This window comes from Lampetra planeri, chromosome 5 (assembly GCF_965212315.1).
Source record: "Lampetra planeri chromosome 5, kcLamPlan1.2.h2, whole genome shotgun sequence".
Taxonomy (NCBI): Eukaryota; Metazoa; Chordata; class Hyperoartia; order Petromyzontiformes; family Petromyzontidae; genus Lampetra; species Lampetra planeri.
In genome coordinates, this window is record NC_136111.1 from 21,925,106 (window position 1) to 22,033,349 (window position 108,244).

Below are 108,244 nucleotides of genomic sequence, written 5' to 3' on the forward strand. Positions count from 1 at the left end.
CACGACTATCGTTACGCATTTCGTTGCAAAGTGGACTGCAACAAGATGAAACACCTCGTTTCTAGAGTCCTATATGATGGTGCCTGTGTAGTAAGTATCAGGAGGCTTGACGACAGGGTCGGAGGCACACTTATTTATTGACACCAACTTGTGCACAGTAATGGGTACACACAATACTTAAGGGGGTATCGTCCCCTTCACTCGGCTACAGGGATACACAACTTCTAACCCCGCTAACCTATGCCCAAGTCCTCCACTACGGAGCTAGGGGAGGCTACCTATCCCAGCCCTGGTCAAGCTGGGATCCCGGCACCCTGAGTCTCCAGACCGGCTCGTCAGTCTGGGCTCTCGGGGCCACGCCACCGGCTTGCCCTGGTCGGCCCTGATAAGGACAGCGAGCCAGGGGAGCTCCGGGGCCTATGCTAGCTGGTCTTCCGTCTTCGCTGATTAAAGCTGATACCCCCGACCTCGAGCCCTCCGGCTCACCACCTTTTATAGTACTCGGCCCCCGGGAGGGGCCCGTGGGGGATGCAGGTGCGGACGTCGGTGTGAGCACCTCCTATGTGTACGGCCCTAACCACGCCCCTTGTGTTTGTTGGCCATCCGCTCCCATACACAATTACACCTCTACATCACCCCCCCCTGTACAGCTCGCAGCCGTCCCCGGCTGCAACAAAATCAGAATAAAGGTGCATCCCTCCTCAAACCCGTGTGTGCCTCGCGTAATTTTAACAAGAACAATGACAACCATAACAACAACAACAGGAAACAGAAGAAGAAAGAGAAAAAAAAATAACCCGGCGCACCCTCCCGAATAAATACCACATTCCGTAAAACCACCATATATATACACGCGCCCCAGGCGCTTTCCCCCCCTCGTCCGCAAAGGCCCCCCAACGGCCGACCTCACAATAGTCTGCGCGTTTTGGCGCGCGTTCTCGCGGCGGGCCCGTCACAAGGGCCCGTCCCGGCCTGCTCAGTGGCGGTTGTTGACGGCCCGGGTGCGAGAGAGTCTGGTGCCGCTGCCGAGCGACCCCCGACCCCCCCGGGGGGGGTTAGCGGTCGCGGAGCCGTCACTCCAGTTGCACCTGGAGATGGCACAGTTGATGTCAGGTTAGGCGAGAGCAGCGACGTCGGGGAGTCGGCGGACCCCTCACACGTTTGGCCATGCGTGCGTGTGTGCGAACCATGGGGCGGCGCAATGAACGGTTTCAACCTTGAGGGGTGCACGTACCACCGACGCCTCCCCCATTTGACGCGTACACATTGCGGCCGCAAGACCTGTACGACCTCCACGGGCCCCCGCCACGGCCGTACCGACTTTGACGAGGTCGCCAGCGGCACCTGGGGACAGTGCAACCATGCCCTGTCCTCTGGTTTCCATTTGAACACATGTACCCGCCCCAGCCGAAGCCTCTCGTTCGCCTGCTGGCGGAGTTCAGAATTTTGCACGGCCGCTTCCCGCGCCTCAGATAATTTGCCGATATTAAATTTAACGTGTTCGGACAATGTAGACTTCGCCTGAGGCGCCGAGAGCTTCAGCTGGGTCGTCACGGGGGTTAGCCTCGCGGCCATACATTAAAAAGAAAGGGGAAAATCCGGTGGCCGCATGGGGAGCCATCCTGTAGGCTTGCAACACACTGGCAATGCGAAGGTCCCAATCTGTCTGGGATTCCGATACCTGCTGGGACAGCATAGACGTGATGGTCCGATGCAGCCGTTCCACCATCCCGTCAGTTTGTGGGTGATACGGGGAGGTCCGAATTTTCTCCATACCCAAGAGGTCGCACACCTCGCGGAGGAGTTTCCCCGAAAAATTCTTACCCTGGTCAGTAAGCAGCCGTTCCGGAGCACCCTTGTCGAGGACATAGCCCTGGACAAAGGCCTCCGCGATGGCTGCCGCCGACTGGTTGGCCAGGGGCCAGGCCATAGGCCATCTCGTGAAGTATTCGACCCCTGTCAATAAATACCTATTCCCCCTGGGTGTAGCGGGAAATGGCCCGAGAATGTCTAGAGCAACGAGCTCGTTAACCCGGGAAACCTTTATGGACTGCAGCGGAGGGTTGGACCCCCTTGCAGGTGGCTTCCGCTGCGCGCATTGCGTGCACGACCCCAGGAGATCCCCCACGTCCTTTGCTATGCCCGGCCAGAAGAAATCGAGCTGGAGCGTGGCAAAGGTCTTGTGAACCCCCAAGTGCAGAAGCCGCTCATGAACAGCCCATACCACCTTACCCCTTAATGCTGCAGGCACCACGAGCCGTTGGCGGCGGGATTTTCCGTCCCAGTGCATTAAAAGACCCTGGAACAACCCCCACGAGTCAACGTTCGCCACCCCCTGACCAACCCCCCCGGTGCGACGGCGCAGAGCGAGGAGGGAGGTGTCCTCCATTTGGAGGCGTCCCCATTCCGCGACCGACAACCCCAGCAACGAATCCCTCCCTTCTTGCTCGATAGGACCCGAAGCCGAAGGCGCATCGGCGGCGGCCACGAGGACCGAATCGGTGGAGACGTTCGGGGGCCTACAACGCCCCGAACCCAAGAGGCAAGCGCACTCCGAAGTGGGTGGCAACCGCGACAGGGCGTCAGCGTTCGTGTGGCGGACGCCCTTACGATATGTGGTGACAAAGTCGTAGTCTTGGAGAATCTCCAACCATCGAGACAACTGGCCCGATGGTTGTTGAACCCGCAGAGCATACTGTAGAGCTGCATGATCTGTACGGACGGTGAAACGCCGACCGTACAGATACGGGCGGTACTGCTGAATGAAATAAACAATTGCCAATAATTCCCAACGGGTAACGCAGTACCGTTGTTCCGCTGGAGACAGTACCCGACTACCGTAAGCCACCACATGCTCTACGCCCCCAACGAGCTGGGACAGCACGCCCCCAATGCCCGTGTTACTTGCGTCTGTATCGAGCAAGAAGGGTTGTGAGAAATCGGGGTAATTCAACGGCGGAGCCCCCACCAGGGCATTCCGGAGGGCGCGAAAAGCAGCCTCCTCCTCCGGCCCCCAATGAAACCTGACTCCCTTGGACGTCAAGGCATGCAATGGTTTCGCGATCGTAGCGAAGTCAGCCACAAACCGCCGATAGTACGACGCGAACCCAATGAAACTCCTGACCTCTCCTGTTGTATATGTCGGGTTATGAAATTTTGATGAAAATAATAAAAATTAATAATTTTACGAAAAATGCGCAAATCGCATTAATTATGTTAATGTGTGTATTAATATGCATAAATTATGATGGTGTGAGTAATGGTATGCATAAATTATGATAATCGCTGAGATAATCGTAGTAATTTATGCGGATGCTTGCGATTATGTTAATGTGTGAAGTTATGATAATTAGGCTCAGCTTCGTTTATCCATTGTTATATCAATCAGGATAACACGATTATCATCGATTAAACGTTTACCGATTATCTTAGTGTGTGTTATGATATTTAAGTCACCAGTTCAGATCTCATCACAGGATACAGCTCTTATGAATAAGATAGTTTTGCATGGACTTGGAAAGAAGCACTCGAACAGTTGGTGTTAAGCAATTTTATTCTAACAAGCATGTGACATTCTATCATGCAGGTCGAACATGCGTCAATAATTCATGAATAACCAAACTCTTATGCATTTGCGATATTATGCATTCGATTAATATGAATAACTAAAATTCTTATGCAATTACGAGACTATGCATTTGACTAAAATGAATGAATAAACACTTATGCATTTGCGAGAACAACTCAAAACTCTTATGCATTTAACGAACTGAATGACTAAAAACCCTCCTAACAACCAGGCATCTCATTAGTTCGTTTTTGTATCGATCACAATCGGCGACTGGCCGAGTTTGAAAACAAGCATGACACACTTCATTTTGCGGTAAAAAAAAACGTATTGTATCCCAGAGGCGAAAGTATATGTCAATAGATTCGTCAGCAAGTATAAATCCTTTAAAACGGAATGTTTGATATAGTGGTGGGTGAGGGCGTGTTCGTGTGGGAGAGCGAATCTGGCTCTGTTTTAATTAATTCTTCGGCGAGACTCTATGACAAAGGGAACTGGTTTGACAAGATTTCCTCTGTGTTTCCTTGAGTCTGTATGTGGGGAGCGATACGACCTCTCTTTCTCCATGGCGGGATGACGAGTCGGTTTTGGGTTGATGCTGGTCGATCTGGGCGTCGCTCGGTGTCGCTCGTTGTCGCTCGTTGTCGGAATTGTGGCGCACGGTGGCGCACGGTGGCGCACAGTGGCGCACGGTGGCGCACGGTGGCGCACGGTGGCGCACGGTGGCGCACGGTGGCGCACGGTGGCGCTCGGTGGCGCTCGCTTGGCGATCTCCGCCTTTCCTGCGGGTTGTTCGCTGGTCGTCACTCTGACGAGGAGCGATGCTTCGTTCGTGGCAGGGTGGACGTTGGCGTCTTTGTTGGCTTCACTCGCAGCTCGGCGACTCAGGGTAGCGATTCTTCTCAGGTGGTGCAGACCTCGGCTTGTAGCGCGGCACGTCGCTACCCCGCGAACCTCGTCATTCTGGATGACGAAAACTTCTTGACGATCTGTGGTGGAGTCGAAGCCCTGGCGACGAGATGGGGCTCAGAGCCCTGGCGATCTGTGGTGGGGCCCGTGGCCCGGATGATCTGCTGGGGCCCGTGGCCCGGACGATGTGGGCTCAGCGCCCCTGGCGATATACTTTGGATGGATTTTCCTTCGGTTTATATTGAGAAAATCCACTCCGTTTCCCGAGTTGTTCAAAGTCTGTCATAAAACCTTCCTGTGGGTGGGACCATCTGCATCCGTGTGTGTGTGTGTCGTGTGCGTGTCCGTCCGTGTGTTTCGCGTGCGTGTTTGTCCGTGTGTTTATTAGCTTTGAAGACACAGCTGTGTGTCGTTCTGGAAGGGGGGGGGGGGTGGGGGCCTCGTGACGGCGCCACCGGAGTTATCCATTAGCCAGACCGATGATTCGCGTCGAGTTATATATATATAAGAAATATTTGAATCCATGTTTTTGTTACTGAATAATATTTGTCGCGAAAACCTACGCGTTAAGCGAGCTTAATTATTCCCTCCCTTGCTCGGGATCATATCTTTTGTCTCACACAGCTTAAGTTGTTTTGGTTTGGAAGTTGAAATGCGACTTATTTCCATTATGCCCCAGTTATGCCGAAACCGTGTTCCCGATGTTTCATCGTGACCCGATCTCTCATGGAAATGTTATTTCCTTGCGTGTGCAATTTTTGCTGTCCGTGTTGTGGGAAGACAAAGACGGTTGTTTCCACGGTGGAAGCACCCGGCGCATGCGCTTATTTATTTATTTCCGAGAGCGTGTTAATTTCCTTTGAGCCATTGCCCCCTTTATGGGTGTCATTTCCTCGCTTTTGTGCCTGCGTGTGGAGATCCTCTCGGAAAGACAAAGACGGTCGTGTTGCTCGCTTCCCATGGGTGTTGTGTTTGGTTAATTTTGAGAGCCTTATCCGCCGTTAGCTCCTCTAGGATATTCACTTTAATTCCGTACTTATTATTTGACTTCTTGTGATTATTTAATCTGCTATCCCGGCTAGGAATTTTGTTTTGGACCCCCAAGTCATAATTATTCTTTGATGCTTCGGCCCGGCCGCGTAGGAATTATTTAAGGTAAATAATGTCCGTATTTAATTAACAATTGATGAATCGCGACTCTGGTTTTCAATTGGAGTGAGGATGGATACTGTTTGCTTAATATTCATGGCTAAGTTGGTACTTGTGCATCTAACATGGTTCAAAGACCCGTATGTGCTTTTTGTCGTCAATGCTGTTTCTTTGTTAAGAACATAACCATCTCTTCCTCCGTGGTGCCCGGCCCTGCAAGGTTTTTTTTCGAGAGGGTGTCATTCCAACCCCCCGCCTGCCATTCCCCCCTCCCTTGTTCCTCCTGTGTGAAATTCGGGGAGTTTTTATGATCTTGATTACCCTTCTTTCATGCCCTCTTTCCTTTGAAATGAGGTGTGCGCACATCTGTGGGAGTGTGGGGGCGTGTCCGTTCTCACGTTGCCCCGTGTCTATTAAAAAAACGATATTTTATATGTTGTCAGAATAATTAAAAAAAAAATATTAACAAAAATTTAAAAGGGGGTATATACCCAACACTCCCACCGAGGTGGGAGTCGGCCAGGAGCTGACGCATTCCGTTTTGGCGGGATCAGTGGATATCCCCGAGCGCCCAACAATGTGACCCAAATACCGCACCGATTCGCGGAGCAAATGGCACTTCTGCGGTTTAAATTTCAAATTGGCAGCCCGCATTTTGAGAAAAACAGCACGCAACCTCTGGAGGTGTTCCTCGAAGGATTTGCTAAAGACGATGACATCGTCCCAGTAAATTAAACACGAATCCCATTGCAAGCCTGCCAAGACCAGTTCCATTAACCGCTGAAAAGTTGCCGGCGCAGAATGTAAGCCCATCGGCAAGCGGTTAAATTGGAAGAGACCTTGCGGTGTACGAAAAGCAGTCTTAGGTTTTGATTCGTCATCCAGAGGAAGCTGCCAGAATCCAGATAGTAAATCGAGGGTGGAAAAGAATTGCGCCCCCGCCAAGGCATCGAGCGACTCATCCATTCGAGGAAGCGGGTACGCATCTGCCACAGAAATTTTGTTCAATCGCCGAAAGTCGACACAAAACCGCAGTGAGCCATCGTGTTTTTTCACCAAAACGATCGGCGCGCCCCACGGGCTGTTGGAAGGGGAAATGATATCGGCGGCTAGCATGTCATCAACAGCCGATTTGACATGATCCTTTTCGGCGGGACTCAACCGAAAGGGATTTTGGCGGATTGGCGCGCTGTCACCCGTGTCAATATGGTGTCGCAGCAATTTAGTACAACCAATATCAAATTTGTGTTGACTAAAAACGTCGGCAAATTCGTTCAGGAGAACTCGCAGCTGCGCACGCTGCGAGTCGGACAGGTCCACTGATCCCGCGCAAAGCGCATCCAGCCATCCGTCATCACAGTCCGAATGCGGTCGCGACGGAGGATCGGTGCTTACCTGACCCACGAGTGGTTCCTCATAGGGTACCGGCGTTGCGTGTGCAAGCACGGTCCCTTGAGGAACCACGGCCGTTCGCGATCCTACATTAAGGACTGCAATGAAGGGGTCCCCATCCCCTTTCACCATGGTCTGAGCCGCTAGCAAATCGGGTCCATTGACCCCGGCCCGAGATGGTCCCAACAAGACCCCCCGATCCGCAACCCCTTCAGCAAACGGCCGACGCAACCTAAGAGGGACGAGCATCTACGCCCCCGGGGGTACGCGCACAGTTTTTGTCACGAGCGCCTGCACGGTGGCAAACGCCCGACGCTCCGTGGTGGGGGAAGACAAAAATGTAACACGTCGGCCCGACGGGAGCTCGATGCACCCCTGGTCAATCAAGATACGAATGGGCATTTTGGCCAAGAAATCCGTCCCCAACAGGCACGGAACCGCGAGTGAGGAGGAAACCAAAACAGGCCCGGATAATTTAATGTCTCCAATGCAAATTTTGGCGCGGATTTGCCCAATAATGCCCAGCGAGCCCCCGTTAGCAGCATAGCATGGCATGTCAACGGGGAGCAAGGGACGACTTTGAACGGGAAGGATGTTATAAATCAAATCAGATATAATGGTCGCCGATGCCCCTGTGTCAATTAAAATCCGCACCTCTACCCCATCAATATGACCGACCACAACCGACGATCCCGCCGACGCTGCAACGACACGATGGGCGAGCTCCGACCACTGACCCGGTTGGAGCGCTCGCCGCATTTCAGAACAAACGGGCGCAACGGCCGGCGATTTTCGAGCCCTGTTCAGTTGAGCGCGTGAGTGTGTGTCGGATGTGTGCATGGGCCAAACGTGAGGTGCCACGACTCGCCGTATTTCTCTGCTGGAGCTTGGGTGGAGACAGCGCGGCGTCCTGACGAGGTGTCGCCCCGCGCTGACGGGGAGCCCGGCATCCTGAAGCAACGTGGCCTTGCAGGCCACAGTTGTAGCAGCGTGTGAGCGCCCCAGATGGCCTGGGCTGCTCCTGGCGGCTTGGTCCATTCCGAGCCTGTGGTGCCGCCGATCTCCATTCCCCCCGCCGCTCCACCCCGCAGACCTCCTCCGATGGGAGGGTGGTGGCCGCCATGGCATGGCCGGCCACCCCCTTGGCGGCCTTGCGACGCAGGGACCGCAAGCCCCCGTGGATGTGGCGCGCGACCAGCAGGGACGACATCTCTGCGTCGTCTTGAGCCAAGACGGCGACGTCCAGCTCATCAGCGAGTAGCAGCAGCTTTTCAGCCACCATGGCGTCCACTCCCTCCTCGTCCATCCGCGGAAAAGCTGCCTTTGCCAGGGCCAGGAGAGCCGTCCGGAAGGCCAGGGGCGATTCGTTGGCGCCCCGATGCCGATCGTGGAACAGCTGCCTGCAGTCCGAAGGCGGCCCATAGACGGCTGACAGCAGCTGCAGCGCCAAGTGCAGCGTGGCGCGCTTTTCCATAGGCGCCGAGGTGAGGGTAGCCAGGGCGTCGTTGTCCAGCATCGCCGGCAGCGCGCGTAGTGCCTCGTCGTCCGTCCAGTTCGCCATCTCTTGATGAGCGATGAACCGCCTTTTGAAGCCGCCCCAGTCTCCGTCCGCGCCCACGAATTCTTTGAGAGGCGGCAGTCGCTGCTGTAACGCGACGTCCGTGGCTGCGGATCGCGCTCCGTCGCTCCCAGCAGATGTTACAGTGTGGGCGGGCTGCGAGCATGGCATCGCCGGTCGCTCTGATGTTGACGCGCTGGCCGGTGCTGATGATGTCACGGCTTGTGCTTGGCCCTCAGCAGTCACCTGACGCGGGCCGGCCCCGCCCTCTGCCCGCACTGTAGTGATGGCGGGAAATTTAACCGCGAGCCGCGTCGGGGTGGCGGGAAATGTCGCTGCGCGTCGGCTGCTGTCGTCGTCCCGCGCAGCCCCTCCAGCCCCCAGCCGCGTGATCTCTTCCAACGCGGCGGCCGCAGCGTAGAGCAGCTCCGCCAGGCGGGAGTGAGCCAGCCGAAGTCTCTCGGCCGACGCATCCCCCCCTTCCTGTCGTAGCAGCGCGGGTGTACTCGGCCCCGGCTGCTCCGATCCGACCTCGGCCATCTCTGGTGGAGATTCGGCCGCGGTGTCCTCCATCTCCGACTCCCTGGTACGTGTCGTCCCTCGTGTGTCCATCGTTGAACGTTTTACTTCTGACCCCAGATGTAGTAAGTATCAGGAGGCTTGACGACAGGGTCGGAGGCACACTTATTTATTGACACCAACTTGTGCACAGTAATGGGTACACACAATACTTAAGGGGGTATCGTCCCCTTCACTTGGCTACAGGGATACACAACTTCTAACCCCGCTAACCTACGCCCAAGTCCTCCACTATGGAGCTAGGGGAGGCTACCTATCCCAGCCCTGGTCAAGCTGGGATCCCGGCACCCTGAGTCTCCAGACCGGCTCGTCAGTCTGGGCTCTCGGGGCCACGCCACCGGCTTGCCCTGGTCGGCCCTGATAAGGACAGCGAGCCAGGGGAGCTCCGGGGCCTATGCTAGCTGGTCTTCCGTCTTCGCTGGTTAAAGCTGATACCCCCGACCTCGAGCCCTCCGGCTCACCACCTTTTATAGTACTCGGCCCCCGGGAGGGGCCCGTGGGGGATGCAGGTGCGGACGTCGGTGTGAGCACCTCCTATGTGTACGGCCCTAACCACGCCCATTGTGTTTGTTGGCCATCCGCTCCCATACACAATTACACCTCTACACCTGTACACCGAATGAACTTAACCCCCAGCTGAGATGACCGCCCACTTAACACACTGCGAGGAGTTGACACATAGCGTGGCTTTGCCGGTGTTATATCTGCAGGCAACTTGCAGTCACGTCATGCAGTTTACCCGTGTTACTGGCCACGTGTAATAAATGTTTATAAGAGACGGACGGCGTTAATTAAGGTGACCTCGATATCAATGTGCATTATAAGATCATATTTCCCCGTAGGACAATTTTCGCGTTTTTAGTTTTCTTTTACAAATGTATAATGAGCCCATCATTTGTATTCCTGAAGACTATCTTACTCAATAGCTACGAATAGGTAGCTTCATATGCCAATTCAAACATTTAATCAGAAACGATTAAAATGTAATTCTTATGAGGCCACAGTCTCCAGCTCATCATCCAAGCTGTCTCCCGGACCTCTCGTGTAACTGGGAAGGGCCATTGCCCGAAACGTCGCCTGTTATACAGTTATTTTTTTTTTATAAAACTGTTATTGACAAATGGGATTGATTCAATGGAAAAGAAAAAAAAAATCGCCTTTGGCCAATAGGCTCCCCCCAACCCCCTCCCTCCCCTCTCTCCCATCTCCCCCCTCCATCTCCCCCAAACCTCCTTTCTCCCCTCCATCTCCACTCTCCCATCTTTCCACCCCCATCTCCCCTCTACCCCCCCAACCCCCATCTCCCTCCAGCTCCCCCCTCCAACCCCAGCTCCCCCCCCCCACTTCACACCTCCCCTCATCTCCCCTCCGAACCTCCCCCCAACCTCCCCTCTCTCCCATCTCCCTACATCTTCCACACCCCCCAACCCCCATCTCCCTCCAGCTCCCCCTCTACCCCCATCTCCCTCCACCCCCCACCTCCCCTCTTCCCCCTCTCCCTCTCCCCCAGTGTGGTCATTACCGGTGGGTGGGGGTGAGAATGCGGCTCTACATTTCCCAACGCGGATAGGCTTCCCCTCGCGCTCGCGATTGGCCCGCGCCGCATATATGCGACCGCGCGATTGGTTCGCCGGAGAGGGGCGGCCGTGTCCGCGCTGGGAAATGTAAACGGGTTTCCCCCCCCCCCTCGCCTTGCCGATGCTGCTCGCGTCCGCAGTCCGACGAGGAGGAGGAGTGGGTCGCTCGGCCTAGCGCGGCTCCGTCGGCGCTTTCGTAACTTCTTCTCGTCGTGGCTTAACTACTGCCGCTGCTGCTCGTCACATCGTCGTCGGCGATACCGAAACAACCCCTCCCTCTACCCTCATCCCAGGTCGTCGTTCTGTGCACAGCGAGGAGGGATTTTTCCACGGTGAGAGAGATGGCTTTGGTTGAGTAAATGAATGGTGGTTGGGATTTGGTGACACGGCGCCGCAAGATGGCTCGAGGCGGGCGACTTCTTCCCTTTATGGGGTTTGTGTGGGGGTGGGTTTTTCTTTTTAAGGGTGAACATTTAAAATGGGATTTTTTTTTTGTAAACGAACCACCGGCCATTGTTACGCATTGTTGTGTTAGTGTTGTTGTTTTTGCGTGCGAGTGGCAATAACGCGCGAGGCGTGAGGGTATTGCCGTGGTGAGGGGAGTGACCGAGGGGTGGGTGCGGTGGTGGTGGTGGCGATGATGTTCCGGGTTGCCGCCCTTCACACACGCACATGAAGTCGTTATGTGACGGCTACGTTGACAAAAAACGACTCTAATTAAGTTGCCATCATCACGTTGTTGCGTACATTTAGTACTGTGGACGTCACCGGGGGGTATGTGCTGTGGCTATCCGTGACACTCGCTTCAAACACGCCTGAGGTGGTGTGCAAGGTAAGGTTTGCGATTGAGTTAAGCCACGGATAGAAACACAGTTACTTAATAATAACAGTAGGTGGCAAAAACGCACTGCGCTACACGTACCGAGGCACAAACACCCCCACTAAGTTGGATTCCCGGTCACGGCTAACGTCAGTGACGAGTGATGTGTGAACGTGCCACTTCACCAGCCCGCACTCTCTAACCCATGGTGGTGAAGTATGGTAAAACAAACAACACCCCCCCACCCCCTGTGACTTACAACTGCGTAGAGAAAGAAGTTTTCATCCAGCAGTGGATCGACAGGATCTGGAAGTGAAGTCCGCAGTGAGCAGTCCACGTGTAACGAGCGTGGCAGCGGCCCGAAACAAGATGATGTTTATATTTTTGGTTCTTTCGGTAACGTCAGGTGATGATGATTGCTTGTGTTGCAATCGAAACGTCGTGAGAATGTTATTGTTTTATTTTTATGATTTTATAATTTCCCTTCTACGTGACTTTACCGAAAGAACCATGAATATGAATCCCTGCAGTCAGGAAAGCTTTAAATAGAAAGATGTTTGCCCTGTGTTAATGCCACCCGTCGGATCTAATTGGACTGTCCATAAGGCGATTAGTGGGGTTTAATGGCATTGTTTAAGCAAAGGATTTCTTCACTGCTGATCAGTCGGCCCACTTCGAGGTTTCTCTCATTTTGCCATGGTAATTTGTTTTACTTTGAATTCACTGTAATTCAATTGCATTACTGTACAAGTTGATTCACTGCAGAGTGCTGCAAATTATTCATTCGTATTTGGTCCCATGTGTTAAAAATAATAAAGACTGCTTTGGCAGTAATCATCAAACTCAAATACAAATAACTTTTTCCGTTCTTCAATTCCTTCATCGTTGGCCCATCCCAGTAACTGTATGTATGATTTTATTTCTATTACATGCGAATGACAATTATGCAGATGAGTTTTTAATGCATTATTTATAACAGTATGCAAGCATCAATCCGATGCATTGCGGTAAAAATGACGCGTGTGACGGCATAAAAAACTCGAATATCCCCCCCACACTAATTGAAACCAAGTGGAAAAGTACACTTTAGTGTTCTATGGGCTTTCAGTATAAAAATTGAGAGATTTCAATACCGCATTTCCAATGCATTGTAATGCATCGCTGACTGTAACAGCATGAATTATTCAGCCACCATTAATTTTCATGAAAGATTGCTGCTTTTTGACGGAGCAGCATTAATCGCTGGACGTTTTGTCATGCCCTCGTTACGTTCGAGGCTTAATTGAGGTTCGTTTTGCTCCCTCCCCCCCCTTTCAGAGGCGGCACTGAGAACACACCAGGCACCACGAGACATGGAGCAGTGCACGGGGGCAAAGGCGACTGATCCCCAGCCGATCACCGACACACAAGGCGACCGTCGCTGGATGTCCATTGTAAAAGCGGGTGGTGGTCGCATCCGCCTCTCTGTCCCGAATACAAATCACCAGTCGAGGGCACTCCACCACAAAGCACGGCTCCAGTGGGGCTCTTGATTCATTGCGACAGTTTAAAAAAAATTGGCCAAACCCAAAAGCAGAGCTGACGAATATGGTTCTTCAATCAGATTGCAGTGGTTATATCATCAAAGCTTTTAATTGCTATTTTCGATTATTATTTTGAAGTAAAAGCAGTTGTGGTACATTTTGGATTCCTGTAGAGTTTTAAGTGATACAAAGACGAGACGTATGTTTTGCTTACATCACCTCTGGTTAGTGCTGGTTGAAAGTGGAGAGAAAACCTTGATGCTGGAGCATAGAAGTTCAGTGCAACAATGGCTTCAGCTGGACTGCCCTCGACTGCCCACCACCTAAACCACACAGCGATATGACAACCTGTGTTATGCATGGTGGTCACCCTTCCAAAGTTTCCAGGCTAAGGCTTCTTCAGCTTCCAAGATCTGATGAGATTGAGAGCATTTCTGGTGATTTGATCAGAGGCTTTATTAACATGAGAAACCAATGGAATGCCAATGGTTCGTGACTCATAAAAATCTAAATGAGAGGTGTTGATGTTTAAAACGATTATGGGCTATTAAATGCAATGTATAATGTATGTTTGTGAAATGTTCAATGAAATATTGTACAGTAAATGACTTGTCAATCATTTTAAATTGTTGAAGTATATACAGTAAGTGTGATTCTGTTGTGACCAGGTCATCTTTAAATTCACTCTTGTAATCAGTCTTCTTTTCAAGCAGGAGCATGAATAATGCAATTTAATACGAATCGCAATTTCAAAGGTCCCACTGTAAGAGTTGGCCCAACTCCAATTGACTTGCAGCCAACTAAAGTTTTATAATGAGCCAAGTTGTTTAGGGCCGTGTAAAACATTCAGTGATGCGTGCAAGTTTGAATATAATTTGCGGTTAATACTTAGATTGGCTAAAATTGTGCTGTCCACATCATTGTGAACTAAATAAATCAAATTTTCAAGCTCTGCAGCTAGCAGTGTATATCACTACGTGTCAGAGAGAAGCCCCGGAAGATGACAATCAGATAACTCATTCTGAAGTAACTGTAGTACCTATCTATCGACACTAGATGCCATACCTTTTAATGCCCCACAAATATTGTTCATTGTATGTCAGAAACATTTGCATGTTTCAACCTCAGAGCTGCAATGAAATGGCTTTTTTACATCACAGTTTTGCGTGCAGTCATTGTTACTGTGCCGAGACCATAAATGCACTACTTTTAAGAACCCCCAGTTTAACTACAGATGTCTCCCTAATTTTCAACCAAGGATCTTTAAGGTGCTGTCACATTGTTCCGACCCCTGAGTCACCCGGCCACCCCCATGAATTATCTCTAAGTGAGCAACTACATCAGGGGCGGTTTCTTCATTAGGGCGATTGGGCGACTCACCACCAATGTCATTCAACCACAGAGTCACGCTAGCCGTCACTGTGCCTCTGGATATAGTCCAATCAGCGTCATGCTACGTTCTGTGGAGTACCGCCTCTTTTTGGGCGATTTCCCTCCAGCTGAGAATCGCCCCGAGTGGTCCCATAGACTTACATTCAAAGATTTTTTTTTTCGAACGGGGGCGCTGCAATGCATTCTCTATGGCTTCCGGGAGGGCTCGCCCTAACGTGCTTACGTCATCATACGTGCTTACGTCATCATACGTAAGCACGTTTCATCCAACAATATAATTTGTCGCCACCTAGTGGAATCTTTAATAAAAGAAACTTGAGTGGTTTGTTTTAATAGTGAGTATAGAAACAAACAAGATGTATTGTAAGAGTCACTTTATTTTTCATTAATATTAAAGAAGTGAAGTTGCCTTTACATGCTTAAGCTGTTAATTTATCCATTGCATGGGTGGACCTTATCCTTATCAATCATCCAGACATTTGCCCCCCCTGAGAGATTTTGCAGGAGCTGCCACTGAACAACATGACACCTCCTGTTCATGGCTCATAGGCAAGGCTGTTAACTAATGTTTTTCGTTTCAGCACGAGTCCTACGTGATCGAGTGCAAGAGCAAGGAGCCCGAAATCCTCTTTGTGGGTGACTCCATGGTTCAGCTTCTTGGACAATATGAGGTTACCATCCGAATACATCTGATTTTAATTTGAATGGTTGTGAATATATATGTGAACACGATTGTAACATTAAACATGCTCACTAACCTTTTGACACTTGTATTGTTATTCCATTTTTAAATAATATTACTGTTTCTTGCAATGCCATGTTTCCCAGATCTGGAAGAGGCTGTTTTCCCCCCTGCATGCACTAAATTTTGGAATAGGTGGGGATGAGACCCAGCATGTGCTATGGAGGCTCCAGAATGGAGAGCTAGAAAACATCGACCCCAAGGTACCGTTGTCTCAGAAAAATGCAACGATATTATTTTTAAAAAAATTTAAAGTCATGCAAGGCCCTGATTGATTATAATCTGTTAACCGCTGTGGATTAAATGTGCTCATTACACCCCCCATTCAAATATTTAAAATATAACTGGCAATCGAATGTTTTATAGATTAGCTTTTAATTGCATGTTATTGTCTGATGTATTAAATATGAGAATTGACATTTACACGTTTGATTTTATAAACTTTTGTGTTTGTGTCTGCAATGTTGGTGTCTGATTCGTTTTCAACTTGACTTTTTGTTCACACACACGCAGGTTATTGTGGTTTGGGTTGGCACCAACAACCACAAGCATACACCGGAAGAGATTTCTGAAGGGATTTTAGCGATCGTGACATACATAAATGAAAAACACCCCCAGGCTGCTGTTGTAGTTTTGGTAAGAGACGCATCTTGTTATGGTGACATAGCTTTAATACTCAAAACTACATTTGGCCATATTTCACTTCTAGTAGTATGAATGCATTCTGTAAAAAAGAAAACATGCTAATTACTCTGTTTACAGGGATTTTCAGCTAGATTTTCTGACTGGCCACTTGTTAAAAATTGCGTGCTGAGGACCAACAGGATTGAGGACACTTTGCATACATGACGTCATAGCATCTCTACATGTGACCACTGATTTGTACCTCATATCTTCGGGTTTCTTATCTGGTTTTTATCTCACATTTGTCTCTCATCTCTGTCTCTCGTTTGTCTTTTTTTCATCATTCTAATATCTCGGTGAGCCATATCTCTCGGCGAGTCATAGCTCAGCAGGCCACTCCAAGGGCCTTCACGTGCCCGATGAGGCCCTTGGTCTGTCAGTTAAAAAAACCCTGCTGCTATCTATCGTTTGATGAGGCTGCTGAATTTGAAAGAAAAAAAACCTCACTGCATTAGTAGTAGTACACAAGCAACTATAACAAAAATATACAACACATTGTCAGTAATACTGGTTTTAAAAATATAGAATTGGTGACGTTCCGGGGAAATGACCCTTCGTAGCACAGTCATTGTATGATCGTCAATGCCACTAATTGATTGGGTATATTGGTCACACTTGTGTTCCACAATTTGACAGGGCTTGCTACCTCGTGGGCGGGATCCAAACCCACTTCGAGAAAAAAACCTGCGCGTCAACGAGCTCGTGGCAAAAGCACTCGTGCCCGCCAACGACGTGAAGCCGCCCCGGGCCCACTTCCTCGACGACAACTATGGCTTCGTTCACTCGGATGGCACCATTGGGCGCAGCGACATGTACGACTTTTTGCATCTGACGACGGGCGGCTATGAGAATCTCTGCGGCCGTTTGCACGAGCTTATCCTGAATCTTCTGGGCGAGACGAACGGCGCAGCGAAGACGCAGGGGGAACCATCCGCCTAATCACCTGAATGCTCCCTTACCCCACGGACGGGCTCGTTAGTTTTAGCCGACGTATTCATATGTGCAGAGGTTTTGTTCGGTCAAGCTTTTTTTATTTACTTATACAATTTCGGGTGATAAAAACATTGGTCTTTTTTTAGATGACAGTTTTTGCTTTAGTAATCAATTAACCTTTAGACTGCAATCAATACAACAGTTTTGGGGATGGTAATGTAAATAATTGCATAATGAAAACCTGTTTAGTTTACTTTGGTGTATACTTGCATGTGTCAATTGACTCTTTTTAGTCTTTTGCTTAACAGCTCTAATGTTGCTAAAGAGCACTTCAGGTTGTATGGGAGGACCTTAAAATATTTGCAGTCCAAAGGTTAAGTGTCACTTCAAAGGATTATCAGAATGTCATGAACGTCTTAACATCATAATGCACACTGTAATCTGCCTATACGTTTTATGTGCCTGGATTAGAATAAGTAAGGCAATAATGCAATTAGTGGATTTTGTTTTATGAACAAAATTGCTGGAACCAAAAGCCTTATTTAATTTTCCTAATTTAAGTACAAATCTCACATTTTCTCCTATCAAGTTAACGATCAATGTGAAGAGACAATGTGCACGCTCATTTGATGAGATGGTGGCAGAACAATGGGTTTTTTTTGCTTGCTGTGGAAAGCTTTTTTTGTTTGTAGCATTTCGAACTTGTGTAACATTTAATTAAGAAGGAATATGTGACAGGTTTACTAGATAATTCCAAGAAAAATTGGTTCAGCAAATGTTAAATTTGTCAAACTAGTATCAAATGTGTTCAAACCAACGGTTCTAAATTCACACAAACGCTCTCAATTTCTATATGTTCGAATCAAAATGTAACATGTTAAATTTACATTCGAATATATGTTTTTTTAATTTACAAATAATTAGGAATAATGATTACGCAAACTTATGAGAGTTAAACAAATGGTTTTAACCTAAAAACAACTTGTATTTTTGATTTGTATAACTTGCTGAACCCCAATCTTTCTGGGATGTCAGAACAAAGAAAGTGCATAAGTACTGCCAGTGAAAGTCGTCTGATGTATGTTTTGTGTTTTAATAATGGCACAGGATGAATACTAATTTACAGTAACCGTCATTGCTTCACAAATATCACTGAAATAAAATGTAATCTCACATCAGTGTTTGTTTTATATACTTTTTGCTTGTTGCTGAACTTGCCACTGGCAATGTTATACGAACACCAAACTCTTGACTCTCTTAAGCGAATAACTCGTACTTTCACACTGACCTTGTTACCTAATTAGCTATTCGTTCTCAAAGCATTATAGATGCTGAGTGTCGGCTGGTCTCCTTTTAATAATGTACCTATTTATATTGATGCACTTGCATAGTTTCTGTTTACTATTCATGTGTTTGACATTTCTCTTCGAAGCTTATCACGATTATTGAAATGAGCATGACTGATTCTGTTCATGTTTACTGTTATGCCACGTGGGGCAAAATATTTTTTTTAAAATTAGCAATTATGAATTTGCAATAATAATGAATCATTAACACTTAAAGCTGCATTGGAAATATAGTCCCCCATATCCTACAGTGATCTGGCCATGTGACATCTAATATATTGTAGTTTATTTGAGAAAAAACTATTTTTGTCATTTTAGTCTGGCACAAGAGTTGGCCATAACTGAGCTGGGGGTTCTGCCAGTGCATCACGTTTAGAGCTGACAGATAACATTGGCACTAAATGTGTTATTACAGAAGGATACTGCATCTAAGCTGGACCAAAAAAGTGACCAACGTATAAGTAAGAAAAATGTTGCACATTAAAGAACATCTGATGCAGACAATTATAAGGAAACTGGCACAATTTGGACATCTGTAGGACGGATAACAGGAACATTTAAAATGTGTGGAAAAAATGAAACCGGATTGATGCCAGAACGATCTGCAATGAACAATGAAACGGTTCTAAACATCTTCGCCCAGTGATTCTCAACCTTTCTGGACCCACGTGCAAATGGCAACGCAACACATTTTTGCAAACCACCATGCAGTAAAAATGTGGTTAGTGACTACGGACCACTTTACATGAACTGGCAGACCATTACTTTTGACTAAAGGTGCAAAAACAAATAGTGGAAAGTTGGCGCAGTGATAAACTATATGAATGAGCAGTTTCTATGTTCTCCCGCTGTTCTGTATGGTATTGGCCAAACATTCCAATACTTCAAATGTCTGCAAATTACTTGATTAAGATTACACAACTCCTTGGCAGAACCTCTTGAAAAAGAGCCTTGAGGTTTCTTGAGGCTCTTCTGGATAAACAGGCTGAATTTTTTTTTTAAACCTTCACAATAATATGTGAGGATGGTATAAAACGTTATAAACCCTATAAACAAGAAAATACTAGAGACCATTGATGTTGCAGACACTTTGCCTTTCGTCCATGTTGTGTACACTTAAACAGCCAGAATCAGAGGTCGCAAACGGGTTTTGATTCCTTACCCGTACCCGGCCGCACCAGGGTCGCAAACGGGTACCCGTACCCTACCCGATACCCGGCTACCCGTACCCGGCCGGGTATCGGGTAGGGTACGGGTACCCGATTGCGACCTCTCGGATGAAGCCATGTTGCAGGTGCGGGTGGGTTGATTCTAGGAACTTGAATTGTGAGAAGAGACAAGACGTTAGGAAATGAGTGACAAACAGTTACTCACTAGTGACTCACGGCCTACCCGTACCCGGCCGCACCAGGGTCGCAAACGGGTACCCGTACCCGGCCGGGTATGGGTAGCCGGGTATCGGGTAGGGTACGGGTATTGGGTACCCGGTTGCGACCTCTGGCCAGAATACAACATTATTGTATTGCTCATTAATGCTTCCTCTTGCAGGTAGACACCGTGATGGATTCTGAAAATTGATTTTCGCAATAAAATTTTAATTTGAGAGAATTTTTTAATTAAAGGAACTTAACTGACACATTTAAAGTGCATGGCGACAACGCACCATCATATAATTTCAAATGTGGGCTGCAAAATTATGTATTTTAACAGACTTAGGACCCCAGGTGATTGTTGCTTGCAATACTGTCCAAGGCATGTGTTTTTTACACAGTCGTGGAACTGCTGTACAAATTAGCTGCCACCCTGGGCATTGGTGTGGAATCGTTGGAAACAACCTTGAGTGATCATTTGGGAATGAACAAGGTGTGTGCACATTGAGTCCCCAGAATCTTGATAGGCAACATCGAGGGAGTGTGAACATATTTCATTGCAATCTTGACTTGTTGGAAGGCAGGCTGGGACAGGTTGAAGATGTGATGTATTACTGGTGAGGGACCTGGATTTCCCATTGAGACCCCCAACCCCGAATCCAAGCAGCTGTTCATGCAGTGGAAATATTCTCTCAAATATGATGGTCAATGCTGAGAATATGCTGCTTAACATTCTGTTAAAATAGAGTAATGTTTAGTCCTGGTCAATCAACGGCTGGATGATGGCCTCCCATGCCATATTAGTCATGGGGACTGTTTGACCATACTCCAACATGCTGATTGGTGACGTTGGCAACCCAGCGTCTTTATTTTTCAAGCTCAGATATCACTCGCCACTTAGCGGTGGATGGGACATTATTTCAGGTCGCTGGGTTCATGGTGCATTGCGCTAACCACGGCACCACAGCGCCATCCATTAAGAAAATGGTTTACATATTCACGGTACTGTATACACAGTCGTAAAGAATGTGCTCTGTAGCCGACGTACCATTTCTCATAATGCTGGGTCATAGAGATGAGAGCAGTACACGTATAATTGTTTACCCAAAATATTTTTCACAGGGGCTCTATAGAGCCCCCTCGAGTGGAAGCCATTGCACCGGCAGTGGTGCGAGCAAGCAACTGCAGGGCTGCACCTTTACCTTTCTGGAGTCTATAAATAGTTTACATTTATAGAGTCAATGCAGTCGCAATTGGGATTGGAAGACCCCTTGTCTCAGCAAATTTGTTGAAGCTATCCTCTGACATTCCATTCACCTATGTATTTACGATTAAATCAGTGTCCACATGTCCTCGAGGCCTTGATCCATATTCTCTGACGTCATCTTGTATTTCCAACTGCTTCAGAAACATTGCTCTCTATCAAATCTCCGACCAATCTTAACATAATGCAGGAGTCATTCGCTCTTGCCTTACTGTGTCATGACCTTCCCCTCGCTGTATATTTATGTATTTTGCTGTTTAACACTGAAACCCCATCTCCTACCCCCAGTGACATAATATGTATTCTGATCACAGGGTTTTCTCCTTTTTTCTGGCAACAAAACAGGTGTGTTAAGATGTTAAAACACCAAATTGAAACCGTTTACAAGGAATCATGTCTGCATTAACGAGAATGCTTGCGGTCAGAATGCAAACAAAAAACATACTCTGATAATATATGCATTGTCCTTTAAATATGTATTCTGTTTGAACTGCTCCTACTCGCACGTATTTTTGTGTGTGTACTGTCTTGTCCATATTTGCATTATATTCTGAGACCTTCCCACTTAAATATCCAATACTGTTACTTGGTTATCACATTTCTTTGTGGTTAAATGTTACGTAAAACTAAGCTATTATAAATTAGTGCAAATCGAGTCATGGAGTGGACGCCACACTTGCCACCACATTCACAACACCAGTTTCGTTTGGGGTCCTGCTCAAAGGTTTTTCTCGCGCCGCAAACCAGAAATACCAGTTAAACCAGAAGTTCGCAATTTTGCTCCACCCCTTACGCCACCACATTCTGGTACACGTGTGCGTATGTTTCAATTGGCGTCGGCTGGGCGCACGGTTTCGTGTAACGCTGTGCCATTAGATGCTTTAACTCTAAGGTGAACATTTCTGACGAATACCAACATAAATCCCTGCCCCCAAAACTTCAACTGCCAAGCTGCAATTTTCGAGGGGTGTGTGTGTGGTTTTTTTACGGAAAGCAAGGACTTAAATAGCAGATCGCATCATGATCTCGTGCAGTACAAGCAGACAATGCCTGGCACAAATGCAACAAAACAGGAACCCCCCCACCACCAGGGGTTAGACAGGTAATAATCGCTTGTGTCTGTGTACAGGAATGGCAGGCTAAAGCTGCACGCATGCAGACGTCAGCCAGCACCTGCCTACATAACCCTTTGACGGATTTTCCACCTCAGTTGTGATTGCCAAGTGATGTTTTCACGCGAGCACAGTCTTTCAGGCGCGGACACAACACATTTTCACACATTTCTATTCCCCTCTATATTTCACCAGAGGTGTATGAAATATTTACTTAAAAGAGTACACGAGTTATCTATCGTCCTCTAGCATGTGTGTATGTAATCGTGCAAGAGGCTACAAGTCCTGACCGATGTATTGAACTATCTCTCTCACACACACACACGCCTGCCACTATTTTCACAATGTAAATTACGAATTTTCTTGAGGATATCAAAGTAAACACAACATTGAGGCTTTATTATTGCCAGCCTAAAGCTCCAATTAAGGTGAAAGCTATAGTCCTTCCAGACCAATGTTTTACAGCAGTATTCGATTGAACAGGAAAGCTGTGGGTTGGTGCAGAGAAGGCATGATTGAGACGCAGTGCCTCAGTGTGACACCAATGTCATAAAACATATCACGTTAAACATAATAAGAGATGAGAAAATTCTAACTGACAGGGCACACATATGTAAATCACGTTGAGTTTTATCGTGGCATATTTTGGGGTCGTAATTTAAATGTAGTAATGCCAATCCAAATGAAAATTGACAGGAAAAATTACATTGCCACCACACAAACGCTGGCTAAATGCTTGCGATCAGTATTAGTGTGGCATTTTGTTTAAAAAAATGCATCCGCAGATATTTTTGTACGAGAAAAAATTATTGGAACGTAGAAAGGCACTTGGGTTTTTGTGCTCATCACAAACCTGAAGGCGGTGAGGATTTACTCACACTATACCGTGCTTCCAATGCTGTAAACCCCCATAAACCCGTTGACACATTCCCTTGATGGACAGACACTTACACGTTCTCAGATTCCAAAACACGTAACAACACGTTAAAGACTCAGGGGCATGGCTCTGGACAAACATAGTAAATGAATGCGAGTTTACTCTAAAAAAAACTGTAGACCTTCCAGAGAAATGTTTTCCTGCACAAATGAAAAGGAAAACTACGGATGGCTTCAATGTCTCATCAACAGTGTGCACTGTTGCACGAATATCATTGGGTTGTCGGGGTTTTTTTTAGACAGGACCTAAACACTGATGGAAAAACAAACAACACTGATGGGAAAAACAAAAGTGTCCGTGTATATTTATCACGCCTCATGTCCATAAATGCAACGTTTAAAATAAATTATTTCAAAGTTATGAGAAGCAGCGATGAAATCAGCTCGCGTGCTGCTACCAGGTAAGGACTGTTACATCGCAGGAATATTTGAATTTTCGTGTGGATTTTCCTCCGTTTTTCCCCCCTCCCTCCATATTCAGAAACATGCGTTCAGAGCATTTGTCTACCGCTATAAATGCCCACACGATAAGCCACTTTCGTTGAGATTCTATCACTTGTGACCCCGGTCACTTGTGGAACGAAAAAGAAACAGAGGGCTCTACAGCTCAGTGGTGGCACCAAGGGTGGCACAGTCGGGTTTTTTACAATCGGGTTTAATTGTCTTTTTATATTAAACCCGATCATCTGAGATTTGGAGAAATCCGGTTTAATTGGTTCTAATTGCAAAACCGCACTTCGCCAACTTCTCAACGATGAGCTTCATCCATTCCAAGCTAAGGAACTCACTGGCGCCCACGATTGTGGAGAAGTTCGTGTTCATCAAGACCAACCTGCCCGCCGCATTCTACGACTACCCCGTGCCCGACGGCCCCCCGAGTAGGATAGCAGCACCGACGAGGAAGCAGCCTAAGCCTGTCAGAGTTTCGTATTCATTAAACCAGGTTTTAATTCCCCGAATTCGGGTTTAATTGTATTAAAGAAAACACCCGATGCCTGCCGCTGGAAAAATCGTTTTTTTTCCACCCATGGGTGGCACCGACATCTCCAACATTGACCCCCACGCCCCCCCACGAGACTGACCCCCCTCCCTCCACGCCACCCTCCCACGCCTGGCGCCCTCTCGTGGCCGCAGCTGCGCTCCGCTTCCCCATCGAGCCGAGCTCTCATTCCTCCGCCGACAGAGACGCGGCGGGCCAGACGGCAAGGCGGGTAGACATCTTCCTCATCATCATCATCCTCTTCCTCGTTGTTGGTCGACCGGGCGAACACCCCGAACCAGCCGGGACACGACTGAGCTTCACAGACCGACCGAGCGACGGACTTGGACAAGACACGATTCAGTGATCGGGTTGAATCGCCGAGTCGACGGGTTAGTTAGCGATGTGATGCAGGTCACAGCCACAGCTACTTAGACCGCCGCCGTCAACATCAGCTACAGAAGGCGTCCTCTTGAGCCACGACAGCCCAGCGATCACCTCTGCGGGCAGCTGAGTCGGAGGTGCGGCCAGTCGGACCCACACAGTCAGACGTGGCCACATGGACAGCCACAGCCGGGTCCCCGTGCCACCTAAGACAGGCAGACGGGGAGACAGCGCTTTAGCCATCTGATTAAGCCAGATAGGTGAGGCAGATAGGTAGATGTACGAGATAGCGAACTAGCCAGAGAGTTAGACAGACGGCCAGGTAGTAACTCAGTCGTCAGGTTAGCCACGGGGTCGCCTTCAAGCCAGACAGTCAGTCACTCAGTAATCACCTTTAACACGAATTCACATGGGCAGCTAGCGACTCAGCCACCGCGTTAGCCACGAAGTCAGCTCGCTGTGTAGTAATCTAGCCATCAACTCAGCCAGCCAGGCAGGCAGGTGACTGTGTCAAGCCCCCTCTGAACGACAGCTGCCTTGCCTGTCAAGGCATCTACGCGCCTGGAACTGCCTGAAGACATCAGTGGCAATGGCGAAGAGACCTCCGTGTTTTTAATTACGATGTGGACGGTGTGTGGCGAGTGCGTGTAAGAATAGTGAGTGAGTGAGTGGGTGAGTGGGTGGGTGAGTGAGTGATTGGTGAGTGAGTGGTGAGTGAGTGAATGGTTGAGTGTGTCGCCGGGTCATGCTGCGCGGAGCTGGCGGTGACTGGAGCAACGTTGACATCTCCACACGCAGCGGTGAGTGAGGGCACACAGGCATCATGCAGCCAACCTCCTCCAAGGCTGATGACAGAGACCTTGGGAGACACACACGCACAGACACGCAGAGAGACAGGCACAGACAACTACACACAGACGTCGCAGTAGAGGACGAGAGATGTGGCCGGGTGACATGGAAGTGTTGTGACATGTTAAGGTGGTTAAGGACGGTGACTATGGAGGGTGGATAACATGGTTGGGGGTCACAGGTCAGGGTGGGTGCTGATGAAGGGTGGTATGACTGGGTGAACGACGATTGCAGGGTTTTCTTGTCATTAACACGGCATTGTGAACGACATGAATGGGTGACAAGCAGGGGTTGGTAACGAGAGGATGACAATAATGGGTAAATAACTCGATAGGGTGACCAAGCAGGTCAATAAGGCGTGGTGATGAGGGCGGGTGACAATGTAAGGTGATTTGGGCTGGGTGTCAAGGATGAGAAGAAGCAAGATAAAATGGTGACAAGCCATGGTGACAAAGATTGGTAATGAGGGTGGGTGATAAGCCAAGGTTGAGTGACAAGGTAGGGTAACAAGGCAGGCTGGCGACATAGGTGTGGGTGACACTGGGTGATGAGGGTTCGTGGGTGACAAGGCAGTCAGGCTGACAAGTCGGCGGGGGTGAATTACAAGGTACGGTGACTTGGCAGCTTGACATGTTAGGGTAACTGACAATGATGGATAAAAAAAAGATGGGGTGATATGGGTTATCGACAAGACAATGTGACATGGCTGAGTGACGAACAGGGTGAGATTGGCAAAGCAGATACGCACCAGGGGACTGTTCTAAAGCACATAATCGCGGCCTCTGTGGGGTGTGTATGTAGAATGGAATGTGCATTATACATTTGAATGATTATTATTATTTTATGTGTTTTGGCCACGTTTATGATTTCGTTTCATCACCAGTGAAAATTGATACTATTTGACCCTGAGCTTGTCCTTCCCCGAGGTCCATTCCGCGTTACACGAGTGCCATGTGTGTGTGTGCTCGAACCAGAGTTGGATTTCTTGCGACAATCATCATCGTCGTCGTCATCATCATCCTCCTGGTTGCTCTGCCTTCACGGCAGCTCCTTGGCTGCCATCTTCTCCATCCTTCTCGCTTTTTCTGCCATGTTATTCGCCACCAAAAACGACACTTCTTCCTTCAACTCTTCCAACATCCCAATCCTTGGTCTTCCTCTCGTTCTCTTGCCTTCCTTGCGTAATATCCTTCTTCAAAACCATCCACAGTGTCCAGTCCAGTTCGTCCCATGACTTTTATAACCATTGTTTTTATGATGCCATGGAAACTTCTTCAATGATCTTCCCTGACCAGCGAGATAACTTTCTGCGCCACACTCATCGCCAAGTGGAAATTGGAATCTGAACTTTGCCTCATCCTCCCTTAGGTTGACTCAGCCTAAAGTGGGAGCACCTGATGTGACGTGATGTGACTACTTTGGCTGTATTCGTGGTCACAATAACCAATGGAAATTGGTTTCTAAACCATCAGATGTGGCTGCTCTGGTTGAATTCCTGGCCAAAGTCACTACTATTGTAAATTGCTGTCGCATGCTGATCCGAACCAGCCCTTGGTTGACTTAAACAAAAAAAACTCAACAGATTAGTCAATAACATTGTGGTCTTAAAAAGCTAAAGTATTTAAAAGGCCGACGTTTTGAGCAATGGCCCCTGACAGCACATAGGCCAGACAGAGTGGTTGGCTGAAACTAAATTAAGTACTACGAGGTGTGAAGACTTGGGTTCTATTTCTCGCTATGATGCAGAATAACAGTTGTAATAACTGAGCTTGTTCTGGACCTCAACTAGGTTGCCCCAGCCAAAAATAAGCACATTACTGCATCGGGTGCAGTGTGGTCACGAACATCAGCACAGGGGAGAGACAAAGGCAGTTGGGCATGCTCACTAAGCGTGTTATGTATACGTACATATGTTGAATTTCTTTCGCACCGTACGTAACCAACCGTGCTAATCAGAGGTGCGGTAATGTATACTCTCCACCATCTGTATTAGTGTGTACACTGTGTTGACATTTGTTCTGTAAATGTACAGGACACTATATTGTATGTGTACGCAATGTACATTGTGAGCAGGGTTTTAGCCCAATGGATACTACGCGTGAATAAGCAGGCCAAGTGCTGTGTACTGTGCAAGAGTGCACCCGGGATCTCGGGTCGTGTTACTCCAGGCCCACATTTTCGAGGCAGGTCTTCGCTCGTCTCTCTCTCTCTTCTCCTACAGGGCTGGTGGTGCTCCAGAGGCTTTGCTGCTCCCCATCACGTGGCCAGACCATTGCAATTTCCTCTTGACGGACGGTGTTAAAGAGAGGGCGGCTCCTGTATTCCACCTATAGAGTGTTAATAATCGTCTGCTACACCCGTTCATTTGATTTCTGTTTCGGATAAGAAATCCGCAGGATCTTACAGTAACATTTAATTGCAAATGCTTGCGGACGTTTCTCCGTCACGGCTCTTAAGAGTTCACGTTTCACAGCCGTGCATGACAATGGGAAACAGCTGAAGCGATGGAATTGCGTAAAAATGAATGTGTCCAGATACGCCGCTTATCACACTGATTTGGAACTAAGCCTGATGATGATGGTGGTTGTAATCACCGGCGAAATGTCCTACTTGAAATTGTTAATGTCTTGGGTTTACTCTCCAACACACCGGTGTGCTGAACGAGTAACGAATTGTCATGTTTTGTTTCCGTGACTAACCTCACTAATTGGCTGTGTTGGTTGGTGGCGGGTATAACGACACATGTATATTTACGATCTAACCCAAAAACCTCGAATGGATAATATTGGTCGCAACAGCCGACGTGTTAAACTAAGCCGACTTGTATTTCGAAAACACGTCGCCCTCACTTCTCAAACCAACTATTACTCTGTGAAGCTCACCAACAGTTGAAGTGAGGTTTGTTGCAGGAATTCACAAAGAATCGGAGCTTCTTCGCAGATCGGTTGGTTTGGGACGTGCAAGTGATGTGGTTGTGAATATCAAACGAATCTCGGAAGTTCCTAACCAAATTCCCCAACGTTTTTCTTTCGGTATTTAGTGGTTTGTATTGTTTTTGGGTTGTTTTCGGTTTTTAGTGGGTTTTTTTTTGTGTATTTTGGATGTTTTGTGGTTTTTGGGTTTCTTTAAACGGTTTTTGGGGATTTTAGTTTTTTTGGGTTTGTTTCTCCGTTTTTTGGGATAGTAGTAGGTACTTAATGTCAACAGTCGTATGTTTGTACGACGTACACATTGCATTATTTGCACGCACATGGGGTTACATGCCATGTGTATACGCGGTGTGCATTCACGTCACAAGAGAGTGCACGTGGACCATCACACGCTCCCTCCCGTTGTTTATTTAATTGGCATATATTTCACTGTGACTATCTGCAGGGGAGGCCGAAGGTGTTTTGGGATTTAAAGATCTTGTTTGAGCACAGTGTGCTGTCCAGTGTGCTAATGAGCGAGAGTGTTTCTGTAGGTGCTGGAGAGTGGAGTGCGTGTGTGCGTGCGTGCGTTTGTTTGAGGCCCATGATTTATAACTGTGGGAGAGTGTGTCTAAGTGTGTGCTTATGGTACATTAGCAGAATAGTATGTCTGAGTGTGGTCTGCGTGAGGAGTGGTAGTGTAGCGGTTAGTGCGCACTGCGTTACGAACCCGGTAACCCGAGTTCGATTCCCGCTCACGGCCAACACCAGTGACAATTATCTGAGCGAGTCCTGGGCCTCGCTGAGGTCGTCTCTGCCTCAATGAGTACCCGATGCGATGTGTAAACATCGCCACTTTGGAGACAAAGACGGTCCGGCGTGGTTCTTGCCATCTACCCCCTCGTTTGCAGTGCCGGCCTTCATAGGTGCTCACTAACAGCACTTGCCCCAACAGTCTGTTAAGGCTATAGGGGGGATTTTTTGTCATTGTGTGTTTGAGTATGCCAGGCATGCTTTTGTGATTGAGTCATTGCACGTGTATTCGGGGAGTGTTCCCATATTTTTATTTCATTCAAATTATCATAAAATCGGGCCTAGATGTGAAATTTCGGATGATCTATTTTTTTATGATTTAAATTGATAAAAAACGTGACATCGCTTAACATGATGTCACTTCCGTGCTTTTCCTGCTAATAGTGCAGTCATATGACGTAGTTTTTACATAGTGATAACTTTTTATTTAATTATTAAAACGTTAAATTATATACAGTACATGAATATTACAATTTTCCTGATGGAACTTTCTATTCAAAATTTAAATCAATTATACATTTCAATTAATTATTAAAGTGATTACATTTAGTGTATTAACAATAAGAGTTCTTAAAATTTAAATTAAACCCAAATTTGGGCCTGAAAACCAAAGATCTGAAATAAAAAGAATGTCATTAAAAACTCATCCCTCGTGTGTATATGTGGGGACAGTGGTGCAGCAACATTAGTTTGATTCCCACCATAAGATCAGTGGCGAGTGATATCCTAATTGGTTCTGGGCCATCCTGTAGGTCAACTCAGCTTTGAACACAAGGAGTTGGTGCAGTATGTAAGTAACATGAGCAGTGGGGAGACATCACTTCCGAGTTTACCGTGCTGGCCTTAATAGGCCCTCACTAACAGCACTTATCGCAACGGTCTATGTAGGCCATCCAGAGGAGTGTATATCTATGGCATTGTGTGTGTCAGGTTGTTGTGTATATGTTTGGTAAACTCTGCCTTGTGTATGTATGGTTTACGTCTAGGGAGAGTGGGTGAACATTTGAGAGAGTTTGTCTCGTGTATATGAGTCCGATTTGCCAGTATAGCATGGTGACTGAGCATGCATACATGCATAAGAAAGTGCGAAAATACGTGTGAGATTTCATATACATATAGTATTTGCCATGAAGCTGCATCTCAGCTCAATTATTCATGGTAGAGTTTTGGTGGTTTCATCAAGTAAAAGCCAGGTTCGTACCTCAAACCCAGACCTTTGTTTTTGTCCTTTGCCAGTCCCCCTTTCCAAATTTCCCCATCTCATACCACATTCGATTTCTTTCATATTACTCTTCCTCCTCCTCTCCAAAAGCCTGCTTTCCATTGTTAACTTTTCCCATCTGTTCCCCAATATCCTACCTAGCTCCATTTCAGTTTTCTTTTTCACTTTGTAAATTTACATCCGTTATCTCCATTTGAGACTTTTCTTTCATGGGTCCAACCCACAGCTCTCGTGACGTTTTGCTTTGCACACACCAAATACTGCGGTGGCATTTCGTGTACCCCATAAAGTACAACCATGCACAAGTTATGCTTTTTGTAAGCCAGCGTTTGGAAGCCAGTGTGCGCACTTCCAATGTGTCCCCATTGATGTTGTTGCCATTTTGTTCGGAACACTTCTTCTGTCAATTTGATTAACGGCTTTAATAGGAATGAGGAAGGATTAGCCTTTTGGTTCCCATGGCTTGCTGGCTGGTCCACATGGTAACACCGGTAACATTAGTAATTGCACCAGGCCCTGCATGATTGCTTTTTCCATCCTGCTGTTATTTGGGGCCGGGGCTGTGTCCACAAGACAAAATTGTACATAAAGTTTAACTTTGATACCACTTAAGTTAACAATGTATTTGGTTACACTGGCAGGAGCACAATTAACAACAAAACTTTACACGTTTGTAAATAACACCACGGTGGCCTTAAAAGTAAAACAAAATCTAATTACGTGACATTTGTGGTATTGGCCTTTCTTCATAGCACGTAAAATATTTTAATTATATTTATGCCATTCAAAACATTTTTATTGACGAATTTGTTGAGTTTTTTTTACCTAAATAAAACGCAATTTTATTGTCGCCAATACGGTACATCCAAGCTGGTGTTTATACAACATCTCTGGAATGGACTTATATTATTCCGTAACACTGTAGCATGTATTGATGCATTGGTGGATTTTTAAAAATATATAACCACATCATGTTTTGTGACACTCTATACTGCCCTACTATGCTATTATAAAGCAACTTAATGTGTCTTTTAATGGTCATGAGTGATAATTAAAATTAGTATAATCATTTGTATTTGTTGACAAGGGTCAGTGCTGGAAAATCCACATTCCTATGACTGAAAAGAGTATGTTTGGTTGTCACTGTTGACTTCCCAGACGGTTGACAGTATCAGGACACACCACACACACACACGCTATTCATGTGTACACAGCAAATAGGTCCCCATTGTGTGTGGTTTAATTTGTTAGGAACCTGAGATCGGGGGTCCCTTTTTGAAGCACTTCAAACACCTTATTTGCTTTACGTTTCATAATCGCCAACGCGGCAATTTCACTTGCTTTCGTTTATTTAAAGCGCTGAGTAAATGCAGTATTGGCAAACGTGTAAATATTACCCTTTTTCAAAGTACAGATGGGGGTAATGTTTTTTTGTTGTTTCAGAATCAGCCACAGCATTCGTATCTCGATAAAGCGGTTTCATGGGCTGGCTGCGTTTTAGCGCCCACATTTCACTCCACCCCACCCTAACCACCTCTGCTGTGGAAGACCGTAGTGCCACGTGCTGAAGAGAGGACTTTATGTGCCGTACTCTCATCCGGCTGATACAAGGCTCCTGAGAAAAGTAACAATCGCGAATAAATGACGTTGATACGTTTGTCATTTGCCCAGCTCAGGCCTAATCAAGAACGTGGTCATTTGTTTAGCAAATTAGGCACACAAAGACTTTGTCTTTACTTCATAACAATTAGTATAATTTACAATTCTTCGTCAAACCAACATCTGGACGAAGATCTCCCCGCGCCAAGTCAGTCACGAGGGTTGTCTGCGCTTTTACCACGCTGGTCGGTGCGGCCTGGTGAAGTGGGGGACCCAGGACTAGTTCCGATATCACTCACAGTGACATCGCTCACTGTGACACCCCTTACTGTAACAACACATTCCTCCTGCGGAGGGAGCTGGTAGGAACGGTCGGTTGCTCGGTCAATGGCCAGGGTCAACGGCGGCGTGGTGTATTCCGCAAATATGCCCAACTGTGAGGGCGGGCACAAGCCGGCGTGAGTAGGTTAAACGTTGAGTTTTATAAAGGCACCACGGGGTGACTAGTCCCTCCCCACCCAGCCCCACCCCTCCCACCCCCCACCCAGCCCCTCCCCACCCTCCCCTCCCCACCCTCCCCACCCAGCTCCTCCCCACCCTCCCCTCTCCACCCAGCCCCACCCTTCCCAAATTTTTGATGCAGGACGGACGGACAGAATAATCCCCTGTGGGCTGGTGGAACCCGATGGTTCCTACCAGTATCACTGTGACACTGCTCACAGTGATATCACAGTGATATCACAGTGACACTGCTCACTGTGACACAGCTGACAGTGACATCACAGTGACGTCGCTCACAATGACGCCGCTCACTCTGACATCGGTACTGCTTTGATATCGATTCGGATATCACGCACGACTGATGTTAGCTGCGGATGGGAATCAAACTCGTGTGGCCATGTTCATAGTGTTGTATGCAAACCACTGCCTTGTTTGGGATTATTTTAAGCTTGTTTACATGAATGTAATATAGCATATTTAGAGATGCAGTGGGAATATAAAAAAAAACTATAGTAATCACATGAATCTATTTTTGTTGGTCAAATTAGTGTGTAGAACACGCTCCCTTTAAATAGAGGTTTTTAAGCATTCATGCATTGTATATTTTGGCATTGATTTGATAACACGTGGTGTAAATTGTGTTCTGGAGATTAAGCTCATAAAGCCGAATACAGATTTCCTCGAATTAATTTAAAATGCCTGAGATTTACATTTCAAACCGAGTAATGCGGACATCACGGAATAATACGCCTGTGTTAAACGGAACTCTGTGGAGTTGTGATTAATTTGATGTTTGCTGATACTGGCAGATCTGCACGGGCTAAATGTAAAAAAATAAGTGCGTTTTTTTTACATATTACTACGTTGGCAGTGATGCACAAGTGCAAAAAAAATACAAAATACTCAACACATACGTCAAAAACCACTGCCCTAAAAGTGAAAAAGTACACATAATAGGCGACATTTTGGAAAATGGTACTTCTTTTAGCAAAGTGAAATTAAGATATTTTGTAAACATAGCAGAATGAATAAGAAAGTACACAATGTACACATTCAGAAACAATATATTGCATCAGATGATTGAGACAACTTAGGTAAACACTTTAGGATATTCAAATGACCATTTTCCAGCAATCGGCCTTCTTTTAGCCTCGGACCGTTACCTGAAACGTCGCGTATTACAAAAAAAAAAATCCCCATTTATTCACGAATGTGTTGAGTTTTTTTGTTGCTGTACAGGCGAGAGCATTTTTTTTTGGATGAAGGTATTGAAACTCTTTCAAAAGTGTGGCTTTTTCCATTGCATATGGTTCAACCATTTGCCCGTTCACCACAGCCAGCATTGATTTAACCTTTAAGAAACACAGCGGAATGAATAAGACCCCACGTTTTACAAATACGTCGTTGTAATTGAGTCGTGCATCTGATCGTAAGGCTAAGTTTTTGCATGCAGTACTGTAATTATGCTCTGCACTATTTATAAAGCTCATATTTTGCTGAATTTAATGAGGTACAACTTGAATCGCATTGTATTTCAGACACAAACGTTCGTCCACGTTCTATAATGTATTTCATATTTAACAACCAGCAACATTTTCAGCGTGTTTTGATATTGCTGGTAACTTGTTCAAATTTAGCAGACTACACGGGACCAAATGACGCTACCTCACAGTGTCACTGCCAATCATGCCACGGTGTAATTCCTACAAGTTATAAAGTACCATTCTTCTATCCTCATTGGGATATTTACTACACAGCACCTCCTGAATTCACCATTGTAAATGTGTATACCGCAGAATCATCTCCTGGTAAATCCCTGTTCACTACTATCTTCGATACCCTTGTAACGATGCATGTAATCGCCCGTAAGCACTCATCCTATATTCACGATCAATCAAGCCCCTCCATTTGTAACTAGGTCAGAGTTCCATTATTCTTTTTTGGTATGGCCGATGTAGATGCAGAGCAACGACTACAATTTCACATTCAGGTGGTCGGGCCAGACAACCGCATCAGGAGCAGCGGAGTGTATCGCTGTGATGTCTCCTTCGTATTTGTGGATCGGGAATTGCGTTGTTCTATGTTGTACAGTCTATTCTGGACGACCACAGTCGCATACTGGAAAGTTTTCCATTTTCCATGTGTGTGTCATGTATCCGCATCTTGCCATGGTTTGTGCAGCGGATGCGGTTTAGGGAGGGCCATGAGCTCTGTAGAAGATCAAACCCAGGGATATCGTTCCATTGAGAGAGACAGTGTAGGCAAGGGTCGACTATTAATAAATCGTCATCTTCGGTCGTAATCCATCCACTGCTGGATGAAGGCGTCAACATCCCTTACAGCCCTGTGATGCAACAATATACCTCCTGCCTGCACACAGGCAGATTTCGTCATTCCATCACCACGTTTGACGACCTGTCGGCAGAGGTGTGGACTCGAGTCATGTGACTTGGACTCGAGTCAGACTCGAGTCATGAATTTGATGACTTGCGACTCGACTTGGACTTGCATAACAATGACTTTGTCCCACCTATGAGATGTGGACTCGAGTCATGTGACTTGGACTCGAGTCAGACTCGAGTCATGAATTTGATGACTTGCGACTCGACTTGGACTTGCATAACAATGACTTTGTCCCACCTCTGCCTGTCGGACACATTCCAGGAGAAATATCCAAAAAGTATATGAGTTGTCACCATAGCGCACGTTAAAAATCAACAAGGCGATGAAGGTTAACTTATTGTCCATCTGGGCAGAGCAGTGGTGCAATGGTAAGCGCACAGTGCTATGAACCTGGCTGACTTTAATTCGATTCTTGGCCATGGCTAACAGCAGTGCTAAGGGATAATCTGAAGTGGCCCTGGGCTTTCCTTCTGACTTCACCAGCCCAAATTGACCGGCAGGGTGACATGATATTTTATAATCTACTCTCTGACAACTGTCACAATCGTTTTGGAGCCTACACAGACTCCTCTGCTATATATACTGCGCCATGGATAAAAAAAATACTATATTTCGCAGCGGTGAGCGCACGAACCCGGCAACCCGAGTTCGATTCCTAGCCATGACTGGCGTTGGTGGGGAGTGATATCTGAACCGGTCCTGGGGCCCCTTCCACACCAACTTCACCGACCCACATTAACCAGTTTGGTGAAGTATGGTCAATAAACCTCGATGGGCCGACATTACATGAGGATTAAAGCCTTCATCCGGCAGTGGATTGACAAATGACTCGGTATTATTCATCTCAATTGAATAATCACATTAACCGTGTCAAGCTTTTACATGTGTGAACTTTCACGTGGTAATACACAAGAGTTGGTCATTCTTCCCAGCACCCTCCGCGCGTCACTGTGTTCCCCATAACAACCCTCCCCCTGTGTGTGTGCGTTCGCCCAAATCGCCTGGTGTCGTGTAAAGAGCCTGGAGGTACGGCTGTATTTAGAATACGCCTGCAGTGTTTTTTCCCCTCTAAATCCAGATTCCTCCGCCAATCTGCTTAATTAAACGTGCAAACGTTCGACCAACATTGACCGATGTTGGCCCAACGAGAGGCCAACGTTGGCCCAACATTGGTTGACTGTTGTCCCAATGTTGACCCAACGTCGCATGTTTATTGGGATGTGTGCTTAATGCAATGGCAGTAAAACAACGCTTATCCACGTGGGGATTTGACCATTCTTTATTACACGGGAGCATGTAAGTGCAGTACAACCATTGCTTTTGCTACACTGTCCCGTCACATGGAATTCTTGAGTTAAACCACTTCATTTGAGACCTTAAAATGTATTTAATGAACACAGTGTGACCAGAGATCGATGTGCTTAAAGACACTATTATGATTTTGCGTTTCTTACAACCATTGCTTTTGCTACCGTGCCCTTTACTGCCCACCATTTTGCCCGCTAATAAGCCCATTTAAAACCTGCGTCTGTGTGTGGTGGTCAACCGGGGAGCGGTAGTGTAGCGGTTAGCGTGCTGCTCTACGAACCCGGCAACCTGAGTTCGATTCCTGCTCATGGCCAACACCAGTGACAGTTATCTGAATCTCTCTGGGCCTCCCCTAGGTCGACTCTGCTTCAAATGAGTACCTAATGTAGTGTGTAAACATCGCTACCAGGGAGACAAAGGAAGTCAGGCGTAGTGCTGGCCCCCCACCCCCTCGTTTGCCATTCTGGCCGTCATAGGTGCTTGCTAACAGCACTTGGCCCAACAGTATGTTCAGGTTATACAGGGGATCTTTGTATTTGACGGTCACCCGACCGAGTGCAATCCAGGTTTGACTCAGCTTCGCTTCTTCTTGTTGTTTTTCAGCGTGGGCTGCCGGTCTGGCCAAGCGTTTGGGATGGGGTTTGGGCTGCTGCTGCTGCAGGGCTCAGGGCTGCGCAGGACCCTCCGGGGCTGCCTCTGCTGCTGCTGGCTTCTGCTGGCGTTGCTGGTGCCGTGCGCGAGCGGGGGTGACTGCCGGGGGAAGAGACTCGTTCTTAACGGCACTCACGGGGAGGTCACGGACGGACCGGGCAACTACTCTGCCAACGGCAACTGCGAGTGGCTCATCACAGGTGAAAGGGATAAATAATTCACACACCTTCGCATTGTTCCACCGCAGTGTGCCGAAGTCCGACACAAGACTAATGTACATATGCAGCCCATTAGCCAATCCACTGCTGGATGGCTGGCCTCACTACCTCATGCAGGTCGTGGGGGCGAGTGAGTGATGGTGAATGCGGGGAGCATAGACGTTGGAGTTTAGCGAGGACAGCACAATAATGGACGACCTGCAACAGGCCTGAGGAAGCCTTCATCCACCAGTGGATTGACAAAAGGCAGCGATGATTATATTCTTGCACATTTTTTGTGACATCCCCACATCAAGCAGGTGTAAATTATTGTTATTTTGACAGGGACAATGTTGGATTACATTTTTAAAATCAAATTGTTCGACTGCATCAACTGGCAATGCAATCACGTGCCTGTAAATCATACTTTGACTCACGAGCATCTCCACATTGCCAATGATAACAGCAGCAAGAGCTGTTGTAGCAGGAGCCACGTTGCTAGCACTGCACTACAGCGTGCACTACAGCCGTTACTGCAGTGAGTCTGTAGGTTAGGTTGTGCAAGCCCAAACGCATTGCCGTGCCCCGCGGGACAGCTGCTGTAAGTGTTTTCTGGCGTTGAAACGTGCCAAAGATTCTCATACACGGGGGGGGGGGTGTTATCGTGGTGAAAACCTACGCTTGGAAGTGTGATCTTCTCCAAGGAAACCCCGGGTCGAATTGTAACAACGTGTTTTCAATGTACGCACACTAAATTGGTCAGATTCTCATCACTTTAAGGTACCAACCAGTCCACGCGGGGAATTACGGGGAGCTTTTGCAATAAATGTAAGTGATTTTACAGCAATATCAAGTGAGATGTACCTTAGAGATGCTGCATAAATGGCATTGGCCAGCTGCCATGAACGTACATGTGCTGCATATTTAACATTGAGGTTCAAAACCTCGATGCATTCATTAGCGTTGCCCGTCTGTCCGTAACGGGGGTGGGCGGGGGGGCGGAGAGGTGGGGCGGGGGTAGTGGGGGGTGGGGGTTGGCGGAGGGGGCACTGTAACTCTCATGAAGATGTTTCAGGGTGAACCGGCCTATGGTATTCAGTTATGTTGCTGTCAGGAACTTAACCAATTGAAAACCAGACAAATTGATCAAAGGGTTTTCCAGAAATTGGAAACCCAGTCCATGCTGCTAATCAAATTATTCCCGAAGACGGGACGCTTGTTCGAAGGCATTAGTTCGGTTAAAATAACGCCCGCGTCTTTTCTTTGTGCGACAAGGCATATTTACTTGTTTAACTGAGTGTTCAATCGCTTCACGTTGAATGTCGCTTCCTAGCTCCGAGCCAAGGTGATCACATTGTCCTCAAGCTGAGGGCGATCGAGACGGAGTGCTCCTATGACTTCCTCTTTATCTACGACGGCGACTCGTACAGCAGCCCTCTCATCGCGAGTCTGAGCGGAAACACTCTCCCAGACGTGATCGTGGCTCAATCGGGAAAGGTGAGCTTCCACACACACATCAGTACAAATGTCGGTGTCGTTGACATACAGTCCATTCTGCTAGAATGCATAGTATTCATCACGCAAATTGGATATAACGCTATGAATGTATTAGGGAACACATTTTTTATAATGCGAATTGGATAGAACGCCATCGAGTGAATGGAACTATGTCGCGCGAGTAGGAATAAGCGGTCGTACAGCCGGCTCGGCGTAGCATCACGCAAGGCTTTGGGATGCTGCAGGATGCTTCTAGAAGTTACCCACTTGCCTTAGTCTTTATTCAGCCTGTGTACGCACCTCACGTTTTATCGTGGACTCTGCTTTACCATATATTATACATTATTTATTATAACGTGATGTTTCCATAACGCGGTGTTCTAAAGGGCCGCAAGTCCCGCATTTGAGGAGAACAGACTGCATTGGATGACTAGAGCATGTAAAAGTATTCCCCAAAGAGGCCACATGAACAAACCAAATTTGTCTCTCTGACAGTCGATTTTGTTAGGCTTCCAGCGTATTGACTTAATTAACTGCTTAATTGAAAGGCAGTGAAATCTCACCGCTTTTACTCTCATTTGAACGGATCAGGTTTTTCAGGATAAATTCACGCTTCGCTAATTACCGCATCCCAAACGGCAGCTCGTCGTTTGTCACATTCCCTCTAAGCTTGCATTTTAGCACACGCTTTATCATTAGAACACGCTGTAATATTCTTACCGTGGCCGTAAAACACTGGCAGCTGCAATAAAAGTCTGTTCAATTATTAATCCGCCGCAAACTGCGCCCGTGCCATGGCGGGCGGGCGGTCTGTAGATGCTGATCCACCTCTTCAGCGATACGAATTACAACCTGGAGGGATTCCTGGGCACGTACTCCATCTCACGGTGCCCGGCCAATTGCTCCGGGCACGGCGACTGCACGGGCAGCGGCAGCTGTGCCTGCTCGCCAGAGTGGGTCGGCGAGTCCTGCCAAAGCCTGCGCTGCGACGTTGCCACGTCCGGCAGTGGCACGTGCTCTGGCCAGGGGACCTGCTTGTCGGTACGGGCGACCGCTTCTCTGTTTTTCGCGCTGTCGCCTCCAGCGCTCAGACGAACCCGAATGTGTCGTTCTCTTATGTCCTCTTATTGCGCCTGCTGCCTTTGCTCGCCACTCGAAGAGTCGTAAATGTTTTTTTTTACTGCCGTGAAGCACTTCAGTTGCCGACTGGTGATTTAATGGCATAATGAGCAAATGTTTATTCATGCTGTTCGGGTGGTGGGGGGGAAGAGTGTGCTCAAAGGGAAAGTCAAGCTCAGGATAAAAAAAAACCCATTGCAAAGGCACATTGTCAGCAACAGAAGCTGACTGCTACACAAGGAGCCCTCAATCGAGCATTAGTCAGCCGATTGCCATTCATTTTAACTTTAATGGTCTTTTGGGCACCTGCTTTATTGTGGCATTAAAGTTGCAGTCTGCAATTCGTAATTACCAATCGCATGTTACAATCATTTTCTTATCGTTCCCCCTGGGGCTGATTGTTTTTATATATTTTTTTTTATTTCCCCCTGGAAGAACGGACAATGTCAGTGCTCCTCCAGCCTGCACGTTGGCGTGAACTGCAGCCTGGCTCTACGCAACAACTCGGACGGGAACAAGTGGCACCTCATCGCGCACACGCAGGCAGCGTTCACGCCGCGCTTGGGAGCTGCGGGGGTTTTCATCCACTCCACCGGCTGCCTCTACGTGTTTGGAGGCAAGTCGCGGGTCTCCGCCCTCCCCGGTGTCAAGATGCTGCGGTCGGCTCTCCCGATTGCGTTTGTTAGGTGTCGCGATGCGTTGTTCGGCTTTGGTGTCCCGACGGTTTGATCCACGTGCTGGAAATTTCTTCTGTTCCTGAAGTTCCCAGGAGGTTGGGCGAAACGTCGCACGTCATGCCGGGTAGAGTGCGGGCCCAACCCGAGAAATACGTGGGAGAGAGCCACTCACTCAGCGCAACCGCGAACGCCTACACCGCACGCACTGCACTGTGATTGGTTCAAGGCCGGTTTGACTTCGTGACACATACATAGGCCCAGTGTAATTGTATATATGTATTTTGTGAATCTGTTTAGACACCACATTTGTAATGCATATGTACTTGATGTATAATATGTAAGGAAGGCTGCCCACGCTTTTCACCTGTGCATGCTTGACCCACTCTTCCCCACTCCTTTGTACATTAACTGGAAAGCCTGAATTATAATAGTAATAAAAATACAATAAATTATAATGTGTGCACAGGGCCACCTTGTAAATAAGAGGGCTTTTCTTTCTCTTTCTCACCCCTGTTGCCCTGACAGGTTTCACACTCAGCACGGTGCTTAATGATCTCGTGAAATATAACATCACCAGCAGCAAGTGGGAAAATGCCACACCCCCTGTTTCACCGGTAAGCACTAACAATTCTCGCTCTTTGTGTCATTGGTCACCTTTACGTCACGTCCAAAGAAGCATGGAGGGAGAGGCACGTGCCTAGAATCACACAGACAGAGGACCAACACATGAGAACATACGCAAGTTTGAGACATCGTTCGGCAGGATGCGTCGCTAGAAAGGATTATGGCGATTGGTCAAGACTAGCGACGGGTTGGCATCCAAAGGAGAGAATGCGCTCGAAAGGAAATCCACCGTGGAGATGGAACAATAATCTCCGCTCATGTGTAAGAACTAGATGGATTGATTTATCTCAAGACCGTGAGAGATGTCGATGGCTTGGAAGGCCTTCATCCACCAGTGTATTGATCATGGGGACTGTTGTCATGAGTCCCAGACCATGCAACGTATCGCATCCACCTTCCCACTAAGATCTGTTGCGGGAGGCACTTAATTTCTCCACTTAGCATCTCAGGAAGCCATTGAGTGGATCACCAAACTAGATGTCCAATGGTAAGCTTTTCCCATCGTACGAAAGAAGAAGATGATGATTTTTGTCCAAGCGCAAACATTTTCACTCATTACTTTTCCCTACGATCGATATATAACCTTAGCAGTGCTGAGCGTCCCCCCCCCAAACCCCCTAGGCGTCGTGGTTTTTTGACGGAACGCAAATGACGGCTGGCACGCGCGTGTCGCCCCCGCCATAGGAGGGGAGATACCTGCACACGGCGGTGGAGTGGCAGGGCGGCATGCTCGTGTTTGGAGGGGAGCTCGCCCGAGGCCGTCTGGCGAATAGCCTGTGGTTTTACAGCCCCGGCGCGGCGAACTGGACACGGCTCTCGGACGAGGCGGCGCCCCCACCGCCGCCGGGCCTCGCAGGGCACGCGGCCGCCTTGGTTGATGACACATTGTACATTTTTGGAGGTTGGTGAGACCCCATTGGCAGTCCATTACTTTTATTATTCTTATCACTTTTATAACGCACGTCTTGCTGAGTCAGGTGATGGCCCTGCGTGTCTGTGTACTTTGTATTCGTTTATTTGTTTATTTGTTTTGTTGTTTCACGGTTGATGAGCACAAGGCCCGAAGGCCCAAAATATCAAGCGGCCAACAACAAATCTGCACCATTGAAGTTGTAATAGATACGAGTTCATACGCTTCTTGAATTGAGCAAGGTTATTGTCAAGAGCTGAGGAAACGAGACGATGGAAGAAGGGAATTCCAGAACCGAACAGTGTGAGGGAAAAAAGCAGAAATAGAAGTCTTTTAACATGCAAGTGTGGTGGTTGTACGAGTTAGTTCGTGAATGTCATGGTGTGAGTGAGTGTGTTGTTGTGGTGAGCGGTAGTGGAGCGGTAGTGTAGCGATAGTGTAACGAACCTGGCTATGACCCGAGTTCGATTCCTATTCACGGCCAACACCTGTGATGATTATTTGAACGAGTCTTGGGCCTCCCTTTGGTTGACTCGGCCTCACATGAGTACCTGGTGCAATGTGTAAACATCGCCACTTTGGAGACAAAGGCAGCCCGGTGTAGTTCGGGCCACCCACCCCCTCATGTGCCGTGCCAGCCTTCATAGGTGCTCGCTTCCAGCACTTGCCCCAACAGTCTGTTAAGACTATAAGGGGGTTCTTTGTCTTTCTTGTTGTGACCTGACATGCAACGGTGTCTGGTAGACCGAGTTTGTGTGAAGTCTTGACATGTGCTTATTCACTGTATATATTTGTAATGACAATGCATCACCTTCCAATATAGTGATTAGCTTTCTTTACCAAGGCGCGAGGGCAGATTGAGATAATGTGCATATTTTGTAATGGAGACCCGTAGAAAAGAATCGGGAAATTACCGGTGCTAGAGTATAGCGAGCGAAATTCGGCTGTAAGTGATTACAAGTGAATATAGTAAATCATAGTGCGTTGCCAATTTAATTTGAAACAATGCTTTATATGTATGCGATATGCTTTGTAGACTAGTTGGATGTAACATTTTTTTTATCTTGCCCTTTTCTCTGAAATAATTTTAAGGGGTATTTATTGTGGAATTAGAGAACTTTGACAAAATGCAGGGATTGTGACTAAAACCCTACACCATGTCATTACCCTAACTGAGAATATTCTAATTTGGACACCGCAGGCTTTACATAATTCCGGGCCTGCATATTTTGAAAAAATCTCAATGGTTTGAGGGAGTGGTGGTACTCTGGTGAGCACATTGAGCTATGAACCCAGAAACATATAAATTCCCGGCCATGGCTAACACCAGTGATGGGTGATGTAATGTATCAACTATTTCCCCCCAGCCCCCCATCATCCTGCTCTGACCAATGTGATTAGTTATGGCCAAACCACCCCACACCTCCCTTCCCCCGCTGCTCCACCAATGAACGACAGGCTGTGAGGAGGCCTTCATCCAGCAGTGGACTGACAAGATCAAAGTGATTGTCCTGCTCAAATGAGCACTGAGGCGGTGCTCGTTTACCGTTTTACAGCACCAGAGCCAGTTGTGTAAATTCCACGTTCCTGTGGTGGGGGCAAGTCTGTCCATGACACAACCACTGTTGGTGACTTGCCCACAAAGAGATATTCATGCCATGAACCCCGGGAGCGATGATTTTCTGAGCCAACCTCCAACCAAGATTTGAACTCTGAAACCTTCCAACTAAGGGTAGCGAGATGTTATCTGCCTCGCCTGATATGCAGGAGGTCGTGGATTCGATTCCGACCCTTGACGCCTGCTGTATATTTGGAGTTTGCAAGTTCACCCCGTCGTCGCATGGATTTTTCTCCGAGTCCTCCGGTTTTTCCCCCCCACATTTAGAATCAACATTCGTTTAGAGTGTTCGGCAGCTATAAATTTCCACACGATAAGCCACTTGGTTGAGCTATCATTCATGGCCAGGGTCACTTCTATAAAAGAGCTACATAGCTCAGTGGGCCTTACCTAGTGATTAAAACAAAAACCGCGAGCCTCTTACACTACCGCCGTGTCACTCGGCCGGCTGACAAGGAGCCATTTGTGTCCATCGATTTGCAGGGAGGACCGAGCAGGAGGAATTCTCCTCGGCCATTTATGCATTTAACTTGACGAGCAAGGCGTGGAGGAAGGAGGTCCCGCTGGCGGGGCAGGCCCCGGCGGCGCTGGGCCACTCCATGGTGTTCTACCCCGAGGGCCGGATGCTGCTCGTGTTTGGAGGCCACCAGCCGTCCAGCACCAGGCCCGTCGCGTGACCACCATTGCGTTTCCCCCTTCTCGCAAATAATTCACAGCCGGGCTTTTCTCGTGGGGTTGTAACCTTAGTGTGTGATCATTAACTGCCCCCTAGTTTAGTTAGTTTTTTTTATTTTATCTTTACATTGTTTGTTCGAAATGTAATTAAGTTCATGAAAGTGTGAGATATGGAATATCTTTGCTGAGAGAATCTCATTAACATTGTAAGCTGCAGAAGTGTCTTGGCTTTTTATTTGGCTTATTAAAATTGATGAAATTGCTTCGTGTACTTTGCAAATATACTGCACAATTTATCCTGCTTATTTATTTGATAGAAATGTTGTTATGAAACATGGCACGTAACGTCTAACTGAATGTAATTCTTCAATAACAAATGGAGTGCCTTATTTTGAGATTGTCATTTTTACCTCAGCAATGATCCAGAGTTTGCATAAACTACAGTGATAGTACAGCTCTTACGGCTCATTATATAAAGATCTGTATGAATAAAAAAGCGCTATTTTATATATATATATAAATCAAGTACATTTTACCCTTTAATCAATGTTTTCCCAATGCCTGGCATCGCCCGCTAACGCGACAGGTTTAGCAATCGCGTGAACTCGGTCCACGCTTACCATGTGGACCGGCGGTACTGGGCTCACCTGGGCCGTGACGAGAGCCCAAGCGTGCCAATCGAGCGCGCCTTCCATAGCGCCGTCATCATGGGCACCTACATGGTTGTCTACGGTGAGCCCCTCCTTCTCTCTCTACCGTGGCTGAGTGGCTGCTGTTGTGAGAAGGTTCTGCCTCAATCGTAAAACCACGCAAGAGCTCAGTGAGGCTCGCAGGTTGGCTACGTACGGTGTGAAAGAAGTTCAACATACGTTTTCATGTTGGCTACGTATGGTTCGAAGAAGCTCAACATACATGCATGTTAGCTACGTACAGTGCGAAAGAAGTTTAACATACACATACCTCCAATTAGCACGGTTGGCTACATATGGTGTGAAAGAAGTTCAAAATACATGTTGGCTACGTATGGTACGAAAGAAGTTAAAAATACATATGTTGGCTATGTACGGTGCGAAAGAAGTTCAACATCCACACATACAGGGTCATGTTTGAAGTGGAGTCAGGAATCAAACACAGAAACAAACAAACAAACAACCAATAAATAAACCGCTCAGAATCAAAAAGACCAAAAAGTCTGGATCGACCCAAAAATTGGCACGAGTAACAACGCAATGAGATAACTAATCTAAAGTAATGTTACGTGCTCCTGTAGCAATACATAAACATCATAAATATACGAAGAGAAAACAAAGAACAATGGGAAGCAATGATGTACTTATTGGCCAAGGGGCGAGTCTGTGTTCGTTCGAGTCTGTGCTCGTTAGACCCAGTGGCTCGGGTGCTCTGCCAATCGACTCGTTTGAGTGCAGAGACGTTGCAGTTGTATAGTGGACTTTGTCCAATTACAATGGAGGTGTAATTTTGCAGGATTATTCCACACGTAGAGTTAAACTTGATGAGTATAAAGTATATTTGGCAGCTGTATTAGTTAATTACCCAACAAATGTCCCCGCATTGTGTTTTTTAACCGAGTTATTGTCCACATAATTCAAACGATGTCTCATTGTGTGCAGTTACATTTTTGAATGATTCTTTGGTCATTGAAAGTGACTCAAACACAGACAACTTGAATTAGCCCACGGCATCTGGGATGACCCTGAAATGCTTCCAATTGTGTTGAGACCTTGCAAGCTAAGTAAGGACTGAGCTCATTTAGCGCTTGGACGAGAGATGGCCTGGAAATACCTGGTGTTGATGACTAGTGCTGTGAGGTGGCCAAGATATGGCATTAGAGCATAGGATATTTGAATCCAGCTGTTTGGAAATTTGAGTGTTAACCCCTCCGGCCTCTTGCGTGCATGGGTTCCCTGGCGTGCTCCCACACGAAGCCAAATCCTCGAGCAAGGCTGAGATGTTAACTACCTTACTTGGTATACAGGAGGTCGTGAGTTTGATCCCGACCCGGACGCCTATTGTATATTTGGAGTTTTCATGTCTCTCTCATCCCGTGATCGCGTGGATTTTTTCTCTGGGTCCTCCGGTTTTTCCCTCCAAATTTAGAATCAACATCATGCATTTAGGGTATTCTGCTGCTGTATATTTCCACATGTTAAGCCACTTCGTTGAGCTATCATTTGTGATAGCCAGGTCGCTTCTGAAAAGAGCTATATAGCTCAGTTAGTCTTACCTGATAAAATAAAAAATCGTGTAGTAGTTTTATAGTTTAGAGGTGCTTGACAATCTGTGAGGCTTTCCTGTGTAAATGGATGGAAGGGCATTATTCGGTAAAGTCACGTAGGTAGAATAAAATAATAATAGATCCACGTTTCAATTGCAACACAAGCGACTGTCATCAGGTGAGACAATCACAGCAGGGAAACTGCTGAGGCAGTTGCGATCGAAATGTCGTGATCTATTTTTTTTCTACCTACGTGACTTTACCGAAAGAACCAAAGAGTATGGATTCCTGCAGTTACGAAAGCTTCAAATTTAGATGGAAGGGCATTATTGTCACAGTAGCACATAACAGAATAGCACACGGAGTAAAAACAAAACAATCCATACATATGAAGCATATCCTTTACCGCCTGGCTGTCGATTTTTAATAAGTGTAGAATATTAACAAAAATTTCTTTACTTTATATATTAATGTTATATCTTGATGCTGCCGCAGGTGGAAATGTTCACATTCACAATGGAGAAGAAAAATGCTTTGCCAACGATGTCTATTTTTACCACCTGGGCTGCCATCAATGGGTGAACAAAGATGACCTCATTCAGAGCATCCCTGGTAAGTTCTGATGTTTTCCGTTTGATCACTGGCACAGGTTCCATTGACTGAGATGAGAGCTTTCTTTTTGTGTGCCATGGTATCGAGTGAGATGATTGAACACCGTACTGTTGATGGAATATCCAGAAGTTCCTGAAATTGGTGTTTAGAATCATTGGCTCTAAGGCACCCGGTTTAGCTTCAAAGTGTGATAGGGTTTTGGGCGGCATTAGTGAAGGTGAGAATAATACCATTTTGTTTGAGCGAAACTGATTTTACAAACGTCGCGTTTAAAGGCTCTGTTGTTTCCTGCCTCGGGGCCTTGCACTCAAATCGAAACTATACCCAAGACAAAACAAACACACCACGTGGGCAGCCAGTGTAACGCTGCTACGCCGGTTTAATTGCAACGAAGAGGGTTGCCCACATTACATTTTAACTTGAGACGCGTGCGGTTATGCATGAGCTGAACGGGGTGGCGATTGTGCTGATCGCGGTTTCGTCCCCATTCCCCACCCCCTTGCCCCCTCCTCGATGCGAAACCTCCTGCACCGTCGTCAACGCCACCGGCACCGCCTCCGCACGCAGTTGCCGCCGATGACCACGTACCGCTGCAGGGCCGCTTCTCGCACGTGGCGGCCGTGATGAACGGGAACGTGCTGCTGGTGGCGGGCGGCTACAGCGGCGTGCCGCGCGGTGACCTCATTGCGTACAAAGTGCCCATGGCTGTCGCGCAGAACACCTTCGCCTCCAAAACGGTGCGGCGGTGGTGCGGTGGTGCGGCGCTGCGGTGGTGCCATGGGGTGACAGTGCAACTGTTTGTGTGTGCGGCGAGGCAGTGTCGCAGTGGTTTATTTTCATGTTTTGTGTGTGCGGGGAGGCGGTGTCGCAGTGGTTTAGTCACGCACTGCACACTGAGTTAAGTCTCTCAGCTATGGCTAAAATCAGCGGTGGGTGCATTTTGACCCTAAAAGACCTTTGGTTGACCTTTGGTAAGACAGCGACAGACGTGCAATTCCATACAAAAGTGATGTGGTGGAGCAGTCACGTTGTGGTTAGCGCACTGCGTGCCGGACCTGAGATTGATTCCCGGCCGTAGCTAAGATAAAGCAGCGAGTCATATCGGAACCGGTCTTGGGCTCCCCCACTTTTAACCAGTTTGTACTGACCAGCATGCTGAAACACAAACAACTCTTGTGACCGACTTGGCGTTGAGAGGGCCATCATCCAGCAGTGGATAGGCCAGGGGCTTTGCATTGTTTTATCTATCATGTGCCTGGTTGCCATGATTATGAATGGGAGGTGGACGAGTCCACAGCAATCACTCGCCCCTGCTTTTGTTTTCTCTCTATCTAAGAAGTCCATGCTTGCTTTATTTCGGTCCTATGGCGGAACGCTTCTCAAATTCCAATTTTCATACCTCTCTTCACGGTTTAGCTTTCTGTATAATTTTTTAGACCCAATTTTCATGTAAATTCTGTTTTCATTTTATGCATGTATAATTTTTTGGAGAGAGAAAAATGGAAATGATGTGCAAATACTACACTCCGCTGATTTTGGTCTTTGCCTCCAAAGGTTTATTTGGAATTGATTAACGTTTAACAAAGTGATGCCACGCACAATTAGCACGTTTGGCTACATACAGTGCAAAATAAGTTTCACATACATACACAATAAAGAATAAACGTGGTAGACATAGTAAAGTAAAGTCAGCAGAGCGAGGCATCCATTTGTATTTAACATTTTCATCGTTACCATTATCATTTCCCTCAGCATACACACTGCTTGTGCTGCCACTGCTTGCATTATTATTAACATCACCATCGTCAGCATCTTCATCATCAGCATCATGCATACATTATCAACGTACATTTGTTGCCATGTTCTACCACATGCGTGAGTGGTTAATGTAGTCTCAATGCCTTGTAATAGCTGTCTAGTTGTTGTTGGAACACCTGAACACGTCTAATTGACAGAAAGGATAAAATCTTTGCTTTCTTTATCATCTTGCGACCGGCAAAATGGGCCCCGCAGATATCATCATCATCTTCTTCTTCGCTGAGGTGAATTTTAACGTGAACTCCGTGAACGGCATCCTTTACCCATCTTCTTCCCCACGCAGCTGCTGTCCCCGTGCTCGTTGAACACCGCGCTGGAACCATGCACCAAGGACCCCGAGTGCGCCTGGTGCTCCACCAAGAGCAGCAACCAGGCCTGCATGTCCCACCAAGAAGCCCTCCTGGTGAGAAGAAGTCACAGGTCACGTTGACCTTCCGCCCAAACGGAGCGCTCCTCTCACTCACGAGCCGGCAGGAGAGTGCGAATTAACGAGTTTTGGCGATTAGTTGGCGTGTTAACCACCGGGCCCTCCAACACCCCCCCTCCCCCTTTTTTGCTGCGAAATTCCTCGTCTCCCGTCGCAGCTATGCAGGGAGGAGAGCACGGTGTCGCTCTGCCTCGGCATCCACCGCTGGCTCAGGGGCTGCCAGGCCTGCCTTGCGTTCGCCGCGGGCGGGAAGCGTCTGCCTGGCAGCGTCCCCCTGGCCCGGCTCGCGGAGCCCCTGGGTTGGTGCGTGCAGCGCCCCGCGTGCCTGCGCCGCCAAGGTGCGTGTCATGTGATCCCCAAATCGCCTCTCCTGGTTCTTTTAAAGTTTTTTTTTCACATAAATCCGGATTCCCGCCGCCTGCAAATCAACCGGGGTTCTCTAGTGCAGTGAGTTAATGGGGTCAGCCTGGTGACCAACGAGCGACATAGAGAACCATAGACTCACTTAGAAACCCATAGACTGTCATAGACACCCGTCGATTTACATAGACCCATTTACTACATAGACCGAGTTGTGATGAAACATTGTTTAATTGTTTGTGAACTTGGCTTATCTTATATGCAAAACATTGCTTTGAATTTCTAACATAATTCCCGATTGATATTCAAACACTGTTAGCCTTTTGCTCGGACTGTTTGAATCACATTAAAAGGACCAAAGGCTTAGCTTGCTAACACATGTTAGACTTCGAGTAATGTATTTGTGTGGAAGAATTAAAGCAGCTTTCCTGAAAATAGGCAATAATTCCACGGCGATTACTTTGGCAGCTTGAGCAGGGATGAAATCTTCCGTCACACGCTGTAACTCCTCGCTTTTATAACACCTGTAGCACTCCAATTTGCATCGTCGCGGAATTCATTCAAATACCGCGACATGTAAAGCTGTGCCCGCTGCCACCTGTAGATAACGGCAGCTGCAGCAGCGGCGGCGTCTCCGGCTGGTGGGGCACCAACCCCTCGTTTCTCACCGCCTTCGAGGATTGCCGCTCGCGCGACTTCCCGCCCGGCGTTCACTGGATTAAGCATTTCCAGCCGCAGAACGACAAATATCCCGACGAGGTACCCCCCCCCCCCATTCCCCCCTTCCTCGCCCACCACCCCTCCTTTTGGGGGCGTCTCGCTGTGGCGTGCGGTGCAGGCCGGCACGTTGGGCGACGACGCCTCGCTAACGCTCGCCTCGCTGACACTCACGTTCACCTTCACTCTCGCACTTGAGGCGTGAGAGTGGCCCAAGTTTAAGGCTTCTCTATATGAAGTTTGATGTTATAACCGCGGCGGTTGTTTATTTGTTTGCGACGTGCGGAGCCCCGGCACGTGGATTCACGGTTATGGTGAGGGCGTTCAGAGTTATCGCTGCAGTCCCAGTGTTTACAGTTATGGCTAAGGCTCCATTATTCTAGTTATGCCTGTGGTACCTTTGCGCTTCGAGTTACGGTTACAGGTCCGCTCTGGAGAGGTATGGTTAAGGCGCCATTGTTTATAGTTGTGGTTGAGGCGCCAGTGTGTGAGAGTTGTTGTTCAAGCTGTAAGTGTGTGGAGTTTTATGTGTTGAGGCCTCGGCATAAATTGTTACGGTTCAAGCTTCCCATGTTTGCAGTTATAGGTTTAAAAAAAAAAATCAGCGTTTGCAACTCGGCGGTGATGTATTTCTGCGTACACCGTGCTGTGCTACATGGTTCATAAGAAAAACAATTATATCAACCGACTTTGGATTCTCGACATGCCCCTTGATTACCGATTTTTTGCAGTGCACCCATTTAAATGCATCAGCGCCAGCTTTGCACATGCCCACGCACGCGTTCACATCGCCACTTTTAATCTCCCGGGGACATGTGCTGGAACACTGGACGTTTATCTCTGCTCATCCGCATGTTCCCAGCATCTCTGCATTTTTAATTTTAAATCATGGTTATTGAGCTCAGACCCAGAGCCGGAATATGCCACGTGGCCAGCTACAAGGGATGATCGAGTTTTAGGGTTATTTTTATAATTGAGCAAGGATGTACGAACTTGGGAAAAGAGAATTCCAAAATGGAGATGCAAAAATAGAAGTATTTAGTCCTGCAGTGTGATGGTTGGGACGCAGTGTGAATAAGATGAAACAATCAGCCTGGTAGCGCAAGTCCTCAACATGGCTGGAGGAATGAAGTTTACGTGAACAGTAACTAGTTTTATGTGTTGAGGCTATAGAATAGTGATATGGAGGCGACGACCGCCGGCGAGCGAGTGACTGGAGTGCATACGGGAGCAACTGGGAGTGAACGAGCGAGCGACCGGTGGTAAATGAGCGAGCGGTCGGTAGTGAATGAGCGAGCAAACGGTAGTGAGCGAGCGACCGGTAGTGAACGAGCGAGCGACATCTGCCGACTTTCCGCAGGTGTATGTGATCCAGAACGTGAGCACGGTGCTGCCAGCGCTGCTGCTGGTGCGTGGCCGGGACGGCCGAGAGAACGCCAACGTCACGGCCATCTACCGTGGCTTCTTCCACACTCTCGGATTCTTGCTCCAGCTCTCCGTGGAGGTGATGAACATCAACGCCCGGTTCCTGCTGGGCTCCACTACAAACTCCAGTTCCCTCGCCAACCTGGTCAGTATCCTCAAGCTCGGTTACTCGACTCTATTTTCTGGCGGGCCGCATTGTAAAGATGAACATGCGATGGCGTGCCACGTGACGTCACGTGTCTCTCGTTGCAGAGGTTGCAGCGTCATATGGAGTCATGGTGTCTTTGAATCGTCACCTCTCATCTGAAACGTGTTGTCTGCAGATCTCTCAGTTATCTCGATGTCACCTGTCTCCACGTCTTCATCTCGGCAATCAATATCTCACTCTGGGGACCACTCCGAGAGCCCCTTGTAGGCCATGTCTGACCACCCCCTCCGAGCTGTCGGTTAGCAAACTCTAATTTAGACAATCGCGTTCCTGCCGTCTCACTGAGCTCGTCAACATGTTCCCTCGGCCTAGACGTTGGAGGCGAAAATATCGCTGTCGCCCAACCTGGAGAAGGACGACATAACGCTGCCAAACTCCGCCCAGAGCAGCCGATACCTGTTCGTGATGGAAGGCCAACAGGACAGCTCCTCCAACCTGGAGAGCAGAATGGCGCTCACGTGGAACACGGACAACATCGACAGTCGGGTGCGTGAGCGCGCGTCTTGTTGACCTGCCCGCTGTCACGACCTATAAAACGGGCAGGGGCCATCTCCCTGCTCAAATGAGCTTCGAGGCATCGGTGCTCATCACCCGGTTCGCAGCTCTGAGCCAGTGGCTGGAATTCCGCATCCCTATGGCAGGGGTGAGTCTCCCCATAGGACAACCACTGTTGACATCCCCACAAAGTGTTACAAACTGTATAGACCCCGCAGGTATGATCGTCTGAGTTAACCCCCTCCACCCACCCAGAATTTGAACTCGCACTCTTCCACTTGTGAGGCACTCGCCCGATCAGATGTTTCCCTAAACCAATGTGTGATGTTAACGCTCCCCTGTGAACAGCAGCAGCAGCTCGCAATGTGAATATGAACGTGCCTCTCCCTCGTCGGTCTCCCCGCAGCCAATCAAGAGTCTGCACTTGGAACCGTACAAATCGGGCGACTGCGACCAGCACTCAAACTGCCCGGCGTGCCTCTCCGATCAGCTGTGCGGCTGGTGCCCCGTTAAGGCGTCCTGTCAGCACCGGCTGGCACCGGCGGGAGCCGCGTGCGCTGCCGAGGGCGGCATGGAGGTGGCTCCGACGCTCATGCCCGAGGAATGCTCGCTGTGCTATGTCCGCACGGACTGTCGCTCCTGCACACAGGTGCGTCTGCACATGCACGTGTCACCGTGTGTGTCTCCGTGTGTATCCGTGTGTGTGGGGAGCGGGAGTGTAGCGGTTAGCGCGCTGTGCTACGAAACCGTCGACCGGAGTTCGATTTCCACTCACAGTGACCAACGCTAGTGATGATTATCTGAACCGGTCGACTCGGCCTCAAATGAGTACCTGTGCAATGTGTAAACATCGCCACTGGAGAGACCAAGGCAGCCGGGCGTAGTGTTTGCCACCTGATCCCTCATGCGCCGAGCTGGCCTTCATAGGTGCCCGCTAACAGCACTTGCCCCAACAGCCTGTTAAGGCTATAGGGGCACCTTTGTCTTTGTCAGAGCCATGGTGGTGCAACGGTTAGCACACTGTGTTATGAACCTGGTGACTAAAAAATTATTTTAAATTGTTAATGTCTTTACAGAAATAACTCTAAATTCAAGGGAAAGAAAAAGTTATTTAATGAGAATGTACTTTCTCTGCCCAGGATGGCCTTTGTGAGTGGCTGAGCAAGGACCTGGTGTGCATACGGAGGGGGAGGATTCAAGGTGCAATACAAGACCCCAAGAGCTGCCTCAAACCCTGCTATGAGTAAGTCTTTGAAAACAGAACAAGCACACGTACACATAAGTTGTACACTCAAGAGCGCAGTTCAATGAACACAAGTCCAGGAATGCTCATGAGAACACATCAACAACAACAGCCGCCATTCACCACTAAATGTCGGTGACATGACCACGGCGCTTGTGCTGGGCTACGTGCACTTTGAGGCCACTTGAAATGTCGAAGGCTCGCTGGCAGGAAGTCATGGGACAGACGCGGGTGCCATGGGTTCACTGACTTGCTTCCAAGGCAGCCTATGTTATCCACCACACAAGGAAGGATTGGGCAGAATGGGAATACGTTGGTGTCAGGGCAGGATATTACAGGAGGGAGGTGAGAAAGCAAGACTCAGCACAGCCTAGGACGGGCCCAGGACAAACAACAACGACTTACAACAACAAGCCTCAGGGGCAGCCAGGGCAGAACCACCGATTCCTCACGCACCGCTATACAAGTGTCCCGAGCATATTCTTCATCTCATGTACACTGACTGAACAATTTTTATAAAAATGGCAGAAAAACAATAAAATAACCATGTGGCTCAAGCACACTGTGGTTCCTGAGCGCGCGTGAACGGCACGTTGTGATGCGGCGTCTCTGTCTCGTGCCTTGCAGAATGCGCTCGTGCTCGGAGTGCCTCTCCGAATACAGCGAGTGCGCCTGGTGCGCCTCCACCTCCGAATGCTTCCCCTTTTCCATCTACCTCGCCAAGTACCCCAACGGGCAGTGCCGCAACTGGCTGGACAGGTGGGGGCACCGCTGTGGCTACCTCTCAAGTGCAACCGGGTTCAACCCCGGCCCCAGCTCTCAGCGTCACCCAAGCGCACATTCGTTCGATTTGAATCGATTGAAAGAGATGTTTACGATCATGATATAAATGCACGTGGAATTCCGTGTGTCCATAATGCACTGTTCTACGTCTATGCAAGTTGCTCACGAATGGTCTGCAAAACTGAATGTGCCACGTAATCGGGCAGATAACATTGACAGGAAAGTGAGAAAAAATGCAAACGAGAGGGGATAGACGAGACGCATTAAACCACCATTACCATGAATCGTAACTAATAACAATCGAATCCTCACCACGAACCCTCGCCTGAACGCTGAACGTGTCGTGGTCACACCAACAGTTGAACTTTTAATTCAAATCTTAGAAGGTCAATTTGTAGCGTTGTACAAATCAATTTCGCTGTATGAGTGCAACCAGATATTTTTTGTACACTTTACAGATTTAATGTAAACCCACCACACCGAGCACTCATTTTAGTTCCAGTTAGTTAAGGTTCGAGACCACGAGAAGTAAAGCCGTGCCCTCCCAGTGGCTCAGTGGCATTTTTACACGGTAAACGCTTTTCGTGTTGTCCCCCTATTTGCATTCCTATTGTGTTTTTGTATTATTTGTTTTAACGTTTCTGATCTGTCCCTACTTGACGTCTGTGAAAAAAGAGCTTCATAGCTCATCGGATCCCTCCAGTATAAATCGGCCTGATTTTCATTCTTTGCAGTGTCACGTCATTACGCCTGTGCCCCAACTGCTCGAGCTTCGACAAGTGCAGCGACTGCCTGCAGAGCTTCCAGTGCGGCTGGTGCTGGAGCGTGGCCAACCCCACCAAGGGCCGGTAAGCGCCGCCTCGGTGACGCGGTCCCGTCTGCTGGAAGGCGCCGCGAACGAACGGCGCGATGGCAAGCGCTCGGTAATCTCCACAGGGCGACGAGTTGCACTCGGAGATGTAAAGAGGAACACGCGGATCGGAGAGCGTTACGGAGGTTAGGAACGTTTAGTTTCACGAGTAGGATTTTACGATCAATATTGTAATTCATAATTAGATTCGTTTGCAAGTAGGGGTGATAGGAGTGGTCAAGACTAACGTCGGAATGGCATCCAGGGCAGAGAATTCACGCGAGAGGAAGTCCACCAAGGATAAGGAGCGACAAAATCAGGCTGTGCGTAGAGCCACCGTTGGGGGGAATGCCACATCGCAGAAGAGCTGGCACGACGGCTTGGAGAGGCCTTAATCCACAGCAAAGGATCAATCATGGCCGGTGGCGGCAATGATGATGAAGACAACTGGAACCTTTTGTCAAAATATTAATTCCAACAACGGCTGCAGCTGCTGCGAAAGCGTTCCGAAGCAGGTCAGTCGTGAGAACAATGCGTGGGGGCTGTGCCCGCAGGTGCCTCCTGGGAGACTTCGAGGGCCCGTCCTTCGGAGGTAACTGCTCGTTGGAGGTGCGAGCGGCGCACGCGGACGTTGGCACGGACCAAGAGGTGGCCTGGTCTTACGGCGCCTGCCCCGATGTGGAGGAGTGTGCCCTGCGCCTGGACAACTGCCACGCCAATGCCTCGTGCGTCAACACCCCCGACTCATTCACCTGCCAGTGCCAGCGCGGCTTCCAGGGCGACGGCGTCGTGCACTGCAACAAGACGTACGTACGCGCTGCGAACCCGGCGACCCGACTCCCACTCACGGCCACCACCAGTGACAATTATTTGAACTGGTCCTGTGCTTCCCCTGGTCGACTCACTCTCAAATTAGCACCTGATGCAGTGTGTAAACATGTCCACTACGGAGAAAAAGGTGGCCGGGCGTGGTACTGTCCACCTACCCCCTTGTGTATGGTGCCGGCCTTTAGAGGTGCTCGCTATCAGCGCTTTCCCCAACAGTCTGTTAAGGCTATATGGGGGATCTTTGTTGTTTGTGCTTGTGCACCACTGCCAATGCAGCAACATCGCCAAATAAGCTATTGTTTAATAACCTAGGGACCTTGCTTGATTATAATTTGCATCGACTGAGCTTAAATTGTCTGTGATGTAGCGCAGAGTGTGAGCGTTTTCAAGTTATAACCTCCCATGGGTGATGGAACGAACCGCTTGTGCAGGGAAGAATAATGTCTCATCGCTATTCGTAGCTAAAGCTGCTCTTGTTATTTTAAGGGTGTTATTAGCACCCATGTTAAAATAGCATAAAATAGCAGAGCTGTCTCATTCATGGACAGGGGGTGGGAACGTGTCAGAGAGAGGATAGGAGGCATAGCATGGATTATTTGAGAGGAGGGGCGATGGAAGGTTGGAGGTGGAAGCAGGATAAGATGGCGGCCGAGACTGGAAGCTGGACGTGTCAATAAAGAAGAGCCCTTCCCTGTGTGCTGAGCCTCTGTGTTCCTTCGTCATACATTCTTATTATGATCGTCATTGTTATTTGTAGGTGCTACAACCACTGCCAGCACGGGAAGTGCAGCGGGCCCCCAGACTTCGTGTGCCAGTGCGACCTGGGCTGGACGTCCACGTCCCTGCAGACCAACGCGTCCGGCGAGGAGTGCGACGTCAACTGCGGCTGCAACCTCCACAGCGCCTGCTCCGCGGGCGTCGGCCGCTGCGACGAGTGCCAGGGTAGGCGCCGTGACAATTCGTCCCGAGCCGATATTCGTTGCAGCAGAACGGCCCTTCTCTCACGCCGATATTCCATTAGTGGCATACCGTGGGTTGTTTTTGCTCCGATTTCTCTTCGCTCCGTTGCTGTACTTAAATTTTTTTGCTCGCGCGGTCACTTTAACCGAAAGCGCGCGACCACGGCGTGCGACGCATGCAGAGTGGACGACGGGCGACCGCTGCCAACTGTGCCGCACGGGCAGCTATGGGAGCGCCGTGCAGAGGGCGACGGGGTGCCACCCATGCCAATGCAATGGGCACGGGGACTCCGCGCGCGGCGAATGCGACGTGACCTCGGGCGCCTGCTACTGCGCGGGCGACACAGAGGGGGAGCACTGCGACCGGTGCCGCCCGGGCTTCTACGGCGATCCGAGGTCAGCGCCGCGGGGCTGTGTGCCGCCTTTTGCTAGAACTTGGTGTGGGGGTGGGTCGGGGGGAGGGGGATGGCCCTGCAATTGGGTGAGACTGGCAATGGGATCACGCCCAAGAGGATGACCTCGCTTGGAAAAGGGAGGAAATGAGATGAGCTCGCACTGTCACGGGGTGGTGTGTACTGTGCGACCACTTGGGAAAGGCCTTCATGCAGCAGTGGATAGAACATGGCAAACGATGGGTGAAATTTGACCAAGGTGGCGTTGCATTATACCGATAAGGGGTATAGCACCACAGCACTCTCTTGTGGCCACACGCATTCTAAATCCATGCATTGTGCATGTGTTTTTTGCGTCTTGTACCGCTCTACAATCCTGTCAATCTGGGTTACATTCTCGGCCACACGCATCAATTTCAGCTGGTGTCTGTGCCTGGCTGTGGTTTGCTTAGCCTAAAGTAATTTCTTGGAGTGCTGCTGCGTTGACTTCGATCCTGCACTGGGCCTAATCGGTTCTTGCTAATAGCACGTGCTCTAGCAGTCGAATGTATGTATGTTGAGCTTCTTTCACATCATACATAACCAACCGTGCTAATCAGAGGTACAGAGATACCAGGGGCGTATTTGTAATTATCTTGGTGGATCCAATTTGTCCCACACGTCAGTACCACAAGTGTCATTTGGCGCCCTTGGTAGATGTGAAGCTCACACCAAACAAAGAATGTGATTGGAGAATTTATTGTTGGCCATGAGTAGCAACCAGGTTTGCGATGATTGATTGCTCAATATCGATTCTTACTCTCATAGTCTATGAGAGCAAATATCTACCAATTTACTATGGATGTAGATTATATGCAAATCATATGTTTGCGTTACATATATTCTTTTTTACTAACCGGTGGCAAAGCCACGTTGCGTGAAATTCCCAGCATAAAAATACATGGCATGTTGGTTTTTCGCAACGGCTTGCAAAATCCAATCGTGGTATTCCTGGTTGTAGTTGACTCAACTCCTGAAATTGGCCGCGGTAGCGCGTGGCCTAAGCCCGAGAATAAATTCTCAACACGCAGCCCAACCAAAATAAAACCACGCTTGGGACAAAGATATTTTTTCGATTGCTCTGCAACCAACGCGCCACCGTCATGCGCGCCGTGCCGCCCTGCCGCCGCGCAGGGCCAGTGGGAGGTGCTACCTGGTGTGCGACGGTCGCTCCTTCCTCTATAATGTGGGCGGCTCGTCGGCACTGGGCTCCGCGTGGGGCGCCGGTGTGGCGCCCGGCGGCCGCGTCTACTGCGTGTGGGTACTGCACGCAGCGTCGACAGCGGCGGTGAGCTCGCCCTCGCTGCACCCCGCCAGTCGCTCCATCCAGCCCCGACTGCCGCCGCCCATCGTCTTCCGCCCGGAGCCCAACATGAGCCTGCAGTGTGGGGTGAGGTGACCCATGGCAACTCCAGTCCTCGCGGCCCTCCGCACCACCCGCCCAGTCCCCCCCACCCAGCTCCTTTCTGCCTCCCCCCACCCCATCGCGTCCTACCTGCGTCCTCTTCAAGGAGTCCCGTGTTACAGCCCCACCCAGAACGCTAACGCAATGTCCGAGCGCTGTAGGCAGTAGGTTAACCGTTTCACGTGTGATTAGTGCAGGGGTTGGCAACCTCCGGCTCTGGAGTCGTGTGCCACTCTTTAAGGACTGCTCCGTGACGTTATGTATTATTATTTAGTAAGTTTTTTTTTACCGAATTCGAAATAAATGGCTCTTATTTTGTTTGCTGACCGCTGGATGAGTGTTCTGCAAACCCCTCTCATGACCAAGAGCAGTGGAAAATATTTCAACCGATCCTGGGCCTCCCCTAGGTCACCTCAGCCTTAAACGAGTACCCAGTACACTATGTAAAACATCGCCACTCGGGAAGACAGACGGCCCAATGTGGTGCTGGCCTCCCACCCCCTCGTGTGCCTGCCAAGCCTTCAAAGGTGCTCATCGTTAACAACCCTCACAGTCTGTTAAAGGCTACAAGTGGGATATTTGTATAATGATTCACCTCGCTTATGAATTGTCACGATTCTATTACTTGATTATTTAGCTGCCTCTAGTGGCTGCAGGGATCACAGGACCCCCATGGCACACGTGATTTGATGTGCGTACTGTGAGCTTAGAACAATAGTTATACTGGTAGGAACGAAGTGGACCAGCCTACAATAGATTATATCGTCCGTCCGTTTGTCCGTTTGTCCGTCCGTCCGTCCATCCGTGTAGCAACATCGCCCCCTACTGCAAACACTTGGCATGACCCTACAAAAACCTTTAGACTCTGTGAGGCTTTCCTGGCTAAACAAGTGTAACATTCCCTTATAATTCCCTCAGATAGCTTTTAATTAAAACATTTAAATTAATGAGGCTTTCCTGGCTAAACACGTGTAACATTCCCTTATAATTCCCTGAGATAGCTTTTAATTAAAACTTTGAAATTAAATAAAAAAACTCATAGCGCCCGAAAGCCTACAGCTAGGCCTAAAGCCTAGAACTAGGCCTCAAAGTCTCCCTTCGTATCGTACCCCCGCGTGTGTGCAAGGGAGTTAATGTTTAACGATGTTACATTCCTTGATGCTTTTAAATAGAAACATTTAAATTTAAAGCTTTTACATAAATAATAAAAACATTTAAATTAAAAATTATCTCACGGCGGCCTAAAGCCTACAGCTAGGCCTCAAGCCTCGAACAACGCCTCAAACTCTCCCTTCGTATCGTTCCCCCGCGTGTGTGCAAGGGAGTTAATGTTTAACAATGTTACATTCCCTGATGCTTTTAAATAGAAACATTTACATTTAAAGCTTTTACATTAAAAACAACTCCCTACCCCCTCCTCGTCGGCGGCTTTCCAGCCTAGAGCCAGGCCTGGGGTGTATTGGGCGGGGCTACAGCGGCAGGGGGCGGGGCTGGGCGGGGCAACGGCGGCAGGGGGCGTGGGCACGAGGTGGAGGGCGGGGCTACGCGCGGTTGGGGCGGGGTTACGGCGGTAAGGGGTGGGGCAACGAGCTGGGACCGGGCACACCGAGATGGGGCGGGGCCACGGGTGGCCGGGGCGGGGTTACGCTGGTGGAGGGCGGGGCCACGGGGCATCCACTTATTGGCGGCCATTTTTTGCCATTTCATTTTATTATAGCCATTCAATTGTTCGTTCCTACCAGCCCACCCCGCAGGGTCCTGTTTGGTCGATGAATCGATGCATTGTTACAGCCCTGGTGATCAGTAAATGGGGTGGGTCTGGATTTACTGAAGCAATCAATCAATCCAACTTTATTTCTTCAAATATGCCTTTTCTTAAACAATGGTTCCTGTACATAAATTATAAATAGACCATGCAATAAAAAATATAATTAAGTTAATCTAAAACCATACATTTCGTGACATTACTTTAGTTTCGCATTTAAATGCCATGCTGAACTGGTAACATTTCAAGTACATTTTGTTTGTTACTTTGGACGGTCAGCTGAAGACGGTGCCGTGAGAGAACCATCTGTGAGAAGGAAAGCACTGATTTAAAAACGGGGCAGACAGAGCTCGCAAAGCATTTTCAGGCTCATTAATTTCAGAGGATTACGCGATTATATAATTAATTATCGGAGTGATAGACTTGACCGTTTCTCTGCATAAACAAATGAAATGTTTTGTATTCAATCAGCTGCTTAGATGTCCAGGCCAACGTAATGCAGGAGCATTCGTTTAAGGAAACAAATTCTCAAATTTATTTCGACTTTATAATTCTCATTGGAAGTCAGGCTTGTTAAACAAATACTTCTTGGTTGCAAGATGTCATCGGCAAAGACTCTCCCTTGAAACAATGGGGCCCTCAAGCGTAAAAAACCTCTTTTAAAACGTATGTATTATCATTGAGGATCATGGGTACATAAATAAAATAAAATGTTCACTTCAGTGTGTCCTCACAACAACAACAACAATCCATCAGCCTCTTGGGCAATGTTTAATGTTTGTTGGATTTTGTTACCAGGGCTTAATTTCAGCCGGGAATGTATGGGTCAGTGACCCTGAAAACGTCCTCGGCCAGAACATCACATCCATTGTGGCTAATAGCCACGTGTCAACTCCAGTCTATCAGCGACCTCGAAAATATTCGTTGAGAAATTAACCCCTGGCTGTTCGTGGCTTTGTGGATTTTCACCGGTTCCGACTGTAACATTTGTCAACATTTGTCATTGCCCTGGCCCCCCTCCGCCCTGCCATTCCCCCTCCCGCCTTGTCTCTGCAGAGGGACTATGTCTACGTTTATGACGGCGTCCCCAATTTCCTGAGCAGTGGCGCGACGCAGCAGGCCGTGTGGGCCGACCCCAGCCTGATCGCCGCCTTCTGTGGAGGGGGAAGTGGGCAGGCGCTCTCCGTGGAGGCGCTTTCAGGTTGGATGGCGCGACAGATGCACGGGGGCTCACAATTAAACACCTGACCCCCCAGACAATTCTCACAATGGAAGTTTTATCTTTAAGTGAATTCATCATTGTCGTGTTTCTCGTTTGGTGTACGACTGCGAGCGGTTTATGGATTTTCAAATTTATACGTTGACATTCCCTGGTGGTGTCAAATGCGATGATTGAGAAAACATGCGTAGTGTGTATTGGTCAGTATTGTCTATTCACAGTGACTTAGTGACTTGATGTAAGAAGTAAAATAAGAAACAAAAATACACCTGCGAGGCACGTTATTGGCCCTCCTCTTCATGATTAAATTTATTCCCACATTCGTATGGATTCATCTAATCCAGAAGACCCATAGACTCAGAATGAGACCTACGATTGACTACCTCTCCATATAAAATTAAACACGCCCGCTCTTTCTGCACGGCTTACAGCATCGTGTTTAGACATCACCGATATGAATCCACAATCGCTCGCCGCATCGTTAACGTGTCCCTTCGTGGGAGCAGGCATCCTGACGGTGTACGTGCAGGGAAACTTCTCGGGCCCATCCGGCGGCACGATGGGCTTCAACGCCACGTTCACCGTGGCTGCGTGCGACGGCGAGGGGGGCGGCCAGTGTGCGGCAGGGAGGGTGTGCCAGGAGGGACGCTGCGTGTGCCCGGCCGGGTACGAGGGCCCCGACTGCAGCGCCCAGAGCTGCCCCGGCTCGTGCGGCCAGGAGCTCGGCCACGGCTGGTGCAACCCGGTAAGGCGTGCGGGCGAGCTATTTTTCGCGCGAGTGGGCGAGCTATTTTTTGCGCGAGTGGGCGAGCAGCACGATTGGCTCATCACGTGAGACGGGAGCGGAGCGCCAGGTGGAGAGACCCCCCCCCACATGCTTTTCCCGTGTACGCAGGGAACACATTTGGGGATCTCTCCACCCAGAGCATCACGTGAAGGAGCGTTGAGCCATTGTGAGCAAAGCGCGGGGGCGGACTATTTTCGTCATCTTAGGACTTTCAGTGTCAACAATAGCGACGCGTATATAGGCATACCAAAGGCGTTTCTATTCGCGCCTACGAACGTTCGATTTCAAACAGTAATTTCCGTATTCTGTTACTTGCGTGTGATTTTCAAGGCTGGGTGACTGAAGCTTGGTGCAGCTGGTTTAGCAGGGGGACCGCCGTTACATTTGTTACAAAGCTAACAATGTTTTTTTATCTGCACGTCCTATTTTACAATAGCTACGTTCTCCCTTAATGAGTTCTCACATTCTTATTAAAATGTTAATTTGTATGCAGAATTGACTTTGCTATAAATTTTATGATTACTACTATGACAATGATGATGATAATGCTGTAGCTGAAGAGGCTCTCTTCACGCACTGTGAAGCAGGCGATTAATTATTGAGAGGCACTCCTGTTCCATTAACCCATGCCTCTGTGTCCACTGCCATCTTGCAGGTCAGCAGGACATGTGTTTGCAGCGCCACCTATTCTGGACCAGACTGCAACTCTACCAAGGACCCCGACTGGGGACTGTGGGAGCTACTCATGGACTCGTTCATTGAAGGGGTCAGACAGGGTTCAAACTACTTTAGCGTGCACAGTTCCTTGCCCCCGGGAGGTTTAAACTTCATAAATTGTACACGCAGACCTTACCGCTCATTGCACATGGATGTATCAAGACACAGGAAGCGCCTATGTAGGCACGCAAATATATCCTGGCCAGCTTTGCTTTTCTTATTAAAGAAATTACAAAACATACCAAAAGACTCTTTTAATGAATTCACATTTCAACTGAGTAGTCCGTATTTATGCGCTGGGTGACATAGATTAGCGAACTGACATGGAATTACGACGTAGGCCTGACATTAATTTGTGACACATTTGATTCTTAAAGTATGTATATATATAATCCTTCTGGTGTCTGCTGCTTTGGAAATGAGAGCGCAGTAGCGTATTAACGGCTAGCGATAACATTTTTAATTAAATAAAAAATATGCTCTTTTTAAATGAACGTGGCCTGTCTCCTGACCGCTTTTACCTCTGGTTGCCATCGCAGATAAACGGACACGTGGTTAAACGCTTTGGCCACTCGCTCGTGGCCGGGCCCAGCGAGACGTTGTGGCTGTTTGGAGGCTACTCCCCGTCGCTCGGGATAATCGGAGACCTGTACAGGTGAGACGGTTCAAACCGTTGTCATATTTTACCTTTCACTTCACGTTCATTTTTCGTCGGCTTTACATGAGTACGTAGGCTGCTTGTCCCTCGCTTTAGTTGTGCGATCGATGCCTTGAGATGCATTCACTGTGGATTCAAAGTTAGGGTCAAGGTGTCTCGCCGTGGCCCCGGTTGTTGATGCCACCACTCCCCGCCAGCGCTTTGCACCCCCTGCCAAATCCCACAGCTGCTGCACGGTAGACACGTGACCTCTAAGACGTGCCGTGACAGTCTCCCAACATATTGCTCTTTCGTTTTGTCGAAAGTCACACTAGAAAAAGAGATCGGTGATTAACACGATGCTGATTTTTCCTGCGGACATCTGTGATGGGACATGTCATTTGCTTTAATGTGAAATGTGTATTCCCTTTTGCTTCACTTACCGTACATTGCCAGCATAGTAAGCTGTGATCTACCAGGTGAAGGCCTTCCCAAGCCGTCGCCATCTCTCTCTATTTCGCGATCTAACAATCCATCTCACTCCTGCACAACAGCTGATTTAATCTCTCCTAAGCTCTGAGGTGCATGCCCTCTGGTGTGTGTTTCCTCCGGACAGTTAGAAGGGAAAAATATCCTTCCTAAGAAACTTTCAGGGCGATTGTTTGCAAATAAGTGGCCAGCCGTGTTGAAAAACGCCTGAGAGAGAATTCGTATTCAACGGTGTCCGACGATGGTTGACAAATCGACACGGTTACACTTTATGTGCTACATTTGCCGTGGTACGCGCGATCAGGTACAACGCTTCGGAGCTCGCGGCTGGATCGTGGAAGGAAGTGCAGCCATCGTTGACGGTGGCACCGGCCGGCGGCAGCGCCGCCTCGAGTCCCAGCGGCCGGTACTTCCACGCGGCCGCTTGGTTTGGCGCCAGAGGCCTCATGATCGTGGTCGGTGGGATCACTTCAGCTGGCGTCGCCAACGATACCTGGGCATTCAACGCGTCCGCTCTCACCTGGCAAAGAATTGAGGTGGAGGACAGTCTTTGTTTTTGATTTTTTTATCATCATCTTTCGACGGTTTCATACCGAGTGTACTGCCAGCGAAGTATCCATTTGGATATCTCCAAGAGCCAGCGCGACCCTTTCGTGTTGAGAAAACAGCCCACGGAAGTGGATATCGCAGTATTAATTTGGCTGGTCGAGCTGCAACGTTCAGCAATTCTCTGGCCAGAGAGAATGATAGGAATGTTGTGGTGTCCGTAGGAGAAGTAAAAGATGTTATCTTAAAAACAAAGCTGCCTCGGCTGCACTCGCAGTTTATTTCAAACCGGTTTTCATGCTCAACGCGTAATAAATAGGACCAGACCGAAATTTAAATCCTTCGGTGGCCTTTCCAGTGATTGGCATAGATGCCCTCAGCAAACAATTCTTTTTCATGATTATTGTATTCCAAACCCCACGTTTTAATATACCCCTGCTGCAGTGGTTCTGTAAAGGATCGATCGCAGCGAGCGTGGAAGTGCAAGGTGGCTCCTGGGCTCCAGCCGCCGTCATTGGCAACGGTGTTGCAATGGCTCATTTAAATTACCCACGGCGGCCACGAAATAACCATTGATAAGCGTCATAGAAATGACACAAACGAAATTGGATATTTAACGCGGTGATTGAGAGAGAGAAAGAGAGTGCGTTTCTTCGGCGGAACAGTAACTGAAGCACCTTTGCCCATGTTCCGGAGGAAATCACTGCTTGAGGTATCTGTCTCTCTCAGGGGGGGGGAGGCCGGGGGAGCGGCTGTAGGCACAGCCGCTGCGTCTCCAGCCGAGGGACTCTCCCGCTCACTCGCGAGCGACAGTGTTCAAAGGCTCCGTCTCACCGAGCGCACATGGCGCACTCCCCCGCCGCCGCTAGCCATCGTTGCGTTTGTAGTGACTCATGCACACGGCTTGCTTTTTTTTTAAGCAAAACTAACAAAAAAAATTCCTTCTCACACGCGTAAATAAATAAATCTTCCGAGTTTGTGTTCCCTCAGGGATTAAAACGTTTTTTTAACGAAGTCTAAAATTTGAGGAATAAAAAAAAGCTTCAAAGCCATGTAATGGGAGCGAGGAGATTGTACCCCCACAGCTAAGCACTGTATTTTATTGGCAAGCGTTGACAACTCCGAGCCCTTACCTCACTTACGGTGGTGCACTGTCAGCCCAGCTAAACCCTCCTTGCGCTAAGAGGTAACACAATGAATTAGTTAGACCTCTACTCAGGGCAGCTCCCAATGAGATCTCTGCAGCTCAATGTTGCGCCGTCGTTAATGGCGGTTATTGAGTTTTGTGCTTCATAATGCTGTGCATTGCGTGCGTGTGTCCATGCATCCATGCCCTTGTGCTTGTGTCCGTGTATGGATGCGTGTATCTGCGTGTGTGTGTCTGCGCGTGCATGTCCCTGTGCTTGTGTCTGTGCATGCGTGCATCTATTTGTGTGTGTGTCCATGCGTGGCGTGTCCTTGTGCATGCGTGCGCGTGCGTTCCTGTGTGTGTGACACGTGTGCACCACCAGTCGGGGACGCTGCCCCCGGTGGCTGGCCACACGCTGTCGGAACGAGAGGGCGACTCTCTGCTGCTGGTCGGGGGATACTCGCAGGAGAACGGCTTCAACAGCCGCGTGTACGAGTACAGCGCGGCACGGGCGGCGTGGCTGCCCCTCGCCACGGGGGGCTCCCCCCCAACCGGTATTTTCCAAACAAGCTCACGCAGCGACTGCGAGCGGCCTTGTGCCCCAGGCGCGACATAAATCCACGCCTTGGGCCGCAGCCAACCCTGCCCTTATGCTCATTCGTGATAATAGTGCGGTGTTAAGGTTTACCCACTTCACAGCAAATGTATATTATCGGTGTAGCTCATTTACATTGCTGGTCTTTGAGCCGCTGTTGGACATTCCACGTTGAGCCCAAGAGCTCAGTGTTGCGGCCTCTGACCCTTGAGCCACCCAGGCACCTCCTGGCAGGCAGGCGCCGTTTGGTTTTGCGTCGCGATTCAGCCCAAGGTGTTCTCTCTGTGGCCGGCCCTGACTGTGGGCCTCACATAGTGCTGGTGACAGCATCGCCCCTTGCATTCTCGTAATGACATTCCATGTTGTTATAGCTCGACCAGTAGTAATCCAGTGGAATAGTGAGTGTAATTCTAGATTTGAAGCTTTCGTGACTGCAAGGATTCATATTCTTAGGTTTTTTCGGTAAAGTCACGTAGGTAAAAAATTAAAATTAATAAAAAAGGCTCAGTCTTTTGTTATGCAGTCTATTCTTAGTCTTAAGCCTCACCTTACCATATTAATAAAAAGTGTGCCGTACTTGGCCCTTCCCCTCTTCAACCATTATATATACGGAGTGGTAGCTCTTGTAATCTCTCATTTACTTGATACAGCTGTCGTGGCTGTGACGGTTCCACCTGAAGACGGAAGCTTGTGTTGCCTCCGAAACGTCGTGATTTTTATTTTATTTTACTTTTATTAATTTAATTTTTTACCTACGTGACTTTACCGAAAAAACCAAAGTGAGTGTAATCATTGGTAATAGTAGTAGTAGTCATTTTCTTTATTAAGTCATTTGCATTCTCAATTGCCCAATAAGTACTTGAATGACACGTGCAAATACTAGTGAACGAAATGCCAAATCAAGCAACGCATTTGCGTAGCGTCACCACTGAATCGTTGCCGCCCCCCCCCCTTTCCTGCCGCCAGGACTATATGGGCACACCAGCGTGTACCACAACGCCACCCAGGCCCTGTTTGTGTTCGGCGGTTACCGCTACGCCCTCAACTCCGTGGGCGTCTCCGACGAGCTGCACGCCTTCCACTACCCCTCCTCCAACTGGAGCCTCGTCAGCCCAGCGAGGAACGCCAAGGTGGGGGCCCGCCGCCACCTCGACACCAAACAGCTGTCCCCGCGGTCGCACACGCGGCGACGTCTTTACCTTTCTTACAATTTTTACACCAGATGCGCTCTCGGCTTTGCGCCACGAGGCGAGGCAAACGTCGATTCCGAAAGCTCACAGAGAGGTGCAACCGCGTTGTATTTAGAAAAACGGTCGGCGGAAAGCGAAATTTGCCTCACTACTTTAGGAGATCCCTTTTCAAGTGATCCCCGGTACGCACAGAGTGGCGCTCTGCCCGGTGTTGGAGATTGGCCTCCGGGAAAGCCAGACGACCTCTGACAACTGTGATCCACTCAAGGGGGCCGCTGCACTTTCTCACGCATTGCCCAACTACATAGCGCACGGCATTCAAACTGAAACTTGATATTAGTAATGTTTTCATGAGAGCTGCAATTTTGGCCAAATAAAGTGAAAAATCTCATTTGTAATACGAACTCCACTTTAATGCAGGAAATGTATGGCTGGACAGAGGCCGTCGGCTAACGGCGCTTAATGCCATTGTGGTCGACTGCCCATTTTGAGCCCAGAATCTCAGTGTTGCCAGCTCGGTCGCTCCGACCCGGGAAGCCATGCGGGCACCCCCCCCGGCAGGTGCCAATTTATTTTGCCGTTGTGATTCGAGCCGCGACTGTGCCGAGTTGCGCTCCGTTCGCTCATCCCGATGGCGTTTTTCGAAAGCGGCGATCATCTCTGTGTCCTCCGCAGCCTGCTCCGCGGTATTTCCACGCTGCCGCCCTCCTGGGTGATGCCATGGTGGTGTTGGGGGGACGCACTGATGCCCAGAACTTCTCTCGCGCCCTGCTTCTCTATCGCATCGACTGCAATACGTGGATCAACGCAGAGGACATCGGTGATGACACGCACAGCCAGAGCGGCCCCTGAGTTTGTCCGCTGTAGACGGTGTGGTCGTCAAAGCTGCTCATGTCACTGGGCCATTTATTAGTGTAGACATCGCTGTTGATTCATGAACTTCTTTCACACCGTACGTAGCAATCCTCCCTAATTGGAGGTGCGGTATTAGAATTGCACTCTGATTATATTATAATCGCACTGCTCATTAGAACCGCTCTGTGCTCGTATTAGAATCGCTCTGTGCTCGTATTAGAATCGCACACAGATGTGTAGTGCGCTGCAGATTATGATAGGCCTGGATTAAGACGTGTCATGTGTTTTATTTAATATCAGTGGTTGTTTTAATCTTAGTTAAACGTCTAAGTGATGATGGAATGAATATCAAAAGAAATGGTGTTAGCTGGAATGAAATGCACATATCTGTTTGAAGTGAATTCCCATATGCATCCTTTGCTATCAATAAAATATGATGGCTTTTTATCTTTGATGCAGGTTACTCCCAGTTGAAATCCAGTAGGCATCATCAATTTTTATGCGTTGCTTTTTCCTTGGTTGAAAATAGAGAATTGTAAATAAACTGAAGATGGTGAAAAATAATTACATTTCAAATTATATTTTTTTATACAATTTCTTTTTTCACATTGATCTCTGAGAAAAGTAGAAATTGTAGAGATGTGTGCCTAATTCTTTACTCGCCAGGCAAGTTAAATGTATTTTTTTTCCATATTCTTACGTAAAGATGGGAGGATGGCAGGTGAGCCGATGGAGAGGATGACAGCCTCGGCGGCCGTGGAGGTCGGGGGTCGCGTGCTCGTGGTCGGGGGCGTGGACGGCGTGGCCCGGGGTCAGATGGGAGCCCTCTCTCTACCGCGCGACCCCTGCGTGCTGCTCGCCGCCCCGGGCGCCTGCGGCGCGGCCGGCTGTGCGTGGTGCCTCGACGGGCGCAACGCCTCCTGCCGCTCACGAGAGGAAGCCGAGAGGTGACCGCGGGGTGTGACGAGCGATGTCGGAACCAGTCCTGCCCCCCCCCATGCCCCCCCCCGCCCACCCCCAGCCACCCACAGCCTCAGTAGTGCTTGGACGGGTGACCACCACGCGTGAAGTAGGTGTTATAGGCTGCTACGGGGCGAAGTTGTGGACAGCAGAGGGCAGTTAAGCAACGTCCACTGCACCTTTATGATCCCACATCTACGCTTCTCACCTTCACTAACCCACACTGGCTGGCGTGGTGAAGTATGCCCTAACAACCCTCACAGCTGGCACGGAGTGGGGAGGTCTTCAGCAATGGTTTGACAAACGCCCGTGAATCATTATTATTTTTAACGATCACGGGAAGTCGTAAACGCAGGCCGCTGGAAGAAAATCTGCCGGCAGTCTCCAATCCGTTGCCTCTGTCTAGCGGTTCATGAATGCGCGCCCGCTGAACGCTAACGAGCGTGCATGCATCCTCCCCCCCTCCCCCCCCCGCAGGCGCGGCTGCGCTACGGCGAACGTGACGTGTCACGTGGCAGCAGCGTCCGACTCGGAGTGCCGCCTGCGGACGTCGTGCCCCGAGTGCCAGTCGCGCCACCCGGCCGAGCTAGGCCTCCAACCTGTGAGCCAACGAGCAACCACCCCCCCCCCCCCCCACAAACACGGCGGGGACACGCCGTGCTCGTTCCCATTTGCGAGGGTCCCATCTCGTTAGTGCTTTCCAGCTGAGGTCGTGAGCGTTCGCGCGTCAGTCACTGTGGGGGGGGACTATTACGAGAGTAAACGTGATCCAATGTGAGGGTAAACTTGTGTCGCTAATCGCCACTTGTCTATTTGAAAGTTGGGTCAAATTGATCAAGGGGTCGCCCAAAGCTTGGGAGACACAAAGCAAGAGCAAAACACACAATTATCCGTTTTTAGCCGAAGAAAAAGAACTGACATGAGGGTAGGGGGCAGCAGGCGTTGGGGGGTGCCGGGTCAAGAGACACATGAGAGAGAGAGAGCATTACGATCAACACCGCGACACAGCTCGGGACCAAGCAATTGGGGTCCAGCACCAACAACAACAACGATGGCAACAAGGCCCTGGGGAAAGCCAAGGCAGCCAGGGCAGTAACAACGAATCCCAAGGCGTACAGCATACTGTAGTGGGATAAAATAAATGTGGCTTTGATGACGACCATCGTAACTGGGAGGCCATTCATTGCCACTTGAGAGCATTGCCATCATCACGGCAAACTTCCTGTGGGTAAGACGTTCCCACGAGCTGCGGCCTTCCCTTGCAGGGTGCACACGGCAAGTGCCCAGCGAGAATCTCTCGCGCAATTCTCCCGGCAATCGCTGCGGAGGAGCAGTGCACCATCTGTTGTTGTTCAGGGAGGCCGATGTGGGTATTTGTTTAATGCTCCGTTTAATGTCCTGTCAGTTGGGAAAGACAGGCACCACCATGACTCCTCGATAAGCAAATGCGCCGCGCAAGTGTTTCTCATTATGGCAAGCAATGTTTACTCTTTGAGTTTAACATTCAGTTACTCGTTTTTTTTCTATACGTTTTAACAGGCATATTATTTTATAGATTAACAACTCCTGAGGCAATCCGATCTTTGAGGAGCCATGATCCGAAATGGATTAAACAATGCACTGCATAAATTACCTACCTTTACGTGTATATACGCACCGACATGTGTATACAGTATTGCAATACTCTTTGGTTCTTTCGGTAAAGTCACGTAGTTAGAAATAAAATAAAATAAAACAAATGTGACTTTACTGAAAGATCCAAAGAATATGGATTTGGATTCCTGCAGTCACGAAAGCTTCAAATCAAGTATTGCAATACACCTCTGATTCGCACGGAATGCACATCCGATTAGCACGGTTGGCTACGTACGGCGTAAAAAAGTTCAACGTACATACGGCAATACAACACGTGTCTCATGGCTACCAGATCTCAACAGTGCCTCAGCCCATCACCCTACCGTGGTCGATAAAATGAATACCTCTTTGCATGGCGAATTCAAGAGTGTGATTGCACTGTGGAGGCAATAGGAATGCAGATTTCCCATCTTTTGGCTCAAGAGCTCTGCAAACAGGAAATGAGCACCGCCCTCAATGCTTGCCGGTTTGAGCAGAAAATCACTTTCGAAGAGCTACGGTCCAAGCCCCCCGTGCGAGTGCGTGCGAGCGTGCGTGCGAGCGAGCGAGTAAGTGCGTTTTGCCTCGCGAACACGCAGGTGTGCAAGTGGTGTGCGGCGTGCCCAGCGACCGCGGCGTGCGTGTGGCACGAGAGCGACTGCGCCGACGCCACCGCCTGCAGCGAGAGGCAGCAGCGGGGCGACTCGATCCAGGCGGGCGCGTGCCCCGAGGCCACGTGCGAGGCCTCCGACTGCGCCAAGTGCCTGGCCGCCGGCAGCTGCATGTGGTCGCGGCACTTCCAGAGGACGGGTAAGAGAGGCTCGGGTAAGCTAGGCCTGGGCCAGCACCCCTCTGTGGTTGCTGGGAAGGGCTGTGAGGATTGGCGGGCTGCGTCGTTGTGGCCGGTATTTTGGGTCTTTATTGGCGCAGGACCACCACAGAGAGCCCCCCCCCCCCGCCTGGTCTAAGTGCAATACCAAACGGTGCCACGAGGGGTCCCCGGGCAGCTCCCGGGGGGTCACCGCACTCGGACAACACCGCTAAGGTTCTGCGTCCGAATTCGAGCAGTCGCCCCAACCCCTCCCTGTTAAACCGGGTAAAAAAAATGTGGCGAGTTTATAGTTATATTTCTGTAACCACTGGCTGCGCAAAATATAATTTTGTTGGAACTTTTAATTCGGCATGCTTCCTGCCCTGGGAATTACCAACATTTTACTTTGCTAGGCGAGCGACGAACGTCTTTATAGCAGGGCGTGTGAGGAGACGGAGTGATCTTAGTGGATAAAATGAAATTCAAAGCATCTCGAAGGTAGTTCTACAATACTACCATCTAGAGGATGTTCCCTTCACACGGGGTGGCGCTCCACATGCCGGCAAGACTTCCGGAATGAACGATTTCCACCCCCCCACTCCTGCCCCCTCCCCCCTTCCCACGACTTGTCTCTTGTAGCAGGGGAATCGTGGCGCATTAACGTGCAGCCGGCATACAACTGGCGGTGCCTGAGCGAGTCGCTGCGCAGCGCGTCGCCCCTGCGCGTCGAGTCCTCCCCGCCGCTCGCCTGCCCCGTGCCGTGCCACAGCCTGACCACGTGCGAGGACTGCGCGAAGGCCAAGGGCGCCGGTGGCGGGTGGCAGGAGTGTGTGTGGAGCGGGGCCCTGCGGCAGGTACAGTGGGTGTGGACTAGCGGCGTGGGAGGACAGGGTGGGGCACGGTGGTAGCAATCCTGCCTCACGGCAAATGGTTCCCGGGTTCGATTCTCGACTGGGGGCGCCTTTCTTTCCGTGTGGAATTTGTACGTCGTCTCTCTCTCTCACCCTGTTCTGCGTGGGGTTTCCCTGTGGGTTTTCCGGTTTCCTCTCACGGCCAACAAGAAAATAACAATGTGCATTGTGACTGGCAATGGGCAAAATATCCCAATGCTGAAACATTACCTGCAAATCACTTCCACGACGGTTGAGTGGCGCATAGCGAGATAGGCGGCTCGGACAGACATCCAACGCGGACGTGTAGGACCGTAGAAATCACTGCAATTACACGCGGCATTGCCCCCCCCCCACCCCCCGGCTGCAAACAATTGACAGGATACTCCTGAAAAAAGTTCCTTGAGACTCGGTGCAGCTTTCCTGGGTTAACGAGCTCAGCATCCGACAAGAGCGCGTATACCCATAGGTCGTTGGTGTGTGCTCTATCGCCTATTCTAATAACCCAGTTCACCGTTACCCCACCTACTATCTCATCGGAGCACCGAAAGCCAAGCAGGCTTGAGCCTGGATAATGCTTGGGCCAGTGACCACTATCATGAGCTATCACGTGATTACCTTCGTCGTGATGGACAGCAGAGGGCAGTTCATAAAAATATTTTTGTTGTGATGTACTTCTATGCCCCCTACACCTGTTGTCCTTGCCTTCACCTATTCACACTGACCAGTGTGGTGAAGTATGGTAAAATAGCCCGTATGACCCTCACAGCATAGGTAAAGCCATCATCCAGCAGTGGATTGACAATGACATCAGCGCCGTACCCACTCACATGTCTTGTTTACAATGTGATGGCTCAGAAATCATAATTTGTATTATAGGTCACTGGGGGGGATTATACGATTATTTAATTTCAACAATTGGGAATTGGGCCTGCTCTTCATTAGCTCTGGGGGGAAAAAAATACATTCTTAATTCAGTTGGTGGGGCGTGGTGGAGCAGTGGCGAGCAATATCTGAACCATCCCTGGGGGCTCTCACCTCTTCACTGTCCCTCACAGACCGGCATGGTCAAGTATGGTCAAACAACCCCCAGTGACTGACACAGCATTGTAAATGTTGTGGATTAGCTCTCCAACACACCGGCGTGCTTTTCTAGTAACGATTTGGCACATTCTGTTTACGTGACAAACCTTACTAATTGGCTGTGTCGGGTGGTGGGGGGTTTAACGACACATTTATATTTATGCGATCTAACCCAAAAAAACCTATATGATGGATGATATTGGTCGTGAAAGCCTACGTATTAAACTGACAGCATGGGGAGTCCTGCACCCAGCATTCTATTGGCAAAGGGGGTTGTGAAATTCAGTCTCTTACGACATTGGTATGCAATTGTAAGCACACAAGAGACGTCAGTTGCAGTGATTGGCTGGCACTGGAGGGTAATAAGTTTGTGTAAAAAATGTTGGAACTCTCCTGGATACTGAACTTTTTCCAAGACTTAGAAGGCAACATAAAAATGAATTTTTAAGTGGCATATTTGAAAATAAGTTTCCGGTTCTTTGGCCATATACGACACGCCACCTTCTGCCAGTGTTTACCCAAAGCAATTCATTTTAGCTCTGGAAAAGTGCATGTGGCTCTCGCAGTCATTCAGAAATGTAGTCTTGTGAATTATCAATTGTGGGAAATTATTAAAATGTTTGTGGTTGATGCTGTTAAGCAATGGGTTAAATGTTCACTGACACCATATGATGTTCTGGTGACTTCCTGACACCCAGTATGTGCACATAAAAAGTGTGTGCTCATCAACTACGTATCCTGTCACTACTTCAGTTGTCGTACATTAACTTAAAAACAATAATAATCACAATAATATTTCACGTATTATACAATTACACATTTTGAACCGCCGCTCATTTGACTTATATGTGTGTCCCGGTGGCAGGAGGCCGATTTCCTTCGGTGAATGTTTGTGCAGGCGTTTTCATTCGTTGTCTTGTGCGGTACATTAATAAGTCTCGCGTTCGACCCGACATTCAGGCGGCGACGGCAGTAAATGGTGACCTTGTTGGGGGCTGATGCTGCAAGTTAGCGGTCGGGCCACCTCACGTGAAACATAAGCCCGACTGGTGGCTCGTTTTCTCAGACGTTGGCGATTTTTAATTTGCAGTCCTCCCTGTCGTTCGGTTGAGCGAAGCACAAATTCTCACTTTAAAATGAAACTCTCCCCGTGGGAGGCGGCCGGCTGGCTCGGAGAGGTTGGAGCGCTGAGCCGGCGACGCCAAGAACCTGAGTTAAAATCCAGGCAATCGGTCCGTTAATTTAGCTGGGGTTCTCAAGTAGGGCGAGTTAATCGTCTGAGGCCATTTAGAATACACGCGAAATAAATAAAAAAATTGGCGTTTTACTTAATTTGTATAACTGCCAACAGGTCTGGGAATTAAAAATAAAATGTGGGTCTGTCACGTGACGAAGCGATGCTGTCATTGCAGAGCAGCTCTTGTTGTGTATGGATCTAAATTGTCAAAGGATGTGAGGAAGAATGCCTGCACCTCTGCACATGCTGTCGTCTGCACTGCTTTGCAAGATTTCCAAATGGATGAATCGCTTCTTAACGCAACCGACAACCACAATTGGAATACCACTGGGGGGAGGGAAATGTCCATATTAAAACATATATTTATTGGCGATGCTGCTGGTGCTGTGTTGGCAGTAATTGACAAGCACAGCTAACAATAAAACCCGACACTTTCATCGGTAACACTGCCCTAAAAGGAAAAAAACACAATGTGACTTTTCAAGCGGTGGCCTTTCTTCATAACTTTTCTGTGCTGTGAAGAAGGACCCCATTGCCTGTAACGTCACCTCTTGTGTGTTTACTTTCGGGGGGGCAGTGTTATGGACGAACGTGAGTGTTTTTTTTATACATGGTGTGTCTTTTAAAAGTGGGTATCCTGTTTTTTTATTGTTTTTATTACCATTCAACGCGAGCCCTATTACAAAGCGCCGATCACAGAACGGAGGGGAAAAAACATTCCGCAAACAACAGGTCTTGGGTATACCTACAAAAGAGACGCCCTTTTATAACTGAATGGTGGCGTGCATTGCGCAACCATTTTGTATCACGGTGATGCACCAGCGGCCAGCATGATTGTCACTCACGAACGTGCCGACTTTCGTCAATTTTGCTCGTGGCACCGCTGCCAACGCAGCGGCATCGCCAAGTAAATTAGTCTCGTCTCCCGTTAAAGGCGGCGCGCCGAACTCGCGCATCTCGGCCAACTTGGCGCTTCGGCGTGCGTTGCTCTGCCGTCGCTCGTTCGCGATCTGCGCGATCTTCGCCCGAGAGCCATTTATTTTTGCCCTTAAATCTTGCCGCTCCCACCCCTTTGCCCCCTTCCCGCACCATATCTGGCAGTGCGTGAGCCCGAGCTTCCTGCCGATGCGCTGCGCGGGCGGTGCCTGCGGCCAGCTGGTGTCGGGCTCCGCCGACGGCTGCCCCGCGCCGTGTCTGGCGGAGCGGCAGTGCTCATCGTGCCTGCGCCAGCTGGCGTGCGGTTGGTGCGCCGTCAATGGCCTCAATGGCCTGGGCGGCTGCATGCCGGGCAGCCTGGTGGGGCCCAGCCCTGGGCGCTGCTCCGTTGAGTTCATCCCGCTCTACGTGCTCGCCCAGATCCCCGGTGAGAGGCACCGTGTTTGTGTCCAGCAGACGTGGGTGCGTAAGCATTGATACCCTATCAACGACGTCCAGGTGCGCTTCCATGGCCGTCTGGAACTCTCTTACGATATTAGGAAGTCACTGGAGCTGTGCATTTTAAATCGAGATTAATAACCCTATTTCTTTAGAATTGCTTTTTGTGGTTAGCGTGTTGTCCTTTCCCCGCACCTCCAATTAGCACGGTTGGCTACTTACGGTGTAAAGGAGTTCAACATACATACATCTCGATCAGTCGTCGTACCCTACAAATGGCTTGGTGCGTCCAGTGCAGCAAGCGCTGTCCCTCCAGGTTTGGTCTGTGGAGAGCCGCAATGAAGGAAGACCCAGCAGAATAGTCGATGATTGTCAACCCAAGGGAGAGAAGAGACAGAGATTCGTACCGTGATGAACACACCGTGTTTTACGATAGGGCAAATCCACCGTTAAGTCGGTTATTGATTACAAACAATTAGTATACGTCATTGCATTGTGAAATATAAAATAACAAACGTGTAGATATAGTAACGGGAAACATTAAAACCATTAATGCTTTGTCGAGATTGCATTCTTTTACTTGGTCTACTGTAACTTACGTGACAGGTTGAGGAATTACTTGAAACTGAATATGGCTTGAGCAGGGAGACCTCTTCGCGTTTGCAATGTTACATTTTACAAACGCCCTGCTGCACATATTACAACGAATCATACATTACAAGCTGGCACCCGCATGAATTATCCATAATGTTATGACCAGATAATGTATTAACAGCATTAGCTGTGGGTTGCACTAGCACAAATAAATAAAACCTCACCTTGTTTGTCTTTAGCACCAACTTATAACGTCAAGAATATATTAAAATTAAATAGAGCAGACAGTACACCTCTAAATCGAACCGATGCATTTTGTAAATGCCAAACATAACGGATTATAGAGAACCAGTGATTTTTATTGGTTCCCATATGTTGTGTGTGCAATTGAAAATCAAATATCAAAAAATATACATATAAAATAACATAAGCCAATATTTCAGGCAATAGCTCTGAAAAAGGGCAGTGACTTTACCGAAAGAACCAAAGAGTAATTCCTGCATTCACGAAAGCTCCAAATTAAGTTTTAGGGCAGTGAAGAATGGATCTAAATGCCAACACATTATTACCGGTAATTTAATTCCACGCTCTAAGGCTGTGCTAAATGGCAAATTTTGCCCATCACTTAAGCAGCTCACAACAGACATTGTCGTTCGGTCATTTGGTGGCTTTTATACGCTGGACGTCACGAGATCGCTTTTTAAATCCTTTATATTAAGTTCGCTTGCTTGCTTGCTTGCGTGCTTGCTTGCTTGCTTACGACCGTGCAAATCTTTCGGTCGTTTTTTAACCCACTTCCCGTGATCCAATCGAGCTGACATTTTCCACACAGACTCGTTGTGCGAGACAATTAATGTTCGTGAAAAAAAATTCCCAAAATTTTACACTTTTTAGGCAATTTTTATTTTATTTTACATATATTCAAATAGAACTCATTCATGGCTTTGGCTGAACGTCACAGTGTAAGAGCCCAGAGCGTAACCCCTCCACAGGCCGTGGCGGAGTAGCGCAGTTGGTAGCGCCCTCGCTTCCCATGCCAAAGGTCGCGGGATCGATCCCCGCGTCCTCCACAGGCGAATATATTTTTAAATCCTTTATATTAAGTTCGCTTGCTTGCTTTGGACCGTGCAAATCTTTCGCTCGTTTTTTAACCCACTTCCCGTGATCCAATCGAGCTGACATTTTCCAGACAGACTCGTTGTGTGTGACAATTAATTTTCGTGAAAAAAAAATTCCTAAATTTTACACTGTTTAGGGAAAACAAATTAAATATTTAATTACCAATTGCTTAATGGTGGCAGACAATCATCTGACCCATAGGTGGCAGCCATCTCAAGCCAGAGGACGAGAGGACTCTAGCCGCCACGCATATAAAGGATTTATAGTGAAAAACTTTGTTTTTACGGGTTTACTTGTTATCCATTTTTTTCTTACAACCCTGGAAAACAGCTACATGGGCCTTGAGCGCCCTCACCCCCCCTAACTTTGCGCTCGTTCCTTCTCTTTCTCTCGGCTTGACTTGGCGGGAAGTGAGCAACTCCACAAGCACGCAGCCCTTTGGGAGCTGGGCCTACGAGGCGTGCCCCGCTGAGAACGAGTGCCTCAACGGCCACAACAGCTGCAACGCGAGCGAGGATTGCGTCGACCTGCCGCATGGATTCGAGTGCAATTGCAAGCAGGGCTACGTGCGCGATAGGTGCCCGCCGCGTCCTCACTGCACGCACGAGCACGCACGAGCACGCCCACCACACGCGTTCGCACCCTCGGCTGTGGTCAAACAGACCGGCTGGGCTCCGGTGTCCCCTAACCCTGTTCAAACAGGGACGGAAACGCTAACTCGGCCACGTGCGGGAAGGATCCCCCCAAACCCCGCCACGTTCGGTGTTGGTTCGGTGGGTGGGTGAGTGGGTGGGTGCATGTTGGGGCGAGTTGAAGTAGGTGGGGAGGTGCTTGTTGAGGCGAGCTGAAGTGGATACGTTTTTTGTTCGTGCGTAAACACAAACAAAGACACACCGGGACTTCCCCCGCTTCGCCCCTTAACGGAACGGTAGCGGGAAAACTGCGTTCAGCGAGCAACGGTTTCTGCCAGCGGGGTGCACGAGGGGGTGATGTCGGCAGCGCCACGCCCGGCCACTATCGTCTCCCCACTGCTCGTGAACAGGTGCACATGTGCCAATTCGGAATTAACCATAACTAAAATATGACACCGAATGAAAAACATTTTTTTGGTTCAGCAAAATGGTTGCCTAAAAAAACCTTTACGCACCGTGTCTGAAGATTTTCTTCAGGTCATTATTTTTGTTTATACGCTTTGTTAAATCAAACATTGTTATATCATTGCTATTTATTAACCACGAGTCATTACGTACACTGTTACCTTCTTAAAAAAAAATTACCCTTTATCTTCACAAAATATCAACATCTTTCATCCGTGCACTCACTCGTTGAACATTAACCATTTTTTTTTATTGACTTCGATACATAACGACACGGTAATGCGCAAAAAACACTCCTTTTACTTTAATTCTAGAATTGAAGCTTTCGTGACTGCAAGGATTCATATTCTTAGGTTTTTTTGGTAAAGTCACGTAGGTAAAACATTAAAATTAATAAAAGTAAAATAAAATAAAAATCACGACGTTTCGGAGGCAACACAAGCCTCTGTCTTTAGGTGGAACCGTCACAGCCACGACAGCTGTATCAAGTAAATGAGAGATTGCAGGAGCTACCACTCCGTTTATATAATGGTTGGAGAGGGGGGAAGAGCCAAGTACAGCACTCTTTTTATTCATATGGTAAGGTGAGGCTTAAGAGGGTGAGCCTTTGTTATGGAGAGGTACGGTTTGTGACTCAACCTGTGACAAGGAGAAAACAACTGAACATGGTAAACCTGTAATAGTTGTCTGTCAAATAAGATTGGCCAAATAAGTGTAGTTAAATCTTTTTTGCATGGTTGATCACATCTTTCCAATGATTACTCAGTTTGTAACCATCATCACGGTTGAAATTATGTCTGTGTTTGTATATTTGTATGGCTTCGTGTACAAACCTTTGATGGTAGCCAGGAGGTTTGCAGAGAACCTTGGTCTCGGAAAAGACAATTTCATGAGAGCCCACCGAGTTGTAGCAATGATCGGCAACGGCCGAAGAATCAGTTCTGCCGTGTTTCAGATCTAACTTGTGCTCGCGGACACGATCAGAAACATGACGTTTCGTTTCTCCAATGTAGCAATCACCACAAATGCAACTCAATTTGTAGACTCCAGGATACTGTAAGTCAGGAACGACATCCTTCACAGATGGAATCAGATCACGGATTTTATGCACTGTACTGAATCGGACTTGGATCTTATGTTTGTTTAGAATTTTTGGAGATCTTTTTGGTCACGCCTGCTATGTATGGTAACGTGATAGTTTTGGTCGGAGTTTCATGTGGCTGTTTCTGTGTGGTGGGAGAAAGAGCTTGGCGGATAGTGCGGTCAGAGTATCCGTTCATCCTGAGGGCCCGATGTACATGTCTTAATTCACCGGCCAGGTGGTGTTGGTCAGAAATGCCATGGGCTCTGTGGTATAGCGTTTTTATGAGAGAATTCTTTTGGGATGGGTGGTGGTGAGAATCCGGTTTCAAGTAGGAATCTGTGTGGGTGGCTTTCCTGTAGACAGAATGTCCCAAGGATCCGTCAGGCCTCCTCTCAAACAGAATATCCAAGAATGGTAGTTTACCGTCTTTCTCCACTTCCATGGTGAATCTGATGGATGGGTGTCTAGAATTGATGTGGTCCAAGAAGTGGTTCAATGCTGGGAGGCCATGTGGCCAGATGACGAAAGTGTCATCCACATACCTCTTCCACAGGGAAGGGGTGCCTTCTTTATGGATTTTGGGAAGAAGGCACCCCGCTACGACCCATCGTGTCGACGATAAACTCTCCTACGTACAAACTAGCTCGTTTTCTATCAGATACTCTGCTCCCCTTCACAGGCAAGACCTCTTCGGCAGTACTCAACCCAATTAGTCTCTGGTTAAGGACATGGTACTATCTCCTGATGACATCCTCGTCAGCTTTGATGTAGTATCTTTGTTTACCAAAGTCCCAGTACCGGACACCCTAACAATAATTGAGGACTTAGTCCAACATGGATTGAATTCTGATGTACCTGCGCTGGTTAGGCATTGCCTCACCAACACCTACTTTACCTGGAATGGCACCTTCTACAAACAGAATGAGGGTACCCCTATGGGCTCCCCCTTGTCACCAGTTATAGCCAACATGTTCATGGAAAAGTTTGAATCGGACGCCATCCAGACATCCACCCTGCATCCTTCCCTGTGGAAGAGGTATGTGGATGACACTTTCGTCATCTGGCCACATGGCCTCCCAGCATTGAACCACTTCTTGGACCACATCAATTCTAGACACCCATCCATCAGATTCACCATGGAAGTGGAGAAAGACGGTAAACTACCATTCTTGGATATTCTGTTTGAGAGGAGGCCTGACGGATCCTTGGGACATTCTGTCTACAGGAAAGCCACCCACACAGATTCCTACTTGAAACCGGATTCCCACCACCACCCATCCCAAAAGAATTCTCTCATAAAAACGCTATACCACAGAGCCCATGGCATTTCTGACCAACACCACCTGGCCGGTGAATTAAGACATGTACATCGGGCCCTCAGGATGAACGGATACTCTGACCGCACTATCCGCCAAGCTGTTTCTCCCACCACACAGAAACAGCCACATGAAACTCCGACCAAAACTATCACGTTACCATACATAGCAGGCGTGACCAAAAAGATCTCCAAAATTCTAAACAAACATAAGATCCAAGTCCGATTCAGTACAGTGCATAAAATCCGTGATCTGATTCCATCTGTGAAGGATGTCGTTCCTGACTTACAGTATCCTGGAGTCTACAAATTGAGTTGCATTTGTGGTGATTGCTACATTGGAGAAACGAAACGTCATGTTTCTGATCGTGTCCGCGAGCACAAGTTAGATCTGAAACACGGCAGAACTAATTCTTCGGCCGTTGCCGATCATTGCTACAACTCGGTGGGCTCTCATGAAATTGTCTTTTCCGAGACCAAGGTTCTCTGCAAACCTCCTGGCTACCATCAAAGGTTTGTACACGAAACCATACAAATATACAAACACAGACATAATTTCAACCCTGATGATGGTTACAAACTGAGTAATCATTGGAAAGATGTGATAAACCATGCAAAAAAGATTTAACTACACTTATTTGGCCAATCTTATTTGACAGACAACTATTACAGATTTACCATGTTCAGTTGTTTTCTCCTTGTCACAGGTTGAGTCACAAACCGTACCTCTCCATAACAAAGGCTCACCCTCTTAAGCCTCACCTTACCATATGAATAAAAAGTGTGCTGTACTTGGCCCTTCCCCCCTCTCCAACCATTATATAAACGGAGTGGTAGCTCCTGCAATCTCTCATTTACTTGATACAGCTGTCGTGGCTGTGACGGTTCCACCTGAAGACGGAGGCTTGTGTTGCCTCCGAAACGTCGTGATTTTTATTTTATTTTACTTTTATTAATTTTAATGTTTTACCTACGTGACTTTACCGAAAAAACCTAAGAATATGACTCCTTTTACTGTTACGGACCAACCTTCCGTGACGGCCAACAACGTCCCGAGCGGCCGTTGCTGATGTTTTTGTTTGTTTCGCTCTGCGCGTTGCGCGGGCGCCACGCCGGCAGCACGAGCGGGCCATGCAGGCCCGAATGCACGCAGGGCTGCGTCAACGGCGCTTGCACGGAGCCCAACAGCTGCCGCTGCCTCTTTGGCTTCGTGGGGGAGAACTGCTCCCTCCCGTGCCCGTGCAACGGCCACAGCGACTGCCAGCGAGTGGGAGCTCGCACCGCCTGCACCCAGTGCCTCAACAACACCGCGGTGAGGAGCCGGCGCGGAACCGCATGCTCTGCATCTCCTCCGTCGGATATTTCAATTCTGGTAGATTTACCCGTGCTCGTTTAATTAACGAGCGAACGATCGTTGGATTTTATTTTGTTTAGGTTTTTTTCCCCGGTTAGGCAATGGGTGTGTTTTTTCTTCATCGTTTTTTTTTTTCTTCACGTGTCGTGATTTGTATCGGTGACGCGACACCGTGGTGGGTCCCGCGTCACAGTTTCTGTTTACGAAGCGCTTCTCATGCCACCCTCACACAGAACCTCCGGAGCGCTCGTCAGTTGAATTCAAAACCATTGCATATTTTCTTTTGGTCATCTGTGAGTCAGACTCTGTAAAGGAACGGTAATTTTCAAATAAGGGTTTCTTAGAAATTCAAGGAACAAGGGACCTATGATATTGACGATGCAATATGTACAACTTTTGACCCATGTAAATTACGTGACTGTCTCCGCCTGACGGGAAACAGGGCGACACCTGCAACAAGTGCCAGCCACTGCACGTGGGCTCGGCGCTGGGCGGCGGCCGGTGCGAGCCATGTGCCTCCTTCTGCAACCAGAACTCAGACGTGTGCATGAGCCACGAGGACCTGGAGCGCGCGCGGCGTGACCCGCAGAGCTACCCGCTCGCCCCCGACAAGGTACGGGCGCTAACACGTGTGCACCGTGAGCTCAAGCGAATCGATAATTATTGGTTGACGAATCAGCGCGTGCGAGTAGACTGCCGCGTGATCCTCACGAGTGTGCCCGCTTCACCTCGTGTCGTGGCTTGGGACCTCAGGTCATCCAGTGGATCCAACAGGGGGCGACCAAGGACAACCTTGTGTGCGTGAACTGCAAAAACAACGCCTATGGCACCTTCTGCGAGAGCTGCGTCAAAGGGTACTTCCTCCTCAACAAAACGTGCACCAAGTGAGTGTCGTCACGGCATCATCGTCATCATCGCGTCATCGTCGTCATTATTATCGTCATTATCGTCGCCATCATTATCGTCATTATCGTTGTCGTCACTGAGCTGTGTACATCTGCATCAATCTCGCCACGCGAATGTCAGTCGTCGCAGCTATTCTCATGAAAAAAAGTAATCCGATCGGCGACGTAAACCTCTTACCATCATCGTCTAATCCTTCACACTTCCATCGTGATCGTAATATGAGCTGCGACTAAAGGATGTCCATTTAACGATACATTACAAATGTATACGTTCATATGATTATATGGGTATGTGTTACGGCTTATTTAAAAGTGCAAAACTTGCGGTGATGACTTAGTTTCCACAACAGGTGCCGATTTAAACCCCAGACTTCAGCAGCATTATTTGTATTTTTAGATTTGTTCTTTTCCGACCAGCAATCTTGCTCGAATTTTTTTTGTGTTCTGGTACACTGTCGGTCGTCAAGGCCACCCTTCAACGGTGTAAAAATGTCCAGACATTATTTCTCTTTTGTCCCCTGTTATTGCGCAAAACCACTTAAGTTTGTCCCGGTTTGTGCTGAACCGCGCGCGCTCGCGAAGGTGCCAGTGCAACGGCCACTGGGATTCGTGCAACACGGCCGACGGCACGGAGTGTGTCTGCAACAACAACACGGAAACGAAATGCCCCAGCACCCAAGCCGATCGCAAGGACTGCTGGAAATTCCAGGTTTGGTGCTAATCCTGCACGGTTGCCCATGTCGCTGTCAATATAAGAATAACAGTAATTATAAGAATAATAGTAATCTCGAATAACAGTAATTGTTCACTTGTAACGCTGCACCGCCGCACTGCATCGGCCAAATTTTCTCCCCCCCCACCCTCCCAAACCACCAAGCTCTGCGGTCCTCTGTGTATTAAGCTGTGATCAGTGTTTACATTTCCAAAGCATCCCTGCATCAGCGCCAATTACAGGGGAGAAAGACGCCAATTTAAATGTTAGGCCACGTAAAATGCTGTGTTCCTATTGTTTCTGGATAGCCTCTCCACTGGTGTAACATATGGGATTAACCCATGATGTTTAACCAAGGCCTCATTAATCACAGCAACATATAAGTAACAACACATTCCTTTTCGAAATCCTAAGCTGAACCTGTGTGCGAGACACTGACATGAATCATTTCTACTCGAGCTTTGCTCGAGTAGAAATGGTTTACACCTAGATCCCTTGAATCCTGCTTAAAATAATAAAATGTTGTTAGCCTAATAGCCGCCGGGCTATGTTTAGTCTTTGATCGATCGATCGATTTTATTTGTTGACACGGGTAAAAAAACATTCAGCCTTAAACTGTTGTAAAAGAATGACCCGCAGGCAGCACAGAAATATAGCGCCAACCCACGCGGGAATCGCTAACCACACGTGTAAGAAAAGGGAAATCTTATATTAAGGAGCAGTGTTGTGTCACGGGTACAAGCTAACGACCGCAGCTCAGAACCGACGTGCGGTAACAGAGCGACTCGTGTTCTTGCGGGGACGCGGCGACCACCAGGGCAGTATTTTACATGCTCGAGCCGGCAACCGTAAAAGTAGTAAAAAAAAACAATTGTTCCGATCACCGGCTCCGCGGCACGTGTTGCGTGCGTGCGTGCGTGCAGTGCGCCGGGTGCAAGGAGATGTTCCTGGGGAACGCCACGGATGGGCGGCAGTGCTACCGCAAGGTGACGGTGGAGCAGGACCAGTGCTTCGACCCGAGCTCGCAGAGCAACTGCTACAACGACCAGGTGCAAAACCTGCCGGCTGGACGCACCGTCTTCTTCGCCGTCCAGCCAAAGTTCACCAACGTGGACATCCGCCTCACGGTGGACGTCACGTTCGGAGCCGTAGACATCTACGTCTCCAACTCCTTCTCCACCTTCTCGGTGGAGGTGAACAGCACGACCGGGCGGCACGTCGTGACCGTGCGCGACCCGCAGGTGATCGCGGTCGTCAGCAGCAGGGCGGATCACGACACGGTGAGGAGGAGGAGGGACGCCGGGAGCAGCAACTCGAGCGACAGCTCAGGGAACGCGAGTGCCGGCACCACCGGCGCGATGACAACGCAGCAGCAGCCGTCGTCGCTCACCGACATGGGGCCCGTGAAGAGGCTGCAGCGTGAGACGGCGCAGGGGCTCATCACCTTCATCACGGTGAAGCATCCGGACCCGATCCTGCTGGTGCAGGGCGTCCGCGACCGCCTCGTCATCACGTTCCCCTACACGGTGCACGCGCTGCGCACCAACGGCTTCTTCGTGGTGGTGCTGGGCGTGGCGGCGGGCGGAGGGGACGGCGATGTCAACAACGGCGAGTCGCAGGGCGTTCTGTTTTTCCGGCAGGACCAGGCGCACATCGACCTATTCGTGTTCTTCAGCGTCTTCTTCTCGTGCTTCTTCCTCTTCCTCTCTGTCTGCGTGCTGCTCTGGAAGACGAAGCAGTACCGCGACCTGCGCCACGAGCGGCGCCGTCAGATCCTCGAGATGAACAAGATGGCGAGCCGGCCCTTTGCCCGCGTCACGGTGCACCTGCTTCTCCAGCACGCCGGGAGCCGTCGCGCCACCTCTACTAACGGCGCCGCCGCCGCGCCGGCCGCCGCGGCCGCCGCGGCGACGCTGGATCCGTCGCTGCTCGGGCGGTCGAGGCCACACGGGCGCCTGGCGCGGTTCTACGCCCGTGCACAGCATTCGGACTCGAAGAGGGGCACGGCCATCGGATCGTCCGCCGCCAAGGGGGCGATGCTTCCGCCGTTCGACGGCAGCAACGGCAACGTCGGCAGGCCGCCGCACCACACGACGAACTTCGGCGGCGATTTCGGAGGCTCGCGCCGGGGCGACGCGACCCTGCTGCTGCTGCGGCCCGGTCCCGTGTCGCTGGAGCCGACGGACGACGGCATGGCGGCCGTGGCCACAGTAATGCTCCAGCTGCCGGGCGGCTCGCAGGCCCCGAACAGGGCCTGCCTGGGTTCGGCGCTCGTGGCGCTGCGCTACAACCTGCAGGACTACTGCGGCGGCGCCAGCGGCACGGCAAACTCGCGCAAGGGAGGCGGAGCCCATCATTCGGAAAACACCCCCAACGTAACCCTGCAGTGAGCGAACGAGGGAGGGGGCTGGGAGAACCCCCCCCTCACCCCCGTTGTAAATACCTTCACGGCTTCTACCGCTTATCGTGTCGAAACTTTTTGGTTTGTTTTCTCCCTGGAATATACATAAAAGCAAAAGCAGAGCGAACAATGAGCCCCGTTGCCAAAGCGAGCCGGTTGGCTGGGCCGCTCGGCGTGCGCGTACCAGAAGCGATCGCGACCACATGCACGGCACGGTCCGCGCGGCAACAATCGCCAGCGTCTGCCTCAAGAGACGCTGCTACTCTCCGGCCCCTCGTACAAAGAGGCATTGCGGCCCAACTCCATGGCATCTGCTATTAAGCACAACCTGTGCAAATCGCTGAAGTATATTTCTTGAGTATATGCACATTATTACAGCAAAGCTTGGTTATGTATCTCTGCAACAAGTTTATATTAGTTGGGCCCATCAGGCGTTCTCTTTATTTTGTCACACAGCAACATATTACGTTTCTCAGTTGCACATTTTTTGTAAAAATTTCCTCCGTTTTTTTTTTGTTACTGCGTGCGTGCGTGCATCTGTGTGTGCCGCCGGCCCATCAATATTTGGAAATTGACACCGTGCTGAATTTTTGAATGTGATGAAGTCTCCTAAAATATGTAAAGTGTGTGCTCATCTACTGGAAAAAATATAAAACTTGTGGATGTTATTTTTTCTTTAAATACTCTGGGTAACCACTGCTGACATGAGCACTTTATTTAACAATAACTGTGCACTGCTGTGCATTTAACGTTTAAGTTAAAGAGTTTGAACACTGTACAAAACATACAGGATTGTGGGATGTACATTGTACTTGCACTTTATATATATATACCTGAATGTTACGTTTGATTTCGATCAAAGTATTCGTATTCCTTTTTGCGTTTGGATTTAACTGATTGTATATTCAGGACAAGCGAACATTGGATAATGAACATTTATCCTTTTTTTGTACATTGTTGTCATTCAGTGCCACCCGTTAACTTGTCAAAGATTTCCCACAAAGTGTTTATTTCGATGCTCCCGTTGGAGTTGACGTTCAATAAAGAGCTTCCAACGCTGCTATGTCAGTGTCTTGACGCGCTCCCTTCCTTTCGAAGTGGTGGAAACCGCGAATGCCTCCCTCTGGGCCAGTTCTCAACCTGCTGCATGTAATTGTGTTTGCCAATTAGCGGACATTTGTAAAGTTGTAATTGTCCGGTAGCCGAGGCATAATTTACATGTAAATGGAGACAGGTGGTTTAGTCATGGCAAGAGACTCGAGGGATCTGAAGGCAGGAGTTGAGAACCATTGTTTTTTAGACCGGCTGTTGACGATTCTACTCTGTAGGTTTCTCCAGCCACATAAACCTTTCTTCATCACTTGCAGAGACACACGGCACTTGACATACGAACCGGTAGTCAACACGTCTTCTCCCTCTTGCTCAATTGAGCGTTGGGTGGTGTTCCACCTACCTTTCCTTTTCTGTGCCATTCATAGCAGTTCCACGTTCGAAGTGGCAGGGACCCAGTTTATCTTCGTGACAATCTCTGGTGGCGTTGATGATGACGACGACGACGACGATGGTTGAAGATCTGCCGCCCCATCTGGCGAGCTTCATCGCAGAGCGGTTCCCCCCCGCGAGCGTAACATCCGCCGCCTCCGCACGCCCCGCTATCCAGCCGAGCTTGGAGACAGCGATTAGTGACATGGGAGAACGACAGCTGCTGGATGTCCCGCGTAGTCGCGGAATGCGCTCGCTTGCGCGCCGAGTGCTCACGCTACCACGGCGCCTCTGTCTCCGCAAGCCTTGTTGTTGGCTGCTTTAACACCGACTGCTAGGATTCCACCTTCTGAACGAGCCAATTTTTTTTATTCGCCGAGGAATGAACGGGGACCTGCTGTGCGTGCCCTGAATTCGCGCACGTGGCTTTCCGGGTGAAGTCCCGCACGTTGATCCGGATGCATCAACAGCAGCAATCGCTGAAAGAATTAGTAAGTACATCTTAATTGAGCGAGCTGCTTTAACCATCGGAAGAAAATCAATTGGTGCAACATCACGTTAGAAATCGTATCCGTGCGTTGATATTTGTTCGCTGGAGTCTAAACGCCTGGGTTCGAGTTGACCAGAAATCTCAGCTGCTTGCACAACCAAAAACTCAAAAGAGTGAAGCACCTCGCACGTACGTAGAGTGGCACTTCTCGTCGCAGTAGCACGGGGCAAAAAAATGTTTCGAAGGAAATTTCACTCGGTTTGTAGTGGGTGCATTTCAAGATGCAATCAATCCCTTTATGCAGAATCATGTACTGGTCTGTTGGGATTACGAGATGCATGTTGAAAAGTGAGAACGAGTGATTGTACAACAAAGGACATTTTTAATATATATAATTACGTCTTGAGTAATTTGACTATTTCAATTCAAGATGATCGTTTTCAAAGAAACACAACGTTAAAATAGAGCGTGCGCCGTGGTTACGTGTGTTGGGGAGGGGGCAGTAGGTTGTGGCCTATTTTCGGTGTTGTCTTGGTTCCTGCTGCGATGCCAAATAAAAAAAATGATGAGGGCAGTGTAATATGTCAGTGAAGTCACCTCTTAGCATCGTGTATCAAGACCCTCTTTTTTTTACCCAAGGGACTCCAGCCTGGATTTATGGTGGCTTCTTAGACACTCCAAAGCCAGTGCTGGGAATTCATGTGTTTGCTTATAATAGGAAAGATATTGGTTTGAACCCAAGTCGAGTTAAAAAAGAAAGGTGAATATATTAGGCGCCTAACAATGACACGTCCTTTTATTAAAACCGTTTTTTATGCAAATCATAAACCCATAACAATCATGCGCGTAAGAATTGGCTATTTATGATGTATACAGTACTTACGATTTATGCAAATGATATGCTAATGTTACATTCGCGTTAATGGATTGGACAAAAACTGCATAAACGTGAGATTACAAATGACGGTAAAAAAAACAGTCACAGTTTTTGCGGAAAAAGAATTTAAGTGCAGGGAAGGCTGAATCATTACATGCTTTATTTTTTATTTATCATTTTGGATAATAGCTAAAAGGGAAAAAGCCCAAGAGGATGTAAACCAAAGATGGAGCGATTACATCGGCTCGCGTGCTGGAGCTAAGAGGGATTGTGTCATGTGACCGGACACATTTATTTAACACCACCAGGCTAACTACACTAATTATAACGTAACTAGCTACAATGGACCGGACCACAGCTCGGGTCCAGGTCCACGTGTTGGAGACTCGGTAGAGCGTAGAAGAAGGTTTCTTCAGGATGAACAACAACGCCGGCCCCTCTGGGGGACCTGGCTTCTATTCTCTGCAGCGTGGCTGGCTCCACCCTTGGCCACGACCACCTTCCAGAACCCTCTAGCAGGATCTGGACCCGGACCACGTGACCACCCCTAGCCCCCACTTGGGGCTCCCGTGTAGACTTAACCGGTCACGTGTCCTCTCGGGTCAACCAAAGTGCATGGCCTTGAATAACCCCGGCACACCCACACCCTATCCTGTAGGGCTGGCACTGCACGCCGAGCGTGATGCCACCCAGCGCAAGCAACCAGCGCTCACCGAGCCCCTCTAGGGCCAGCACTACACCCACACCATCGTGGTGTCCGCGATGTCGTTACATCGCACGCCGTGCCTCTCTAGGGCTGGCACAGCACAGTGACATCCCGCGATGCCACTACATATGTATAACACGTAGACTTTCGCGACCAATATCCATAATACAGGTTTTTTTGGGGGTTAGATCGTGTTTATATAATACAAATACAGGAGGATTTTTTCACAAATCTGGCTGTCCGCCTGATGATGCTTGTAATTACTGGCGAAACGTCGTACTCAGATTGTAAATGTTGTGGATTTGCTCTCCAACACTGGCGTGTTGTACTCGTAACGAATTGTCTACGTGACAAACTTTACGAATTGCCTGTCGGGTGGTGGCGAGTTTAACGACGCATGCATATTTACGCGATCTAACCCAAAACAACTTGTCTTTTTATACATATGTATGCATGCCGAACTTCTTTCGCACCGTACGTAGCCAACCGTGCTAATCGTAGGTGCGGGGGATAGGACTGGCCGGGGAGTGTGCCTTCATCCAGCAGTGAGCAGACCATGGCTGAAGATGTGGATGACGACGATGACGACAATGAAAACCGTCATTGTTTTAATCAATCTTGACTGATGGATGCCTGCAGGCACAAAGAACACCTCAAGCTACTGAACGAGAATGAGGAGCACGATAATTTGTGGCGCTTTCACAAAGCCCAAAGACATCCGGCATAGGCGCACTTAGTTTGGAGCCACTGTCACGCACACAGGAATAAACAAATTAGCAGATTGTTGATAACTCGAGCATCTCTGAGGCCGCGTTGTGACCCCCCACAACTGGGGCTCCCGTATTATAATCGGCGAATATTGGGCTTTTCGAAATGCCGGCAACTGATCGTATCTGTGTGTGCGGTGCACATCACCGGGCTGTCGACGAGCAGGTTGAATTAATTCGGCGATGGTCATTTCAGTTTTATCAACAACTAGCGGTAAGTACCCGGCGTTGCTCAGGCGAAAAAGGCAGACACACACATGGACTTATACACAGACATTGACCCACACACATAGAAACACATCGACTTTCACACATATATGGTTAAACCCAGGATGGATCGTTAGCAGGCCAGCCTAAATGTTTCTAACCGGCGAAGATGTTCCATTAGGGGGATGCACGTTTTGCAAGCATATAGAAGGGAAGGAATTACCGTGGCCGAGAAGACCTGGAGCTTCATGCGGAGCGAGAGACCAGGTAACTTCCACACAGCGTAACGCAGCCGATGAAAAGATAATGGCGCTCGACAGATTTGAAGTGAGACCTCTGCTGTTAAACCGGAGCCGGTCATGAGCACACTGGCCAGGTATGGGAATCTCGGCAATCTCTCCACAACTGCCGCATCCCGAATTGTAAGCTGTGGGGGTGGATTGTTCGATGGTACAAAATACCCAGGCAGGTGCTTAGTTTTGGTGGGGCTGATGGTAAGGCCCCACCTCTTATTGGCAAGCTCCAGGTTCAGCAGCAGTGAGCAGCAATCACCAGAGCATCGGTTGAGCAATAGGGAGGCATCCGTTAACCGCACCCGGGCATCGATCAGCCTCCCATTGTATCTGCACCATATGGTAATTAATCGGGTACAGCCATTGAAGGCTTCACGAACTACGTGGTCAAAATATATGTTAAATAATGTGGAGCCAGAGGACATCCTTGTCACACCCCAAGGTGTACAGGGAATGGCTCTGACTGACGGCCACGTAGTTTGACGTGGGGCCGCTCACCATCATGAAGGTCCTTAAGGATCGTGAGCAAAGTTTGAGGGACTCCGAAAGCATGAAGAACAACCCAGAGGCCAGGCCTACTGATGGTATCATAGGCCTTGAGCAGGTCAATAAAGCACATACATTCACTCACACGCACACATGGACCTCCAGACACGCAAAGAAATGGACTTACACTGACTGACATGGAGCCATGCACACAAAGCGACTAACACAGACGCCCATGGACTGACACACACAGACATATCGACTGACACACACAAACCCATGAACTTACACACACATATGGACTGACACACGCATAGACATGTACTTTAGATACACATGGAGTTACACACACATACATAGACTGACACACATACAACGACTCACACACATACATCGACTCACACACAGACATACGTGGACTCACACACACATTGACGTAAACACACATGTACTTACGCACACATATCGACTAAGACACACACACATGGACTTACACACACATACATAGACTGACACACACATTGGCGTACACACACATAGACATATCTACTGTGACACACAGACATCTACTTTAGATACACACATGGATTAACACACACACATCGACTGACACACATAGACACACAAACGCACATTGACTTACACACTCAGATGTAACCACACACACACATCGACTCACACACACATGGAGTGAAACACACGTATGGACTAACACACACGCATGTGGACTAACACACACACAGCGACTGATACGCACACAAATGGACTGACACACACACTTGTACGTACACACACACACACGGGGCGTTGTTTGTTTGAAAAAGACAGACACACACATGGACTTACACACAGACATGGACCCACACACATAGAAACCCATCGACTTACACGCACACAAACACATATGGACTCACACACACAGACATCGACTTTAGGGACACAGATGTAGTTTCTGCACAGGAACATTATAATTGTAATATTAGGCAACTTATTAGTTTAATAAGAGTAAACAATGAAGCAGAGTTGTTATGTGCACAGAAACATTATCATTGTAATATGTGTAAACGTATTTGTTTAATAATAGTAAACAATAAAGGTCAGTTCTTAGCGAAAGATGCAATAAAATTGTACTTTACATTGGCGTGGTGACGCCTCGTCCCGTGCAGAGCCCGCGGCCTCGCCTAGATTGGAAAGCCGGAGGAGGTGAGACATTGCCAGGCTGCAGGCTGGGCCGCTACCCCCCCCCCACCATCCCCCCGCCCAAGGCAGAATAATGCTATGTAAGCGCTGTAATAATATTAAATTAATATCTAAGGACTTTATAGCAGTAACTGCACGCATTGGGGTGGGGGGGGGGAGAGGACATCACACTGTGAAGAAATATCCGCAGCGTGATGTATGTGTTGGCTATAAAACGCGTAAAATAAAATGTCCCCCGTGAGCTCGAGCGAACGCGCATCAGTTGGTGGGGTCCCCCCCCCCACGCAATTGGCGTCACTTGGTACGGTCGATGTCGTGCAATAAGTGAATAATGAATAATAGAAACTGCACAAATGTGTTAATTAAACTACTTTAAAGTTTACGGATGGGAAAACGGAAGAGCCTCTTCCCACCACGGGGCTTAGGGCATGCCGCCTGGCAAATTATTTCGGTCTTAAACCCCACCGTCCGAGAGCCAAATCCCCCGCAAGCGCAAGCGCAAGGAGACTTTTATATATAAGAAGACAACAAAAAACCCCGACCCTTCCGTTGACAGCGCACGCACACTCGCATAGGTCTCGGGAGAGAGTCGCGTGCACGTTGTTCCCAGACTCGGAAGAGCTTGGGAAAGGAAGGAGGAGGAGGAGCAGGAGGGTGACTTCGTGGAAGAGGGAGCAAGCCTCGTGTGTGCGTGTGCTCGCAATACCTCTGCAGCAGCGCGCAGCAGTTGTCTGCGCGAGATGGCTCGGTGGGATATGACTCACGAAAGCGCCCCCGATAAACCTCCTGCCCCCCACTCCCCGCGTTCCTGGGGAGTGTTTTGTTGTTGGTCAATGTAAGGACTCCCCTATTCCTTGCATTTTGCAGAGCAGTGTATGCAGCCGTGCAATGCATTGTGTGGGACAATCAAGGCAGACGATTTTGCTGGCGATTGTCAAAATATACCCTGCAACGGTTTCCTCTGTGAAGAGCACGATTGCACAAATTTGGATACATCTGATCGCTGCTCCCTCCACCCCCACCCCCGAGTGAGTGCCTGGGATGGCAGCTCCCAGTCCGATCAAAGAGGGGGTCACATGACTACCCGAGGTTGTGTGCTCTGTAGACCAATGAGTGTTCATGGAACACACGTTTTTAACTGTTATCACTGGCCAGACAGAACTCTGTTACTCTATGCCATTGCCGTACTAAGCTGATATCCACAGTCGCACACGGTAAATGTGTCAAAAGCACACAGCCTTTGTGCATCGTGCAAAGCCCATCAGCATTTCCCGAGGTAGTGCATTGTGGTTCTCTTATCTAAGGTCACCATTGAAATACATTTGAGCAAATGTGACCGATTGACAGCAGCAGAAGAGATGTCGTGATAGACGACGTTTGGACCCACCGGTTCCATCCTCTACACCACTGCTGCTGCGAGTCTGTCACATTTGTGCAACTTCTTATTTGATGGTACCCTCCGCCAAGAGGCCCATCATTCACTTTTTTAGGAAATTATATTTGTTTTAGCACGATGCACAGAAGCTTTGTGCGTTTTACAAATTTCTTGAGTGTTCTTTAAAACACGTTGTTTTCCAAGCCCCTGCGATTGTTTTGTTTATGCTGGGTTTTTTTTTATTCAAGACTGAGAATAAGTTATCCCTTTTTTTCTGGCAACAGAACAGGTGTTAAGATGTTAAAACACCAAACTGAAACCTTTTACAAGGAATCATGCCTGCATTAACCACAATACTTGTGGTCAGAATGCAAACAAAAAACATATTCTGATAATATATGCATTGTCTTTGATCTTGATTGGTCCACACCAGAGACAGCTTTCTTTGGAGCCTAGTCTATAAACGGTGTTAGACCAGAGCACGCCAAAGGGCGTCCTCTGGTATGTTTTTTGTTTGCATTCTGACCACAAGTATTGTGGTTAATGTAGACATGATTCCTTGTAAAAGATTTCAGTTTGGTGTTTTAACATCTTAACACCTGTTTTGTTGCCAGAAAAAAGGGGAAAACCTATTCTCATATTTTGGTACTGGCAAAGGGGGTCCGATTATTTATTCAAGTACTTTGCTCAACCAGCGACGTAAGATGTTCAATGACTGCTGTTTTTGTCTTTTATATATTTGCAGGATTCAGTTCAGTCACGTGGTCTTTTATTGTCGATAGAATATTTGAGTGAGTAGGTGACATCTCGAGCTCATTTGAGAGGTGCATGCTGGGATTAATTATCATGACCAAATAATAACTTCATATTCATTCCCTCTAAAATCTAAAAAAAATTGTACACAGTTTGTTTCATTTAAAATAAAAATATGTGTAAAAATATTCCACGTTTTAAAAGGTTTAGGAGCTCTGTACCTGTTTTGTAAATAAACTATTTACCAAACATTTGCTGACATTTCATACTAGTGAGGTTCGCGTGGTCTCATTACAAAAACACTGCACTGTGCTTTTGTAGCGTTTTTGACAGGCATTGTGTATAGCGTCTTGTTATGTATACTTACCTGTAGTAGCAGACATGTGTCCATAGGGGGTGGTAACCCGGGATGGGTAGGGTCAGCCGGGCCGTTGGGACACTAGGTTCTCCCAGCCCCAAGAGAAGGGTTGGGGGGGTTATTCCAGAGCCCCCTAGAGAGTTCCAGGAGGGCGTGGCCATTGGCGGAGAGACCCTGGCACGAGTATAAAAGCCGGACTAGGACCCTGGGAACCCCCAGACCCGCCGTCCTTCTAAGGGCCGGGGCTGTAGTGGGCCAGTGGTCAGAACCTGGGAACCCCCGGGACCCGACGTCCTTCTAAGGGCCGGGACCGAGTGGGCCAGTGGTCGGGACCCAAGGACCTTGGCTGGGTCGGGTCAGATAGCCTCCCCCTAGGTCCCCTTAGCCGGAGGAACGTGAGTATAGTCCCAGTGATTAGGACACGCTAGCCCGGAGGCTATACCTCTCTAGGTATCGGGTAGAGGGGCCGCTACCCCTCTGTGATAAGGACCCGTGTATCCCGCAGTTATATTGAATAAATGTGTTGCCTCAAGCGCTCCGTCTCCGGTCTCCTTGGACCCACTACATTTGGTGTCGGAAGTGGCGATGGAGACACGGGGGAGAATTCGCACCAGGGGCCCGGACGGGGACAAAGATGACCAGGCAGCCACGGGATCGGCAACCCTGGCTGAGGAGGGAGAGATGCTGCCGGCCGGGCAGCTGGCTGCCCCGCCACCCGCCGTCTCACCGCCACCACGCAGCTCACTGCGGTAGGCGCATTGCCGCCTCGCGGAGCTGCTCCATGCCGCTGCCTCCATCCTCGGTGACATCCACCGCGAGGAGGCAGCAGCGGGGGTGGAGGATGCGGCGCAGCGAGCAATGGACTCCGCCGCCGTTGCGCCTACGACTCCTGCCAAGATTTTTTTTATTTCCCGCCACGACAGGGGGAGCTTTAGCAGGACACGCAGTGCATCCTAGGGCACACGTCACGTTCGGTCCCGGCGGGAGCCAATCAGACGGCGCTACGCCGCCAGTGACGCCGTTCCAAACAAGAGCGAAGCTACGAGGCTGCCCGGGGGACGCTCGTCGCCCGTCCACCAGCGACTGCCGGCACTAAAAGGATTTTCGACTGCGGGTGGCGACTGGGCGGCTTTCCAGCACCGTTTCATGTCCCACCGGGAGATGGTCGGCTGGTTGGAGGCAGAGGCACTCCGAGCTCTCCCGGCCGCACTAGATGACAACGCCCTCGCCGCCCTCATCACAATTCCACAAGCAGACCGGTCCACGCTGCAACAAGCTCTTGGGCAGATGCAGGTGATTTATGGACCGCAGTCGGACTCCCGCCATCGCTTCAATAACCGGAGGAAGGGTGAGTCGGAGACTCTGTTAGCTTTCCGTAGCACGCTGCTGGCCCTGGCCAGGGCCACTTTCCCGCGTATGGATCACGAGGCCATAGACGCGATGGTGTTGGAGAAGCTGCTGAGTTTGGTATGGGAGCTGCTCATTGACATGCCTGCAGTAGACGATGACGAATTCTGCTCCCTGCGCACCGCAAGGTGCATCCAGGAGCACCTCCTGCTCCAGCGGGACACCAGCCTCGCCGCCTGCACCACTCCAGCCGACACCAGCAGCTCCGAGGAGGAGCCGACGCATGACCAGGCCTTCGCGGCAACCCAGGTGAGGAGCTGGAGGTCCGACGACTGCCGGCCTCGGTGGGACTCCCACCAGCAGGGACAGACAACTCCGCGGCCGGACGTGTCGTCTATCACCTGCTACAATTGCGGTCTACGGGGACACATGTTGTCCGGCTGCCGGGCCCCGTGTTGCCACATCCCTGGACCACGATCCTTGGCACCGCACTCACCTTTGGCTCCAAGACGGACTCAGGCAAGTCCCAGCACCTCACACTCTCGGCCCGCACTTGCCACCCGCACACACCATCACAATTCGCGTGATAATCATGTGTAGGTCGGATGTGGAGTCGAGTAACTGTAACATCGATTGGGCGCTCAGACCGGGTCAATGGTCTGAGTTGGCCCACAGAGTTGTTGCCGCAGCTGCAGGTTCCTCCGCCGTTGTGGGTTTCATAGAAGGGGTCGAGGTCCGGATGTTGGTCGACACAGGCGCATCAGTGACCATCATCTTGGACCTCATTTTTAACATACAACCTGGTAATTGTCATTTCTTGCGGCCCGTTGATGTACCGCTAATGGGGGTTCGTTGGGCACAATTGGCCGAATCGACGCCCAGATCCGTATTGGCAATGTCTAATTGAATGGTCCTATTTTGGTTTCTTCAACCCTTGCCGTTCCATGTTTGCTAGGGACAGATTTTTTGGGCAAGATGCCATTAAAATGCATCGAACTCCCATCTGGCTGACGCATGTCCTTCTTGCCCTCACCCTCTCGGTTGCGTATAGCTTGCGCTATCGTCCAGGCGTTATGCACTGTACGTATTCCGCCCAGGTCTCAAATGTTGGTTCCCCTTCGTCTTCGGAAACCCCTTGACTCGGACGCGATAGCAGCAGGGGTTTTGTTGGGGCCTTCGAACACGGCGGTACGCGGTTTGAACTTAGTCAGTGCACAGACGCTCGTTTCGGGTGACAGAGAACCCTTCATCCAGGTCCTGAATGCGGGGTTACATGCTACCGTCAACCCTCAGGGTACTGTGCTCGCTCATGTGGCACCAGCACTCCTGGGGAACTCGGTGGTGAGCCACGTGGGGGATGTTCCTACATCCAAACTGCGTTCAGACCTCGATGAACGGTGGATCGACTCCCTTTGCTCAGCTAGTGCTAACCTGACGGACTCCCAGCAGGGTAAACTGCATGCGTTGTTGCGCAATTTTTCGGACGTCTTCAGTAAAGGTAAATTTGACATCGGGTGTATCGATTTACTTAGCCACCACATGGATACAGGAGACGCCGCCCCAATCCGGCAAAATCCATTCCACCTCAGTCCGGTGGAAAAAGGTGTCCAACGCGCCCGTTACGCAAGATGCGCTGTTAGGCCTGAGTTCGGACGATTGGGGACATCTCCATGTGGAAGACGCTTCCCTCCTTAAATTGCGCCATCGCGCCAGTGAGCCACACGAAGGTAGAGGTCACGAGGGCCGGTTTCATTTACCATTCGGGACGGCCTCTTCATGAGATGGGACGGCTGCGCACAGAAGTACAAATTGGTGGTACCCACTTCCCTACGGGGGAAGGCTGTGTGGGCTGCTCATGAGCGCCTCCTGCATTTGGGGATACACAAGACCCTGGCCATGCTCCAGCTGGACTTTTTCTGGCCGGGCATGGCAAGGGATGTAGCCGACTTGCTCCAGGGCTGCACCCAGTGCGCTCGCCGGAAACCTCCCTCTATACCGTCCTGTCCGCTTCTTCAATCCATTTGTGTGTCTCGCGTGAATGAACTTGTTGCGCTGGACATCTTGGGGACCTTTTCCGCCACTTCCCGGAGTAATAAGTATCTTTTGCTTGGGGTAGATTACTTCACTCGTTGGCCTATGGCCTGGCCGCTCCCCAACCAATCGGCAGTGGCCATCACGGAGGCCTTTCTCCAGGGCTATGTCCTGGATAAGGGTGCTCCTGAACGGCTGCTAACCAATCAAGGGAAACATTTCTCGTCGACCTTGTTGCGGGATGTGTGCCGGGCACACATAAAATTCGTGCCTCGCTATACCACCCACAAACTGACGGTATGGTCGAGCGGCTACACAGAACACTTACCTCTATATTGAGCCACCAGGTGTGCGAATCACAGGTCGATTGGAACCTACATATCTCCGGAGTCCAGGCCGCCTACAGGATGGCACCCCATGCGGCTACGGGGTTTTCACCATTTTACTTAATTTACGGCAGGGAGGTCAACCCCCCCGTGGACGTCCAATTACGCGCAAAGCAGCCCTCAACAAAGTCCAAGATGGCTGAACACATTAGATCCAATGTTCGGAGGTTGGTTATGGCGCGAGAGGCTGCTAAACACAACGCTGAGACTCGCCAATTGGCTAACGAGCGCCTGCGAAGCCTCCACGTATCCAGTCATAAATGGGCTGAAGGTGACAGGGCTTGGCTGCATTGCCCCCAGGTGCCCTTGGCGACATTGCCAAAATTGCTATAACCCTGGAGGGGTCCGGTGGACATTGTGCGGGTTGTCCAGGATGGTAAACAGTGCTGGTACGTCCACCCGTCGCGTCTCAAACCTTTCTTCTCTCCTCACACTCCACCTACACTACACAGGGGCCGAGAGCGTGAGGTGTTCAACGGGCCGAGTCGTGCGTGCACGGAGTCTAACCCTTAGCCCAGCCATGTCATTATGCCCTCAGACGCCGCAGGAGTAACGTCGCCACGGCGGGCCACGCTGGCCGCTCCTGATGGCGAGCACTCGTCCGCCAAACTACGGAGTAACCAAGATGCTCAGGTCCCTACGGACCCGCAGCTATGACTCCCCCCCCCCCCCGCCGCTTCGGACGGACCAGCTACGAGAACTCGCTCCAAATCAAAAACTTTTTCATAAATCCCACCCACATTCTCACGGCCTCCGCACTACTCAATTACCTTCCGCCCGGTTGGTCGTCGCTCAGTGCTTGTCCTTGCCTCGTCATGCCAAAGGTAGACCTCGTCCGCATCGGCTGCATTATGGGGGTGCGGGTGGGCATGCGATAATATGTATATGTGTAAATAGTATAATATTTGTACAGGTGGGTTGGGGTATTTATGTGGGGCCGCTCGCGTTATTGTTTAATGAGGCACACGTACTCGTTTTTGGTTTGTTCACGGATTTTATTGTTGTTTGACAGCTGGGACGGCTGGAGGCTACGAAGGGGGTGGGGGGGTTGATGTAGTGTCATTGACAGGCATTGTGTATCACGTCTTGTTATGTATACTTACCTGTAGTAGCAGACATGTTTCCATAGGGGGTGGTAACCCGGGATGGGTAGGATCAGCCGGGCCGTTGGGACACTAGATTCTCCCAGCCCCAAGAGAGTTCCAGAAGGAGGGCGTGGCCAGGAGCAGAGAGACCCTGGCACGAGTATAAAAGCCGGACCTCGGGACGAGTCCGGCAGTCTTCATCAAGCTGAAGAAAGAAGACCAGCTAGGCTAGGACCCTGGTAACCCCCAGACCTGCCGTCCTTCTAAGGGCCGCGGCTGTAGTGGGCCAGTGGTCGGACCCTGGGAACCCCCGGGACCCAACGTCCTTCTAAGGGCCGGGACCGAGTGGGCCAGTGGTCGGGACCCGAGAGGACCTTGGAGGAACGTGAGTGTAGTCCCTGTGATTAGGACACGCAAGCCCGGAGGCTATACCTCCCTAGGTATCGAGTAGAGGGGCCGCTACCCCTCTGTGTTAAGGACCTGTGTATCCCGCAGTTATATTAAATAAACGTGTTGCCTCAATTCGGTTGAAAAATACAACTTGACAGTCATGGCATGCAAAGTAGAAACATGTAAAGTTATTGGGACAAAAAGGATAACATGCTCATCCGAAAACACTTAGCTCACTTTGGACAATTAACATAACTGCGTGCGCACACACACAAAGACATGCGCACGCACAAAGACAAAGATCCCCAATATTGCCTTAACAGACCGTTGGGGAAAATGCGAGTACCTATTATAAGGCTGGGACCACACACGAGGGGGCGGGTGGTCAACACTACGCCCGGCCACCTTTGTCTCCCCAGAGTTGATGTTTAAATATCGCACCGGATGCCCATCTAAGGCTGCCTCGGCAATGCCCAGCACGGGTTCAAATATTTATCGCCGATCTGGGCCGTGAGCGTGGATGGAACGCGGGTTGCCGGGTTCGTAGCGCAGCGCGCTAAACCACACACACACATGCATATGCACCAAAACCATTCTGAACTGCTCATTGCTATAGAAACCCCGAGACAACTGTTGGTCTGCTCACACATTGCAATTACCGCGTACACTTGTCTTGGGGAAAGAAAAAAAACGGCGCATTGTGTCATTGTTGTGGAACACAGTGCAGATGCACGCTGCGTCTCGAAAAAATGTCGAGGATGTGCCCGCGTGTGACGGATGAGCAAGGAGGCCTCTTGCATCTCTGCATCACCCCCCCCCCCTAACACACACCCACACATCCCCCCCTTCCCACACACACCACATCACCGCCACCTCCCTCCCTTTCGCCAAAACCATGGAGACGCATCCGCCTTGCTGCTTTATTGAACCAGCTGTCAAGGGCCTTAAGAGCATGCATGTGCAAGTGGGTGAATTATGCCTGTGTGTATACGTACGCGCGCCTGCGTGTGTGCGCGCGCGCGCGTGCGTGTTAAGTGCGTGCACACGTGCTCTCGCAGGTACCCGTGCGCGTGTACACTTTGTGATGGATGATGTTGTGTGTGCAGTGCGATATTGAGAGATCACCTTTGCTTGAATGTGCGGGGTTATAGTTGCGGCGTGGAGGGAACGGTGTTCAGGAAAATGTAAGTATAACTGGCCGGATTGGCTCAGAGTGCCAGAGTGCTCAGCTGGTACCGCTGAGAGCCAAGGTTCAAATCCGGGTTTCGGCTGCCCCCGATTAAACCGCCTTCTCGAGTGTAGCGAGTTGATTGATGGTCTTGCTTGCTCCGAAATGACTGCACAAAAAAACCCATCATTAAATTTGTTCCTTCACTTACTTTGGTTCAACACCAGCTCTCAGAATTGTATTCTACTCCGTATGGCTGTTCTTACTGTAGGCCAACCACTAACATTTGACATTGAGTTGGCTGAGCCAGGTAATTGCACCAGGAGTCGCCGAGCGGTTGCATCCCTGTGACGCCTCCTCCGTATTTGTGAATCCGGTGTTGAGTCGTTATATGTTCTATAGTCTGTCCTGGGTGACCATAGTCGCACACTGACCGGGAGAGTTTCTAGTTTTAGTTTTTTTATTGAGCATCAAGTTTGCCTTTAGAGGCTAACCCCCTTTTCCTGATGACGACCGCTTGTGTTGCGATCGAAAAGTCGTGATTTTTTTTATTTTCGTTTTTTTATTATTTTTAATTCACTTCATGATTATTTTTCTATCGACGTGACTTTACCGAAAGAACCAAAGAATAAGTAACCACATCTTCTGTTGCCGCCATGGTTTGTGCATTGGATGCGGTTCAGGGTTGTGGCCTAGAAGCTTCGCGGAAGATCAAAGTCAGGCATCTTCGACGTCGGCTCTTTCACGAGGAGGTGTTCGTTTGGTTTTCCAAGCAGCATCAGATTTATAATTACCAGTGTGGCCGTCGTGCTACGATCGCAGAGTTTCTGGGATCGTCCAACCCTACTGTGTAAAAATATCAAATCTAACTTGAAGACTTTCTCTGTAGTAGCCCTGTGTGTGTGAGAGAGAGAGAGAAAGAAAGAGAGAGAAAAAACACTTCCGCAGTCATTCTCTACAATATATCAAAATGGATTCCTCGTCTCACAGCAGATGCTGACAGATCAATTGCGATATATTGGAGTGAAACGGCCAAAATGTATAATAGAGTAAGTGATCACTTTTCAAAATTTTACTGCATTGATAAAGTAACCTACGATGCTTTTTTGGGTCGTTTTGCAACGCCGTGTCCCAAGAAGCACCATCAATTAATATATAAAAAAAACTCAACACGTTTCAATAACACTGTGGCCTTAAAAGGAAAAATATATAATATACAACGTGAGCACGTACAATCATTTAAATATTTACTTTTAAGGCTACAGTGCTTTTGATGACTGTGTTGGATTTTTGTTGTTTGTTAATTGTGTTTGTGCACCAACTGCCAAATGCAGGCAGCATCAGACAGAAGCGGCATTACCAAATAATTCACCAATGAATTAGTGATGTTCCGTGCAAAAAAAGTACGGGGCCTCCACGTATCATAAATAAGTGGCGTGCGGCTACGCTTGGGTCCTGTTACGCAAGGGTCGTGCCACATGACTGCAAATGACCCTAAATAAGTCATCAAACCGTGGTGCATTAATGGGCGGGTAAGTGATCGAGCAAAGTAGACGTGGAACTTCTCTGAGCGCGCCCTGATAATAACAATGACGATGGTGATGGGGCTCGCCAAGCGACAACTTCGTTAGGGATCAGAATGCGAGGAGGCGCTGAACCGCGAGCTATTCAATTACGGGGGATCGATGCAATAGCCTCCCGCGGTGTCATGGAACCAAGCGGCCCGGCTCAGAGCAGCGTGACGGGCCCTTGTGGTGGCGTGTTCCATCACGTCTCGCCACGTCCGCGTAAAATCATCTCCCTCCCCGTGCCCTGCACCGGTACCGCCGACCCGCTGTCGCGACACACCCCTCCAATGACACACACACTCCGGTCACTACACCCACTCTGGTCGTTGTGCGTGTACGCGTTGTGTGCCGAACTTCTTTTGCGCCGTGAATATCCAACCGCGTTAATCGGAGGCGCGGTGGAAAGATGACAAACTAAACACACACAAAAAGAGTTATACAGAAATGAGTTTTCAATTTAGATGATTTAAAAAGTGCGCAGCTACAGTGGCTTCTAAATATCGTGAAGGAAGAGCGTTCCAGACGGCCGCAGCAGCGCATCTATAAGCTCGCGATGCGGTGACCGCCTTTGTTCGATGGCTGAGCCAACAGCCGCTGCTGCGAGGATGACCGGGATTCGCGTGATGATGGTTTATGCTCCTTAACGAGATCACCTCGCTGATCTCGTCAATGACATCACCTCTCTCACTACACCCACAACCATCACAACACCCACCATCATCACGACACTCACCGCCATCAATAGCAGCATTAACCGTGGAAATCGGCAGCAATTGCTTCGTCTTCATAGATGCTGGATCTAACCGTTTTAATAGCTGCTGTTTCCCCCCCGTATCAGTTATAAATAAATTATTAAAAGAAGCGAAAGCCAAAGGCGAAAGCCAAAGTAGTCGCGGGTCGTTAATTGCACGCGGCCGCCGCTGTGTTCCTTAAACAAACAAAGCTAGTCATGTTCGAGCAATGATCAATCACATAATGCATGCCAGGTGTTTAATCAGCTCCTTAACCATCTGCAGTTGCTCAAGCAAAGTCATTCCAAGTGCATCGCTCCCACTGCTTCTCTCCTCAAATTGACGGCTGTTGAGGGTTGCCGGCAGGGCTCCGACAGGGAAACGCCCGCGTCAGCGCGGACGTGGCACGGTCGGGATCGGAGTTCACATCGTAGAGGCCACCCGGGATAACGCCAGCTCCTCGTTGGTGAGAGACTTCGATGGTTTCAGCCCGGCCACTAATTTACTCGCTTCACCTTACAGCCCCTTTGTTCAATATACTGCTGGATGAAGCCCACCCCACCCCACCCCACTCACCCCCCCCCCCCCCGACGGCGTGTTGTTCGTAGCAATTGGTTTGGCCATACTTCACCATGCTGCTCCATGCGGGTTGATCAAGTGGGAGGAGGAGGCCCAGGATTGCTTGCCACTGTTGTTGACCGTGGCCCGTAATCAAACTCAGGCCCCTGGATCCACCGCGCCGCGAGCTCGAAACCCCGACACACCGTGGCTTAACTCCTCGGTCACCGAAAACTCAAAAGCAAATCCATTGTGGCTTATAATGAATTCGGTATTGCACTCAATGTGGCCCGTCCCAAGAAAATCTCGCTGGAAGCCAATGAATGCATCGTCAGTCCCTGCCAGGACACCCCAGCGCTAATTCTCCAAAACGTTCCAATTTGCGCTACATTCAGTGCACCGTGCATGCACCGTAATTTTGCGCTCCTGTTAATTCCTAACACGCCTCCGCTGACTCCTTCCCATTATCCTTTGACGAGCAGTGCCCTGGAAATAATTTAAGCAACCTTAATGACATGATTTCTTCAACTACGGCACGATGACTTTTAATTCCTCCAGACATGCATTCCCTCTAATTGTGTCCATCAGTATTCGTAATTCCAACACGCCTAGGCGTCTCGTGCTGAGCGAGTCACAATTTGAGCAATGATTGCGTTTCGCGTACTCAATAATCAGTGCACTTTTACAGTAAAAAAAAACAAAGTGTCTTTCGAAATTCCCCGGTCTGTAATATTACCCCGAGTTTACTGCGTAGCCCGTGGCATTCGCTGTTTAAATTGCTCAGCAGAAGTAATCACGACAATTAAAATGTAAGCCCTTTGTTCAGCCAGGTGAGAGCCAATTAAGATGCATTATTTTTTCCAATGGCGTCTTCGGGGAAACTGCCCACGTATGGACGGATGGTTGTTCATCTCTTCTGATGTGCATGATGGCAATGGAGAAACTGCGAGTTATGGTTGGTGAATTAAAAGGAAGATTTGCACCTGCGTGAGATACCGTGAGGGCAATGATAGAGCTGCACGGCCAGTGATGATTCATCCCCCCGCCACCGATCCTGCCAACTTCCCGTCCCTCTTTAAGTCCACGCTGAGACAGACCTTCCTTTGATTCTCTGCCGATGATTGACCGTCTTTTCCTCTGTATATATTAAACGTGCACACCGTGTTCTGCGCACCGTCGTGAGATAAGGTCGCTTTGGATGCTAAATATTTCCAAAGCGTATTGTGCCGTGGAATCGGCTTAACGCACGAATAGTCAGCGGCAAAATCGATTTCACTTGTACATGAATGTTTTCGCTTTACTATTGATCCATAGTATATGCAAGTTAAATCGCTAAATGGTGTACTGTATTTACACTCATCTGGTAGAATAGGAGAAATGAAACAGAGCAAACAAGAAACAATCGAAACGAGGCAGTACAGATGAGACAATACAATTATCATTTCTCGAATCAAAACCTCACAATTCCCATCTCAGCTACTTAGCGATTTGGGGGGTAGGGGCAGTAGGGCGGTGGTGAGTTGCTGCATGCCAAGTGCCTACAGGAGACAGTACAGCAAGTAGGCTATGACGTATCCGTGTGAAGTCTGGGCGTTTCCGTACATAACTGTGGGTTTCCTCTGGCTACCGATTTCCTCCCACGTGACCACCCCCCCATCAAGCAAAAAAAATTCCATTGGAAAATTAAGAAACTCTCCTGAAAAAGAGTCCTGAGACTCAATGATGTTTTTTTTTGTATACAAACAAAATCTTTAAAAAAAAGTAATCTTTAATCATTCTTGCTTTGAATCTTGATTTGAAGCTTTCGTGACTGCAGGAATCCATACTCTTTGGTTATTTCGGTAATTGTTGGTAATTGTATATGTTAACGTTTGAGCACAACTTCAGTATAATTGCTCAGATGCATTTAACGGATAGCGCACGTTGCATCGGCGTTTAGTACAATAAACACTAATATGCCTGGCATTGACCGTTGAATATGGATTTAAGAATTGATGTTGATCTAATTACCAGTGAAATATCGAAACCGTGTGCTTGCGTGTGTTACTTTGACGTTCTGGCCCAGCGTCAATGACTTCGTATAATTATTACAAAGCAAGTTTGACGACGAGGATATAAAATGCCATTCCCAGATATCATTACAAACTGAAAATATATGACGCTAAATAGGTGATGCAGTCCTACAACCAATTCCCATATACGATACCCTTTCATTTTCATCATATTACTTTTTTAGGTAAAATATGAATGTTAAATTCATGTTATTCAATAAATCATCAAAAATAGAGCTGACACATTGCGCGACAAAAACCAGCATAGCAGAAAACTTGGATCAGAGTAAAACAATTTGATGCAAGGAATTCTGATGGTAGGGCTTCCACTCTTACTTAACAATAATAACTAGTACAGTATTGTCATCAGCTTTTACTGTACAGTCTTTCGATCGGATTTGTATCTATACTTGGTGTTTTATGTGCAGCGCTTTGAGATAATTCGATATGAAAGGCGCTTTTATAAAACAAATAGTATTATTTTTGAAGATAATTAGTGCGTGACGTTTGCCCATATTTTCATGAATTCAAATTGTGGCCACCTTATCTGATGGCTTTGATGGAGGAAAGTGTTTGTGCGCAGCCAGCCCATTGGTTTGAGATCGGAGCACATGAACATTTCCTCCAAAGTGATTTTATTGCCGCTTCGTTTGTCAAATTCGCCTCGAGGAATGAAGGCTTTCAAGTGACCGTGCCCTATATTCGCCCGTAAAGGTGCTGTTGCATTCACCGATGAGCTAGAGAGCCGAGACGAGATCCCCATGTACCTTTGCTCTGTGCTGCTCACCCTGGCCCAGCGTTACTCATTGGGGCTCCCAAGAGATGCACAACGGCCACGTGACAGTTCAGCGATTCGGATCCCAATGCGAA

At 48.9% G+C, this 108,244-nt stretch overlaps 2 protein-coding genes and 1 long non-coding RNA gene across 3 annotated transcripts; 2 read left to right on the forward strand and 1 right to left on the reverse strand.

Annotated features, from left to right (window-relative positions):
• The first annotated feature begins 10,837 nt into the window (after positions 1–10,837).
• LOC144719138 (platelet-activating factor acetylhydrolase IB subunit alpha1-like) lies at positions 10,838–18,004 on the forward strand. Its single transcript, XM_078595007.1, has 6 exons — positions 10,838–11,064; positions 12,870–12,985; positions 15,049–15,138; positions 15,296–15,412; positions 15,723–15,845; positions 16,530–18,004. Exons 2-6 carry the CDS (start codon positions 12,905–12,907, stop codon positions 16,830–16,832), a joined length of 714 nt encoding a protein of 237 aa, XP_078451133.1. The 5' UTR covers positions 10,838–11,064; positions 12,870–12,904; the 3' UTR covers positions 16,833–18,004.
• A 6,000-nt stretch (positions 18,005–24,004) lies between these two features.
• Positions 24,005–88,128, forward strand: MEGF8 (multiple EGF like domains 8). Its single transcript, XM_078595019.1, has 43 exons — positions 24,005–25,017; positions 36,425–36,672; positions 38,003–38,166; positions 38,983–39,207; positions 39,721–39,901; positions 40,488–40,576; positions 41,271–41,487; positions 43,598–43,778; positions 44,376–44,521; positions 46,521–46,637; positions 47,205–47,374; positions 48,739–48,858; positions 49,040–49,220; positions 49,847–50,001; positions 51,320–51,529; positions 51,905–52,078; positions 52,494–52,736; positions 53,227–53,330; positions 53,958–54,089; positions 54,848–54,961; positions 55,518–55,769; positions 56,549–56,733; positions 56,933–57,146; positions 58,316–58,571; positions 61,408–61,552; positions 62,077–62,315; positions 63,013–63,123; positions 63,614–63,729; positions 64,505–64,736; positions 66,258–66,429; positions 67,437–67,600; positions 68,336–68,480; positions 69,222–69,462; positions 69,953–70,076; positions 71,689–71,899; positions 72,540–72,754; positions 76,212–76,473; positions 78,609–78,774; positions 82,813–83,005; positions 83,490–83,660; positions 83,801–83,931; positions 84,535–84,661; positions 85,588–88,128. The coding sequence occupies exons 2-43, from the start codon at positions 36,456–36,458 to the stop codon at positions 87,052–87,054; spliced, it is 8,679 nt and encodes a 2,892-aa protein (XP_078451145.1). The 5' UTR covers positions 24,005–25,017; positions 36,425–36,455; the 3' UTR covers positions 87,055–88,128.
• LOC144719146 (uncharacterized) lies at positions 48,168–69,482 on the reverse strand. The gene is made up of 2 exons (XR_013585533.1): positions 63,762–69,482; positions 48,168–48,855 (listed from the first exon to the last, which is right to left on the reverse strand). It is a non-coding gene; the product is annotated as an uncharacterized LOC144719146 (long non-coding RNA).
• Positions 88,129–108,244: the final 20,116 nt, after the last annotated feature.

Coding starts and splice junctions, on each gene's coding strand:
- LOC144719138 (XM_078595007.1), top strand. CDS start 12,905: ATGGAGCAGTGCACGGGGGCAAAGGCGACTGATCCCCAGCCGATCACC. Junction 12,986..15,048: donor ACCGTCGCTGGATGTCCATT/GTAAAAGCGGGT, acceptor TTTTCGTTTCAG/CACGAGTCCTACGTGATCGA. Junction 15,413..15,722: donor TAGAAAACATCGACCCCAAG/GTACCGTTGTCT, acceptor ACACACACGCAG/GTTATTGTGGTTTGGGTTGG.
- MEGF8 (XM_078595019.1), top strand. CDS start 36,456: ATGGGGTTTGGGCTGCTGCTGCTGCAGGGCTCAGGGCTGCGCAGGACC. Junction 61,553..62,076: donor CTCCGTGGAGGCGCTTTCAG/GTTGGATGGCGC, acceptor TCGTGGGAGCAG/GCATCCTGACGGTGTACGTG. Junction 76,474..78,608: donor CGTGCTCGCCCAGATCCCCG/GTGAGAGGCACC, acceptor CTTGGCGGGAAG/TGAGCAACTCCACAAGCACG.